Source organism: Brassica napus, chromosome A2 (assembly GCF_020379485.1).
Source record: "Brassica napus cultivar Da-Ae chromosome A2, Da-Ae, whole genome shotgun sequence".
Classification (NCBI taxonomy): domain Eukaryota; kingdom Viridiplantae; phylum Streptophyta; class Magnoliopsida; order Brassicales; family Brassicaceae; genus Brassica; species Brassica napus.
Genome location: NC_063435.1, coordinates 16,305,122 through 16,413,955, shown reverse-complemented (window position 1 = coordinate 16,413,955; position 108,834 = coordinate 16,305,122). Strand labels below are relative to the sequence as shown.

The 108,834-nt window shown below is 33.5% G+C and overlaps 8 protein-coding genes, 2 long non-coding RNA genes and 5 pseudogenes across 15 annotated transcripts; 10 read left to right on the top strand and 5 right to left on the bottom strand.

The window, feature by feature from the left end:
• The first annotated feature begins 1,370 nt into the window (after window positions 1–1,370).
• LOC125586925 lies at window positions 1,371–4,938 on the top strand. Of its 2 annotated transcripts, none has more exons than XR_007323455.1 (5): window positions 1,371–1,446; window positions 1,625–3,748; window positions 3,879–4,324; window positions 4,416–4,547; window positions 4,645–4,938. It is a non-coding gene; the product is annotated as an uncharacterized LOC125586925 (long non-coding RNA). The 2 variants fall into 2 exon arrangements; XR_007323454.1 differs by having other exon boundaries at window positions 3,876–4,324.
• A 7,692-nt stretch (window positions 4,939–12,630) lies between these two features.
• On the top strand, window positions 12,631–13,321 carry LOC125586923. Its single transcript, XM_048756830.1, has one exon. It carries the CDS (start codon window positions 12,764–12,766, stop codon window positions 13,211–13,213), a length of 450 nt encoding a protein of 149 aa, XP_048612787.1. The 5' UTR covers window positions 12,631–12,763; the 3' UTR covers window positions 13,214–13,321.
• Window positions 13,322–18,247: 4,926 nt separating this feature from the next.
• Window positions 18,248–19,282, bottom strand: LOC125586922 (annotated as a pseudogene).
• A 6,065-nt stretch (window positions 19,283–25,347) lies between these two features.
• LOC106411700 lies at window positions 25,348–25,797 on the top strand. Its single transcript, XM_048752711.1, has one exon. It carries the CDS (start codon window positions 25,348–25,350, stop codon window positions 25,795–25,797), a length of 450 nt encoding a protein of 149 aa, XP_048608668.1.
• A 303-nt stretch (window positions 25,798–26,100) lies between these two features.
• On the bottom strand, window positions 26,101–27,179 carry LOC106411690 (annotated as a pseudogene).
• A 363-nt stretch (window positions 27,180–27,542) lies between these two features.
• LOC106454217 lies at window positions 27,543–29,604 on the bottom strand. Its single transcript, XM_048752706.1, has 5 exons — window positions 29,359–29,604; window positions 29,060–29,266; window positions 28,399–28,516; window positions 28,031–28,181; window positions 27,543–27,950 (listed from the first exon to the last, which is right to left on the bottom strand). The coding sequence occupies exons 1-5, from the start codon at window positions 29,602–29,604 to the stop codon at window positions 27,737–27,739; spliced, it is 936 nt and encodes a 311-aa protein (XP_048608663.1). The 3' UTR covers window positions 27,543–27,736.
• A 1,945-nt stretch (window positions 29,605–31,549) lies between these two features.
• LOC125575651 (plant UBX domain-containing protein 8-like) lies at window positions 31,550–34,215 on the top strand. 4 transcript variants are annotated; one of them, XM_048756815.1, is made up of 9 exons: window positions 31,550–31,750; window positions 31,978–32,039; window positions 32,121–32,355; window positions 32,460–32,555; window positions 32,626–32,880; window positions 33,005–33,316; window positions 33,481–33,624; window positions 33,730–33,786; window positions 33,918–34,215. In XM_048756815.1, the coding sequence occupies exons 1-9, from the start codon at window positions 31,607–31,609 to the stop codon at window positions 34,023–34,025; spliced, it is 1,413 nt and encodes a 470-aa protein (XP_048612772.1). In that variant the 5' UTR covers window positions 31,550–31,606; the 3' UTR covers window positions 34,026–34,215. The 4 variants fall into 4 exon arrangements, with proteins under 4 accessions (XP_048612772.1, XP_048612767.1, XP_048612761.1 ...); XM_048756810.1 differs by having other exon boundaries at window positions 32,121–32,364; XM_048756804.1 differs by having other exon boundaries at window positions 31,551–31,750; window positions 32,121–32,367.
• A 122-nt stretch (window positions 34,216–34,337) lies between these two features.
• Window positions 34,338–34,826, bottom strand: LOC106434381. Its single transcript, XM_013875241.3, has one exon. It carries the CDS (start codon window positions 34,804–34,806, stop codon window positions 34,459–34,461), a length of 348 nt encoding a protein of 115 aa, XP_013730695.2. The 5' UTR covers window positions 34,807–34,826; the 3' UTR covers window positions 34,338–34,458.
• An 835-nt stretch (window positions 34,827–35,661) lies between these two features.
• Window positions 35,662–37,873, top strand: LOC125584344 (annotated as a pseudogene).
• Window positions 37,874–38,273: 400 nt separating this feature from the next.
• LOC125584343 lies at window positions 38,274–39,448 on the top strand (annotated as a pseudogene).
• A 6,144-nt stretch (window positions 39,449–45,592) lies between these two features.
• LOC125586919 (dehydrodolichyl diphosphate synthase 5-like) lies at window positions 45,593–49,275 on the top strand. Its single transcript, XM_048756801.1, has 4 exons — window positions 45,593–46,336; window positions 48,272–48,494; window positions 48,600–48,667; window positions 48,730–49,275. Exons 1-4 carry the CDS (start codon window positions 46,182–46,184, stop codon window positions 49,172–49,174), a joined length of 891 nt encoding a protein of 296 aa, XP_048612758.1. The 5' UTR covers window positions 45,593–46,181; the 3' UTR covers window positions 49,175–49,275.
• An 8,374-nt stretch (window positions 49,276–57,649) lies between these two features.
• Window positions 57,650–61,805, top strand: LOC106393377. The gene is made up of 3 exons (XM_048756797.1): window positions 57,650–60,116; window positions 60,893–61,019; window positions 61,120–61,805. Exons 1-3 carry the CDS (start codon window positions 59,262–59,264, stop codon window positions 61,620–61,622), a joined length of 1,485 nt encoding a protein of 494 aa, XP_048612754.1. The 5' UTR covers window positions 57,650–59,261; the 3' UTR covers window positions 61,623–61,805.
• A 13,030-nt stretch (window positions 61,806–74,835) lies between these two features.
• Window positions 74,836–79,030, top strand: LOC125584341 (annotated as a pseudogene).
• Window positions 79,031–81,806: 2,776 nt separating this feature from the next.
• On the bottom strand, window positions 81,807–88,617 carry LOC106351446. Its single transcript, XM_048756794.1, has 19 exons — window positions 88,313–88,617; window positions 87,305–87,873; window positions 86,991–87,239; window positions 86,789–86,904; window positions 86,615–86,713; window positions 86,427–86,514; window positions 86,099–86,328; window positions 85,837–86,021; window positions 85,557–85,756; window positions 85,129–85,461; window positions 84,952–85,053; window positions 84,569–84,866; window positions 84,334–84,482; window positions 83,972–84,256; window positions 82,877–83,813; window positions 82,671–82,787; window positions 82,524–82,588; window positions 82,324–82,428; window positions 81,807–82,215 (listed from the first exon to the last, which is right to left on the bottom strand). Exons 2-15 carry the CDS (start codon window positions 87,821–87,823, stop codon window positions 83,625–83,627), a joined length of 3,042 nt encoding a protein of 1,013 aa, XP_048612751.1. The 5' UTR covers window positions 87,824–87,873; window positions 88,313–88,617; the 3' UTR covers window positions 81,807–82,215; window positions 82,324–82,428; window positions 82,524–82,588; window positions 82,671–82,787; window positions 82,877–83,624.
• Window positions 88,618–89,758: 1,141 nt separating this feature from the next.
• LOC125586915 lies at window positions 89,759–94,074 on the top strand. 2 transcript variants are annotated; one of them, XR_007323446.1, is made up of 4 exons: window positions 89,759–90,342; window positions 92,282–92,602; window positions 92,879–93,109; window positions 93,552–94,074. It is a non-coding gene; the product is annotated as an uncharacterized LOC125586915 (long non-coding RNA). The 2 variants fall into 2 exon arrangements; XR_007323447.1 differs by having other exon boundaries at window positions 92,250–92,602.
• Window positions 94,075–108,834: the final 14,760 nt, after the last annotated feature.

Below are 108,834 nucleotides of genomic sequence, written 5' to 3'. Positions count from 1 at the left end.
TAATTAATGAGTCAGATAAAAGTTATTAAACAATGGAAATAAGAAAAAATAATATAAAGTTATAGAGAACTAGACTAATAAGCAAAATTAATTAATAAGTTAGCTTTAAAATAACCAAAAAATGAAAAATAATCAAAAGAACCTAAATTATACTAATAAATTAATTAATGAGTCAGCTTAAAGTTATTAAAACATGACACATAAGAAAAATAATCTAACATTATGGAGAACTTGACAAATAACTAAAATTAATTAATGAGAAATTTAAAGTTACCAAAACATGATAAATAATCAAATAAACCTAAATTATGTTAATAAATTAACTAGTGAGTCAACTAAAAGTTATTAGAAACATTATCAATAATCAAATAAAATTAAATTATGGAGAACTCGACAAACAAGCAAAATCGCTTATCAAATAATAATATAGACTAGAGTTTATCCCGCACATCATGCGGGTATATTTTATTTTATAAATATTTAATTTTGATATTATTATATAAATTTAAATATACAATTTATATCTTAGTGTTATGTATTTTATAACTCTTTAATTTTATTGTTTAGGTTTCTTATTACTTTATTAATATAGGGGTTTGTTTTATACATATTACCTTTTTTATTACGTTTTCGAGTTTTCATAATTTGAAATAATCAAATAAAAAATATTCTTCAACATATGATTTTTGAAAATATATAGCTGTAGAAATAAATTTTTAACATATGTTAATAACTTCATTTGTATAAAAAAAATCTGACATGATTAACAAATTTGAACCCGTTTTAGTGGTAGATGATAATTTATTTAAATAAAAGCATTATATTACTTAATTATGAAATTAATTAATGCAATATTTAATGAAAATTATTAAAAAAATTAGTAGCATTTTGTTAGATTTTTCTCAACAGACTTTGTTATAACTGAAAATAAAATTTAAATATATAGTTAAAATTAATTTATTATTAATATTCCTATTAATTATTATGTCATATGTGATTAATGAAATGTTCCTAGTAGACTTCTAAATAGTAGATAAAATGGTACTTCTCTTTTAATAGAGAAGATATAGATTTATGAAATTTTGTAGGAAGAACATAATTTTAGATAAAAAAAGTATTAAACTAATACTAATATTTATCTATACCAATAAGTAGGGTTGTCTCTCTTTTCATGTTGCCATGTCAGCAATCACAATCACCTAGGGGCGTTTTTGGATACGTGGCATTAGAAAAACAATCTGCGTATGTTTTTGTGACTTATTCTAGACGGGCTTTTATCTTGCTTGTGGGCTTTAGCGTTTGGGCTCTAGAAAACATTTATCATACCCAATAAAGTATTATGTTGCTTCATCTTCTCATGGGTCTTCTCACATGTGATCTTTGTAGATTGCAGTCGAGTCTTCCATACAACCAGAACACCGATCTACTCACCGTTTCGAGTATCAAGTATAACTTCATCTCTTTCTCTGCGTTTTACAGATAAAGCCATTCATTCTATGTTTTTGCACCAAAATAATTGCAAAGCTTTACAAAACATCACTTTTTGTCTGTGTTTTATTAGTATATATTATTGATCTCACAATCTCACTAATCGTTTAAATTAAAAATTGTGTAATCTGATCAGAGGATGGGTCGAGAACACAGGTTAATTTGGAAGTGAGGCCTAATTTATAAGGTTCAAGAGAAACGTAATGAATGGATCAATCGCAACATAACTCGAGATCGACGATGTTTGTGCAGTAGCGGAAACAAATAAGTAGAATTAGATAACGACTCTAATAGCTCCTTGAGCAGGTGCTATTCTTCTGAGCGAACACTCCGCTAAGAGGAACCAAGAAGGTAATTCTTCTCCTTTCTCTCTCGCACCAACTTTAGGTTTCAGATTAATTCGGGAGATTTGCTGTGGGAATTGTTAATAAGTGCAGATCATGTTGGTAAGTTGGGCGCTCAAATCAAGTGTTCTTTTTATCGTCTCTCTCATTTGCAGTATTTTTTACTAAAATAAGTTTATAATTTCGCACATGCATGAGTTGTTTGTTTAAGGTAAAATTCAAAATCTAAAATACAGTAAAACTAAACCTATTTGGTATTTATATCGGATTCAGTTTAGTTTAGATCAAATTTCCGGATCCATTCAACCAATTCGGCATTTCTGCCTATCTCTGCTTAAAATGATTAATTAAGTTTAAGAAGTTTTGTAATAAATATTCCAAAAATAGATACCAATTGATGAAAGCAATTAAATATCAAAACATAAATATCATAGAGTAATAGTATCGAACAAAGTACATAAATATCAATGTTATAGAATTATACAATATATAATTAAGATCAAATTATAACTGTTATCATCTCAACTCTAGTATTACATGTACCTATCGAAGACATAAAGTCCTATATTCGCATCTGTCATTTCTTACTTTGAATCTATAAAATTACCAAGGTTAAACCAAGAGATATGTCATCAGTGTTATAAAAATCGGTTTATACATCATTTAGGTGTCCGTCTAGTCGACAAAAAATGGTATACTCGCTTAAAATACCGGTTTAGGCGTCCACCTAATCAATAATCTCATATAAAACCTTTAATTACCGCTTATCAATTTCTTGAACAATGTATATCACTGAATCATACACAGAGACAGACCCAGGAATAAGTTTTGAGGGGGTCATAAACCATTTTTTACCAGCTCAGCTACTGACTATTTATTAATTTCTTATACAAAACTATCATATTTTTATAGTGTCAAGTGACCTCACTCCTCTTTATGTAGGCACGCCCCTGATCATATATGTATTAAGATGACCTGTTCAGTTTAACAAACCCGGTGTGGGTTCTCATTTTACCAAAACCGATCATGATATAACAATCTTTACCCGATTCTCAGTATCACTTCTTTTGTGTTGCTCAATATTCTGTTATGCGATGCCAAGTTACTCAAATGGATCCATGTGATTCTAAAAGATAAGACTAATCTATAACATACAATACAATGCAAGCTAAATAGGGAATCAACATAGGGTTTATTTCCTTCTACATACATAAGGCTGCATCTCCATCCGTCCACCAACAATGACCAAACTAGTATCAACGTGCTTCAATGTGTAACTGCTTATTGAAATTGCGATATTTCTATGGTGTGCATTATCCTCTTGTTCTTCCATCAACATGAGTAAGTAGAAGGACTAAGTCACAATAATTGAGAAGAGGATAACAGAAACCTGCAGATTCATTTCCTAGAGTTTTTTTTTTTTAAGTTGTGATCAAAGCAAATCAGAGACCAACGAGGACAACATCAAGAAGCAATTAAGTAACCTTGATTTTTTGCATCGTTTGGTAGTAACGAGGACCTCCGTCCCATCGCCGTTAAGGTCAGCTATAATAGGTAGTGGGAGACGATAGACTTCGTGTTTGATTGGGTAATAATCGTACAAATGGAACCATGCTTCAGTTGACAGTATGCTCCTCTGTTTGTTTTTGAATTTCATCAATTAATGTCTATGTTCCCAAAGATAGGGTGACAAAATCTTCATTAAGGTTATGGAATCATTGAGTTCCTTAGTGAGTAAGTCGCTGACTATGTAAGTCTTTCCCTTTTCCATGAGTTTTAACGTCTTTCTCTACACAATAGTAACCGTTTATTTCCATGTGCAGAAAAACACAATAGTAACCATTTATTTACATGTGCAGACAATTAAGGTTCTTAACATGATTAAGCTCCATGGAAAACCTATATTTGTTAACAAGGTGTCATTTTTGTTTCTATAAGCATCCTCTGTTTTGTTTACCGAGAAATTCCCTAGACTTTTATGAGTTTTGAATTTGGCACATCGTAAGAGTTTGCTAACACTTTGTTTCCTGGTTGAAATTGTAGTAGGCATCTAAAGATAAGAAGATCATCAATGTTGGTGCTAACCTTTGGAAACAGTTAAAATGATGGTTTTTATTTACGCTTCTGCCAAAGGATGCACATTAGAAAATCTTATAAGAGAGATAGAACAAAATGGGTGCGGATTTTGAGCCCTGCGAATCGGGTTGTTCTTGGTAAGTCCAAAATCTCCAAGAAGCGTAAAGATTTGCTTGTCGGAGTTGGTCATGTTTATTTTGATGCCAAGGGCCAATAACTGCGGATTTTAACCGAATTCAACAAGTGATCATTCGACAGCAACTACTACGCTGAGAGAGCAGCACGGGGATGGTAGTAGTGAAAAGACAAGTTTAACCCAATATAGTAAAGAAAACAGTAAAGCTCGAGGAAGAGACATCAGAAAAGAAATATGACAAGTTTATTAAACTAACTGTCTCACTCTCAATACGCCAGAGGTAATAATGCTATAAAATCATGTCGTTTTATGTTTATTTTTTTGGGTTGGGAGGTGTCATGAAATAAAACTACATTTTTTCTGTACATCAGATACCAGCTATGAATGAGTGTTTTGTGGAGCTGGTAGCAGCAAGAGTCATCGTAGATTCTGTAATCAGCGGATGATAGCAAAACGTGGTCGGATTTCAAAAGAAGTTATATGAAAAAAGATCTATAGCAAAGGTAAACTTTTACAAAACTCACATCCTTTTGTCTACCAACTACTTTCGCTTCCAATCGTTGGATCTAAAGCAAATATTTGGTTTTTTCCGTCTTTTAGTCGGATGAATGCTTCAATCTGACCAACGTTGATTCTCCACCTTACTATCTTTTGCTCATTAACTTTTCTTTTAAGGTAAATCTTCGCTTCCACACAAAAGCAGCTAAAAGCAAGTTTCAAACACTATTTTAGTTGGGTAGCTATGAAAGCTTCGTATAGATAAATATATAAATAAGTGACCCTGAGGAAATTATATAATTTTCTAGGAATAAATTATTATTATTATTTTCTTTGAATAAATTATTGTCAAACTTATAAGATATTGTTAATATTATGTTGTAGAATGTTTCGCAATTGGCTTCGATTAGTTATGATGTGTTATTGTAAAAGGATCTAGCCAAATGAGGAGGAAGAGCCTCACCTTTAATTGGCATGGAACTTAGAGATTTGCTGCAGCCATAAAAGCTGGATTTAGTCGACCGTTTGGTCTGGTTTGCACCTGCTTTGACCTTTGTAGCTGCTGCAACTACTTCGGTGACGAACATGCCTGGTGCTGTCAGCAAAACTCTGAAGCCATGTCCTATGCTGACCAGAAGTGTCCCAGTAAACACCATATGAGTTAGCGATGATCATGTAATTGCAGAAAGTCCTCATGTCCATCACCACAATCTCCTCTAACTGATGCAGACGCTAGCCCCGCTGGTTAAACTTCTACCTCCAAGAAAGTACCAACATCTAAGAAGGTCCGTCACACCTAAGGGATCCATCCAGCGAGTTTAAGTGCTGGGAACAAACTTGAATCTTCTGCCTCCAACGAACAAAATACTAACCAAGGAGAGAGAGCCCTCAAACTGCTTTTCAAACTGGCTAAAAAATAATATCATAAGAAACACGTTGCTGAAAATTCAAAACCAAAAACAGGAAAAAAAATATGCTACTAATTTACACTAAACACTAAATACCAGTGTTCCTAATAATACTGATGAGTACATTTCGAAATTCGAAACAAACCCAACCACCATTTTACAAACAATGAGTCCATCTCAGAATGCAATGTATGTGTTCTATTCAAATAAAAGACAACAACTCAACATCAAAAAAGCAACAGCTCAACTCCACTACCATGTCCGAGTTAACGAACTACGTCAATGCACAACGGATCTACAATCCACTCTAACCCGCCGCTCACCCATCAACCTCATAGCGTCATCTTGAATTTGCAGCTAGATAACATAACCAGGATATACCAACACAATTTCAAAACAGTGAAACAACCATCAGTATAGCCGGTGAGCCAAAAATTATACCAAAACAAACGTAATAATAAAGTGGAACAAGTCATCAGAGCCGTGCTTAGAGGCTTTTGAAAAAGGCATTTGCCTAGGGTCCCCAAATTTTGAAGAAATTTTAGGGTCTCATATTACAAAAAAAAAAAAATACTTTTACATAGTACTCCCTCCGTTACTAAAAGATCTATGTTCTGAAAAAAAAAATTGTTTCAAAAAAATACATTTTTTACTTTTTCAATGTATGATTTTATGAAAAATTGTAAGTTTCAAAAACGTTAATGGTGTTTATTGGATTTCTATTGGCTTAAAGTTATGGAAAATTGTTATTCACAAAAAAACAATGCATTTTTAATAAGTTTTCTTAATATGTGTGAAAAATCTAGAATATGCATCTTTTAAAAACAGAGGGAGTAGTTAACATATTCTCTTAGTTAAATTTTATTTTTATTTAAATTTAAATTGGACTTCTGTTTTAAATAACTAGGTTTGCGATCATTTTTAATATATTTTAAATAAAACTATAAAGATTCTACTTCTAAAAAACTGTAAATATTTGATCACATTGGTCTTTTCTTTTATATGCTATGAGTTAGATTTATTTTGTATATTTATGAGAATTTGATAAAGAAAATATAATATTTTCAATATATAGTTTATTATAATTAATTTAAATGCTAAGATTTACATTTTTGACAGCTACCAATATTTCAATCAAAAATTTATATCTTTGTATTTATATTACAAATTCATACATTTTGTTCATGATTTAAAAATTTATTTTATAAAATTTTGGTAAAGAAAATTTAAAAAACGTTTATGTAATAATTCAAAACTTTTGAGTGTTATATATATATATATATATATTATTAAAAATATATCATGTAAAATATATTTTTGAACTTGCTTCGGGCCTCCGAAAACCTTCGCACGGCACTGCAAGTCATAATACATCTTCCTAACGAACAACTTCGTATAGAGACCTATGATTAATAATTATCCTCTCATTATACCAACAGTACAAACAATTGCAAACACAACAAAACATTACCATAACACATCTCACGCTCTGACGAATCATTATATCAACAATCTCACAAGCCATCCATGGTCCCAATTGATAGGAAAATATTGTTTCCATTTAACCAACTCACGGAATAGTGCAAACTGCAGCACAATAGTAACATGTACTCAATGCCAATATTAGCTGTTTCATTTGGGTGTATAATAGTGTTGTTTTCACTCAAACAAAGGTCTTTAGAAAAATACATTAATATTTCAAGAGTTTATCCAACTTTCCTATAATATAAGTGAGAGGAACTTCGATTTTGTTTTTAGTTAGAGAACTTCTTTTATTATTATATTTAATATTTCAAAAGAAACCAGTGGTGGTATATAAGAATACTAAAACTAAAAAACCAATTAAAACTACCAAATCGAACGATTACCGACAAACCTCTTAAAAGGATATTAAGGATTTTATTTGTAAAATGGAAACACATACAAGAAAAACAAGTTAACCTACATATAGAACTTATTTTTATTTTTAAACAAACAAAAAAACTAAATTGTCTGCCAGTTGAATTTTTGAGAAACAAAACTAAAAAAATATTTCGAAATATGCAAACAATCATCCGTTAGGTTACAATCCTTGATTAACCTTTCAAATGCTGAAAAAGGCTATAGAGTATAGACAAAAAAAAACCATTAAACCACTAAACCATTAAAAATACATAAACCAAATTGTTAACTAATGATTACAAATTTTAATATATCACTGAATCAAACATTTTAAATACTCGCAAGCAAAATGCTAATAATGCATCAACCAATTTGCAATTGCTGCTTTCATGCTATCAGCTTTATACATCGCTTGGGTCCTGTAAGCTCCGCCTAAAGGTCTAGAAACCATGGACAAATCAAAAACCAGATAACGAAAAACGCATGTACGTAATCTACAAAAAAAAGCTTTTCTAAATCTGCCGTCAACAAAATGAACACAGCTTTTCAAAATCTGCCGTATACATTTAAATACTCAGCAAACTACAATGATTTACATAGAGCAAATGGTTAAGAAAAAAAAAAAAATTGAATTAAGGGAACATATTAATTTACTGTAATGAGTTTTTGTTATTCTATCCCAAAGTAGCCATACTTCAACTACTTTTGGTTTAAGAAAAGTGTAATACTCTAAAAAGAAAGATAGCCGAAAAATAGCGTGAGCACTAACATGAGGATGAAGAAATTAGAACATTTTTTTCTCCACTGGATCGTGTGAGTACTTACGCATGAAAACCTAATTGGTCCAATGGTTTTGATTAATGAATTCATTAATACTTTAATATTAAGAAGTATGGGTTTCCATTTTTAGAAAATACATACAAATTAACGAATAAAAGATTTACAAAAGATCTATAACATGACGCAAAAAATATTGCCAAACGTAGATCTCATCTGGTAGTTTAGATGGTACAGTCAAATGTGAATCTTTATAAAACATGTAAATTATCGGCTATAAAATCGTCTGTAATTAATAGAAATTAGAATATTCAAACAAAAAATATAGAGTCTAGAAAATAAATGTCAGTCAATATAATCAAAATATCATTACTTAATAATACAATTCCATTAATACATTAAGAAAATCATAATTTTAACTCATAATCAATATTGAACTCATCTTAATTTTGATCTTCATATTAGCATATATATGCTGTATAATATACAAGATATGAGTCTGTTGCGTTGCAACGGGTTTTGTGTGATGTTTCAATTTAATAAAAACTATAAAATAATAAATAATTTTATTATAGATTTATGATTTTTTTCGTATGTTGTTTGAGATTTATTTTATAATTAAAACTCATTTTTACACATAAATTTAAGTTAATATTTGTATTTTATAGTCATGATACATAGATGAATTGTTATAAACTTCATACTTAGGATTAGATAAATATTATATCTAAACGTTTAAACTGAACACAACCCGAAATAAGAAACTGAATGAAAAGTAAAAAGAAATGAAAGTCAAATACACCAATCTAGCCAATAACAACATTATACATGTTCTTATATATTAATTTAATGTTTTATTAAATAATTCTTTTTTAAAAAAATTGTTAGGATTTTTTAAACAGGAAAACATTCTATTTTATAAATTTCCTTTTTATTTACAATTAAAAAATAATATTAAATACTCTTTTACAATTTTTTTTAAGATTTTAGAAAAAGAAAATTATTGTCATATAACCTATTACGATTATCATCTTTGTAGAATTTCAGAAAAAATAAATTGCTATCAAATCATTATTTTTAGTTATTAATTAAGAAAATTAACAATTCGTATCAATACTAATTTTACACTTCTTTTGTTAGTTAAATAATTTTTATTATCATGTTCATCATCAAATACTCTCTTGAAAATATTATCAAATAATTTTTTACAATTCTCTTTTGGTTAGGACTTAAAATATGATACAAATTTTTTTGTTTAGGATTTTTTTAAATAAAAAAGAAAAAAACTATCAAATATTCTTGTACAGTTTCTTAGGATTATAGAAAAGGAAATTAATATTACATAATCTCTTACAATTATATTTTTCTAGGATTTAGAAAAATACAATTTCTTTCAGATAATTATTTCCAGTTAATATTAATTATTTTTAAAAGTTGCCATTTTCAACATTCATTTTTTCCAATATCACTAAAGTTTTTTACAAATTTTCTTGTTAATTAAATATTTTATTTACTATCATGATTATCATTAACTTTTTAAGTACAAATTACAATTAAATAAAATTTTACAATTCCTTTGGTTAGGATTTTTTTTTAAAGAAAAAAAATCTTAATTAGTTAAGATTAGTAAATAAACTTTTTTTTTAGAAATCTCTTTTATTTACGATGTTAGGAAAAAAAGAAAGTATTTTTACATAATGACAGTTTTAATTGACACATTTACAATCTAATTTTTTATTGACACATGTCACAATCATATCAGGTGAAATATTTGAAGTTAATTTTGGTTTATATTCTTTTAAAACAAAATTATTAAAAATGAAAGTTAGTAAATTATAAGAAAAATAAGATTATCTTATATTTTTATTTTTTTTATACTTTTCAAAAGGAAATTAATTATTTTATAATTAACTTTTCTTTTAGATTTTTATACAACTATTTTCTTTCTTAATAGAAAAAATTTTATTTATTATTTATATATTTTGTCTTATACATACAAACACATATTTATCATATTCACAGATACTCATGTTCGATAACAACATCAAAATAAAATATTATGTTAGCATCACAAGATGTAATAAGGATAATAAAAAATTAAGTTGTATCAAGAATTTAGAAGAAAATACTGAGGTAATACTTTTCATGTAAATACTATTGTGTTTTGTAAAAATAATATGTGGAATCTTAAACCTAAATATAAATGTGAAATATTTGTAACTATTTTTGGTCATACTTTTTTAACAAACAAAATTATCTATTAAAAAGGAAAGTCAATTACCTATAAGACAATAAGAGTACTTTTAAAATTTTCTTTTAATTAGGGTTTTCAAAAAGTCATATTGTTTATTTAAAAGTTAGTTTTTATTCATGTTTTTTCTAAATAATTTATTGTACTTGTAGTATTTTACAATTCGTTTTTGTTTAACATTTTTTCTTAAAAGTTAATATTTATCTTTTATAATTCTATATCTTTAGTATCTCTTAAAACAAACATTATAATAAATAATGATAATAATAAGACTATTAAATCATTTTTATTTTTTTAAAAAAAATCGTCTTATATATTTTTGATTATGAGAAAGTTGAACACATATCACATTTTCAAATATATAACTAACATTGTCACAGTCATGTAAATTAGCAACTTTGAAAACCCAAGTTTTTTATAAAAAATACTAATAATAATAACACTATTAAATAATATTTATAATTAACTTTTAAGAAAAAACATTTTCATTATTTTAGTGTATATATTTTTGATTATGAGGTAGCTTAAATATATAATTGCCATGTGTCTCGATCATGTTAATTAACAATTTTGAAGAATCAAGCGTAAAATAATATTTTATAATTATATTTTCATGAAAATTTTAGAAAAGGAAAATTATATTAAATAAATTATTTTAAAAATAATTACTACTAAATATCTTTTAAAAAATATTTTTATTATTAAATAATTTTTAAAAGTAGTTTTTATCAAAATTCGTCTTTATTATCTTATTCTATATATTTTTAATTATTATATATTTAAACACATGTCACAATAGTATAAGGAAAATTATCATCAAATAGTCTTTTGCAATTATCTTTTCATTAGGATTTAAAAAAAGAAAATTACTATTAAATAATATTTTAATTATTTTTTAATAAAATTTGTTTTATTAATATCTTAATATATATTTTTAATAATGAGATAGATTAACACATGTCACATTTTTAAAATATATAATTGCCATGTGTCGCGATCATGTTAATTAACAATTTTGAAGAACTAAGCTTTTAGAAAAGGAAAATTCTATTAAATAAATGGTTTTCAAATTTTTTTTAGGATTTTGTAAAAAGACAATTTCTAAAATAATTATTACTAAATATTCAAACAAAAATTACTTTAAATAATTTTTAAAAGTAATTTTTTTTATCAAAATTCGTTTTTATTATTTTATTATATATATGTTTAATCATTAGATATTTAAACACATGTCACAATATTATAAGGAAAATTATTATTCCCTCTGTTCCTAAATATAAGATGTTTAGGTAGAAACACATATATTAAGAAAACTATTTTTTGTCTAGAAAGTATCATTAAAACTATAAATTAATAGTATTCAACCAGGTACAAAATAAAGTATTAAAATATGATTGGGTAAACAGTTTTTAATAAAGTAAAAGTTACCTAAAAAATGAAAACATCTTATATATTGGAACATCAAAATTCTGTAAAACATCGTACTTTTAGGAACAGAGGGAGTATCAAATAGTCTTTTGCAATTATCTTTTGATTAGGATTTTAAAAAGGAAAATTACTATTAAATAATATTTTAATTACTTTTTAATAAATAGTTTTTGTTAATATCTTATTATATTTTTTTTAATTATGAGATAGATTATCACATGTGACAATCATAAAATACATAGTTGCCATATGTCACGATCATGTTAATTAGCAACTTTGAAGAACCAAGCTTTATATAATAATATATTAAGTATAAATTTATATAAAATAATCTGATATAAAAATCTGGTAATTTTTCAGCTATTTATTATACTTTTATCGAATCAGTCCGTCAAATACCATTATCTCCAATAAAAAAATATAATAATATATTAAAATAGTTAAAATATTATTTTGTTAATAACTACAATAAAAAAGAATTTAATCCTATTGGCACTTACCACCGATACCAATTATATCAAATAGCTTGCATTTTCAAATACCATTATCTCCAAATCAAAATACAATGCTTATACCACAAATATAATACAATGCGCGTGTAGCGCGGACACATCCCTAATCATTAAATATAATTAGACAAGTCAAAAGCGAAAGCGGAAAGTGAGAACTTAGAAAGAAGGAAATCTAAGATAATAATAATAAAAATAATATAATTAGACAATTCAAAAGCGAAAGCGGAAAGTCAGAACTTAGAAAGAAGGAAATCTAAGATAATAATAATAAAAAGGAAAAAAGGAAAGCGCGTAAACGGAAAAGAGGAAATAAAACCTAATATAAATATGAGTATACTTCTCGACCTCTAAACAAGTGATTCAGAGTTCAACTCTTTCTGTTCTCTTTAAACTCTCTCTCTATTCTCGTCCCTAAACAACGAATCCAATTTGGCATTCATAAATCTTTCTTACAATAACAAATCATGGTTTGGTATGGGTACTGCGACGACGAACCCGACACCTTCATCTCCTTCGACCCAGTCTTCACCGACACTCAACATAACCTAAAAAACCCTAACTTCTCCTTTGTCTTCGATTTCGAATTGGTTTACAGGCGAGCCCCCGAACCAAACTCTGATTCAGATTCAGACGAAGACTTATGCAATTTAGAAACTCGAATCCTTCGTCAAACCCACGAGTTCGATAGAGATTGGCTCATCGGTGGCGATAGGGAGCAGATACAAGCCAACGTGTTTCAGATTCTTGAGATGATCCAAGTCCCTTCTTACTCTGACATTGTTTATACGTTAACTTTCAAAATCTTTGATTTAAAGAAGCGCGAGTCCGAGTCTAATTCGCCGGAGATTGAGAGGATACGAGTCGGGATTGATGTTATCGTCCCGAGGTTTCCCGGTGCTAACGATGACGTTTGATATGTAACTTGAGCGATGAGGTGGTTGTTGGGAACGACCAAGGCTGTTGTAACGACCCAGATTTTTTTTGGTGGGCCAGTTTGGCCTTTATTAAAAATTAAAGTCTAATTCTCTCTTTTTACTTTGTCCCACATTGGATGTTTAGAAAACCTACTTCCCTTCCCTTCTCCTATATAAGAAACTCCATCCTTTCTCTTTATTCTCATCAAGTCAAAGTATTTCTTTGCGTGTGACGAGTTGTTGTTGAATTATTCGACGACCAGTCACTAGTGAATTTTCCGGTGGGATCTCCGGGTGAGCTTCCGGCGAGATTTCTGGACGAGCTTCCGGTGAGATTTCTAGACGAGCTTCCGGTGGGTTTTCTAGTAAGTTTGTTGCCTCCTTATTTCTAGTTATAGAAATATTTTAAGAAAGTTTCTAATTTAGGAAATAAGTTATATTAGGAAAGTTTCTATTTTAGGAAAGTTGCCATTTTAGGAAAGTTGCTATTTTAGGAAAGTTTCTATTTTAGGAGAGGTTTTATTTTAGGAAAGTTTCCATTTTAGGAAACTTATTTCCAGAGAAGCTGAGCTTAAGTCGTTGATTCTCGTGTTGCAGTTGACCTCAGCTGACCGCATCTTTCGTTGTTCATTTCAGCCTGTGGCTAAGGTGAGGGCTATCCCATTAAATCCCGAGCTAGTTTAGTACTACTATTATGGAAAGTTTAGTTTCGAAACATGATCCGTCTCTGTGAATTGAGTCTGTTTGAGAGTCTTGTTTGTTTATTATTACTATTGATTGTTAAACCGGAAATAGGATAATAGAGGATTCAACGGTTGACTGAATTGAATGAATTAAGAACTGTTATTTATATATGTATATACATAAGTCTGTTATGAGATTGCGGGGCACAAAGATGTTGTGCTAACGGCGCATTGTGTGGAGATTGCGGGACACAGAGACGTTTGTGTTAGCGGCGCATTGTATGGAGATTGCGGGGCATATAGACGTCTATGCTAGCGGCGCATTGTATGAGGGATTGCGGGGTACAAAGACGTTTGTACTAGCGGCGCATAGGTGATTGCGGGGTACAAGGATGGACTCTTGTACTAGCGGCGCATAGAGTTATATATTTATATCCGTATAAGGAGAATGCAGGGTGTGTGATCTAGTTATGCACTATCAGCGCATTTGATGTTTTATGTGGTGTATTAGACACTGTGTTTGTTTCATGCTAGAGCTAGGCCTACATAGTCGTAGTGCTATGTACTGAGTCAGTGGTTTGTGGTTTAGCATCCCATACCTCACGGAGTAACTCCCCTGTTACTCACCCCTCTTTCTTCCCCCTTTCAGGTGAGACCGACGAGCAGGAGTGATTACTATCGGATTGGTGCTTTGGGAGTTTTATCTCTTTAAGTTTCAGACTTGCGGTTTTTATGATTTTATCGATATTTTCAGGTTTTATTATATTATCTGGATTTACGACTTTGGAGTTGACTTTAGAGAAGTAATAAATGGAGATTTCGGACTTTATATTTATTTATTTTATTTTGGAAAATACGGGTGTTACAATTTGGTATCAGAGCGGGTTCCGTCCCGGCTCTGACCCGGGATGGCGATTTGTTGGGACATAGTTTCGACTCGGTTTTTAATCGGTTTTAGACATTTTTAAAATATTTATGGGAATATGGGAATTTTAAAAATAAAAGTAAATAGCACCTTTCTGTTTGGTATTGTGTCTAGAATCGTTGGTGTTCGGTTTCGGCAGAAGTTTATTGAGGTGCTTTTTCCTTTCAGATGCCGCCGCGTAAGAGAGTTGTTCGCACTCAGTCCGCTAGTGCTTCACGAGAGGGTGGAGATGAGAATGTGCCGCCACCGGCTCCACCGATTGATCAGGATGCCCTTAGGCAGATGGTGCAGGATGCTGCCAGACAGGCTGCACATGAGGCAGTTCAGCAAGCTGTCCAGGAGGCTGCTAGAGTAGCTGCACAAGAAGTGGTTAGGCAGATGGCTGCAGTTCAGCCGGTTCGACCAGTTCAGGTTCAGGGGCAGCAGCAGCCCCCTATTCAGCAGGTTCCTGAGGTTGATGAGACGCTTATGCAGGTGATGAAACAGATGAAAACTGTGGATTTGGAGACTTTTGGGGGAACAGTAGACCCTTTTCAGGCTTATAATTGGAAGCATAGATTAGCTACGTGTCTGCAGACTATCAATTGTCCGTTGCGCCTTTGCCTTAATATCGCAGAGTTGTATCTGCGTAGGGATGCATTAGTATGGTGGGATGGAGTGCAATCGATGCGTGGTGGCGATATGACTTATGAGGATTTCCTCATTGCGTTCGACAAGAAGTATTTTCCTAGAGAAACATTGCACCAGAAGAAGAATGCTTTTGAGCATCTGAGGCAGGGTACTAGGAGTGTCAGAGAGTATGAGCGGGAGTTTTGCCAACTCCGCTTGTTTGCTGGTAATAATTTTGATGCGGAGGACTTGATCAGGAGATTCTTAGATGGGATGCGAGTTGATCTTCGCGGGAGGTGCAGTATGGTTACTTACACGAGCTTGGAGGATCTGGTAGAGAAGGCTGCTGTGCAGGAGGCATGTATTGCAGAGGAGCAGAAGTACTCTAAGGCCCAACCTAAGACTGAAAGAACTTCAGAGTCACCGAACATGGCAGTGGATCAGTCAGGAACACCCAGTTGTGAGCGCTGCCATCGCTACCATTTTGGAGATTGCGTGATGTGTTTTGCATGTGGGCGGTTAGGCCATGTGGCCAAGTATTGTCGATTTACAAAAGTGGATGGTACTGGTACCGGACAGGTTACAGCACCAACGACACTAGCAGCGGCTTCAAAGAAGTGTTATGGCTGTGGCCAGCCTGGTCACATTTTCAGGGATTGCCCGAGGGGGGGACGTGTAGAGAATCCATCACCAGCTAAGCGCCAGGCTATCGCACCACGAGTAGCAAGAGGCAACGAGAGAGTTGAGCCGGCTGATGGTATGTATCTTTTCACTTTGGTAGTTTACGTTTGTGCATGTTGTCTTTTGTGGTTATCATTTGTTTAAAAAAAAAGAAGTTGTGCTTAAGATCAGTAGCGGCTGAGTATGAGAGATTTCACCTTATTTGATATGGGAGGACCACATAGTTTGGAGTGTCTACAGCGAACAAACGTCTTTATAACAAAGTTAACTCATGCTGAAGACATCTTATTCCTTTTCTCGACTCAGGATTTGAATTCGGGGACGAATTCCTTCTTAGTGGGGAAGAATTGTAACGACCCAGATTTTTTTTGGTGGGCCAGTTTGGCCTTTATTAAAAATTAAAGTCTAATTCTCTCTTTTTACTTTGTCCCACATTGGATGTTTAGAAAACCTACTTCCCTTCCCTTCTCCTATATAAGAAACTCCATCCTTTCTCTTTATTCTCATCAAGTCAAAGTATTTCTTTGCGTGTGACGAGTTGTTGTTGAATTATTCGACGACCAGTCACTAGTGAATTTTCCGGTGGGATCTCCGGGTGAGCTTCCGGCGAGATTTCTGGACGAGCTTCCGGTGAGATTTCTAGACGAGCTTCCGGTGGGTTTTCTAGTAAGTTTGTTGCCTCCTTATTTCTAGTTATAGAAATATTTTAAGAAAGTTTCTAATTTAGGAAATAAGTTATATTAGGAAAGTTTCTATTTTAGGAAAGTTGCCATTTTAGGAAAGTTGCTATTTTAGGAAAGTTTCTATTTTAGGAGAGGTTTTATTTTAGGAAAGTTTCCATTTTAGGAAACTTATTTCCAGAGAAGCTGAGCTTAAGTCGTTGATTCTCGTGTTGCAGTTGACCTCAGCTGACCGCATCTTTCGTTGTTCATTTCAGCCTGTGGCTAAGGTGAGGGCTATCCCATTAAATCCCGAGCTAGTTTAGTACTACTATTATGGAAAGTTTAGTTTCGAAACATGATCCGTCTCTGTGAATTGAGTCTGTTTGAGAGTCTTGTTTGTTTATTATTACTATTGATTGTTAAACCGGAAATAGGATAATAGAGGATTCAACGGTTGACTGAATTGAATGAATTAAGAACTGTTATTTATATATGTATATACATAAGTCTGTTATGAGATTGCGGGGCACAAAGATGTTGTGCTAACGGCGCATTGTGTGGAGATTGCGGGACACAGAGACGTTTGTGTTAGCGGCGCATTGTATGGAGATTGCGGGGCATATAGACGTCTATGCTAGCGGCGCATTGTATGAGGGATTGCGGGGTACAAAGACGTTTGTACTAGCGGCGCATAGGTGATTGCGGGGTACAAGGATGGACTCTTGTACTAGCGGCGCATAGAGTTATATATTTATATCCGTATAAGGAGAATGCAGGGTGTGTGATCTAGTTATGTACTATCAGCGCATTTGATGTTTTATGTGGTGTATTAGACACTGTGTTTGTTTCATGCTAGAGCTAGGCCTACATAGTCGTAGTGCTATGTACTGAGTCAGTGGTTTGTGGTTTAGCATCCCATACCTCACGGAGTAACTCCCTTGTTACTCACCCCTCTTTCTTCCCCCTTTCAGGTGAGACCGACGAGCAGGAGTGATTACTATCGGATTGGTGCTTTGGGAGTTTTATCTCTTTAAGTTTCAGACTTGCGGTTTTTATGATTTTATCGATATTTTCAGGTTTTATTATATTATCTGGATTTACGACTTTGGAGTTGACTTTAGAGAAGTAATAAATGGAGATTTCGGACTTTATATTTATTTATTTTATTTTGGAAAATACGGGTGTTACAGCTGTGTTAGGTTTTTCTTTTACTGTTTAAAAAGTGTCTTTGTTGATTTCATGTTGTTCCTTGTTTCTTTTTGTCATTATGAATATATTCAATAGAGTGTGCGACTTTCAAATTTATCACAAGTGTTCTTTTTTTTCTTCTTTTTTTTTTGCTAAAATTGTCACAAGTGTTCTCTTAGGATCAGAAATAGAAGAAGCTAAAACTAAAAAACAATGGTAGTGGGGGAATAAAGGCTACTTGTCTATCTGAAGAGATATAAAACTAATCAATCTTCTTGCAAAGCTCTCACAAATAGTCAAAAACGTTACTCGGCGGAACAATCCAGAGGCTCTTGTGACAAGGGATAAGTTCTAACCAGTTAAGACTTGCATTAGGCGGATTATACCTGCTTTTATCAAAAAAGTAGGATACACATCGCTTGCGCTTGTCACCAAACCATGGGAAGCAGAGGTTGTTCCTCATCATCAATGGGATATTACTTCTCAACTCAGAGTTATAAGAACTGAAGAAGGTTGTGAAACCATCAAGCTCATTACTAGTCACCTCCTCCCATTGCAAAGAGCCTAGTTTAAACACTAGTGGCTTCTCCTTACTGCATGCAAACATGAGAAAGAGCTCTCCTTTTCTCTCTGCCAAGAAAGTTTCTCTCTTGTCCCATTCACCTCGTAGTTGATGATACACATATGCATCTTGATGACGAAACCATGTCCGGGAAGATGGGTGAAAGGAATACAAGTAGCCTCCTCCTATGGTAAAGCAATAAAATTGTTCATTCAGTAGACAATTTTGCTATGCCTATAAAACGGTAAAACAGTAGGAAAGGCCTCGGTGGTCCACTCAGTTGCTCCAGGATGGCATGTGCTGATAACTATCCTTCTCTCTTGAACTGATGTAACGAAGTCTAACGCTACCAAAACACAGTTATCCGATGTTGGAGGACTAGAGAACGCGACTGCCTGCAATGGCAACGAAAATGTGCAAACGCTCTATTTGCCTCTGCCATTCTATGAGTTTCTTCCTTTTTGAGAACTTAGGCAAGCTTACGAGCTCTCGAGAAAACGGGTTGAAGAAAAACATGTCCTTGGAGCTAGAAGTGTACATAAGTAATTATGTAACACACGGCTAATTCAGCCAGCTCTTGCAGATGCAAAGTGAACAATTTCGATCGTACCGGATCACGTAGTTCAAACAAACTGCAACGATTATCAAAGCACATAAGCCAAGGATGCTTTTCCTCTAGTAGAAATTAAGTGCAGCTTCACACCATGACTTGCAAACAGCTGATGCACATATGTTGTCTTTTAAGACAAGACGAGACATTATTACTTCCAAGAGAATTGATGGAAGATTTAAGATACTCGTATTTATTGCCTCTTCCTCACTCTTAGATTTAGTTCTACAAAACAACAATCATATGAATCAGCCTCAAAGAAGCAAAAGTGAATGCTGTTATGTGTCATTGGTCAAACCTCACACTGACACAAAAAGAAAAACAAAGAATACAATTTCCTAGAGAAAGATGGTAAAAACATATTCCAATGAACTTGTCAAATCCACTACAACTGAATATTATAGGCTGTAGAACTGCTTGAGAATGACGAACCTTTTACTGGCGACGGTGGTTGAAGATGGAGACGGTGACGCCATGGCCAGAACGGAGGTGGCGGCAATGGTGGATGACTAATGGGAATCTATAACTCTAGGGTTCTTTGCGTCTCATCTTATTCATTAACTAGTATTGAGCCCATGCTATGCATGGAAATATTTTTGCATACAAATAAAACCAATCTTTTACATTTTTACCAAATTTTAATTATATACAACTAAAAACAAAATCTATAATTTAATTTTGATTTATCAGTAAATATGCATATATATAAGAAAAATTAACACACTTTTCATTAATTAAACACAATCATACTATATAAAATAAAGTTAGATTTGTTTAAATATTTTTACATTAATTTTAATTAGCTTGTCTGATATAAATATTAGTTTGAATCTTTCCTGTTTTACTTCTTTATGTTTTTTGCTTTCAATATAATTTTTGAACTTTTGACCTGCAATTTATGTTTCTTTGGCTAATTACATTTAGTAATTTATTCAGTATCTCCATTTACAGACAAACTAATATTATAAACTCACAGCAGATATAACTAAACATGTAAGAAGAGTAAATACTTTATTGACGTAATAATTTGAAAACATAGTAAAATAATTATACATACAAATAGATAGTCACACATTATACTGAATAACACACGAACAAATGAAAGAGAAGCATTATAGGAGATAACAAATACCTATAGATTAGTTCAAACTGTAGCTGTTCAAAACTTTAGATGTTCAAAACAAATAACACGAAGAGGAAGCAAGCGTTGTAGCTCCAGTTTATCCCTCTCAGTCAAAGAAAAGTAAATTTTGATCTCTTTTTCTTCTGCAGTTCTGCTCCTAAAGAAGGAGTTTAGGCTTTTATTTTGTTTTTGATCGATTAGGTGTTTGTTTACCCGATAGATATAAGAGTATTAAAAAGTATATGATCGTGGATAAAAAAGGATCATGGGTATTGGGTAGTGTAGTGGGTTTTTGATAAACTGTTATACGGTTCCTTTTTTTATTTTTTCTAAATTATTATTTGTTTTAATTGATTAATTTTAAATTTTGTAAACATTTATTACGTGGCAGGATATGATTCGTCGAGTGACTTGTGCTTTAGTATATAAGTGATGTGCGGATAATTATTTATTTCGCTATAAACTCGGGCTTTAAAAGTTATTTTAAAACTAAAAGTGATTGTTACCTTTAATGAATCTTATATATGTATAACCTATTATAGAATTAACATTAACATAAATTTATGTAAACAACGACAAGGAACAAATGCATTCCCGAACATTCTTTAAAAAAATCACCATTCATAAAGAATAATTTTTCCTTCTCATTCCATACCTTTCTTTTTTTTTGTAGACAAAAGAACAAATTAATTCCTTATTAAATATGGGATGGAACAACCATTCTTTTTCATTCCTGTAATTCAATTCTTCTACGTTTATTTTCTATTCGTTCCTCTTGTTTCCAGAATAATCACCAGTCGAATGAAGAATTTTATGTATGTTGTATCCTTATCTGAAAATAAAAATTTTATTCATAAAATTACAAAATTTAAAATAGAAAATGCATAATTAAATAATAATCATTTAAAAATAAAATTTTGTAATCAAATTAAAATTATAATTTTGAATACTTTATTACTAGGTATTCTGTCTGCACATGCGGGCATAGTGTTGTTATAGATATTTATCTTTTTATAAATATTAAATCAAAACCAACATAATAAATTATTAATTATATTTTTAAAAAGATAAATCAAAAATTAAACTTTATATTTTATATTTTATAATAAAAAATATTATTTCAGATAAAAACACAACATATTTAAGAATTATCTTATGTTTTAGAAATATATTTTATTTTTGAGAATTTTATTATATTTACTTATAGTCATCAGATATAACATATAAATAAAATATTATTAATATATATTCATTACTTTTTATCAAAATATATATATGTTTATTGTTGTGTTAAATTTTAAAGACATTCACATATATTTTAGAAAATATATTTATTTGTTTGATTAGCATTTCATTATAAATTGTTTTATATGTAACTATAAACTTTATAATAAAATATTATTTTCAGATAACAACAGAATATATCTAAAAATTATCTTATGTTTTAAAACATGTTTTAATAAAATATTATTTTCAGATAACAACAGAATATATCTAGCAATTATCTATTGTGTTTTGTAAAATAATATGTGGAAGCTTAAACCTAAATATAAATGTGAAATATTTGTAACTATTTTTGGTCATACTTTTTTAACAAAAAAAAAATTATCTATTAAAAAGGAAAGTCAATTACCTATAAAACAATAAGAGTACTTTTAAAATTTTCTTTTAATTAGGGTTTTCAAAAAGTCATATTATTTATTTAAAAGTTAGTTTTTATTCATGTTTTTTTCTAAATAATTTATTGTACTTGTAGGATTTTACAATTCGTTTTTGTTTAACATTTTTTCTTAAAAGTTAATATTTATCTTTTATAATTCTCTATCTTTAGTATCTCTTAAAACAAACATTATAATAAATAATGATAATAATAAGACTATATTAAATAAATTTTTTTTTTTTTAAATCGTCTTATTATTTTAGTATATATATTTTTGATTATGAGAAAGTTGAACACATATCACATTTTCAAATATATAACTAACATTGTTACAGTCATGTAAATTAGCAACTTTGAAAAACCAAGTTTTTTATAAAAAATACTAAAAATAATAACACTATTAAATAATATTTATAATTAATATGTGGAAGCTTAAACCTAAATATAAATGTGAAATATTTGTAACTATTTTTAGTCATACTTTTTTAACAAACAAAATTATCTATTAAAAAGGAAAGTCAATTACCTATAAGACAATAAGAGTACTTTTAAAATTTTCTTTTAATTAGGGTTTTCAAAAAGTCATATTATTTATTTAAAAGTTAGTTTTTATTCATTTTTTTCTAAATAATTTATTGTACTTCTAGGATTTTACAAGGGCAATTGTCAATAATAGCACCTTTTGAAGTTTATGTCTCAAAAATAGCACTAGAAAGAGAAAGTCACAAAAATGACATTCATTAAAGGGTAAAATATCCCTAATACCATTGGTTTAAAATTAAATAACAAACAAAAATAAATAAATAAAAATAAAAAAAAAATGAAAAATGAAAAAATGAAAAAAATAAATTTTTTTTATAGTTTCAGATTATATGTTTTCAGATTCGAAATTTTTATAATTTTTTTTGAAATTTTTTTTTAAAATTTTTTTTTATTTTTTTTTCAAATTTTCTTTTTATAATTTAAAAATACTTTTTGAAACTGTTTTTAAAATTTTTATTTTTTATTTTAGTATTTATTTTTTTATAAAATTTTAAACCCTAATTCCAAAACCCCACCCCTTAACTCTAAACCCTAAGGTTTGGATTAATTAACCTAAGGGGTATAAGTGTATATTACCTCTTTAGTGAAACCTATTTTTGTGACTTTTAGCCTTGAGTGCTACTTTGGGAACAAAAACTTGATTTGGTGCTATTCTAGGCTTTTTCTCATTTTACAATTCGTTTTTGTTTAACATTTTTTCTTAAAAGTTAATATTTATCTTTTATAATTCTCTATCTTTAGTATCTCTTAAAACAAACATTATAATAAATAATGATAATAATAAAACTATATTAAATAATTTTTTTTTAAATCGTCTTATTATTTTAGTATATATATTTTTGATTATGAGAAAGTTGAACACATATCACATTTTCAAATATATAACTAACATTGTTATAGTATGTAAATTAGCAACTTTGAAAAACCAAGTTTTTTATAAAAAATACTAAAACTAATAACACTATTAAATAATATTTATAATTAAGTTTTAAGAAAAAAAAATTTCATTATTTTAGTGTATATATATTTGATTATGAGATAGTTTAAATATATAATTGTCATGTGTCCCGATCATTTTAATTAACAATTTTGAAGAACCAAGTTTAATATAATATTTTATAATTATATTTTCATTAAAATCTTAGAAAAATAAAATTATATTAAATAAATTATTTTAAAATATTGTTTTAGGTTTTTGAAAAAAGAAAAATTCTAAAATAATTACTACTAAATATCTTTTAAAAAATATTTTTATTATTAAATAATTTTTAAAAGTAGTTTTTATCAGAATTCGTCTTTATTATCTTATTATATATGTTTTAATTATTATATATTTAAACACATGTCACAATATTATAAGGAAAATTATCATCAAATAGTCTTTTGCAATTATCTTTTGATTAGGATATAAAAAAGGAAAATTACTATTAAATAATATTTTAATAACTTTTTAATAAATTTTTTTTTATTAATATCTTAATATATATATTTTTAATAATGAGATAGATTAACACATGTCACATTTTTAAAATATAAAATTATCATGTGTCGCTATCTTGTTAATTAACAATTTTGAAGAACCAAGCTTTTAGAAAACGAAAATTCTATTAAATAAATGGTTTTCAAAATTTTTTTTAGGATTTTGTAAAAAGACAATTTCTAAAATAATACTGCTAAATATTCAAACAAAAATTACTTTAAATAATTTTTAAAAGTAGTTTGTATCAAAATTCGTTTTTATTATCTTATTATATATATGTTTAATCATTATATATTTAAACACATATCAAAATATTATAAGAAAAATTATTATTCCCTCTGTTCCTAAATATAAGATGTTTAGGAAGAAATACATATATTAAGAAAACTATTTTTTGTCTAGAAAATATCATTAAAACTATAAATTAATAGTATTCAACCAAGTATAAAATAGACTATTAAAATATAATTGGGTAAACAGTTTTTAATAAAGTAAAAGTTACCTAAAAAATGAAAACATCTTATATATTGGAACATCAAAATTCTGTAAAACATCGTACTTTTAGGAACAGAGGGAGTATCAAATAGTCTTTTGCAACTATCTTTTGATTAGGATTTTAAAAAGGAAAATTACTATTAAATAATATTTTAATTACTTTTTAATAAATCGTTTTTGTTAATATCTTATTATATATATTTTTAATTATGAGATAGATTATCACATGTCACAATCATAAAATACATAGTTGTCATATTTCGCGATCATGTTAATTAGCAACTTTGAAGAACCAAGCTTTATATAATAAGATATATATATATTAAGTATAAAATTTATATTAAATAATCTGATATAAAAATCTGGTAATTTTTCAGCTATTTATTATACTTTTATCGAATTAGTCCGTCAAAACAGCTTTTACTATCAAACTAAATACCAAAATAAAACAAGTATCCTAAAATCCATAAACACATAAAAACTACAATAAAACAGAATTTAATCCTATTGGCACTTACCACCGATACCAATTATATCAAATAGCTTGTATTTTCAAATACCATTATCTCCAAATCAAAATACAAAGCTTATACCACAAATATAATACAATGCGCGTGTAGCGCGGACACATCCTTAATCATTAAATATAATTAGACAAGTCAAAAGCGAAAGCGGAAAGTCACAACTTAGAAATAAGGAAATCTAAGATAATAATAATAAAAAGGAAAAAAGGAAAGCGCGTAAACGGAAAAGAGGAAATAAAACCTAATATAAATATGAGTATACTTCTCGACCTCTAAACAAGTGATTCAGAGTTCAACTCTTTCTGTTCTCTTTAAACTCTCTCTCTATTCTCGTCCCTAAACAACGAATCCAATTTGGCATTCATAAATCTTTCTTACAATAACAAATCATGGTTTGGTATGGGTACTGCGACGACGAACCCGACACCTTCATCTCCTTCGACCCAGTCTTCACCGACACTCAACATAACCTAAAAAACCCTAACTTCTCCTTTGTCTTCGATTTCGAATTGGTTTACAGGCGAGCCCCCGAACCAAACTCTGATTCAGATTCAGACGAAGACTTATGCAATTTAGAAACTCGAATCCTTCGTCAAACCCACGAGTTCGATAGAGATTGGCTCATCGGTGGCGATAGGGAGCAGATACAAGCCAACGTGTTTCAGATTCTTGAGATGATCCAAGTCCCTTCTTACTCTGACATTGTTTATACGTTAACTTTCAAAATCTTTGATTTAAAGAAGCGCGAGTCCGAGTCTGATTCGCCGGAGATTGAGAGGATACGAGTCGGGATTGATGTTATCGTCCCGAAGTTTCCCGGTGCTAACGATGACGTTTGATATGTAACTTGAGCGATGAGGTGGTTGTTGGGAACGACCAAGGCTGTGTTAGGTTTTTCTTTTACTGTTTAAAAAGTGTCTTTGTTGATTTCATGTTGTTCCTTGTTTCTTTTTGTCATTATGAATATATTCAATAGAATGTGCGACTTTCAAATTTATCACAAGTGTTCTTTTTTTTTTTCTTTTTTTTTTTGCTAAAATTGTCACAAGTGTTCTCTTATTAGGAGCAGAAATAGAAGAAGCTAAAACTAAAAAACAATGGTAGTGGGGAAATAAAGGCTACTTGTCTATCTGAAGAGATAAAACTAATCAATCTTCTTGCAAAGCTCTCACAAATAGTCAAAAACGTTACTCGGCGGAACAATCCAGAGGCTCTTGTGACGAGGGATAAGTTCTAACCAGTTAAGACTTGCATTAGGCGGATTAAACCTGCTTTTATCAAAAAAGTAGGATACACAACGCTTGCGCTTGTCACCAAACCATGGGAAGCAGAGGTTGTTCCTCATCAATGGGATATTACTTCTCAACTCAGAGTTATAAGAACTGAAGAAGGTTGTGAAACCATCAAGCTTAGTACTAGTCACCTCCTCCCATTGCAAAGAGACTAGTTTAAACACTAGTGGCTTCTCCTTACTGCATGCAAACATGAGAAAGAGCTCTCCTTTTCTCTCTGCCGAGAAAATTTCTCTCTTGTCCCATTCACCTCGTAGTTGATGATACACATATGCATCTTGATGACAAACCCATGTCCGGGAAGATGGGTGAAAGGAATACAAGTAGCCTCCTCCTATGGTAAAGCAATAAAATTGTTCATTGAGATAGACAATTTTGCTATGCCTATAAAACGGTTAAACAGTAGGAAAGGCCTCGGTGATCCACTCAGTTGCTCCAGGATGGCATGTGCTGATAACTATCCTTCTCTCTTGAACTGATGTAACAAAGTCTAACGCTACCAACACACAGTTATCCGATGTTGGAGGACTAGAGAACGCGACTGCCTGGAATGGCAACGAGAACTTAGGCAAGCTTACGAGCTCCCGAGAAAACGGGTTGAAGAAAAACATGTCCTTGGAGCTAGAAGTGTACATAAGTAACCAACCGTCTTTTATGTAACACACGGCTAATTCAGCCAGCTTTTGCAGATGCAAAGTGTACAATTTCGATCGTACCGGATCACGTAATTCAAACAAACTGCAACGATTATCAAAGCACAGAAGCCAAGGATGCTTTTCCTCTAGTAGAAAGTGCAGCTTCACACCATGACTTGCAAACAGCTGATGCACATATGTTGTCTTTTAAGACAAGACGAGACATTATTACTTCCAAGAGAATGGATGGAAGATCTAAGATACTCGTATTCATTGCCTCTTCCTCACTCTTAGTTTTAGTTCTACAAAACAACAATCATGAATCAGCCCCAAAAAAGCAAAAGTGAATGCTGTTATGTGTCATTGGTCAAACCTCAAACTGACACAAAAAGAAAAACAAAGAATACAATTGCCTAGAGAAAGATGGTAAAAACATATTCCAATGAACTTGTCAAATCCACTACAACTGAATATTATAGGCTGTAGAACTGCTTGAGAATGACGAACCTTTTACTGGCGACGGTGGTTGAAGATGGAGACGGTGACGCCATGGCCAGAACGGTGATGATGACTAAGAGCATCATTATCCATGATACCCATTAAGGGTCTCTTAACCAATTTTTATTAGTATTTAAGGAGTTTATTAGGCTAAGAGACTTTGTTAAGAAATTTCTACTTTTATATCCTCCATTGCAAGTCTCTAATTTTAGAGTTCTTAAAAAAAATTGTGTATTTCTCTTAACATCAATAATTTTGTAGATGATCTTTTTGTGTTACAAGTTACGTTACAGAAACTGGATTTGGATGGAGAAACAATGTAGTAAAAAAGGAGAAGAAGGTTCTGAAGCATACTAATTGAAATGTTGCCTTAGTTGCATCTCGGTTTCACTTTTCCAAGAAGCGTGAGAGGATTGTCCTCTCATTCTTTTGCTCTTCTCTTTATCTTTGATCGCAGAGCCTCTCTTCTCGGCGTCCGAGTCCGGTAACGGTCGGTCACCACAAACCGGGCATACCATCCCTCTCGCGCTTGTATATGTTTTCGGCACTCCACATTGCAGACACATCCTAAACTCATGAAAAGAAAACACTAATGAAGCTCGGATGTGATAATAGGAAAGAATATGATGAAGAGACTTAATTTATACCTTAAGAGATCTGCAGCTTCTTCTGCATTAGGATTGGTTGCAGTAGATATCCGCTTCTCACCATTCTCTGAAGATGGTGGTGGTTCATCGATATCGTTTCTTACTCTCTCATGGATCCCTACTAGTTGAGGTTTTGCTTCCACGACAACACCTACAAAACCAGCTGAAACAGTCAGTGCTTAACCGAGAAAACCAAACTAGATAGAGACAACAAACTCAGTTCCTGGTTTGCTATTTCACCATACGTATGCTTTAAGGTGTACCCAAACAAGCTACTAAATCAACCTTTCACATCTATTTTCATGTTATCCCTCTATGATCCAGTGAACCTACTAAACATGGGGATGTGAATGGCACTGGTGGGGTACCTTTAGGTTTAGCTTTCTTCTTTTTGCAGGTAAGACGCTTAGCGTGCTCAGCATCTCTAGCTGTAGCTTCTTCATCAGCTTCTATACAGTTGTTTAGAAACTCAGGTGGCCCTGATATCTACACATAGAAGCAACACTATAAGCTTTCTCTGGTAAGACAACCAGTTCACACACTTGAAAATGGGAATCTATAACTCTAGGGTTGTTTGCGTCTCATCTTATTCATTAATGTGCGGACGATTATTTATTTCGCTATAAACTCGGGCTCCAAAAGTTATCTTCTTTTAAAACTAAAAGTGATTGTTTTTTTTTTTTGGTAGGAACTAAAAGTGATCGTTTTTTTTTTTTTTTTTTCCATCAATAAGTTTTTATATTAAAGGAATCGGGCCAAGCCCAGAAAGCATATTACAAAAAAAAAAAAAAAAAAACCCACTAAAAAACCAACCCGGGCTAAAATTCGTTATCCAAATGGGCCCATTACATCCGGCCCAACTTGGGGAAACCCTAAAGTCATCGACTCTTGGAAACGGCCGCCTCGCGTGACGTCCTTTTCGATGCGAGGACACGTGTTTCCATCCTCGACTTCGAGGTTACACGTGTCGCAGGATCGTCTCTCCACCACTGAATCACGTCATCGCCGGCGCTCTAACCTTCGGAACACCGGAACAAACCAGGCGTCTATCGCTCCTCTAGTCATCACCGCCATCATCTTTTGGGTTCTAAAAACGGAGAGAATCAATCGCCGCGGCGAGATCTCATCCGTTGTCACCGTTAACCGCATAACCCAAAGAAAACCGTCGCATGCATCATACCCTTTCCACCAGAGAGCTTTACTCTCCTCCGACGAGAACATAACCGAACAACACATCTAAACCGCAAAATTAAAAGACTAGCGAAATAAAACCCTAATCGTACTAGGGACCGGAAGCCGGCGGCGCAAGGCTGTGGAAGCCTTCACACCCCGGGAACTAGAGCCGACGACGGCGGAACTGAAAAAGCTTCCCCGCCACGGAGACAAGGACCGGCGGCGACGGAACTTTGAAAGCCTCCGTCTCCCGGAGAAAAGGAAACAACTACCGAAGTCTTCACCGCGCCATCCTTCCCGCAGCCGCGTCGTGACTCCAAGACCAAAACCCGCGAACGGTTGATGGCTGACCAGAGTTCCGACAAACGGAAACCGGAGGAGACTAAGAGGAGATAGGACATGCAACTTAATTTAACAGAAAAAAGGTTTCCGGCGGCGGCACGGACGCTCACGCGCCGACCGACCGCCGGATCCCCTTAACAAAGCTTTTCTCTCTTTCTCTCTCTCCCAAAAAAAGTTTTGTAGAACTAAAAGTGATCGTTACCTTTAATGAATATTATATATGTATAAACTATTATAGAATTAACATTACCATAAACCTATGTAATGTAACCATAACATTAGAGAATTTTATGTATGTTGTATCCTTACCCGAAAATAAGTATTTTAATCATAAAATTACAAAATTTAAAATAGAAAATGCATAATTAAATAATAATCAGTTAAAAGTAAAAAATTTGTAATCAAATTAAAATTATAATTTTGAATACTATATTATTGATAATTATTTACTATATTATATTTTAATGAAAATCTTTGTCATATAAATATTTAATGGTGAGTTTTTCTTGAGTTGTAGGTTCACCAACCAATAACAGTTTACCATCTTATATTCATTGTTCTAAAAAAAAAAAAGAAATTTGTTAAATCATAATACGTTTTTTAAATAAAATAAATAAAAAATAGAACTAGCTGTCAAAAAAAAGATTTTTTTTTTAACATTGTTACAAAACCATAAATCCTAAACACTAGACCCTAAATTCTTGGATAAACCCTAAATCCTTGGATAAATTCTAAACTGTTGGGTAAATCCTAAGGTTTAGGGTCTAAAATTTATAGTTTTGTTGACGGCGTTTAGAGTTTAGTGTTTAGGATTTAGTGTTTAGGATTTAGTGTTTAGTGTTTATGATTTAGGATTTACCCCAACAATTTAGGATTTACCCAAGGGGTTAAGGTTTAGTGTTAAAGATTTATGGTTTACTGTTTTGCTGACGGTATTAACAATGTTTAAAAAAATTCCTTCTTTTGGGCAGCAACTACTATTATTTATTATTATTTATTTTTTTAAAACATAATATAGTTCTTATTATAATTTTTATTTTATTTTAAAACATATCTCAAAATAGTCTTTAAAATGATCAAAATAGACTCTTTTAATTTAAATTGAAATATATTTCTTACATTTTTAAGAACTCATTCTACAAAATGGGTAGATCCTTTACTGAAAAGTAAACTAAAAAGAAAGAAAATGTGTTATACATAAAAGTCAGATTAAACTGAAAGGAAATAATAATTTTGAAACTTTTATTTTAATATTTATTTATCATGTAGTTGTAGATAATTGTATAATTTTATGTATACCTTTTATATGTTTAATGACTATTATATTTTGTTACTATTTTGTGATAAACCTATAACTAATCCTATTTAGGATATTATCTGATTTTAATTTGAATACTATACATTTCAAATATCATAAATGTATATTTTCACTATTTATTTTAGTACTGTGAACGCAGATTATTATGGAAAAAAAAAAGAATAATTAAGATCTTAAAATTGAAATACTTGTTAAATACCCGTAATTTTCGGGTCCGGATTTGAATTCGAGTATTTAAGATCTGAAAATGATATGAAACACCCAAACTCCATCAAACTTAGTCGATGTTTGTTATAAATATCTAAAATTTTACAAAATAACTTAAATTAAACTATTAATAATTAAAATAAAACATTTTTGAACTCGAAATTTTACATTTAAAGCTTATATTACTAAAAAATGTTACAAAATAATAAAAAATATTGTTAACAAAAAAATATTTCAACTAAATAATAAAATAATATATATAAAATACAAACAAAAAAATCATAGTTTCTAATATACATTTTTTTATGTCGAGTATATATCGATTTTTTCGGATCAGATCTATTCGAGTTGGTTTTTTGGGGGTCTGGATCTATCCGGATTGATTCCTTTCGGTTCTGTTTTGTTCGGATAAAAGAATTTTGGACCGAAAGATATTTGTAAATTTTCGGTTAGGTTTCGAATGGAATAGTTTTAGGTGATTCCTGTTAGGATTTGGGTTTTGGGATTGAGGTTAAAATGCCCGGGCCTAGTCACCTATGCCCATCCAAAACAAAAAGAAGGAACATCAATCAATCATTAAGCAAAGTTGGACTCTAATGGCAACACCGAATCAGGAAGCAATCGACACTTTCATTAGCATCACGGGGGCCTCAGAATCCGTCGCCGTTCAGAAGCTCCAGGTTTTTAGATGCTCTATGTGTTGTCTGCTTCATTGGAATTTCTCGAGTAGCCAAATTGAAAGTTCGTGAGACAGGATCATCGGCTATTGATCTCTGATTGATTTTCAGAATGTTAGGGTCATTGGATTGGATGATCTGATTGAGTTAGTAGTTTTCGCAGAGAGTTAAAGTTCAAAATTGATATGTGATTGAGTAGTATATCTAACTGATTGATATTGGAAAAGCAGGAGAATAGTGGTGATCTTAGTCAAGCTGTGAATGCATATTACAGCGAGGGATGTCAAAATTCGTATGCCATCCAATCCAATCCAATCTCACTATTTTTATCATCTTTTTCTTCTGAAAATTTATAATTTTCTTCTTTGTGCAGAGTACCAGTGAACATCCCTCTAGACGATGCAATGGAAATAGATCATGTGATTCCGGCTCCTCTAGTGAAACCTATAGAGGTTAGGGATAGCACTGGGCCATCGGTTATTATTAATGATGATGATGATGTTCCAACAAGAACAACTAGGCAAGTTATACCTGCACCCAATAATATTCAAGATTACAATGATATTGAACAAGAGATGATCCAAGCTGCCATTGAGGCCTCAAAAAAGGAGTCTGAGGTGGTAAGCTTTTCCAAAGAGAATGACCTGTATTTTTGTTTCTTTCTTGTGTTTATCTTGGCTTATCTTTTTTTTTTTTTTTTTTTTATATATAGGTGTTAAGTAATCCTTTGCCTATTGAGAGGCCGCCGTCTTCGTCTCACATGGGAGATGGTGATGACATAGCAAAAGCTGTCACAATGTCATTGAAGGTCTGTGGTCGTCTCGTTTTTTGCTTCATCTTCCCTTTGGATCTATTTTTTTTAACATAAGTGAGTGCAGTCAGGGGAGGAAGAAGTTTTGCGCAATCAAGGAGGGTTTAACGCCTCAACCTCGGAAACAGGAGCGTCTGAAACGGCTGCTGCTCAAGGACCTGATGATGACGATGATGATGATGAGGAACCTCTTGTTAGACACAGGCCAATACGTGTGGCATCTGGATCTCTGGCCCAACCTGATGCTGGTCGTTCCCGGAGCACGAGTCCTGAAGGAGATAATCAAGCGGACAATGGCAATAGAAATAGGTTTCCTTCTGAGGTATCAACAAAATCTGTTTCTGCTTCTTGCACAGGGACAAGACTAGTTAGTACACATGCATTACTTTTAGCGCTTAGAATCCTAGAGTAGCTAGTACTGATACTCTTATTTGTATATGCTTAAGTGGGGAGGCATTTCGTCTGAGGAACATGATGAAGCTGTCATGCTCGAGGCAGCCATGTTTGGTGGAATTCCCGAAACTGGATATAATCATCTTCCATTCTTACCTCCTCAGCAGAGGGCACCACCCTCACCTTCATTGACAGCTCAGAGGTTGATACGCGAACAGCAGGATGATGAGTATCTTGCATCCCTGCAAGCGGACCGAGATAGAGAACTACAATCCGTTAGAGATGCTGAGGCACGTCAGTTAGAGGAAGAAACTGCTAGACAGGCTTTTCTGGAGGAAGCTCAAAGAAAACACGAGGAGGAACAGGTACGTACCTCTTTCTAAGGCCTCGTTGAAACAAGTTCCTTGATTTTGGATTTTGACTGAAAACTATATAGACAAGATCAGCTAAACCAAATGCACATTAGTGAAGCCGGTTCTCTTGCTATTGAATGGTTATCGTATTTTCCTCTGAATGTTGTTGCATGCAGGAGCTAGACAGGCAACTAGATGCAAAAGAAGCTTCTCTACCTGAGGAACCACATGCAGACGAAGAGAATGCTATTACTCTTCTAGTCAGGATGCCAGACGGAACTAGACATGGCCGCCGATTCCTTAGATCCGACAAACTCCAAGTGAAAAAATAATCCAATTTTCACTTTGTTATTGCATTCACTCAAAAACCAGAGACCTAAATAACTGTCAATGGCACTGTTTTTATTTTTATTTTTTTGTTGCAGTCTCTGTTCGACTTCATAGACATAGCCAGAGTGGTGAAACCCAAGACTTACAGACTGGTAAAACATCTGCATCTTTATCAATAAAATCTCTCTTCATTACTAATGCGTAAAGATAGTGTAAAGCCAAATACGCTATGCTTGTCCGGGTGTTGTCCTTGGGTCTAAGTTTTGGTGTGGTGATGAAACAGGTGAGACCTTACCCTCGGCATGCGTTTGGGGATGGGGAAAGTGAGTCCACTCTGAACCATCTTGGTTTGAGCAGCAAACAAGAAGCATTGTTCCTTGAGCTCATCTGAGCACAAAATATATACTCCACCCTCCTCTTACATTCATCTTCTGTCTTTCATGTTATTTTTTCATCTTTCTTTCTATAAAAGAAAAACAAATTTGTTGGGTGTTATTATAAAGTATTCGTACAATCGTCGTTTTAGGCGTTTCATTTGTACATACGTTACATTGCCTGCAGAAAAAAAAAGTCAAAACTGAGAACATGCGTAAACAGATAAGAACAAGGGTGAGATAAACCAGGACAAGTGTTACATATTAAAATATCATCTCTATTTAACCCATTCTCTGTCTTCCTCAGCCATGCAACTTTGTTATAGTAACCAATCAATTTGATACAAACATGTTCAAAATTTTGAACTAGACAACAAGAATTGGTAACAAAATTTGTTATCAGAAATTAAACCCTAGTCTTTATACTCTCTCCAAGGAAAACCCTTTTCTTCAACTACTTGCAGCAAGCACACCATTCAAGTGATTAAGAAGGGACTTCGACTCTGATCTGATTTTAGGGTTACCGTTAGTGGCGAGGAATCGAAGAGAGCGCAAGGCATCTGTTTTGACGATAACCCGAGGAGTCAACGGCAAGCTTCGCATCATTCTGAGAACTTCGACGCATCGTATGGCTTCAGGAGAGACGACGTGAAACCCTTTGTCTCTTGCGATATGAGCGGCCCTTGTAGCGACGCTGATCAGTACTTCAAGGTCTTTACTTTTCACGGTTCTTCTTTTTCTGCTTCGTCTCTTGACATCTTTCGTAAGTTGAGGAGGAAGATCATCGGAAATAGCCATTGTTTCTTCAGAGACAATTTAAAAGATAGAAAGAGAGAGAATGCGGATTGGTGCGAGTGAGAGGAGTCTGAGATTGTTTATATAGACGATAAAGGTTTTACCAATTTCCTTTTTCTGTTCTGCTCAACGAAGACAAGTAGCTTGCGGAGCAAGTGTCGAAAAGCCCATTAAACTAACAATACTAGCCCATTTCTCACATGTCGTTTTGTGAAATCGCAGTCGGTGATGCGAGTAGTGCTTGTAACAGTGTTTCGAAACCAGACCCGGTTGAATCACCCAGAAAAAAATAGGTTTGATTTTGCGAAACCCAATATTTAAAAACCTAGAAAAACCCAAAACTTAATACCGGTTGAACCAATAAATAACTTTTATTTCTTTTTTTAAGTTTTTAATTATATTTTTAGATTATGTTTTATATTTTAAATTTCTAATTAAGAAATTAGGTGCTGATAAAAAAAGATTAGGTTTTCTCTTTTTAGTTTTATATTTGTCATTTTTAGATTTTGATGAAGATTTCACTATGCCACCTAAAGAAAATGAAGTGAATGATAGCAGAGAGAACCAAAATTAGTTGATGTGATTTGGTGTTAGTTTATTTTCGTTATTGACAATTTATTACAGTGATCTTTTACTTTTGGTTTATTTTGTATTTGAATTTTAATTTAGGGGAATTGCCACTAATACCACTTTCCTAATATCGCTTTTCAACTTTAGACTTTTCAATTTTATCATTAAAATTTTAATAGGTAAAAGACTATTGTACCCTAACTAATCAAAAGAAATGGAGAACCCATCATCGTCTCCAACCTGGCCAACACCTCCGTTTATGAGTCTGTCGCCGCCGAATTGAGCTCGATGCTCATCGAGAATCGTCAATTCGCCATTGTTATATCCACCTCCATAGATGTTCTCATCGGCTGCATCGTCATGCTCGTCTGGTGAAGATCCGATGGCTCCGGCAGCTCGTAACGTGTCGAGCAGCTTAAGCCTTTGGTGATCAAACCTTACGAGTTCGCCGCCGTATATTGACATCTTCGATTCGCCTCAGCTCATGTCTTCGCCTGCTCAGGTGAACTCATCCCTTCCAATTCCAATCCCTAGATGATGGATTCCTAGGCTATTTAATGGATCGTCAAGTATTAAGCCTTAACTTCGTTATGTTCTTGAGTTTGGAAGTTTAACGGTGATGTATTCAAAATTGACTTGAGCAAAACTATGATTTATTGAGTTTTATAGTTGACACATCAATTGATTCATTGTTTCATCATATCTGTTGGTTTGAAATTAGGTTGAAAGATCAATGGCGTATAACTAGCACATGCCAAGAACTCCTCCACCAGACTTACCATCTATGCTTCTTGACGGGAGAATTGTTTACATTCCGAATGTCTGTAAGTGATTCTTTGGACTGCGTAGACTTAAACTGGTGTTGTGGTGCTGATTGAAATTTTTTTGTGTTTTATTCAGCTGGTGCTGGTGGTTACCGAGATGGTTGTGGCAGAGCTAATGTATCTTCAGTGGCTGGATCCTAAGGAGCCTGTATACATTTACATCAACTCCACTGGGACTACTCGTGACGATGGCGAGACTGTTAGTTTTTGAACTCTTTGTGAATGATTTAAGATCTTTTTTCTCAGTATTTGTACTATTGGTGAATGAGGTTGACTGAGCAGGTTGGAATGGAATCATAAGGTTTTGCGATCTATGACTCTTTGATGCAACTTAAAAATGAGGTAACTTTAATCTTTAAACTGCTCGTGAAATGCAAGCATGTAAGTAAACAGACTTGAACAGTTTATTTTGTCTCCGAAGTGTTTTTGTGTGAGCTGGTTGATGGTTCTTACTTGTGCAGGGTGCATACAGTGTGTATGGGAGCAGCCAGGTCAAGTATGTCTGTTACTTTCAGCGGTCACAAAGGGTAAACGGTTCATGATGCCACATTCTAAAGGTATATGCGAGTGCATTCTGGATGACTGGATTGCTCACTCTTGATAATAAGAGATTCTCAAATGTTTGGAACGATATGTTGCAGCAATGATCCAGCAGCCTCGTGTGCCTTCTTCTGGGTTGATGCCTGCCAGTGATGTCCTGATTCGTGCCGAAGAGGTTTGTTACTCCCTCTGTGCACATTGTATTCTGGAAATCTAATTTCAACTGAGATATGTTCATGATGTGCTTATAAGTTCATCCCTATGCTTCTCACTTGAGCATTTGGCTAGGAATTTCAAACTTGACGTGAAGAAAAATTTAGTTTCAGTACATATCTCACGTTCATGGTCGCAATTGCAGTTTATAACAAACAGGGATATACTTGTGGGTAGGGGTGGGCACTTTACCCGAAATCCGAAGTGGCACCCGAATCCGATCCGGAAAACCCGAACCGAAATCCGAACCGAAGTAGCAAAATATCCGAACGGGTATTGAATTAGGAGAGATTGGATATCCGAACCCGAACGGGTAATATCCGAACCCGAATGGATATCCGAAGATAACCGAACATATGTATAATTAACCTTATATTTCTAGTTTACATCTTTTGTTTTATATAAAATATTTATATTGATACTACATATACTTTAAATTTATATGATACACATATAATTACATAAAAGATGATTTGATATTCACTTAAAATGCATGTCAAACTTTTTATTTCAGCAATTAACAAAAAGTTACATCCAAAATTTAAAAACAATAACCAAATTAATATCTTTTTAGTTTGAAAATGTTATGTTCAAATCCATTAACCATTCAATCTATTAAAAATAAAAAAATAGTTAAGTGAAAATTATATATTTAAATACAAGAAATTTGAAAAATGAAAATTTTTATTTTTTTTTCTTCAAAATCTAAATATCCGAACCCGATCCGAAATAACCGAAACCGAACTAAAAATACCCGAACCCGACCCGAAGTATAGAAATACCCGAACGGGTTCTACACCTCTATACCGAAATACCCGAAAATCCGAAATACCCGATCCGAACCCGAACGGATACCCAAACGCCCACCCCTACTTGTGGGACTACTATCAAAGCACATTGGGAACCTTTATAAGCTCTTATAAAATTTATTAATGGTTCATAAATGGTTTTATAAACCTTTAGAAATAGTTATATAAATATTTATATGGTTTTATAAACCTTTATATTTTTTTATAAACCCTATATAAACTCTTCAAAACCCATTAAAACCTTTTATAAACCCTTACAAATCTTATATAAACTTTTTATAAACTTATTTAAACCCTTATAAATTCTATATAAAAGCTTTATAAACACCTGTAAGTGATTTTGTAAACCCTTTTATAAATTCTTATAAATCATTATAAACATTTTAAACATTTTGTGATGACTTGAAAACAAAACTTATGGGAGCTATAAAGCAGTTTCAAGATGTTCTTACTGTGAGATCAGGTTATTTGAATTGCTTGTCAATGGTCTTCCAGGTTACAAAGCAGTTTCAAGATGTTCTTTACTTTGGCTTCTGTTTCACGTACTGCTGCTACTGCTACTCCACCTCCTTATGCTAACTCTTCTTCTTCTTCGCCAGCTACTTCCCTTCCACACAGTTCTTCTTCTGACTTTAGCGTTGATAACTTTGTTGTGGATAACAAGAACGCTCCCAGGTTTGTCCTCAGATGATATACCCTATCAATCCTAAAATAGATTAATTCATGCATTGCTAAACTTCTGAATGAGTTGCTATTTTCAGGTATGACGCGATGATATTTGAAGCTATCTCTGAGTTAGCGGATCCAAATGGATCTGATGTCGGTTTCATCTTCAGCTTCATCGAGGTTAGAGACAAGTTTCTCTTTGCGCTTCTTTTTTGCATTGATCAGAAGTCAGAACCTCATAAACTGATAAACAGTTTGGTAGAGACTTAATCATCTACATATAAGGGAGAGCTAGTTATGTTATTTTCACATTGTTATAGTTCTCTTGATTCTACTTTTAAGTTGGTTGCCACAACCTTTCCTAACGGAGCTTGTGGTTTATTTGTGGAAAGAGCAGCCAAGGCATGAAGTGCCGCCAACTTTTAGAATAGTCCTTAGCTCAAGACTGAGGAGGCTTGCAGCTCAGGGAAAACTTCCAAAGGTTAGCAACTCAAAACCTGTAAGTCTTTGAAGCACGCCTCCTCTCTTTCTTCTCTGTCACATGTTTCTTTTAAGACTTCTTGTTTCTTTCATGCCTTGTCTACATCTTCTAAAATATATCTTGTTGAACAGTTACTGAACTTCTACAAGCTACCAGATGGATCAGAAACAACAACTAGAACAACACCTGCCCCAACCCCAAAACCAAAGGAGACAAACATAAAACCAGCAATCATACATTAATCAACCCCCTTCGGTTTCATAAGAGATGATCGACGAAGCAGCAATAACCGGCGCATGTAAAGTTGTAGAGGCGGAGAATAAAATAAACGTTGCCAAAGCAGCAGTGGAAGAGTTGGAGAAAACGACTAAGCTTGCAGATGAAACCGAACTTTTGGTTATGCACTGGAACATGTGGCTTTGGAATATTTAGTAGTTATTGTATTCATATGCTTCTTTATGAAATAGTTTTTTTGGTGTGTAATCTAATATATTTTTAGGTTATGAACCAATCATTTTGATTATCAGAGATATAATAACGAGTATCCATTTACTTGAAAGTAGAACTAGAATTTTTTGTTTTCAAGTACAGAATAGCTGGGAATTGCACATATGTGAGGGATTTGGGTAATTTAAATTCAAAAGAAACCATAAAATGATTTATAAAGGTTTATAAATCATTTCTCAGGATTCATAAATCAATTTGTAAGGGTTTATAACTTTTTTTATAAAGATTTATAAATTAGCTATAAATATTTATAAATGCTTATAAATTATTTATAAAGGCTTATAAATTATTTATAAGAGTTTTAAATCATTTAAAATATTTTAATACTCAGCTATAAATGTTTATACATCATTTTTTAATGATTTATAAATCAATTATAAATATTTAAAATGAGTCTTATAAATATTTATAAGCCTTTAAAAAAATTCATGATGATCTAGTAAGTCTTATAAATCATTTACAAGTGCTCATTGATAATTTTATAAGCGTTTACAAATAATATTATAAGAGTTGATAAATTTTTATAATTAATTTATAAGAGTTTATAAATTAGTTATGAGAGTTTATAAATTATTTTATAAGGGTTTATAAATATTTATAAATCATTTATAAGAGCTTAGAATTCAGTTATAATAATTTATAAATAATTTTATAAAAGTTTATAAATTAGTTATAAATATTTAGAAAGGCTTATAAATCATAAATGAGTATAAAGGTTTATGAATGTTTATTAGGGTTTGTGAACCGGTTTATAAGGCTTATGAACTAATTTATAAAAGTTATATGTACTTATTTATAAGCGTTTATGAATTTATAATGGTTTTAAATCAATTTGTAAGTGTCCATAAACTGATTTATGAATTTTATAAATGTTTTTTGTGTGCTCAGATTGGCTTGCACTAATGCCAAAGAAACTAGAAAGTGCTTATGTGTTATCTTTTTAGAACAAAATAAAGAGGATTGTGTTTAAATGCATGGAAACATGCATTGAGATTTTCACAGATTTTTTCTCACATGGGATGATACAAAAGTATATGTTTTGCAAAGCTTTTCTGTGTGCATAGTCTTTCTGAGCGGTTTTAGAAACACCAACTTATAAGCCATTATAAATCAGTTTATAAATATATTTTTATAACTGATTTATAAACCCTTATAAATAAGTTAAAAATCATCTATAAATGATTTATAAATCTTCATAAATGATTCATAAACATTTATAAATTATTTATAATCTTTATATAGCCTTATAGAAAACTAAGTTCAAGTTTGTTATACATATCTTTATAGACTGATCTTATAAAGTCTTATAAATGAATTATACTTTAAAAGATATTTAGAAAGCCTTATAAATTGTTTTGATAACCAATTATAAATAGATTTATGAACCTAATAAATGGTTTTATAAATCCTTATATATGATCTATAAATTGTTTTATAAAATCTTATAAATGTCTTAATAAAAGATTTATAAACCGTTATATATAATCTATAAATTGTCTTATAAAAACTAATAAATTTATTTATAAACTCTTGTGTTACAGCGCCATGGTTTCTTTCCATCTTCATCAATATGCTTCCATGGGAAAGTGGTCAGGTTCCAAACTTGATCTTGCCAGATTTTTTATTGATCAGTTCTTTATTTTTTTCTAACGTTTCTTTTTGTTATAACAGTTCTCAGAGTGTGGGATGTGCTTCTGTTTGAAGGAAACCGTGTAATGCTTTTCAGAACAGCACTTGGAGTTTTATGGTACTCGGTTAAACCTCAGTCAGTGTCCATATTGATATATAATGTGATTAAGTCTTATGGAGTTACTAAACAAACCCAGTAAACACAGGTCCTACACTAATTGCAACCAAGGACGCTGGAGATGCGATTACTTTGCTTCAATCAATGACTGGCTCAACGTTTGATAGCAGCCAGCTAGTTTTCACGGCTTGCATGGGTTACCAAGATTTAAACGAAAGTAGATTGCAGGAACTAAGAAGCAAGCACAGGCCAGCTTTGATGGCTGCATTTGAGGAAAGACTAAAGGGGCTTCAAGCTTGGAGGGACTCGAAAGACCTCGCAACCAAATTATATAACTCTAAGCAAGACCCAAAATCAGTTCTTCAGATGACTTTCATCATCCAACCACCGTGGTGTATGCGGTATGCCATCACGAGGGTCTTTCTGAGTCTTCACACCAATCATCATAACCTATAAAATCGAGAAAAACACGAAGTTCCCTAAGCTGACACGCAAGACAACATCAGTCTCAAACCATTCCCGATCAGGTGTATTGTGAAAATGGTTAATCCCTACACAATAATGTCAATCATTAACTCCATAAGCTAAAAGGTTACAGTGACATAATACAAGTAAAAGAGAAAAAACTTACAAGGAAGCTTCTCCATGAGAGGAGCAGCAACCTCACGGAGAATCCATGATACGATTAAGGAAAGTGCGAAGAGACCACAGTAAGCAATCCTTGCAGAACGTCTGCTGATATTAGAAATTCGCCGGTTCTCGAGTCTGAGTCCAACAGCACCTCAATTTGCCGGTTCTCGAACCCAATGAGAGCAAACGAGGATCGATCTGAACCTTTAACCACACAAATATACTCTCTCAAAATAGATCTGCAGCCCAAGCGATCGAGAACGTTGCGAAAACAGAGTGAAGATCCGCAAGACAAAGTGATTCTCGTAAACAAAGTGAAGATCCGCAAGAAAAAAGATCGCGAGAGAGAGATGGTGGATCTCCGGTGAATCGGAGGCAGAGAGGAAGAAAAAAGATCGCGAGAGAGAGAGGAAGAAAAGAGGATCGTCAGAGAGAGATAAGGTTAGGGCTAATATGGTCTTTTGGTCATTAATGAAAAGTGTATTTATGAAAATGGCCTCCTTCTAAGTGTATATTTGAAAAGTGGTACTCAATAAAGTGTAAAAGTAAAATTCTCCCTTTAATTTATCATTCACTAGAAATTTAAATATTTATAAATTTTATGTCTTGTCTTTTTTAGATGTCATACCTCTTATATTGTTAGAGAAAATTTTAAATAATCTAAACTATTTTTTGATATTTTGTATGTCAAATGAAAATAAAAATATAAAAACTAAAGTTAAGTATTTTCAAATGTTTTTAAATATAAAATATATAAATATCCAAACTATTATTTTATGTTTTAAAACAAATTACAAAATATTAAACTTTAGTTTCTATATTTTTATTTACATAGCTGATATATTATTATATAATAAAACTAAATCATTTATTAATCTGCAGTTCATCCACGGTCGATCCAGTGACTCAGCAACCTAGTAAATCATCTGGTTCAGTGTCCGGATTGGGTTTAAAAATATTGCTTGTAACAGTGATTGCGTTTGCGGTTGCATTTACGATAGCAATTGCGCTGGAATGTTGTGTTGATGTACAGTATTTGTTTACCCCGCCGCTCCATTTTCCAATAACTCCATTCGTCATTTTTTTCTGCTTGTACTTTTCTTAGGTACTTTGTGCTTTCTTTTAAGTTTATGAAAAACAAACTTTCGTACATTCTTTTACACACTCTAATACACTATGCCTATGCTTTTACTTACTAGGCTTCTCTAGTTTAAGATAACTTATGGTTGGATTTAAATAATTTAATTTTTTTGTTTGGATGGTTCCACTTCAAATAAAATATGGCTTAGCTAGGATTGCTCGTCTATTTTATCGTGTATATTTTATAGTGCTTTGATTTTTGTTGGTTGTTTTAATCCGGTCTAGTTTTTCCAGATCATCTCAAGCTTTGAGTAATAGAATAGACTTTTGATGTTAAAAAAAATAAATATGGTTTTAGAAGATTTCATTTCAAATAAACTTTTATATTTGGCTTTAAACCATTATTTGAGAAGCATTGAAACATTTTAGCTATGATACTTGTCATCACTATAATGTTTCTCAAACCCTTTAGAGAAATACGTTGGTCTATCTGAACATGTACATTACAATTCTCATTAAACTAACCATAAAACTAATTAATATGTACAATTAATGTTTTCATTCTTTCCTTAAATAAAGGTACAAAATTACCTAATAGCTTCTTATATAATAATGAAGTGTTATTCCTCCTGTGAGAGTGCCACATCATTAAGTCGTTAACCCACAGCGCGACACGTGTTCCTTTTTTCTTAATTGGACCAGAACGAGTTGCTTGGGCTTATCGTGTTGGGGTGGATTAAGATTGGGCTGAGAAAAGTAACAAAAAACCTATCCCGAATGTCGACTGCTGGAGCTTTACCCTCCAACAATGGTTGTTTCAGATTACTAGGGTTCTTGTCGTCGTCTTCTTCTTTATATCTCCTTCTTCAACACTTTCTTCTTATAGATTCATAGGTTCATAGCATCATCTTCTTCTTTATGTAATTAGGGCAATAGACGGTGTAGATTCTGGAGGCAACCATTATGCGAAGCACTGAAGGAACGCCATTGACGACCTTCTTAACTCTTTATCCCCACTCCATCAATGATAACGCATTCAATGCATCTTGACTCTCACCAAATCGGTATATCTCCAGCTATAAAAAAGGTAAACTTTCATCCCGTAGAACTCATCCTCACAACTCCAAAACCACCAGAACCTTATTTTCAATAGAATGGCAAACTCATCTATCCTACCAGCTGATTTAATGTCTGGCCGTTGTACTTCCACCGCCGAAGTGCGACTGCTCTGGCTTTGGGAAGCTAGAAATTTGAAACGCTGTGGTGCTGCTCCTTGACGCTAAGGTTTGTCCAGTCTCTTTTCATCTCGACTCATGCTTTTGCTTTGATTTTCATTTCATACGGAGTGCGATTTATGTTATTTTTAATTCTTCATCTAGCTTTCAGTTACCATACACCTTCGCATATTTTGTGTTTTCAATTGGCTGTGTGGATCTTAGGATTTTTTTATAGGGGATGATGAGCATTTTATATAGATCTCTCTCGGTATATTTTGGCAGTGATCATCACTTATTGAGTGACGGTTTGGGTTCTTCTTTTCAAAATCGTAGAATGCATTGGGTTGAGTTTGTGTGGGCGGTGAACGCAAAGGAAAAAAATTTGTAGGAGAAACGTTGAATCATCTTACCATGGAGATCACATGGGCTTGTTGTGAGATCAAGATTGAACTGCAAGGACTTGTAGGAGTTCAAGTTTGCCGGTGATGGTGCCCCTACAATTACTCCCTCATATCTTGGCAGTAAATAAGGTATGACTGCAACCATTTCATATATGTATTCAGGGCATGGATTAATCTTAAGAAACAATTTGATCATGAAAATTTGTTTTTTTGGACATATGAGCAGGAATTTAGATGGAGGAAAGTTCCATGAGTTGATTTAATACACTACTTTACTGATCATACTGTCAGGAGCACACAGAACTAACTCATTGTTACTTTATGAACTTCAATAGGTTGTGCATGCCAACACTGAGGTATGGCTTCAGTCACTTTACTCAAATGTTGTGGGCTTTAGTTTTTTCCCACGACTTATGTTATGCTTGTTTAGGTTTCATCATCAGGGAAATCTATCAACGCTTTGAATTGAGAAACTAAATAGTTTCTCTGGAGCGAACCTAATGTCATTAGCATTGGTAGTTTCTACATGATTTGCTAGGGCAGTTTCTAACAATAAAAAATTATAAAAGAAGTGAAATAAGAGAGAATCTCTTCGTAAAGAAATTCTGACACCATCATGAGGTACTCTATTGACACATGTCAATTCTTTAATGATTGATTTTAGCTAAAACATAATTATGTAATCAATTTCATTTTTTATAATTTATGAGAGATTTGTGGAATCTCTCACCACTAATGATGCCCTAAACAAAAAAAATTAGATATCCTTTTATACATTTTGATTTGTTAGTGGCTTACATTAACTTTTGGGATTTACATTTAACTTTTTACTAAATTATAGAAATCTATCAATATTAAATTAGTTAACAACCTTTGGAAAGATACTCTCCAATAATCATGCTATTAGACTATCTTAAATCTATCTCTATTATAGAGATGGATTGGAGATGCTCGTAGATTGAGTATAACAGGCTTACTTTTGTTTAAAGTTGTTTTGGCTGTTTTTTCGTAGGTCTTTTAAAAAATTCTAGCTGTCTTGTACATTACACAAAAGAAACAAAAAAATTAATATGAAAGCTTTAATAGAAAAAAGAATAAGCTATTATTCTTTCTATAAACTAAGCAACTGCATGTAATCGTCACGAGCGTACTAAATGCTAACGTGCGTTCTTATTAGGCTCTAGTGCTTGCTTGTTTGATTATTACTTTTTATGAAGCGAACAAAAAAACTATGCATGCAAACAAATTGGAAGAGCATTACTACATATATATTAAATTAGCTTCGACATTACTAATATCAAATTTATAATACCACAGTTTGTCTTTTGGGATACCATAATTTTTAATAGTTTAGGAGTTTTCATCATTGATGTAATTAACTAATACAAAGGTTAGAGCAATCTAAAAGGTCAAAAATGTGGCCCTCGTTTAATAAGAAAATTTTGTGATGAAATCATTTAGTGATATTCAAGTGTCGTAAACAATAACCTTAATTCAGATGATCTGTCTTCCCGTAAAAGAAAGAAAAAAATGATCTGTCTCTCCGTGGCATGAAGGAAAGACAGAGAGCAAGAGAGAGAGAAAGAGAGTTGCGTTGATCATGTGCGTCATTGAACCCAGAGCCCTTGAAGTATGTATAAATAGAGAAGTAACTGATCCGTAAATACAAACCATTAGTAACAAATAAAAAACAATGTTGTCTCTACTCTCTATTGTCTTGACTTTTCTTTCTCTTATTATCATGCCTTGTCTCTTCGTCTCTTGGCGTCTACGTGTTCCCCTCTCCATTACAAATATCCGCAGATTCATCAAAACCACAGCTTCTCAATGCAACGATAAAGAAGAGAGGTAGGGTGCTTCTGCTAATCTTAGTTCATTGTACATGATAATATTAATAAAAATTAATAATATTCTTAATATTTTGCTAAAATAAATGGTATCTCCCAGTCAAATCTGATAAGTATTAACTAATCTCAGAAACTACAGCCTAGCTAGCCAAAAATGTCCGTCCTCAACCAACCTACAAAAACTATAGACTATATAGATAAAGTCATTTGGTGTATCTTGGGATGTTAACATGGATTCAACTTTAAAAAAAAAAGGTTAACCTAATCATATAGCAAAAAATTTAATCCCAAAACACTTAGTTTTTAGTTACAAAAAAAAACAGTTAGGTGATAATTGTTTCAGTAGTTTTTAGATTATAGTTTTTGGTTTTTAGATTTTTGGTTTTTGGTTTTTGGTTTTTATCTTTTGGTTTTTACTTTTTGGTTTTTAGAATTTGATTTTGGTTTTTGTTTTTGCAGTATTTTTTTATTTTTCAAAAATAATTAATGCGTTACTTTAAAATAATACAACAAAATAGAAATAAATATTTATATTTACAATTAAAATTATAAAAATATTGTGATAATTATTTTAAAATAAAATACAATAACATATTTTAATTATTATAGTTTTATAAAAAAATATATTATAATAAAATATTTATCAAAAAATTTATATAAATTGCAAAAATTAAAAATATTTAAAAGTTTGAAACTATTTAGAAATTTTTCTTATATAAATTATTTTTAATTTTATAAACTTAAATAGTAATAGTTTTTCTTAAATATTATAAATTATATAAAAAAAATACTTAAAATTTTGAAACTAATTATAAAATTTCTCATATAAATTATTTATATTTTCTTAAAATTGAATGGCTATTTTAATTTTTCATGACTAATAAAATATATTGTATTACTAAAACATATTATGTTTTTATAACTTTAGTTATTTTTAATGTGACTAGTAATTATTAAAATTATTCTATTATTTTATATAGAGAAATTAATAACTAAGCTTTAAAATTAATTAATATTATTTATAAACTATATAAATTTATTTTACAGATATTAAACACAAATAAATATCACATTATTGTTTAAATTATAGCTAATGTACCAAAAATTGTATGATTATTTATCTTTATGAAAATATTATTTATTAATTATTAATTAATTAAATGTTGTAGTTTATACCCAAAAAAATCAAAATTCGTTTTTCCTTTTAAAAGCTCACAAAAGTTGGTTTTTGGTTTTTCTTCACAAATTGGTTAAACTTTTCAAAAACTAGTTTCCCTACATTTTAGGGAATCTATTTATTAGAAATCTTGATTGGCAAATCAAATGGTTTCTACAAAACCAAAAACTAAAAACTAAAATTTGATTGGATGAAAAATGATTTTAGCAAAAACAAAAACCAAAAACTAAACTAAAAACCACAGACAATGGGCCGGACATAATTCATCTTTAAGAGGATTAAGTTTTTGCCCATGATTTTTCTTCATACAAATTATTCAAAATAAAACTGAAATTCAAAAATAAACTAAAACAAAGATTTCAAAAATATGTTTTTCTCCCAAAATAGCAAATCGATTTTCCCGTTAAAACAATAAATTTATGTTTCTCGCCAAAATCCGGTCCATATTGGATAAACCGTTTATTCAATGTATTCTAGTGCACAAGTTCATATTGCTAAATTAAAAAATTGACATTTTATACTTTTAAGTTTATAATTTTATAGATAACCGGGACTCATGGACTGATAATTAACTGATAGAAAAAACCTCTTCAAAATATTATAATTTTGTTTTGTATAGTAAACTCATATATATATATATATATATATATATATATATATATATAATATTTTTTTTGAGCAAAATATATATGTGTTGGATGTCAAGGAAAACGGTTTTTGCTCAATGTGTTGCTTTCTTTTGTTATTACTAATCTGTAGCGGTACAACCGGAGAGAAGGAGAAAGGAGGGAGAATGCCAAAGCATGTGGCGATCATATTGGACGGAAACAGACGTTGGGCAGAGAAACGAGGACTCGGGCCATCGCAAGGTCAAGAAGCCGGAGCGAGAACTGTTATGGAGAATGTTAAGGACTATTTCTCTATGGGGATTAACACTGTTTCACTCTTTGCTTTCTCCACAGAAAATTGGGGAAGACCCGGGGTAATTATAAAAATATGAGAGACGGATCATTTTGTCATATCATTTCAAGATTTTTCTTATATTTTCCATCTGTCTAATCCTTTTAGTAATCAATTCTTTGATCAGGATGAAGTTAAGTACATAATGGACATGTTTGAGAAAATCGTCAAGTCTGAGATGCCTAACTTGCGCAGGTACTGAACATGTTTTTATCCTTTTTAAGTGTTATAAGTTAATTTTTCCATTCTTCTTTTAGATATGGCGTCAAAGTCTCGGTCATCGGAAAACGGACGAATATTCCGGAGTCACTTCTACATTTGATAGGAGAAGCAGAAGAAGCTACAAAGAACAACAAAGAGAAGCAACTCATTGTGGCGTTAGACTATAGTGGAAAGTTCGATATTTTACAAGCATGCAAAAGTCTTGCTGAAAAGGCAAAAAACGGGCTGATCAATGTAGAGGACATCGACGAAAATCTGATGGACAAAGAGTTGATGACAAGCTGTAGTGAGTTCCCAAATCCTGACCTATTGATTAGAACAAGCGGAGAACAAAGGATTAGTAACTTCTACCTATGGCAATCAGCTTATACAGAGCTTTACTTTCCTAGTGTTCTATGGCCTGACTTCGGAGGAGCTGAGTATCTCGAGGCCTTAGATTGGTATCAGAAGAGGCAGAGGCGATTCGGTCTAAGGGTTTAAACTTTCAGTTTTTTTTAATGTATTATTAATAAATGGTTTAACTACTCAAAACTGTATGCGTTTGTTTTCACGTTTACTAGTTCAAGATGCTACTTCAGTTGTTATTGTTTCTAATACACATCATTGTAAGTTTATAATTTTAAAATGTTATTGTGTGAATAATATCGTATTAACCCACGTAGGTAAATGCATCAATTTTATGTTTGTTTACTCAAAAACATCCATCATGCAGGTTTGCATACATGGACAAGCACTAACACAAACAAAGTACTAGGTAGATCACTACATTGCGCTTTGAACCGTCGATATATAAACATAATAATTAATATTATCTTTAATTATTGGGAAGTTAACTTAATCATCCTACAAATTAGGTGAAATGACCAAAACCATGTAAAACTTTTTTTATTACTACCAATTTCTAAATATCCATTGTGCCATTTTATTATGTCATGACAAAAAACGTAATTACAAGAATGCTATTACTTTTTAAAGCCACGTCGAAAAAATCGGGTGTCACGTACGAAATCGCTAACGTGTATTAATGAACTCAGCCGTAAAACACAACGACGATATTGACGAATGAGTTACAGTTACATTGCAGCTGATTTATAAAACTCGGCTGACTTATGAGATATGGACTGACTTCCATGCATAAATCAGCCACACATGATGGTTGATTTACAGAAATGAGGCTGATTTATGAGATAACGGCTGACTTACGAACATTTGTTACGGATGAATTATACATCGGCTGGCTGAGTCTTAGATAAGACATAGATGAGTTGTGTTTCTCCGACTGATTTAGTGACATTGGATGGCTGAGTTATTTAATGTACGGCTGACTTATTGGAGGTAGTTATGGCTGGTTTTTCGTATTTTCAGCTGTAATGAGCTGGATTAACTGTAAACTCAGCTTAATTACGGTTGATATATTAGTGCAAGATTAATTACTAGAATAACATTCATTTGACAGCTGAGTTATTTGACGACACGGCTGACTTAATGTTTTACAGCCTTGTCTCTGCTGATTTATTAACGAAATATTAGTTACTGATATAGTATTCACGTTGCGACTGACATACATTTGTAGTTATGGATGATTTATTAAGGCTGAGTTTTAAGTTCGTTTTGTGGCTGCCTTGCCGATTTTCCATGGCATCAGCTCCTATTTTCCATGTCATCATCATTTATTTTCAAGTCATTATTAATGTTACGACAGTCAAATTAGGGTTTATGTTAAAGACGCCATGTCTTGTTCTTCTTCTTCTTCATCTATCTTCTTAAACCCTTGTTCTTTTGTCTAATATTTATCCGAGATCATATGGATCCGGTTAATATTGTTTCCGGTAATTGGATCAAGACAAACAGATATGTATTCAACGCCGACGGTAGAGGGTGTAGAGTTATGCATATAGATGAGGAAGCAACACAGGAGGAGCTTGCGGAGTTGGTACTCGATGATTACGGATTGAAGGATTCAACCCATCATATTCGGTTGACCTACATGTTCTCGAATAAAGCTTTGAAAACAATGGCACACGATACCCCACCAGTTTATGTCTCCATTACTCGACAACTGAATGGTGTTTTTAAGCCTAAGGAAAATCGAACAGCTACATCTATGTGTGGAGATTACTGAGAAAAAGAATAGCGCAATTAGTGGGAATGACAGTGCGAGAGATAAGAAGAAAAGGTTATTCAGTGTAGAATGCTCAGAAGTAGAATCTAGATGCGAAGATTACGATGGGGGTATTGTAACGACCCGCTCCCGGAGTATTTTAATTTTGAAGAAAATAGAACCGGAGATGTTTTATTCTACAAGTAGCATATTTTTCTAAGTGTAGAGACACTTGTATTCATGAAGACTGGAAGAATAAATGTACTGTTAACTAAGTGTCGGATCTTCAATGAGCCCATGGAAAATATTCAGAATGGGTTTAGCGATGGTAAACCGATCATGGAACGATCATAGCATACATACAGAGAGATCAAGACCGCAAGACCAATTAAACAATGTTTGGTTGTTGGATAATGCAGGTTCCAAGTAAGGAAAGTTTGACTACCATAATTGCGGGGTAAAACAAAAGGAAGGTCGGATCTGCGGGAGTCAGCTAAGGAAAGAATTAAAGATATCAAGTCAAGCCATTGATGGTGATCTTTGACCAAGCCAAATAAGGAGACTGACATTAAGTGTCCGGTTTGGTGAGAAAGTTTGGGAAATCCTATATAAGGACCCCTTGAGCTCTCATTTTTTCACACAATTCAAAAACCAAGATTAGAGAGAATTTAGAGAGCAGAAACAAGTTGGTAAAGAGAGAAGTCCGAGAAGAGGGATTCAGCAAGGAGGAGCTAAGGAGTTCATCGCTTGAAAACGCTAGGTAGTTCAGAGTCTTCGAATCCTTGAGATTCAACTAAGGTGAGGGCGTGATTCATGGCAACTTAATAATTTGTATTTTGGTCATAGTTGTTTTGTTAGGATGAAGATTATGTGTTTAGGGATTTATTTATGGAAAGTTCGTTCTTCGATATGGTTCTGGTACCGTGAACTCTGGTTGAAGTTACTCCTCTGTCCATTGCCATAAGATATCTTGTATCCACTCTGATTTCCAGGATTATAATTCTGAAAATCAGTACCACTGATGAAGTTCATATCCTCTTCTAAATCTCTGTCATTGTTGACATCTAAAACTTATTCATCCTTTGCAAAGCTAACCTGCTTCTTGAGAAGCTTGTGAACACTGTCCAACTTAGCCTTAACATCATCCAACTACTCCATTCCAGGGGGTCTGTTTTTCTCCTCTAAAAATCAGTGTTCTTGGTGCTATTGTTGGATGCCATGTTCTCAATCAGTCTCACAACCTCTTCTAGATTCCTAGTGTTGAAGTTTCCTTCACTAGAAGTGTTCAGATCCATCTGATATGCCAATGCAATGACTCTAACGAAAGTGATGAGCAGCTGCACTTCGTTGAATCCATGGTGTGGACAGTCTCTCTGATAGGACTTGAATTTGATTTAGGAGCTTCAGAATGATTATGTAGGTTCATGTGTGTAGCAATATTTCTCTTTAAGTCCTCAACTCATGACTCATCAAAGAAATTGCGCAGGAACGCATTCTTGATTTTAGTTCAGGATGTAAGAGATCTTGGTGGTAACAGCTTAAGCCAGCGCGAAGTGTCGGTCGACGGATTTGTAGGATCGGTCGACGTTTTCTGAGAAGTGTCGGTCGACGAACTGAAGTTGTTGTCGATCGATGCAGTTCTCTTTTCTTTCTGGATCGTGCGTTCCAAGAGTGCAAGGTCTGAGAATAACAGTGATTTTTCCTTGTTGTTTTTGGTACTACTAGGCATGCACTTGAAAGAAATTAAGAAATTTTTTTATCAGTTTTCTTGAATAGCAGAAAAACCTAGACTAAATCTAACAAGATAAGATCTAATGGCGATCAAAGCTTCGCGGTAATGGCACCAGATTTGATATCACTCAAATTACCCTAAGGAGTGATTTACTCTCTCAAATAAAAGGTTCAGTTATATTACTTAGGGATCAAATCCACAAGGAGTTAGGGCATACAATAGATCTTAATCAGCAGTGATTAAGCTAGGTAAATTATGAAAACAGTAAATAGCAAGCAAAGCAAACAAGACAGTTGTTCAGTTGATTGGTTTTGAAGTTTGTAAACAGTTAAATGAAAGCGCTAGATCTAGGGTTTCTATTCAATCAATTAGGACTATAGAGGTATAAAATACTTAGGTTGTCAATCGTAGAACTCGACTTCTAGTGTAAAGATATCCAGCTTTCACATGTGATTCTTATGTTTTGACTAAGTCCAATATCTCAGTTGTCTCTTGTTGGTACTAATCGAACGTCGATCGATGTTATGGTAAAAACATCGATCGATGTTCTCTTAGATAGGCTTTAGCGAGTTAATCGATAGGTTCACTAGTATTATCTAAATCAACTTTCGTTTGTTTCTAGCAATACTAGCTCAAAGGAATTAGTTCTGGTGCAGAACATACCGTCGTAGTTGTCTACAATCCTAAGTTCAAGGTTATAGTTAACTACTCTAGAACACATGCATTAATCACAATTATTTGAAAGATATTTATCACCTTAGCAATTTTATATTTTGGGCTAATTCCTCATAACCTATTTGAACCCTAAATATAACAGATGAATTACTGAGACATAAAAAGGAATTCATAAACATAGACAGAATAAAATGATTAAATAGAACAGAGTTAGATATACTGGAGTTCCAATACAAATCTCTGAAGGAGTCTTAGATCTTCTCTCAGAATATACTAAAAACCCTAAGTATTGTTTGCTGTTAAAAGTAGAAAATATGAGAGCATATGTTGCTTAAGACAATGGCAGAGCACATAAATATTATGTTAAAATTGGCCAGGGTATTTCTGTAAATGTGTTGTGACTTAGGACTTAAGTCGGCTGAAAACCTACTCGGAACTTGCGCGCTTCGCTGTCGATCGACGGCACATGATGTGCAACGACCGATGTTTATCTCTGATTGTCGACATTCGGATTGGCACTGGTTCGATGGTCAGCTACGGGTTTCTTTTAAATTTATCTCCAAAATGCACCAAAATCACAATTTTCCTCTAAAACTGTAAATATACTAAAAAGGCTCCAAAACATAATAAATAGTTTTTAAAAAACCTATATATCATGGCTAAAAATGGGTAAAATCTATGGTATATCAACTAACCAAAGGTGTTTATTGTAATATACTAGGGGTTAACCAACATTTGAATAATATTCAGGAAATGTATGGTGTTCTAGTAATATCAAAACTTTTCTAAACTAATCGAGTAATTATCTCTTAAATATTGAGTTTAAATAACGATCTCCTTTTCTCTCTCTTCTCAAAAGCCATGTCTTCTCGCTAGGTAAATAAGACCATCTCCATTTGAGGTTCTTAAATTAGAACCCCACCACTAAAAATAAAGAAATAAAAAAAAAAAAAAATAGGAGAGAGTGTGAAGAAAAGTTCTAAAACAAGTGTTTTTAGAACCACTTCTAAACATTAAATCTTCCACTTGTCTTGTATTTAGCATTTTAGAATTAAAAAAAATAGAAAATATAGTTATTTAATTAAAATATTTTTTTTATTTTTTTAGAATCCCACCTAGTTTCTAATGGTTGGAGGTGCTCTAAGTGGTTCCATTTTGGTTGATCCCATCTTTACCAAATGTGCTTTTAGTCTTGTTTATGAATTTGCAGGTGGTCTCTCTTTGTCGTGGTGTTGCAGCTCTGGTTCCATCTTTCCCCATCTCAAATGTTTGTGGTTAGTGGAATCGGTTGTGGTTTGTGTTCGCTCCTTGTGATATCTCAGCAGATCTGATCGAGATCTGATTTTTTCGTCAAGCTTTTATCTGGGAGTTTTCCAGTCATTTATTTCCAATGTTTCCGTATTAGAAAAAAAGTTAAGGAAGTTGTCATAGTTATGTTTTTTCTGGGTTTGAAACACAAGAATATTCAAATTGTTTGGTTTATTCACTATGGAAGTATCATGTCTTCTATCTTCGCGAAGATCGACGGGACGCCATGGGCGAGGGTTTTGGATCAATTATTTAAGATCAATGGGCGTTTAAATAATTGTATGAAGTGAAAACGAAATGGGCCTCATGGCAATAAGGAAAAGCATATTGGCTTTAATGAAGAGATATGGTAAACATCCAACATCAGGGAGTAGCAAGAGAAATGAGCAATATATATAAGCTCATGTGCTATGAATGTGTAAACATCGGCCGGCTCGGGTCGGCGTGAGCGTGGTTCTTGGGTGTAGGATCTCCGACCCAATAAAATTCTTTTTGGACTAAATTGACTTTAACGTTTTGCCATTCATCTCGGGAACAGCATGCAATTTTATTTAAAACGACAAGTAGTTTGTCTAGAAAATAAAAACGTCATGCATTTTATCCTCTCGAAAGTTTTAAACGAGATAAGAGAGTCTTGGGGCATAAGTTTCGCAACTCAACTTCCCTCGATCTCCGCGAGTTTCTCGCCCACGTGCAGCAGCTGTTGCAGAAAGTGGGTTTTCTCCGTCTCTTTAAATATCGCCTCTCCTCTTCATTCATTTCTAACTTTTTTCCGTATCAAAACCAACAGCCAAAATCCCTTAGCGTAAGTCATAAATACGAGAGTGTTTTGTAGAGTTTATAGTTCGATAGGTCGATCACGAGTGAGGCGTGATTCGTCTGCCATTGTTGTATCCTGGGACTCTATATTCGTACAGTCTCGTCTCACTAACGGAGCGAATATTTTGAGTTAAGGAAAGATATCATATCTCGACTCCATGTTTGTTTGTGAATACGATTTCTTATCGTCCTTGTATTTGTTTTTTTATATTCGTCTGTTTCCTTAACTTCGTTTTTATTTTATCGTTTACGTCAGTCCGGTTTACCGGCTTCTACAGAGGAAACAAACATCAGTCAAAAGACATTAAAGCAAGTGTTCCACGGTCTCGAGAGAAGGGTTAAGTTTGGAAATAATAGACCTTAGTGAAGAGGTCAAGGGAAGCATAAGAATGAACTTGACTGAGTTAAGGGACCAAGCTTGGCTGGCAAAACCAGCTGGATTGAGCTCAAGTCTAGATATTAGCTAGCTGGATTAGTTCAATCAGTTGAATGTCTAAGCTTGCAGTAGCTGCTAGGAAGCTCAAATCAGCTTAAGCCTATTAAAATATAATTTTAATTTTTTATATTTTCATAGTTTTTTTTTTTGCAGGTGTTTTCTTTAATGAATTTCATTTTTCCCCTTCAGAATTTTAAAATTTAGATCTATAAATTTTAAATGTATTTTTTGTGTTTATGTTTAAATAAAATTATAGATTCAAACTATGTTTTGCTTTGCTATTTTAGCGTAAATTTAAAATTTTGAAGGTTTCAGATTTTGATTGAAATTTTTTACATTTTCTAGATATATATATAAGTTTCAGATTAGAAAATTATCTGATACAATAGTCTACTAATATTATTTTAATTTTTTTCTCTTGTGTTTTTTTCATAATTTTGTCTTACCCTCCCAATATCTGATACAATAGATATTAATTGCAACTTTAAATTATATTAAACTGAAATTAAAGAAACTTAACAAATTTCTACCAACTTTGAGAATATCTTTTCATACTCAATATTTACAAAATATTATCCAATATATTATATATAGAAGGAAAAAATATATGTGAAGTAAAATCCTTTATCAAAAAAATAATATATATATATACTGAACTGTTTATTATAAAAGCAAATCTACCAAATCTACACAAGATCAGCAGACGACCACACTCATTTCTCGAACCAATTCGACATTTGATCACAATAAGTCTGGACTAATTTTTCTCTTGTTTTACTCACATTTTTTTAGAAAAATTTCTTAAGATAGTTTTTTTAAGTTTATTTTCACAAAAATAGCATTCAATGACCAAAATAAAAATATATTTTTATCCTAAGGTTAACTAATGGGAAATTGGGCCCAATGACCATGAAAAAAACGGTAATTCACATACTAGCTATTTAACCTAATATTTTTATACACACTGTTACAATTATATATTAATACGCTAATACCCTTGAAACATCACCGGCTCAACCTGCTGCTATAATTAAATAAATATTTTAATTATTAACTTTACAAAAGTAATTTGTGTCTCACCGTCGTTCACATCTTTCTCTTTTAACTTTCACAGTCGTTCACTGAATTCCTCCAACACTCCAACGCCTCAACTCTGCATGTAAGACAGAGTTTCCATCTCCTTCGTCCTCCATTGTCACTCGTTTTCGGAGTTAGGGGTCTCCGTTAGGGTTTAAGCGGCGGTTAGTAGCACACCCTTTCTACCGAACTTTTCTAACTCGATTCTTCTCAGATCTCTGAAACTTCCGTAAGTTCTCCTTGTTTTCCATTGATTCTCTTCACCGTCTTCTTGTCCCTGCTTATTTTCTTTCAATTTGGAGCTCCTCTCAGAATTAGGGTACATAAGGTATTGTATATAAATGGAATAGTACAAATGTCTGTCCACATAGTATAGTAATTGTGAGATTGTTGATGAAATTTTCTATGTTGATGGCGAAGAATTGTGGCGAATAATATAGTTTTAAAGACTCTTATGGTAAGAAACAAGACTTGTGCAGTGGCGATCACCTCTATATCTACAATCGAAACCAATGTAGTTATTTATGCATATAGAATAGAAATGTAAAACAATATGTATTTTCATATTTTGTAATATGATATATTTTGTTACTATACTATTTTATCATGTTCCATTCTATTTGGCGGTTACTAAAAAGTGATATTTTGTTTATACATATAGTATGTAATTTTCTTAAGTTCTCACTATGGCTACATGTTTTTGAATCTGTAAAAAACATACTATGATCTACATTGTATAATTTAATATTATGTATTTTCTAGATTTTGATATGTGGGTTTAGGGTTTATATTTGGGTTAGGGTTTAGTGATTAGAGTTTAGGGTTTAGTATTTAAAAGGCGAGGTGGTATAGTTAGGTCATCATTAACTTCTTTCCATGCAATTATATACATTTTATAATTTTACCAGTATGTATTGTGTTATTTATTTTGTTCTATTCTATTTGGGTTTAAAGATTATATTTGGGTTTAGGGTTTAGGGTTTAGGATTTATGGTTTATGATTTAGGGTTTAATCAATACAACTTGTCTGTGTGAGATCTTTTATGCATAATCTATTTGAAATAGAATATAAAAAATTATATGTTCGAACTATTCTATTTGAGATAGAATCGATTAACAAACTATTCTACTTGAGATGAAATTGCATGATCTGTAACAAATGCGCTATCGTTCTGCATCATCGTAATGTTTGAAATATAAAAAGTTCATTTCTATATAAAATACAATGGATTACTCTGTTATAACCATGTTTCCAGATATTATCATTTGAAAAGCATCGAATACTTACAACACATATATCTTGGCCTGTAATACGTGAATTATGCTATTTATCTATATGGAATAGCAATTTTAATAACATCAAATATCCATTACATTTACATATGTTTTGTTACACATACAAATATTATTACCTAATGTCGATGCATACTCTTTCATCATATGTATGAAATATTTCTGATGTACGCTTTCAGTACAGTTCTGTGATTGTTAATAAGCCACAAAAAAATAACCACGTCATTTACTTTAGACAATGCAACTGGAAACTTAATGCTGGTAAGGGTATAACCGGTTAGATTGAGTGCAAAAAACCTAACATTTAATTATGTCAAAATCATGACTACTTCCTTAATTTGACACTCATATATGGCTATCTCACTAATAAGCCCTTAACTAATCTAAATCTAGGGTTTAGAGTTATAGGATTTGATTTTTAAGAGAGAGTTTCAAAATAAAATAAAATAAAACTATTTTGCTATTTTTATAACAAAAACTTTAAAATATATATTTAAAAGAATTTTTCTTTTTCTTATAAGTTGTTGTTTTTTCAAACAACTTGGTTTACTGCTCTAATCCTTTTACAATTCTTGGTGTTACACAGCAACGACATTATCAGTCACAATGTCTACCTACTACTAGAGACAAAATCGATTATAAACAAATCAGAAATTTATTATAGTTTCGATGTAACAGTTGGTACCTGCTAATATGGATCTGGAAAATACACTAATAGGTATATATTAAAAACATAAATTGTCGTAAATCTAATAGAAAAGTGTGTTGAGGAAAGGACGTAGAGGTTCGAAATACTGACGTGCACACACACACGTGAGAGGCAAAAACTGTATTTTAGCCGCATGAATCTCGTCTCCTGTTTTATTACAAGGTCAACTTCTGGTCTCTCTCTCACTTCTAAATCTTACTTAATTAGTAGATTCTGATTTCAAATCTAAGCCAATTAATAATTAAATAAACGTAACTTCAAATTCAAATATTAATTATAAAAAAATTTAAAAGCCTCGGTTTTATGATCACACACCTCACATAGAAGCTTCTTCGGACTTCACAGTCTTCACTATATATCTTTTGACTGTTTTCTCAATCTTACCACTGAAAACAAACACAAGAAGCTCAAAATCGAATGGCGTCGATCACCTGTTCCTCTGACCAACGTCTTTCCACAAGCAAGAGACGTTTAAAGCCGTTGATGTTAAGAGATTACTTACTCGATGACCTCAGCTCTTGTTCATCCAACGGCTTCAAATCGTTCCCTCGTCGTCAACCTCCTTCATCATCATCCACCGTTCGTCGTCTCCTCGACGCTGAGATCAAACGGTCAGGATTGAGCCATCATCATCACCACAAGCCACGTCTCACTAGACGAAGCCGTACGAGTTGCGGAACGGCCATAAGTCACGCCGTTCATAAAGCTTCGACGGCGTTTCTCAACGCCGTGAAACTTATACCATTCCATGCAACCGTTACGTCACGGAAAGGAGATCAGAAACAACAAGGCGTTTTCTCTAGAAGTTTCTCTAAACGGCTCTTGAGCAAACGCTTCTGGAGAAAACCGGTAAGTCAATCTCGCCGTGAAGTAACGGTCGAACTCGGAGACGGAGAGATTCAATGGTGGATATCCGCCGCGTTTTTCCCTGACGAAGAGAATTTAGATCAACCGCCCGATCTGGTTTCTCAAATCTCCGCCGTCGCCGACGAGGCAGCAACACTCTCGGCCTCCGAAGCTGCGGCGGTCATCACCACCGAGAAACTTATCTCCGGTTGTGACTCGTCGAGTTCCGGTAGCGTGTTTTTCACGAACTCGTCGTCGTCGGAGGCTGTACAGTCTTCTTCTTCATCGGTCTCATCAACGACGACGAGCGGTGAAGCTGAAGAAGTGTCGACCAGAAACGACGCCGTGGTTGAGAGCGAAGAGAGTTTAAACGCACGTGACTGTGACGGATCATCTGTCAACGGCAACAGCATGTGTAACAGAGAGGTTAGTTCGTTAAAACATCGTTTTCTTTCGGGACTTCAGTGTACAACTGTACAGTGTGAATGCATTTGATTTTTTTTTTTAATGATAATTAAAGAAAAATAAAAAATAGGTCATATATTGAAACTTGTCGGGGAACGCGTGCAACGCACGTGTGGTGTAGGATTTAGGTTAGTGATGAAATCGAGGGCTGAGATTCTTCATACGTAGCTTCTAATGCGGATTATACGGCACATGATCCCGCGAGTTTTTTTTTCATGGTACTACACGTACGCAATTAATTACTCTCAAGGTCAAAAATATTCGTACACAATTTCATAAGAAACTAGTATATTAGTTTGGTTATTATGCATAAATTAACACATTTAAGTTGTAAGGCTTATAATATCTAAGAATGATTCTTAATTTAGCACCCACGTTCATGAAATTTATTTAGAAATCTTCGATGATTAATTATTGGATTTGATAACACAAAAATGATATTTTCAAGTATAAAACTTATAATCTAAATCAAGTAAAAAAAAAAAAACTAATAATCTCAATAAACATAAAAGGCAGGATTCGACCATAATTAATGTATGGGGGCAGAGACAGATAGGTAGAGAGACATGATGTGGTCATGGCAATGGTTGACTTTCGTCAACTTATTATTGCCATATGATTTTGTTTATGTTGTGACTATTTCTATTTTTGATATTTTTTTGTAATGTTTTTTTTTTCTTTTATAATGTTGTGTGATCACATTTGAAACCAATTTGATTTTAATTACAATTTTTTAGGAAAGTGTGAATGAAGAAAAGGAACAACTTAGTCCAGTATCAATCCTGGAGTGTCCTTTTCAAGACGATGATGATGACGATGATGATGAAGAGGATGCAATCACTGATCATATTTCCCATCAAAAAGGTAATTTTATCAATAATCTATTCATCAAATATGTAAGAATTGTTATAAACTACATGAAAATATGTTGTTAGAACCAACTTAATAAGCTTAATATTCGCAGATACATACAAGAAAACTGCAAGAAAAAGCAGGAGGTTTAATGGTTCTGTACGTCTTGAGCCACTAAACCTGGAGAAATTCATAGAGAAGCAAGTAGAGAGTAAAGAAGATGAGTACTCATATCACACACAAGAAACAGAAGAGGACGGATCAGAAAGCCGAGCAAACCGCTTGTTTGCTCTGGTGAAGTTAACAATCGGTGAAACAAACAACATACTACTGGCTTCTAACATAGCGGATAATCTATTATTAGATTATTTTCAAGAAGATTATATTGGGCCAAAAGAAGAGGCGTTAATGGTGAAAAAAGTAGAAGATTGGGTGATGGATAGACAAGATGAGATGTTTCTGAGCTGGGAAGTTAGAGAGATGAGACAAGTTTATGTGAAGGAAATGAAATGGGGTTGCATTAATGAGGACGAGAGCGAGTGTGTGGTTGAAGATTTGGCTAATGGACTCTTCACTTTATTGGTGGATGAATTTATCAGCGACTTAGCTTCGTGATAAATAGTTTTTTATATGGGGGGGGGGGGAGAGAAGTTAAGATTTTGACATTTTGTTGAAGATTAGAATTCATAATGTATTAGAAATATGTTATCTCGGAATAAAACTATATGTTGTTTGATATAAGGGGAATGCTTATATATTTGTTTTTCAAACTTAAGAGTCTAGAGTGAGAGTTAGAGTCCGTAGTCATTGTGTTTAGTTCATAAATCATTTTTTTAAAATTTCCTATAGTATTACACAATCAATGGACGCCATTTTTTCCTAAAGACACAATTTCAGTTTCTTAATGAGCCTATGTTTATTTATTTCAACAAGGAATTGATCTGGACTTTTTTTATTTCACGGCGATATCGTAAATTCCACGCTTTAGTCTGGTAAATTGCATCTCATCGTAGGACTATGCCGATCATGCTTGATTCACCACATTCTCCCATTGCCGACTGTATCTCCATCCGTTTATCTGACTAGATGCCCGTTGTTTAGAACATGGATTTACACCCATATATAGTGCTAGCAATATCTAGTTCCAGATTTAGAAGATTATTTGGACCGTAAGAAACCTCCTGGTTAAAAGAAAAATGAAACATGTGTTTAACATAAGAATAGTCAAGTGATGTCTATTGTACTCGTATAAATTATCAATGTTCAAAAACCCGTTAGGTGGAGATTAGGTGTCTTATAAAAGATTATTGGATTAATGTTTAGGAAGAAGCCTAGACCAAATTTTTGAATGCATCGTTTCGTTCACATTCGAATTACTGACAAGACGGAGCATAGGCACCACTAAACCTATTTTTAGAACACTGTAAATTACTATCATCAACCTTTTTGTAAACCATTGACAACACTTATCATTGCCACTATATCGTGATATTATTGATAGTTATAACATATATTTTTTTTTTTTGAAATGTTGAAATAACTAAAAGAAAATGTTTTTTTATATTTATGAACTTATAATTTGAGATGGTTAATTTATCGCAAATTCGAAACTGAGGTTTTGAATGGGAAAAGGAACTAAAGATGGTTCTACTGGAAGGTGGTTGAACCATTTACAATTTGAGTTTGAAGGTTTGAGTGAGAGATGGATAATTAGTGGAGGGAACATATATATTTAGAATCCACTTTTTTCTCACCATTCAACAAAAAGGTAGTGTTTCTGTGAATAACGTAGTTAGACTGCTTTAAAAAAAACTTTTATTGTTTGTTCTAAATTTTTAAATCGCAAGTTGAGCATTTTAACTACCCATATTTACAAGTAGTTACGTTTATTCGCTTGTACTATATATAATTTTTAGACATGAAATAATTTTATGATGTTATTTAATAATCTACTAGATTTTGACCCGCGCTTGGAAATCGCGGGATTTTTGGATTATATTATAATACAAAGTCTTATTATATCGAAAATATAATTTTTAACAGTTATATAATCTATGAATTAGTTTATTTGATATTTTATATGTACACATTTACGTAAATTTCTTTTAACCATGAGAATTATATCCAGATCAAAAAATAAACCGAACCGATCCGAAAATATAGATTTAGTTCAGGTCCAGAAAAGATAACCTATTGAGAAATTTTATTGGACATGCATATCTTTGTTTGAGTCCGGGTCCTACCCTAGACCCGATCATAAATATGTTGTGTTTATTAGGTATATTTAGATATTTCGAATATGTTTCCAGCATTATGGATATTTTTTTAGGTTTTTGGTTTACGATTATAGTTTTTGATTTCAGGTAAATTTTCAAATTAAAAAAAAAATTGGATATTTTCAGTTCAGTGACAAATTTTGAATAAGATTTTGAATTTTTAGGTATTTGAATTTTTTTTGAGTATTTGTTTGGAGTTTCAAGTACTTTTCGTGTTTCAGATTTTTTTTCAGATTTTTTAGATATTTCAAATTTTCTTAGGATCCTAAATATCCGAACAGGTGTGGATCCATTACGTCCATATCGGGTCCAACAACCTTTTGATATAGATTTTTAATGTTATTGTACAAAAACATGATTGATGAAATATTTTTAGAAAACTCATTTTTAAATATGAAAATATCTATCAAACTATAGACGGTTGAAAGTTTAGTATATAATATAAGATTTTAGTAGGAAAGTTTATATATGATATGATTACGTTATTATAAAGGAAAGAGGAAGCTAGAATGTACACATATATGTGGTGTAATTTCTCTTGCTTTAAATCATATATTATATGATAAAAGTGATAATATAAAATATTAGTTTCAATGCTTTTATGATTAAAAGTCAAAATGGTAAATATAGTAATAGTAAAATAGTAATGATTAAGATTTAGAAGTAATATTTGAATAAAATAAAAGAACTGAATAAATAATTGTTAGAGAAATATATGGTAACATATTGTTAGTTTAAGTTTAAGGTAAGACCAAAAAAATAATGAGTTAAATGAAAGGGTCCAAACAACTTTCATAGGTAGATTTTTTAAGAATCCTTCCCTTTTAATAGTATTGATATATAGGTAATTCATTATCTTGATAAAATTACTTCTATCCAATTAAAAATAATAATAACAATACTAAATTAATATTTACACTTAAGTAAATAATATTTTCATAATATTAAATAAACTAAATTAATCATTCACATCAATATTAAATTTACACATTGATATTTATATATAGTTAATATATTATATTCAAAAATATTCAATGAGGAGATATTTTGAATTAGTTATGACAATATATTTTATTTATTTATTTTTTGTAATATTCAATGAAGTCAAAAACAACTATTTTAGAAATAATTTAATTTAATTCAAAAGTAAATAACAAATCAATTCCTTGAAAAAGAATTTAAAATTTATTTTACACGACTTTTTAATCAAAATATATTTATTTTAAAATCATCCAAAATCAGATACATATTTAATTTTAAAACTCAAAAGAATAATATATATTTTTATGTTCTATTATATTTTGAATATTTTTTATAAAGTATTTTTAATTATGAAATAAATAGTATTATAAAAATTTATATGTATTACAGTACTTTGGACCATTTTTATCCACTTTCACCATTCAAATATATGTTTTTAACGGTTAGATCCGCTTGATCCACACTTATACCACTCGAAACGCTTGATCCACACTTATTCCGCTTGATCCGTTAGATCCGCAACGCTGATTCGCTATCTCCAGTCGGAGCATGAATGGTGGATTAAAAAGTGGTTTTCATGCCAACATGGATGCTCCACCTAAAATTTCCCATTCTAGAAACAAATAACAAAATGTGTGTTCTAAAATATGATTTACAAGTGGTTCAAATGTGTGAGCAAGTGTAACAAAATTAATGAACTGTCTTTAACAGTAAAAACACTTCAAATAAGGTGTAATGACAGTCGATACTTTTTATTTTTGATTATCTATTTGAAACATTATGATCTCTTAATGCTGAATAAGTTTTTATTTTATTTTAAACTATCTACTATATATTTTATCATTATTTAAATTAATAAACCAAATCATATAAAACATTTCTTATACATAATGGTTAAAATATTACCCAAATTATAATTATTTTAATTCATCCAAGAAATATATATATTTAATTAAAAATTTAAAATAAATATATAGAAAAATTATTTTATATTTTGAATATTTGTATCAATTGAAATTATAAACTATTAAAAAATAAATTTAATTTTGCATAAATTTTAGACTATTTTCATCCACTTTCAGCATTTAAAAATATGATTTGGACTACTAGATCCGCTTAATCAACTTTTGTACTGGTAGATCCGCTTGATCCATTCTTATTCTTATCTATCCGCTTGATTTGTTAGATCCCCAACGCTTGATCCGTTTAATCAGAAGTGCTTGATCCGCTTTTCTTATCCGAATTTGGTCATTTACATTTACAACGAAGCATAGTAGTTTTCCAGAAAAATAATAATTAAAAAATCTGGAATGTAACAGTAAATTGTGGGTGAGAATTTGCAAAGAAAATATATATATGCTCAACTTTGTACAGAAAAATATTGTGTATTTGGTGTAAATGATCTATTTAATGGTATTTTATGTATTTTTACTATTATTATTAGAAATATGTATTTTTGACAAACTGATATTGAAAATTATATAAAATTTAGTTTTAGTAATATACAAAAATTTATATAAAAACTTTTTTGTAAGTGTTATCAATGTATTATTATAGTTATATTTTTACATAATTAAATATATATTGTCTAAAATGACATAATATAATAATTTTAAATTTAGTATAATTAATTAATGACTATTACTATCAAAAGTTTATATTATTTTCTTATTTTAATTTCATTTAAATGTATTCATGTATTATATTTTGAATATAAAGTGTATACTTATTATATTTATCATATTTATCAGTATTTTTAAAATAATTAGTTTTAATTATAAAAATATATAACAATTTAAACATTTATGTATTGAACCACTTTAATATGTTTTTACCATTCAACCATATATTTTATACTTTTATATCTATGTGATCCGCATTTATACCGCTATATATGCTAGATCCACTTTTGTTCCACTCGATCTACTAAATCCGCGCTGCTTTATCCACGAAAACAGGAAATCAGGCTTGGAGACTTTTATTATGTCATTCTTATCGTAGTAACCGGTTTTTTACGTACTTAAATTGCTTGTCAATGAATCATATAAAGGAGATGTTGTCAGGCTCTGGAGAAGGAGCAATGAATATAATCCTGGTTTGTCAACGGAAAATCACGGTACCTCATGCGTGGAGGTAGGGATGTTAACATGGGTAATTATCCATGGGTTTACCCAAACCCATTAATAATGGGTTGGGTTTTTATCCGTCTAAGATTTATTGGGTCGATCATGGGTATTAATTTTGAAACCCATATTTATATTGGGTAAATATAAAAGGGTAATGGTGTACCCATGAGTTTTCAGTTATATTATTATATTTTCACCATTTTAATTAAATTATATAAAATTTGCAAAAAACGTTTTTTCCGCCAAAACCGTAAAAATAAATTATCTCATAGAAACCAAAATATGAGTTTTCCCGCTGAAACCGAAATATCGAGTTTTCCTGCCGAAATCGCAAAACCGAGTTTTTCCGCCAAAATCATAAAACCAAGTTTTTCCGTCAAAACTGCAAAACCGAGTGTTCTCGGAAAACCGCAAAACCGAATTTTCCCGCCAAAACCCCAAAACCGAGTTTTCCGCCAAAACCTTAAAATCGAGTTTTCCGACTGAAAACCGCAAAATCGAGTTTTCCGACTGAAAACCGCAAAACCGAGTTTTCCCGCCAAAACCGCAAACCCGAGTTTTCTCGCCAAAACCGAAAACCCGCAAAACCGAGTTTTTCCGCCAAAACCTTAAAATCGAGTTTTCCGACTGAAAACCGCAAAACCGAGTTTTTCCGCCAAAACCGTAAAACTGAGTTTTCTTGCCAAAACCGCAAAAACAAGTTTTCCGCCAAAACCGCAAAACCCAAATTTTCCGCCAAAACCGCAAAACCCAAATTTCCTGCCAAAATCGCAAAACGAGTTTTCCTGCCGAAACCAAAAAACCAAGTTTTTCCGCCAAAATCGCAAAATCGAGTTTTCCCGCCAAAACCGAAAAATCGAATTTTCCTGTCGAAACCACAAAACCGAGTTTTTTCGTCAAAATCGAAAACGGGGTTTCCCGCCAAAATCGTAAACGAGTTTTTGCGCCAAAACAAGTTTTTCTATAAAATTGTGAAATCTTGTTTATATATTAAAGCTGACATTAATGATATTAATATTTTATATGATATTTTTAGAATAAATAAGGCCCTGTTCGTTTGCTCACCCAGGTGATCCATCTGGGTGAAGATGCAAATTGATGTTCGTTTTGTTCATTATAATGAAGGTGAGTCTTGATGGTGCATCTGGATGCAGATGCATCTAGTTCAGTCCAAAATGATAAATGACAAAAATGACCTTTTAAAATCAAAATATTATTTTCAAATCGTAAATTCTATTTTTTGCATATACATTTTTCCGTTATAACCAAAAAATGCATTTTCTCGCAAAAACTGAAAAACACACTTTCCCGCCAAAACCGCAAGATGCGGTTTTCCGCAAAAAAACATAAAACACACATTTTCATAAAAACACATGTTTCGGCTAAACCAGTAAAACCGCACTTTTCGACCAAAACCGAAAAAACGCATTTTCCCGCCAAAACCAAAAAACGCATATTCCCGCCAAAACTCCAAAAAGCATTTTCCGGCCAAAACCGCAAAAAGCATTTTCCCGCCAAAACAGGAAAAAAAAACGCATTTTCTCACCAAAACCGAAAAAAACACAATTTCCCGCCAAAACCGGAAAACCGAATTTTTCCACCAAAACCGAAAAACGAAAATTTTTCCGCCAAAACCGGTAAACGAAATTTTCCCCGCCAAAACCGGAGAAATGCATTTTCCCGCCAAAACTGAAAAACGCATTTTCCCGCTAAAACCGGAAAAACGCATTTTCCCGCCAAAACCGGAAAAACGCATTTTCCCGCCAAAACTGAAAAACACATTTTTACCGCCAAAACCGGAAAATGAAATTTTCCCGCCAAAACCGGAAAAACGTATTTTCCCGCCAAAACCGGAAAACGTATTTTCCCGCTAAAACTGGAAAACGCATTTTCCCGCCAAAACCGGAAAAACGCATTTTCCACCAAAACCAAAAAACGAATTTTCCCGCCAAAACCGGAAAACGAATTTTCCCGCCAAAACCGGAAAAAGTATCTTCCCGCCAAAACCGGAAAAACGCATTTTCCTGCGAAAACCGGAAAAAAGTATTTTTCCCGCCAAAACCGGAAAACTGAATTTTCCCGCCAAAACCGGAAAAATGTATTTTCCCGCCAAAACAAAAAAAAAATACTTTTCCGCAAAAACCACCAAAATGATTTTCCAAGCCAAAGTCGCAAAAAATAACTTTTCCCTCCAAAATCGTGAAAAAATACTTTTCCCGCCAAAACTTCAAAACACACTTTTTCCATCCAAACCGCAAAAACGTATTTTCCGCCAAACCCATAAAACGTATTTTCCGTCAAAACCATAAAAATGCATTTTTCGCGAAAAACACATATTTCCTCAAAAACCGCAAATATATTTTCAGCCAAAACCGTTAAAATGCTATTTTTCCGCCGAAACATTAAAAATTATATTTTAGTTATTTTATTAACAAGTTCACCTGGATGCAGATGGAAGTTAAAAAATGAAAATCAAACGAACATAGTTGCATTCAGATGATTCATCTGGATGCATGGACGAAATGAAGAAACAAACAACACCCAGATGGAGCATCTGGATAGGACATCTAGATGGACCATCTGGATGCATCTTCCAGATGTACAAACGAACAGGGCCTAAGATAATACTTTGGGTACCCATGGGTAAACCTATACCCTATTGGGTTGTTTTTTGGGTTTGGATTTCAACTTTGATGTTTCTGGGTTTTTACAGGTTGGGTATAAACTGGGTTGGGTTATTTGTGGGTTGGGCTGGACTGTGTTATTTTACCCTAAGTTAACATCCCTACGTGGAGCACACCCTTAGGTGGACTGGCACCGAGGTATTTGGTTTCAACACAACACCCCCAAAGTTTTCTTTTACAGCTGGGATAGCGATTCAAAATAGATTTCCTACTAGAAATCGTATTTCACAGTGGAACAGAGGGGTTTTGACATTGTGCGGTTTATGCAAGACAAAGCCAAAAACAAAAACCATAACTGCCGATATTTTTGAAGAAGTTTGGAAAAATCTCACACACAAACTACTGTCCACGCAGTATTCAAAAGATTGAGAAGTTATAATGATACTCCTTAGGAGAAGTAAGGTTGAGCTATTCCTCCTCAGATATGTTTTTTAAGCCTCCATATATGCTATTTGGAAGGAATTGTATGGTAGAAGGTTTGGTGAAGCGGCTAATTCAGATGTTAGTTTTATTAAGCTCATCGACAAACAGGTCAAAAACCATATTTCAAGTTGGAAAACAAGGGAGGATTCAATCTATCGGAAGGCTATGGCAACATGGTTCCTTTTTAGATAACAAAAGATATGATGTAAACCAAATAGTTTTGGTTTTCTCAAACAAGAGCAATTGTGCTGTAAAAAATTTTTTTGGTTAAATTAATTTAACTTTCTTTCAAAAAAATGAATCCAAGCTGAAAATTCGAATTATCACCATGTTTTCTAGCGTTTCCTCAGTAGACAATAGTCATAACATGAATTAACTTGTTGCATATAATATTCATATAAACGTGTTTCTGGTAAGACAAAACAAAGGTTGATTTAACTCTATAATACGACAAACTAGGGTCGGCCCACCCTACGGGGGATATATTTTACTTATGATCTAGATTATTATTTTTTGTATGATTTTATGGCTTGTATTTTAGGTTTGCATTTGCAAAAGATATGTATGATAATGATTTTTGTCTTTTATGAAAAACATTAGTTGTTTCGATATTAAAGAGATGTGCCGTTGATATGCTCTGAGGGCTTCAAATGGTCTTCATGTTGTTTCATTTTACAAAACTTTGATCCCATAATTGGTGGGTTATTTGTGGTTTGTAATATTTTAAGTTCGGAAGGATTGAGTTGTGAATAAATTTTTGTGTGTATGTTATAAGAGTAATCACTTTATATGTTGAAATCATAGTCTTTCGAAATGCTTTTGGAGTGGAAATGGTGACTATTTGAAGTTGTATTTCTTATTAAAAGTATATTGTTATATTGAATGCGAAGAAGGTAGTCAAGTAAAGCTAATCAAAATAAAAAAAAACATTGAAACTGTAAAGTGTGAAAAATGAATAGTGGTCGATGAGTGTAGACACTTGTTACTCACCGTAAAACTAACTCCAAGAACTTCTCCATTAATTTGTGTAACAATCACGGCTACGATTTTCCAGATTATTGAGATGACACTTTCTTTGTGGCATTATAAAGATTATATTAGTTCCATAACATTTCTTTTTCAATATAGAGACGTTGCGTAATGAACGTTTGTTGGTATTGAAATATACTATTTTACTTATTAATTTAAGTTTTTTTTTTGCTAAGATTTATTAATTTAAGTTGTTGGTTAGTTTGTTTGTAAGTAATTTTTGTTTTGAATTTTTGATTTTATGGCATCACCATGTGAGTTGTTATGTCATTTGCAGTTGAATAATTTGTATCCTGATTAACCTTGAATGCTATTAATAATTCCTACAGCAATAGTCTCTCAGACTCGGAAAATTATAGCGAAAATGGCTAACCCAATAGCAGATTCCGCACCTGCCACCATTGTAACCAATGAAGAAAATACTTGACTCCTCGTATCATCCGAAGAAATGGAAAATGCCAAAAAGTTTGAATTCACAGCTAATAACATTGATTCAATTGGCATTGACATAATAGAAATAATTCGTCTATGTTATCCACCAAAATATGCACTTTAGACTCATGTTTGTCATATATATACTTACCATGTTTTAGAATATATACTATAAAACAAAACATCACTAACCCCCTAAAAAATTGTCAAAGAAGCAACAATTTTCATGTAATTGATAGTCACTTAAAATAAGTATTTTCCGACACACAACCTTGAAAATGAACGAATAAAAAACATATAACAGTACTAGCACAAAAAAAAAGCTGCTCAGGCTCGTTCTTTTCAAAAATCTTGTAGCATTCTGCATTGTTTGTTGGGTATGCATAACCATGCACCACCTTACAACAAATGTGGGAGAGTAAATCAACACTAACTAACCTATCCAATATCGTTGAGAAACAAACAAAAAGGTAGCAGGATTTTGTACACAAAAAGGAGTACACCTTAAGACAACATGATAAATAAAAAATGAATAAACTCTCTTAGACATTGCTCCAGGTACTTGATCAGCAGAGTAAGATAAGTCTTGGACGGTTATACACAATATAGCGTGTGTGTGTTAATGTCATTGGACGGTCAATCCTTGTATCCACCTGGAAGAAGGATACCTAATGATTTTGTTGAGCTTCGATAAATTTCTATTTCAACCATGGTTACAGTTCTAAAACGGCTGCAAAACAAAAACATAGAAAGCAAAGGTCAACGGTTTATGACTGTGTTTTCAATTCTTGTTATCTCCTCCCTGCCTAAGAGCTTGATCCTCCAGTCCTCCTAACAGAAATTGATGCTCTGTTTATTACGGCAAGGTGGCACTTTGAAGGTGATTTGTTTTGTGAAGGGTTGGCCGTCGCGTTGGCCCATATTTTTGTAGATCTTTTAACCATTTATTTATTTAGAGGTTGTTGGTTTTGAAAAAAAAAATCTGAGAATATTTGTTGTGGGAGACATGAAACATGAACATGTGATTGATTTTCCTATGTTAGCAGATTTTGTAATGATGTTTGTCTAGCTTACCTTCTTTTTTCTAACGGTTGTTTGGCTTAATAAGTTGTTAGTAGCTACACTCTTTGCTTTTAGAGAGACCTGAAAATAACTGAATCCAATGTATCTGAAACGGGTTCGGATAATAGTATCCAAAGTAACCATATTACCCGATTCGGTTCGGGAATTTTGTATTCAAACTATCCAAAAGTACCAAAAAATAACCAAAAATATTCATTATATACGGTTTTGTTTGAGTATTTTTTATCCAAATTATCATATTTTATCCGAAAATACATAAAATATTGAAAATAACTAATATCTTTAATTTATAATTTAAATGTAAATTATTAAAATAATTATACATATAATTATAAATAATATTTGTAAATATAGATTTACATTTCAAATATCTTCGGATACTCATTCGGTTTTCGGTTTGGATCTCGAACGGGTACCTGAATGCCCAGGCTTAGCCCATACATAACAAACCTGTTTTAATGAAACATAGAGTTTCATTTAAATGGACACGTGACACAATGTATGAGCTCGACTTTCTGACATGGAGTCCCATATGGCAGCCTCAGGAGTGAGTAAAACACTAGTTTATAAAATAAGATAGGGTATGAAAACATCCTAGCTATATTGTAACTTGGGAATGTTCCAAAAAAAAATTGGGAAAAAATGCTTAGTAGTAGATTTTTGTTTTGATGTGTTTTCCACTATTTTTCAATTTATGTTTATTAATATTTTCCCGTTTCTGAAAGTAAGATGTTTTAGATTTTTTACTTGTTCCACAAAGATAGATTTTCTATAGGTTGAAGGTACTTTTTATACTTTTAAGAAACATTAAATGAAAATATTTAAATTGATTAAATTTCATTAGTGAAAAGTTATTAAAAATGTAAAATAAAGTAAAAGAAAAATTAAATTATAAAACATTTATTGAATTTTTAATAGAGAAAATTGGATAAATGGGACACTTTGAACTTGGATTTGTCATAATAGGATTTATAGAAGATGTTTTAGGAAAATAGGATTTTCATTCCTGTAAATACCAAAGTACCCTTAATTTATCAATTATGTTAAATTAAAATTTAAATTATAATAATTTTTGTAATAGATTTTTAATGTTAAAATATTAAAATGTTAAAACAAAATTTAAATGGGGAAAAAGGGAGACGTGGGATGCCGCAAACCTAATTCCCCTTTCTCATTTTCTTCTCCGCCGTGGAGTCGTCGCTCTTCCATGGCGATTTAGGGTTTAACTGTGAGAAGCCCTGTTCTTCGTCGGTATTTCATCAGCCCTTAGTCTCTACTCTCGTCTCTGTCATCATCCTCTTCGATCTCACTGAAGACACAACGAAATCGAAGCGTTCTTCCTCTTCGTCGGGTCAAATCGATTTACGAAGTGTTCTTCCATCAATTTCGTTAAAATCTCACACTTCTGCACACAAGGTATTGGATTACATCTATTGATTCTCATCTAAAACGAAATCGAAGTGTTCTTCCATTTAAACTAGATTCTTTTTTAAAACGATTTGTCATGTTTCTTAAACTAATTTTGTTTCACGGGTTGGTTAAACATCTTATACATCATTATTTGTGTGATGATATTGATACTTTCACATGTTGAACTAACAATTTTTTCATGGTTTGTAGATATGTCTGAGGAGTTACCAAAGAGGCTTTTTAAGGAGGGCGAGGAGCCCCGAGTGACTCAGATCAACAACAACTGCAGGATTGACTACATTGTCCGAAAGTTCCAAGCGTGGCTGCCAAAGGAGTTGGATGTTGTGAAGAAAGATCCGGTTTTTCATCAGATTTTTAAGCTCCATGAGAATGGTCTTGAATAATCTGCGAGGGTGATACACAGCTTCTTGTGTAGGGAGCTGGTGACTTACTTACAGCACGAGCTTTGGTTTGTCTTTGCGAGGAGACCGCTTCGATTCTCATTGCAAGAGTTCCATGCAGTAACCGGGTTTGAATGCGATACTCGTATCTCGCTTGAGGAGTTCAAAGAGTGGAAATATGATGGTGGTTTCTGGAGCAAGGTTTTGAGGAGAAAATATGGAACAGTTACACTCTTCAACCTGTGGACTAAGGTTGTAAGGAAGCTGTTAAGAAGTGGAGGAATGCAGATCGCATACGCCTTGTCTACTTGGCGATCATTCTTTGTGTGGTATTAGCAAAAGATGAGAAGGCTAATATCCCCCTCAAATACATCACGGTGGTCATGGATCTTGACAGAGTTCGAAAGTATCCTTGGGGAGTTGCTGCTTATGACCTTCTCTGCAAGTCAATAGCCAAAAATCGTGGCCAACTGAAGAAAAAGACTACTAGCTATGTCTTGGATGGTTTCTCATACGCCTTGCAGATTTGGGCAATGGAAGCGGTACCAAAGATTGGGAAGCTTTGTGGAAAAAAGCTGGACAAGGGTTTCAAGAACGGTCCTAGATGCATAAACTGGATGGGAGCTGCGAAGGTGTCATATGAGGAGATCATTCGGTTGGAGGAAATTATTACACCCGAGGTAATTATCTCTATTTAAGATGACTCCATCCGGTTTGAAATGAGTATTTAGGATCTAACTTTATTTACCTTTCTTGTGTAGGATGACATCTACCCATACATCTCATGGACATGAAATTATGATGTTGTCAAAGCTCAGGCGTTTCGCAGAGATGATGATGTGGAGGATGATAGAATCAAGGTTCTGATGGAGTTGATAACGAATGGGCATGATTTAGTGAGCATGTTTGGGAAACTGAAGAAAATGAAGTGGTTTCTTTATCTCTTGATGACGAATCAGCCGTGAATGATGAAGCAAGCGTGAATGTTGAAGCAGCCGAGTGATGACGACTTTCAGACTCCGAAAGGATCAAAGAACGTTGGTTTTAGATCAAAGAGGGGTAAGAAGAGGCTTCCGGATCGTGGTATGGAGAAGAGGAAGCATAAGGTTCTCGCAAGTGGCCCAAAGCAAGCTCCTTTTAATGAAGACATGAAGGCTTTTGTGACACAGTTGTTTGAGCACAACTTCTCTGGAATGGAACAAAGGCTACAGAAACAGATGGCTGCGACATTTGAGCCGATGCGGACAGAGCTTAAAGATTTACGTAAGGAAGCAAGCGTTGAAGTTGAGCTTGGAGAACCTTCACCAACAAAGCCATCGACGAGCCAGGCACCGTTGAGGAGGTCCACACGCGGGGTAAAGAAACACTAGTCTTCACCACTCTCTTGAATGTTATTTTGTCTTGTTTATTAGATGGTTTGCGTGTCTGTTTGTTTTATTGGCATCTAAGTTATCGGCCTGAATTTTGTTGTACTTTATAAGGTCTCAGTTTGTAAGTGTGCTTGGTGTGTAAGTGTCCTTGGTTTGTAGGTGTCTTGTTTGAATTTATGTAATGGTTGTGAACTTTTATGTAAAATATTTATGTAATGATAATGTATTTTGGTGTCTCAAATAATGATAATGTACATCGAATATACCACCATTTTCTCGTGGATTTGAGAACAGTGTAATCGAAATTATTCTTCATCGCCAAAATTTCCATTGTTGCCTTCAAAACCCCTTTACTTGTGAAAATTTGATCCTTCTTCACGAAGTCTCCTCTCCAAGCTCGACCATCCTTATCACTGTCTCCATTGTTTTGACAAAGTTCTATGTTTTCACTCCTTAAAGCACCGCAACCATCCGCAGCGACATGATCCGTTCTTCTAACACAAGACTCCTTTGATGGCTTCACAAACTCTGCTCGATTTATCTCAAGAACTTCTTCATCCTCAACATTACTTGAATCCCAAGGCTCCTTATTCAAATCGATATTGACTCGTTCCTTTTGATTTACACCAGAAACAGAGAACATCACACACAAGGTAGTAGACGATTCCCTCTTTGCATAGCCCACAAAATTAGATGCTTGCCGATCATTGGTGATAATAATTGGAGGATTCCCTCTTTGATTCAACAACGAATAACTAAACTCAGCATTAATGGCATTATGGCCCACCCCATATCCTCACACACCATGATCTTGAGCTGCTTCAACGTAGTAGTAGTTGTTAATGTTACCATTCGACCATGCCTTTCTTTGTCTACCACGAAACTCCAGTCATCACTGCAACTACACATCCATTCACCAAATTTAACATAGATTAGAACCATGTTGTATTTATAGAGAAAAGAGAGATGATTATGTCGATGAAGAAGAGAAACACAAAGAACGACGACAAAAGGTCGTGGGAGAAGGAGAAAAACGTGGGAGAAAATATTCTAGGAGATATTTAGGGAAGATTTAGTTTTGATTTATGAAACATCTTTAACTGATTATGGAAGTTATCATATTTTTCTGATTTCCTGTAGAATATATAACCTAGGTAAGTCAGAACACAGTAGAGTATATGTGAAACATATTCTCCCCTAACCACATAAGGTAAAAGACATAACATATCATGGCACAAAATATAGATAAGGTATATCACTACTTTGTGGCTATATGTCGTTATCAAACTGAAGGTATACTGAAGACATCTTTTTTGATTAAAACGTAACGTAACCTAGCCTTAGAATATATAAGAAAAGATAGGTTATGTTGTATACCGAAGATATAACTATGTATAAAACTTAGTATCCGATTTTTAGACTAAGTAGATGACGAGAATGAGTATTGTAACTGTAGCTAGAAGATGAAATAAAATATGATTACAGTTACAATACTCATTCTCGTCATCTACTTAGTACAAATCGGATACTAAGTTACCTTAAATTTGTAAGGTGAATTTTTGGAAAAAAATTAAGTTATTGTCTTTGTACTTGTTGGGTGTTCTATATAGTTAATTGGAACATATTACCCTTTTTTTGTTTGTTTGTTTGGTTATGTGACTTCAACAAGAAACTAATTATGCTTCAATGTATAATCAATCAGTTGGGTGCAAATGCAGCTGAAGAATCATCCTGATGAACTCTGGGAGACTGGGAAGATGGGATGAATGACTACATTAGCCATGCTTCCAACATTCTGGTAATAAATATTCTACAGTTACATCATGATACTTTTTTTTTCACAACATGAAAAGTATATTTGGTTAGGGTATGGTTTTGTCTATTGCTATGTCGTGCTTCTTTTGGTTACTTCTTTTGGTTACTTCACTACTTCACGTCCATTTTCTCTCTTGCAGGAAAAGTTTAAAGATGTTAGCCATGTTCTTTACGTTGACGCGGACGCAGCGTCAAGCGGCTATAATTAACAAACAAGATTGAGAAATTTAATCGCAGTGTCCGTAGTAAGTTACCGCCGGCGACTATCGCTAGTGATCGTGTCCGTGTTTTCATGGACGCTGTAAATATTAGCGGCTGACGCCAACGCTGCGTCTCAAACATGTGTAGATAGCGTCTAATGATTGCATGAGCTGTCATTAAGATTCCTTTGCATTTTTTGATCGCCGTCGTTAAAGCAGCGCGTTCCAGAAACGAACAGGTCTGTTGTCAACTGGCTAAAACAAAGTAAGGGAAAGGGGGATAATGTATCCCCTGAATCTACTGGAGCAGAGAAGAAACAGGTGGGTGAAGTCGAGAATAACGACGTTAAACCAGCTTCAAATAACAGCCTCTTTGCTTCAAACACTCAACCTGGCATCTTCTCCACCAATCAATCTTCCAATTTTTCCAGCAGTCCATTTGGTTTAGCATCCAATAGCCAAACTGGATCTTTTAGTAGTGGCCAGTTTGGTCTAGCCAAAAGCAATAGCCAACCTTCTTTCTCATTTTCTAATAATCAAAATCCTTTTTCATCCGGAGGTATCTAGATACTTTTGCCATTTAAAGAATCATTTTCTGGACAATAGTTTATGTCACAGAGACCTAACCTCTAATTTCCTTGTTTTCTGGTATTAGTTACTCCAGTGTCCATACCTACAAAGCGGGATTCCCCAGAAGATGCAGACGGTAGTGAGCTTATCACTATTCTTCCTGCTTCATAACCATTCTTCTTTGAAAGATTATGCTGTGAATTACCTGTTTTCTTTCTCAAATCTGCAGAAGATGAAGAACCTCAACCGAGCAGCCCATCTGTCAGAAAGACCGAAGAGAAGGGTGTTACTGTGGTCCATGAAGTCAAATGCAAACTTTATGTCAAGGTAATAATCAAAGTAATATGAATAACGTATGCATGCAAACCATTAAGTGTGTCATCATCAAAGTCGTCTTAGGTGTCATAGGCTTGTAAAAGAGTTTATTCTCTCTCTCTCTCTACTTTAGTTACCTTGATGATCTGTTCTTGCTGTGACTGTAGTAATTGGTTGATTATAACCTGTGTATCAATGTTATTATGTAGTCAAATGACCCAACAGATAAAGGTGCATGGAAAGATAAAGGAGCTGGGAATCTCTGCATAAAATGCAAAGAAGGCGTCGACAAGGGGACAAAAGAATCTAAACCCACAATCCTTGTCCGAAACGATGTATGATTTCAATACACATACACAGTTAACTTCCAACTTTGGTCCATAGATTCTAAACTGATTTTGTTAACTAGGTCGGGAAGCTGCTTCTTAATGCTCTACTGTACACTGGAATCAAGACGAGTGCACAGAAGAACGCACTTGTTGCAATATTTCACTCCTCGGTAAATGAGATTCTGCTGAAGCTTTTTTATTTAGCGTTTTCATGGTGGTTTGGTAGTTTCTTTGATTTTTATCTGACCTGCAACAGGAGGATTCCAACGAGAATGTAACACCTAGAACCTTTCTGATAAGGACAAAGACAGCAGAGGCTAGGGATAAGTTAGCAACAGCCATCCAAGAATACGCACCTTCTTCATAAAATGCCCTAACCCTTTTTATATCTTGTGGAGCCATCCACTATATTTTTGTTCTCACTTGATCTGTAATACTAGGAGGGTCTTAAGATAAGGGCATGATAAGATTGTTGTATTGATTGTGAGAAAGAGCCAAAGTTACTTTGTAGCTTATTAGAGAATGTTGTGGCACTTGTAACTTTAAAACCCAGAAACAATAAAATCATTTCTTTTTGTATATCACTCGTCGGCTGTCAAAAAAAAAAAAAATCACTCGTCTGTTTAACTATGATATAAACAAGTGTACATAATAATAGACTTTAGAACCTATAAAAGCCATATATATGTACTAGGACCGGACGGGCGGGATGCTATTTTAAAAATTATGTAAATAGTTAGAGTAAATATTCAATATAAATTGTTATATTTTAAAATATACATATTAGTTAAATTCTGTATATGTTATTGTATTTGATGACTAAATATATCATGGCGTATTGATAAGTATTTTTTTCATGGTGCCATCACATCATTTTTAGAAATTTTCTGAAGTTGGATGAATCTAAAGAGTATTAATAGCCAGGAAATAGACAAACTTGTAATTATAGATTAAGTAAGTATTTATGAGTAAAATTTATTATTAGGTCGGTTAATTATTAGTTGTGTAAACCGGAAATACTAATATTAAAGTACCGTATCTTGACATGTTGGGCAGCTTAAATTTGATATAAACCAGTCAACGATGCACTGGTGGTGAAAGATATGGCTACACGGCAATTCGTTGAATTCTCTTTGCTTACAATATTGTTAATGCATACAGTGTAGAGTTCATCGTCTTTTTAGGTGTGAGTGTGCTAATATATACATCTGAATCAATAATTACACAATATTTCTGGATATTAAATGGAACTCATAAGTAATTATATAATAACAACTTCCATAACCACAACATAAGTACCCAATTAAGAGTAAAATATAAGCTAAAATAAATAATATATATAATTATATTATAAACCCAATAAAGCATTTGGCTGAAATAAATAATATATAATGATCAAATCTTAGTGATTTTTATGTTTTTTTCGTACTCAGTATATTCTGTGTTGAACTTGAAAAAATGACTATAAATTAATAAGCTGTTAAATTCTCACCGAAATTTTGTGATTGATGTTTAGATATTTATAACATAATACAAAAAAATACAAAAGCGTACGGAAAATAGTTAACAATAAAATATTATTATATTAAACTAAATAACTATTCAAAATTTGATCTAAATAGCTGCATTGTATTTTTAATATGAATTGTTAATTAGTAAAACAAACACCCTTTTAAAAATTATATATATATATATATATATATATATTTTTCCCATCAAAATATATGAATGACTATTTCTTCTTAACAATAAATATTTATAAAAAAATATGCAATCTATTTTTTAATATTACTATTATTTTTTTAGTTATAAGTATGCTTGATTAGTTTTTGTTGTATGGATTATATTTTATGAGGTTATGTTATGCACCATTTGTGTCGACTTATTTGAAATATAATTATTTTATTTGCTGTGTAAATAAGGTAGTAAATACATATTAGGGACTCTGTATTTGAAGCCATTTATTTAACTAATAGGGTCAGTTTTAATAGGATGTTTTTCATCAGAATGGGAAATGTAGAACTGTAAATAAGTTAGAGTCATTTGTCGACGGAAATTTAAAATAAAAACGGAGTCAAGAGTTTCAAAATATTATTATTTGTATTTCCGAAAACAATGGCTTCGTATAAGCTCAGAAGGGTTGAATTTCAGATTGGCTGTTGTTCCTGTGAAGAAAGTGGTTTAGTCAATATTTTTTAAAAAAAAATCAGATCAGAGACCGTCTTGCTACGGCCGGGGTATTTCCATAATATTTATTTTTAATTTTATCATTTTAATTTATTTTATTATTATGTATATATTAACATTTATTATTAAAATATAAATCATTAGACAATTTTTTTTTAAAAACATTTTTTTAAGAAATTAAATATTTTTGGTCTATTAGATTTGAATCTTTTACTACTCAAAATAAGTTATTTTTATTAATGTAAATTATATATCACGTGATGAAAAACATATAAAATGATATAAGCTTAGTTTAATCTGAATATTTTTATCGTACTTATTTAATTTTAATTAAAATAAATTTTATGCACAATCCATTTAAATTTTATTTTGGCTTTAAAACCGTTAAATTTATAATGTTTAAAGATATTAGAACATTTATCTTTTGTTTTTTTTTCCTCTTCATCATCCATCTCCGTTGATGTATTTGCTATCTATATACAATTTGTTTGAATAATGTTCATAGTCGTATTTACATAATACTGTTATTTTCTCAGAATGGATTGGTGATCAAAATAATTATTAACAAAGTATAACAAATATTGTATTGTGGTTAAAAATCTATATTATAGTTTTCTTTGGATTTCACATGCTAATACATGATATGTAACTAAAGTTTTTTCGAAATAGGCTTGCATGATCATTGTACATCATCCATCGATTACAAATGCTTCTTGTTTTTATATTTTACGTGTATTGTCCTCAACCTAGAAGAGAAAAGCTTTATCATACGTTTGATTTTATGCTTACTCAAGTGTGCTCAAGTATGGTAATTAAGTATTACCTAGCTAATAGCTTATAGTCGCACCTTTTGTCTTTTGTTTTTTTTTCATAAACCCTCCATTCACATCTCGGTTATCCAACCTCCTACTTTCCATGAAATATGTATATAACATTAACTGTTTACTATAGTGGGAATTCATTCATGCTAAAAATGGTTTTGATACGAAGGTCACTTAGTTCGTCTTGTTTCAGTATAATTGTTCTTTCTTTCTTCTACCACAGTTTAAGACATGTAAAGAGACAAATTCATAAGGATTATATTACCAGAATCTAAAAAATCCATGTATGAAACAAAACGCAGAAATAATAATAATAATATATTTCTAATATTATATTAATAACTTGATTTTCATTAACAAAAGGACATTTAATCATCATATAATAACAAAGTTCAATGACCATTCAGATGTACCGCATGAAATCTATTGCCATACACCGATTGGAAATTTAAAACAGATGCATGCAATCACATATCAAGATCAAACACACATGTGTCTTTGTTATTTGCAACAAAAACCATCTAAGAAGCCTTAACAGAATTCAACTTGGAAAGGAACTTACTGGTTTACATTTTCAGAGCACTTACTGATAGTGCTGATGGCAGTATCTACTTTGAGATCCTAAAAATGTCTCCGGCAACTCCTCCTATCTCGATATCTGCTGTGATGGCTATTATTCAAATAAATTTGAAAATCATGTTCACATGACTCAAGCTGGAAAATTGACGGATTGTACTCAGCAGAGACAATGCTTTCCTGCACAGTCCAATACCAATCAAAATGGGGATTATAGCAATGACATGATCAGAACTAACGTTTGCTAAAATGAGAAACTTCAAGGCCTTGTTAAATTATGACACTTACCCATAGTGCCTTTGAAGATTCTTCCTCCAATAGTTTAATGATGGAAAGATTACTTTCGAAGCGTGAGAAACTGTATCTTTCTTCGTATTCGTGAATCTAGACAGTCTAATTCCAATTTAAAAAGCAGCTTAGATTTACACAAACAAACAAAAATAAAAAAAGGTATAAACAATCTGATGTACATATATTTTCTTACAGACCTTGTAAGCAGATCAGAGATTGAAGTACATGAAACCACTCGAACAATTCTAGAACTTTCTGGATTCTGCTTTGAAACAAATAGAAAACTCAGAATAACTGAAACAAATACTCAATCTCACCACAGAGCAAAAGCCATACACACATACCTTAATATGCGATAGTAAGCTGTTGAACCAAACATAGTATAAACTAAAGAAACGATCTGAGCTGCACTCTTGGCAAGTTACTCCCTTCAAATCGAGACCCACCCAGCATTTATCTGGCTACATCAATATACCAAAATCAAAACTCGTTTTAACAACAAAGTCCACACCTTTCTCTTTTAAATCACTATTTAAGACAATGTTTGTACCATGTCTGAAGAAACCAGAGCCAACAACCTCCCAACCCAATCATCAATGGCTGATTTCAAAGGCTTAGCTTGAAGCTTCTTCTGGTCATCTGAAGACGACGGAGACTCGGAGTCGCAATTTTGTGGATTGGTGAGGATAACGTTTATAGGAAGAAGACATACTTTTTAGGTGAAGTTTAACCGGCAGGAAAGGAGAAGAGAAGTATTGAATGATGAATCATGAGTGGAGTGGGTCCAATGAGTAAAGAACGATGTTAATAGCGATGAACACTTAATTAAATAACGTAACAGAGGCCATGAATCGGGAACGATACATCATGAAGGAGACCAATACAGTGATTCCAAACAAATATCTGAGACATACAATCTCGTACAACCTCCATTGGAGTTTGACCTAATCTTAGTTTTAGGGTACAAAGAATCCTAGATCAAGCGGAGAAGACAATGTTGAGAACGTCATACCTATTTTTTTTTTTTTATGAGCCCATACGACTTTCTACAGAGTCCACTTCCAAAGCTAAAGCCCGTATCAATTGCATATGCATTTAAATGAAACGGTAAGTTTCATCCTCATAAACACGTGTTGCGATTATAGAACTCGAATTTGTGACATGGCATCCTAGCTGGACACTCTAGGAGGGATACAAAGCTTAATTTATATATAAAGATTCCATCAATCTCCCATTCATTCACTACATTTCTAAATTTATACATATAAGAGGGAAACAATCAAGGAACTGAACAATATCTAACATTCTCCATTTTGGTTCTGTGATCTATGAATAAGGAAATAATCAACTACTTTCACGGTAGCAACAGGGTCTTGTTGCGCTGATGATGCACACCATTTACTTGGAAACTCTCTCTTATGGCTCATCACCCCACTCTGTTTCGGCTCTGCATCCCAATCTTTGTCCAGCTTCCAGTCTTTTGGCACCTAAACTCATATCAATACACACATCACTCAGCATTAAAATTCCTTAAACATGAATTAAATCAACAATGACATGATACATAAAGATTGGTTCTTGATAATCAACTTAGCATAAGCACTATCAGTTTGGTGCAACTGTAGAGTGTTTTCTTTTTTTTTACCTTGTCAACCGCGAGAGTGAATACTTCAATGTCTTTATTCTCTTTGATGTGGAAACGAGTGAAAGATTTGTAATTGGCAATGCGGAGTGAAGAGAAAGCTTCATCAAAGTGGATGTGGAGCCAGTTGATGCAGATATACAAGTAGCTTCCAAACACCAAAGACACCACAGGTGTTGAAAAGACCCAGAAGTAAAGGAAGACAGAAGCATAATATATGACAGCTCCGCTTCGGGACAGAGATTCCATTCCTTCTTTGCATATGTTGGTCCGGGTAACCGCCATCACCTGATGAAAGCACACTCAAGATCGGTTTTTCACATTGGATTATCGGTTAAGACACAAAACAAAAATACAGTAATTACCTCAGGAACATCAAATGCTGACATAAGATACTTGATACACGCTGGATAAAGGCCAAACGTCCATTGTTCAATACGGGCTCTAAGGCCAGTAGGGTCCGGGAAATGCTCGCTTTCCACTGATTTGTACCACTGATACAACGTATGATACCCTGTGTGAACAAAAGTGTCACAAATTAGACACTGCCTTTGTCATTGAAACCCCAAACAACTCAGTATATGGTGAATGGAGACTGACCAGAATTTGCAAGTAGATTATGTTGAATACAGATCTCTATGCCTAGTTCCAACATCAACATGAGAATCAGAGCTGCCATCAGGTGCGCAGTAACATGGAGAACTCCGATTACCACTCTTTTCTTCCGAGATATCTTTGAGGGCACAAATATGATTGCAGTGATTAGCAACACCAGGACACCCGTAAACGACACGTATGATTGTTCCATCACATACACAAAAGCGTTCCACACTGTTCCTAAGAAACTCTCCAGGTGTCCAGAAAACGAATCACCTCGTAAGATGTGGGCTAGCTTACACTGAAACCAATTGATGAACGAGAGGGAATAAGATATCAATTTTCTTGTGCACTGTTTAAATAGGAAGACCGAGCTTAAAACGCACCTGAGGGAACAATGAAAAGACCAAGATAAAGTATATAATGCCACCTATGAAATCAAATTGCCAGTTCTTTTTCCGGAACTTCAAAATATTCCCCAAAGCAATCTGCAAACAGTAGAAACCACTCCCATTTAACATCAGAACGCATAGTAAAGAAACTGGAGGAATAAAAGTTTTAACCTTGCTAGAATCATGAAAAGAAGGGTAGGCCGCCTTGCTTGCATAGGAAGCCCCATAGTACTTTGAAAATTTGCTGAACACATGGGTGGGATGTAGAAAAGCTCCTCCACAGCCATTAACAAGAAGATGTTGGACATGGACGGGCGCATCTGATTGAGTAGATGAATGTCGCATATAATGATGCAAATCCCCTGCCATTCTGAGTTTACACCTGTAGTTTAAAACGTCGCATATCAGATGCCTCACGTTCTGCCCTGTATCGCTGCTCCAGTACCAATCAAGAAGCCAGCTCGGTTCATGCGTGATAATGATCACTGCATCATCCTCCTTAACCTAATTGAGGAAAAATATTTAAACTTTAGGAAAATTGAATAATCTGAAAAGACAAAGCCACTATATAATCTAGAATATGATATAAAAAAAGTTACCTTCTCCTTCACCAATTCGGCGAAGAATTTGAACTGGTCAACATCAATATCACCATGAAGTGCAAGATCCAAACCAAACACCCACCATCCCTTAGGTAGCTGCAACGCAAAATAGCTTTTCTTCTGGGGCATTAACCAGCCGCCTAACCAACTCTTATGGCATATATACCTCATGAATGTATTGAGTCCGTCAAACCAGTCTACGAAATAAATAAATAAAAAGGTATAGTCAGAGGAAATGGGAGAACAAACCAAAATGAAGGTGGGGCCTGGAACTCACCATGGTTTCCAGGGATGAGAAAACATTGGGGACCATCATAATCCTTTAGATCTTTCACTCCCTCAGGTAATTCTGGCTTGTCAACGGCGATAGAGTCATTTTTATACCAATGGGGAGGCTGTAGCGCATACTCAAATGGACAAAAGAGACGTTTTTCATATGTAAACGCTGATGGATTGGGGTACCTGAGGTACAACATCGAAAAGACATCAGCGGTTACATTTAGAACTGCCGAAAGCTAGAGAATATGTAAAGCACTTACGCAAGATCTCCTCCAATAAGCAGTACATTACCCCGAGGCAACGGTCTAGTTTCACCATCCACCGAGACTTGGAGAGTAGGCTGAGCAAGAAGTTTCGCTACAGCGTATGATGAGTTCCCACCATCACCAGTGTCCGCCATGAAATCAAACCAAAAATTGTCCTTATTAGCAAGGTGGTCATATAAAAGTTCTTCCCTCTTGGTTCCATCACAAGATTTGGTCATTGCAGCCTAAACATTTTCCAAAAAAAAAGAGGCAAAAAAGTAATTATCATAAATGTCTGGCCGCAGAAAGAAGAATCAAATTACCATAAAGAAAAGAAGTATACCTGCAGCATCCGCATGTCAAAGCGGCCAAGAAAGACCGTTACTGATACGAGGAGGTCAAACACAGTTTTAAACAAATCAGCCGATGTTCTGAAATATATATAATTAGAGGAATCAGCACCTGGTCAGTCAAGTGTCTTGCTTTTTTTCCTAAGCAATAAAGGGAAATATTAGTTTGGCATAGACATACCCTGAATACCAAGGAACCATATCTAAGAAATTTGGTTTCATTTGCTCCTTCTTCAGCTTCTCAACTTTGTCTACTGACAGAGGGTGTGTCAAAGCCCACCTAAAAAGCATAACAGAACCTATAGATGAAACATGCCCATGGGAATGTAAGACCAAAGTTGCTCAAGCAACTTACCCTGTTGATCTCTCCACTACATAATTGGCAATGTAAAGACCAATAAATGTGGCCCACAATGAGTATATGGGAGAAATTTCGCTAGATGAATCAGGACACGAACCATTGCACGCAATCTGAAAAGAAAAAAAAAACAAGGTAGGAACATGATTTGAAAAAGGGGTGAACAAATAAATCATACTCAGAGCTTAAAAAGAGATACCTCTCCATAAATGAACCATTTGGATAACAGTGGATAGTCACTTGCAGATCCAACAGGAGCAAACCACGAGGAGCAGACTTGGTCTTTCAGCTTATTCATACGAATTAATTGTGCGATCCATGTATTGTGCCTATGTTCTCTTTTCCAGAATGAAAACAAGCTAGAATACTGTCTTCCAGGAGGCTTTTGCCTGAGAATAGCTCGATTACCACAATGGCTGTAAAAGATGCAGCAAGCCATGCTAAGAACCTGCAGGGATGAAAGACAGTAAATTTTAAGTTTAAGGTAAAAACTGCATTCAATTTGGAACTTACAGCGCAGTTTTGAAGAATGGTTAAGATCTCAGGGCGTCTTCCAGCCACGCGAGAAACAAGACCAACATACCAAAGGGCAAGAAAAATGATGTGGAAGACAACAAGGAAGACTATTGAAGAAATGTAAATAGTCAAAAACAAGGACAAATTCATCCTCAAATCCAAACCCATTGACAGAAAGTTAGGAAGATGATACAAAGCTGCAACTAAAATCCAGGCAATGTACCACCGACTGAAGTTGGAGTAGTTTGGTCTGATGGTCTTGCCAATAAAAGGAGAAGAAAAGAAGTAGAAGAATCCGAGCAGGCATGCGTACATGGACCACCACTTGAGGGAAAACTTTTCTATGAGGGTGTGCATGTTATCGGAAGAAATAAAGAATAGGCAGCCGAGAAAGACAGCAATGATAGCATGGCGAGAATGCTCATGCGGGTAAGGGTAAGTATGGGTTAGAATCGTTCTGACCCTCTCCATTTTGAGGGTATTCAATAAACGAGTCGAGTGTTTGTCAGGGCCCATATCATGTGGTTCTTGAGTTTCTTGGTCAAAGCTCAAACAAAACCTTGTGCCTAATCAAAAAGAAAAGAAGAAGAAGAAGATATTTAACACATTTTGATCCACTAATGAAACAGTAAGTTTTGATAAAGCGGTCACAAGTTATATTGGATATTCAAATTTCACTTGGAGGAGAATCTAAAACTGCTGTCTGAACCCGCCCTGAATACCACTGATTGTATTAAACTAAGCTTCTTAAAGCAATTTAATAGCCAAGAACTCAAGTTTATGTAGTAGTAATCAACACACAAACAACCTGGACTTGTTAACATTAGATGATCTTCAATTCTCATAGTACATAAGATGAGAAAAAACTCTGACCCATCAACAAATACATTCTCAATAAAAGCTGTAAACATCCAATTTCATAAGCAATTATGAACTTAGGTAAAAAAAAAAAGGCGGAGACTTTTTCGTTACTTTTTAACTAAGAGATACGAAGACTAATCATACCTGTGAATTGGGTGCAATGAATCAAGGTGAAATCTCGAAACCCGTTTGGAGCAAAATCGAAACTATCGGATTTGATTTTGTCAAATATCAATGCGGTGGAGCTTACGCCCAAATACACACAATAACCCTAATTTTGAAAATTGAAGCTTTACAAAAGAATGATATGTGATGAGTCAAGCGTAGAACGAGTCACGTGGCTCTGCATCTTTGAATAACTTCTTTTTTTTTTTCTTCTTCTTTCCTTTTGGTGTGAGAGAGAGGGAGAGAAGAGGAATATATGAAAGAGGCGGTTTCCACACTGATCGCCATTTTCGTCTTCAGTTTCTTTTTTTTTTATATATATAAATAAAAAGATAAATAATAAATAAATAAAATAATATAAATGGATTGGAGGGAATCAACGAATGATTCCATTTCTTGCTCCCTTCAAAAATGTCCGAATCTTTTCTTAGTTACAGATTATTTGCGTGTACATTTTTGTAATCGAAGTAATGTAATAATCTATTAATTGTTTTCTAATCTGATATTTTATTTTTTTATAATAATAAACTAAGAGACTTCTCTTTTCACACAACTCTTGGTGGCAAATCCTTTAGAGAAACTTTAATAATAGAGTTTCAGAAAATAAAAAGTCTATAGGTTTTTTAGATAAACAAGATGGAATATGGTAGCAGTAGTGGGATATGGTCGGCTTGGGTGAACCATATCAACAATGTCTTAAAGAAAAGTGAACCAAGTAAGAAAAATGATATTAGGCTTTGTTATTTGAAAATGGATTGTTGAATCTTTATGGTTAACTAATTAAGTTTATAAATAATAATATTAGGTAAATAAAAACTTATACAAAAAGTGTGTAAATAAGTTAATTAACCTTGTGAGTCAATAGATAAACGTGTTAGGTGAATAAATGCTAGATTTCATAAACTCAAATACACATGCAATGTCTATGAGCTGTGCACATTTATTAAACCTACCCCAACCACAAGTATTATTATTTTCTTTTCTTCTAGTTCTATCTAGTGGATGTTGTTTATTTCTCATTTTTTATGTTGTGACTTCACATGTTAAACTACAAATGTTAACATCATTTTAAAACTAAGGTGTTTTAATGCACATATTATTTGGCTTTAAAAGTAACAAAATAATTAATAAAATGAAAAACAAAGGTCTAACAGTACCATTTACACATAGATTTCTTTGGAATAGATGGTGAAGTTTTTCCACAAAGGAACATAAATGGCAGCTGCTTTATTCAACTAGGGGGAAGAGGAAAGTGTGAGTATTGTAGTGGACATGGTCGGCTTGGCTAAAAATGGTCGGTCTGGCTAAACCATGTGTGAATCGTGGATACAAGCTAACTTTTTTCAATAACTATATCTTTTCATTATGTTTCTAAAATATATATATCTTTTCATTATACTTTCTTTTATAAAAAGATTGGGATTTTCCTTACATAAGGAAATGCATAAGCCATAAAGAAAAAAAAAGTACAAAACTCCAAAAAAATCTAATGGACTTGGATCTAAAAAATCTCAAAATGCACTAAATCCATAAAATAATCCAACTACGAAGATCTCCAGAAAATCTAGCTCCAATCGACCAGAGCTGCTGCCGCAAGTACACACTCACCGGAAGCGAGAACCGCCAAGGCTACCATGGAAGCGAGGAGAAGACAAAGCACAAGAAGGATTTGTACAAGCTCCATCGAAAACACAACCTGAGCGGAACCAAGAAAAAATGGAGGTAAAGCACTATGGACAAGAAGACTCATCGAGAGGAAAAAAGGAGATGTTGGAACCGGTCCGTCCGTCTCCTCCCGTTGTCATAGTCAGCCACTGCCGTAGACCCTTTTAAGGCCACCGTCCTCTAATGACGAGCTTACTCATTGGTCCCAGCAGTTCAACCTCTACCAAAACCAGTTCACAATAACGATTCACCACTTTTCCTTCCACCGTCGATTAAATCTCGAAAGCTTAAAGGGTCATAGAGATGGATAGGTACCACACAGCCAAGTGGAAACACAAAACCGGGTATTTTCCTCCCCAGATCCAAACATGCATGACCTCCATACCAAGAACGACCACCAAACGAGGAAATTTCATTTAATAAATATTATATATATGTATATTAATAGTTTTAAAAAATAAATTACATATAAAATACATAAGTATTTTAATTTCAAATTTGTTTTGAATTTTTTTGATTAACATTTTGAACAATTATTAACAACTTAATATTTAGATTTTAAACTTTGCATTGAATATTTTTAAAATTATAAATTACTAAAACTATTAAACATCCCACAAATTTTTTACTGTTATCATTGATTTAATTTTTTTTATAAATAAATACAAATAATCAAAAATAATATGAGTATAGAATTTTTTTAACAGATGTCAATATTAAAAAAAGTACTATATATCTATGTTAATATCATTTAAACTTAATTTTATGCCATATAAAATAGAAAAAAATGTTTGGCTGGATTAATAAAATCTATTTAAGTATTTGTACCAATTTAATTATATACGTAATAATTACTAAATTTTTAATTATTCAATATATATTTATTATTTCATAATATGTAAAAATATATAATACTTGAAAATAATTTATATATAATATTCATTCCGCGCAAGGCGTGGGTCTTAACCTAGTTGTTTCATAAATGGCTGCATAAATAATTTCATGGCATGCTAGTTCATGTTGGTTTTGGGACAGTTTTGTAACCTTGCACACCGCGATGTTTAATTTGCTTAAATGCTTTATTGATTCATAAATGTGGATCTACGGTGGATTGATTTCGTTTAATTTGGTTGTGCGTATTATCCTCTTTACTACTCTTATGCTTTGGTAAATACTGATCTAGAATTTTGTTGGGTTAAAGTGGTTTGTTTAGTCGAGATTCATATTTGGTCAACATATTGTTTCATTAGCTTTTTTTTTATACTCGACCATATCACAATATAGCTTCAAAATTAAAGAGATAAATGGCTGAATAAACTCGTTTGTAATTAATCTGTTTATTTCTAATAATTGGTCGTCTGTTCGATTGCTTGCGTATTGAGATAAATATTTTTTTCATGCATTATATACAAGGTTAACTGAAATTTGATTAGATAAAAATAACTTATATGAAAACTGAGAAATGTGATATAACAATTGTTCACTAAATTGATTTATTGGTTAAACCTTGTTAAATAGCATTAAAAGAAAGATCAAGTCCATATAAATAATTACTACATAAATATTATTTATTTCCTCATATAATAAGGTTGTATTATAATACATATCTTTATATAATTTGAATTATTTTTATCATTATGTTTTATTACCATTGTATATACGAGGGTTTTAAGTTTAATGCTTGACCGTAAAGATCCATAAGTTTTAGAAAACAATCCAAAGAAAGGTATGATCACATGAATGTGATTACTTAAAGTTCATTATGTATTTTGCATCTAAAGATTACAAGACCTAAAATCTATATATAAATCTTAATTATGTTGGATGTTAAGTTTAAAAGAAAACTAGATTTTGACCCGCCCTTAAAAGGGTTTTGTTTTACATTTTTGTTGAAATTTAATTTTTATATTTATGTTTTTAGTTATATATATGTTTTTTTTGTATAATATTATCTTAAATGATTAATAAGAAAATTTAATAATTGTATTAAAGTAGTTGGACCACACATATATCAATAGGTCATGTTCCTGTTTTAATAGTATTGATTTTCTCAAAGAAGTTTTAATGATGCATATATATTGAAAAATACATTTTTCACACCAGTAATGTTGTCCAAAAGACATCTATACTATATTAAAAGGGATATATAATCAACAGGGAGAGTGTCCACGTCAGCCAATTAATTATGGCCAATCATGAAACTCTGTTTTGCCATGTCATACATGTTCTTAGTCGAGACAGATTTTTGCAGGCCTTTAATTCCGGTCTTTGAATATTGTGTAGCCCAATTTAGATCAGCACAACTCCCGACTATGTCGCTCGCCTCTTCCACTTCATCATCGTCCTTCCCGATTCTGCAAATCGACGTTTCTTGGAGTTATTACGAGCCATGTTCCATCTTCTTTTGGTTTTCCACTTATATAAACTCCTTCACCTAATCTTTGCTCCAACCACAACCATATAGAAAATTCCTCACCTTTTCCCTTTCCGTATTCTCACTATATAAGTCCATTGCGATATTCAGTACCAAAAAATTCCACACACAATTTTTACCTCTGCATCGCCGCCGATCTCAGTTACTTTAGCATTCCTCTGCCATCTCAGGTAACTTTCCAATCGCTTCTCTAATTCAAGAGCTCATAAATTGAATATAATCAGCGCATGAATTTGGTTTCACAATATACTCTAATTAGTTGAGTGTAGTTACCCACTATGGATGTTGATGTTAGATTGACTCGAAGAACAAAGGATATGTGATCGGTAGTTTTAACTAATTCTAAATCTTGCCTGAGAAAAGTGAATCTGAATCTCCCTAAATTAGAGGTTATATGATTTTTCTAATGAGCTACATTTTTGATAATTCATACTGTTAACCTGCAGCCTGAGTCTTGCGGCAAGGACCTGTGACAAAAACTAAACCACCAGATGAAAGAATGAATAATATACCTTCAAAATCTGATCAAGGATATCCATAATCAAAGGGAAGCAGTCCATCAGATGCTCAACCATCCATGTCTACGAAACCAATGGACCAAAAGAAAGCACGATGAATCACCCAGAATATCTGATGAGAACTCTAACAAAGCTGGCTCCAAGAATTCTGAAACCGAGGTATCACTGTATCAGTGTGTGTTTTCTCTTTTATTTGTTTACGTTAGCAACCCCTTTACTTATGAACTCCAAAGTTGTCACTAAGCCTTAACAGAAATTACTTAGGAAAATTAACCCATTGTACTTTCTTGACAATCTCATGACTAAAAGACTGTTTTTGAGAAAGTGATGAATAGATAGTTTGTATTTGGGATTACAGTGTAGACGTATGGACTGTGTATAACCTATCCGTTTATGTGGGTTCTAGGTTGTGAGTTAGAGCGCTAAGGTCTTGATTTAGTCCCATAATAGGAAAATATATATATTCTCTGCCTTCACTCCAACCTATCCCCACCCTTTTTAATTTTCGTAGTTGCTCGGTAATCATTTTCAGCTTATCAACATTTCATGTAGATTTTGAATCTCAACTCTATATCATGTATACTTTATATTTGGTTGGCAGGTAATTAAAGTCTTCTTCCAAACGAGGTGCATCGGCTGCGTCGATGAAGAAATCAATAAAACAAGATTTTTTAGAAGACGATGGAAAGTCTGGTAAAGCTGTTGGAACATCCACACCCGACAAAGGTGTTATATATTTTGGAGAGGAGGCAGGCATTTTTGGCTTTGACCAAAGCTTCTCCCGGCATATCAACCAATGGTAGCTTAGCTACTGGTTCGTCCAAAGTTTTGGTGTTAAGCACAAAATCATTAGACGTTCATAGAGTCTAATGAGAGCTCAATGGACCTTTTAGGCATTCTAACTTTTAATCTTTCGTGCATCAAAGATGGTGTTGTAGTTTTAGATACACAAGCAATTTTTTTGATGGAAAGGCTATCAAGGCTCTTTATTTTTCTTCTTCTGCATTTTAAGTGATGAAACTTTAGTCAATACATATTTTTTATCGATTGGAAAATTGAGAAGTTGAAAGTAAGTTAATATGTTTTGGCACCATTAATTTTTTTTTGGCAACATTAGCTTCTTATGATTTATGCACATTAATTCAAATACAGTATTGAAATTATTATACATAATTTTTAAATGACCATATAAAATATTTTAAATTCTATTTGAAAATAGTGAAGTTCAACCGCAGTAAAAAAACAAACAATGCCAACAAAACACAATTTCAATTATCGTGTAAAATACTTAAAACTATATTTGAAAACAAAGCACGAAAGTGTAGTAGTTCAACTGTAGCAAAATAATAATAATAATAATAATAATGAGGACATTTCCAATGATTGATTTTATTTTATTTCAAAATGAAGAAAAGATGAAGTAATATTTACTTTAATAGATAATTTTATTTTCTTTCTGTAAAATAATATTCCAAATATGTTATATCTCTAATTGATTATTTCTTTCACTGTTTTATGTTCACTCATGTTACTAAATTGTTTTATTTTAACCCTAATCTAACATAATTATCATTTAATATAAATGAAAAATTAAATATATTTTCATACAATAAATTGATTATATAACATGAATAAACAAACAAATAGTTTCATATTATTTTAAAAAAAATCACTATATCTATATTTCTTCTATAAGTGATTAACAAAAGTGTTTTGAAATAAAATATTAACTTATTTATCTTTGATTCTTCTTAAATAGGGTAAGAATTCTTAAAAATTAATATTCTCATATTCTTCGATATAAATATCTAAATAGATAAAAGTCGAGACTTTAAATTTAATTGGATAATATTAACGTATATAATATATTTTACAAAATATACAAAATAAGTAAAAAGTTCATATTCAAAAATGAAAATGTGAATAGTATATCTTCAAAGGAAAATATCCTAGGATAGCACTAAAAACGTTTTTATCACAAATATAGACTCTAAGAATCAAAATGACCAAAATGTTTCATTAAAGAGGTAAATATACACTTATACCCCTAGGGTTAACTAATCCAAACCTTAGGGTTTAGAGTTAAGGGGTGGGAATTTGGGTTTGAGATTTAAAATTTTATAAAATTGAAAATAAATATTAAAAAATTGAAAATAAAAATTTTAAAAATAGTTTCAAAAAGTATTTTCTAACTACAAAAAGAAAATTTGAAAAAAAAATAAGAAAAAATTTCGAAAAAACAAAATTCAAAAAAAAAGAAAAAAGAAAAAAATTATAAAAAGTTTGAATTTGAAAACATATAATCTAAAACTATAAAAATATATATATTTTTTTATTTTTTATTTTTTTTTATACACCTAGGGTATTAGTGTTCTTTTACCTATTAAATGAAACATTTTGGTCATTTTCTTCCTTGTGATCTATTTTTGTGACCAAAACTTGAAAATGATCTATTTATGAGAATTGCCCATCTTCAAATGTGAATTAGCATTATTCATTATTCATTTTAAATTAAGAAATGAAATAGGATTGAAGCAAAAACTATAAAATGAATCAACAATTAAAATAGGGTTGAAGATAGTTGAAATTTCTTATTTTCTTAGCCATTTTAATCGTATTAGCAATTTTAGCTCATTGATATGAATTACTATTTAACAATAAAAACATGTTTTTCTTACGACACAATAAAAACATGTTAAAAACCGTTTCCAAACCATTTTTTTTTCACTTTCACATCAAAAAGAACAAATGTGGTAAACTATTGAAATAAGAAAATCACATTGAACCGAATCAAACTTTCTAACAATATTTTTAATGAAAAAATACAAAATAAGATCAACAGGAACATAAAAAATATAAGCTGTAAAATAAATTTATTATATAATCCGCGCGTAGCGCGGAAAAAAGCTCTAGTATGATTAAGAAATGAGATTAAAGAAGTTTATACTTTATTGATGTAAGATTATAAATCACGTCTAGTTGGTTATGATTCATTCTCTTAAAGAGAATTTAACACTTTGAAAAAGAAAATTCACACAAAAAATATTGGTAAAAAGTGAAAGTAGAAGTGGTATACATGAATGTAGATATATATATATGGTTATAGTCAAGGTCAAGATCCAAAGAGTTTTTTTTTAGAACTCACACTTTCACTTGAAGTTGAGAAAATAAAAATGGTGATAAAGAAGAGATGTGATTCAATTATCTAAAGATGAAAAAAAAAACAAGTGTGAGTAAAATACAAGGTAGTATAAAGTGTATTGAATGTTCAAAAAAGGACATATATATATATATATGATGCTCGAGAAGAGTACATAATATTACTTGTGACAACCCGCCCCGTGGGAACTACCTGCCCCGTGGACCCCAGGCTCACAGCGCTGCAGCGCACCGACCCCAACCCCTCCATTATGAATTCTCTCTAACTCCATAATTAGGTTGTTGGTGAGCCTCGAACCCAGGACCTTACCCTTTAACAGCATTCCCACAGGACAAGCTGTCACCAATTGAACTGCAGATCAATTGGTGACAGCTTGTCCTGTGGGAATGTTGTTAAAGGGTGAGGTCCTGGGTTCGAGGCTCACTAACAACCTAATTATGGAGTTAGAGAGAACTCATAATGGAGGGGTTGGGGTCGGTGCGCTGCAGCGCTGTGAGCCTGGGGTCCACGGGGCAGGTAGTTCCCACGGGGCGGGTTGTCACATGTAAGACCCGATCCCGGCCGACCAGGCCGCGGTCGATGCCTCACGTCGCTCGGTCTATACACTGACCGAACCTCTAAAAATTTTGCCCTTTATTTAAAAACATCGCCCATAGGCGAGGGCTAACTCAGATCTTAGCTCAAGACTACCTTAGTCATTCCCTAGCTTAGATCATTTCAACTTATGACAACGGAATAACATCTATCATCCATTGGACTAAATCCAATCTAACACTTGTCTGATCAGATCACCTCAGCTACTGGTCAGTAAACACAACTGCCAGTTAGCTCCAAGGTCGAATCTGAACCTAGACCAAGTCATACAATCAGAGGTTCTGTTCCCCTAAGCCATTCTATCTAGATATATGCAACATTGACAGATCATACCTGCATAAACTCTTCCCTTGGGTACTTAGTCATTCAGCCAACCATCCCCACAGACATAAGTAACCTTTGGGAAGTCTTCAATCAGCTAAGGACATGCATCTGGCCCTTACCGGTTCATGCACTGTTCCACATCCTTTTGTCTTATCAACTTATGATACCAAGTCCAGCTCATGGACTAATCATACCAAGTCCTCTCATGGACTAACCAGATCAAGTCCTCACAAAGACTAACAATGCCCATCAGATCCTGAGTCAATCAACCAACCACCCCACATGACTCAGAACTGATGAGTCTTCATACTTCCTAATCAGTCATGGAACCATGTCCCACTGAACCTGATTAGTGTTGCTCTTACCACCGGTGCATCCTTTGATCAATCAGATCAGACACCTTGATCCATCATCCAAGGATCAGGTCGTCCATCCTTGCCAATGATCAGACCACACACGGCCTGCCTTACCAACACCAAGGTTGATAACCAGCAATTCCTTATGATCAATATCATAAGTGACAATATGTTCCAGCACACAACATATGATCAGTTATCCTAACACAAGGATCTGACCCCAATATGTCCTTAGGTGCAATTTCGACCGCAAGCAACCCTGCTCCAAAAATCAATTAACATTCATGAAAATTCATGATAAATCATAACTAAGAGAATGGTCCAATCAGATTTCCCAGAACCGGCCTCCATCCCATAGATCTCGGCCAAGACCAGCCAAACCGGCCCAAGGGACCATCTCTAAATCAATCCCTAAAAACTCATTAGGATTCATGATAAATCTTAACTAAGAGAATGGTCAAGTCAGAATTCCATGAACCGATCTCGATCCTATGGATCTCGACCTAGAACAGCCCCACCGGCCACATTGACCATCTCGAAATCAATCAGATAAAAATCCCCTAATACCATGATAATTCATGATAATTCACCACTAAGAGGATTCCAAAGTCAGATCGCCATAAATCCATCAGGAAGTAGGAGATCCAGACTTAGCTGCCAAACCAAGGCCATGGAGGGTTCTTCTGAACCGGCCAAGCCATGGTTCAGTGCTACTATGTCTAATCATCAATCTCAATCATAAGAACAATGAATAATATGATTAATAATCATAAAACAGAGTAAGGTGTAACTGCTGGACCAGATCAACCCATAGTGTACCAGACTATGTCCAATGGTCTGCAGTCCCCACCTGTTACCTCATCAGGGGCGTCCATGCTCCTCCTAGCACGCCTTCATCAAACCCTTATCACATACTCCCAGTATTGATAAGATCTAACCATGGTTCGTGCCCATCACTCCTTCCATGAAACTTCCATGAAACCAGTTTCTATACTGCATCCATCTTCAAGGCTGTTCATGCCTTTGAGAGTGGAGTCAAGCCTTCCCCCTCCTCTTAACCAATTGCGTGTGTTCCCAAGACACATAGGAAGCCTTAGACATGATCATCCATAATCAATCACCATCCAAGGGTCGTGCATCACTTCCCTCTTTGTTCCCCATGAAACTGCTTTCCACACCAATCTCCCTTTAAGGCTGCATTGGCCCTTGGGAATGGATTCCGGCCAACTCCCTCCTTTCCTCACCATTTGCGTGTGTTCACAGGCTCCAGATAAGTCTTTGGGTGTTGTCAACAATGATCAAAACCGTTCAGAGGGTCGTTCTCAACTTCCCCCTTGATCTGCCCCAAAACTGTCTCTTTATGGCCTTCACACCACCATGGGTCTTGGATTGGGAATCCGACCAACTCTCTGAATTTTTCTCTGGATTCTTTGTGTTTCAGGATGTAGAAATCGACCAGAATTCTCAGAAATGAGAGAGAGAGGATGATTTAAACTGTCCCCAACCGCCTGGGCGAACAGTCACCAAAATCCCATCCCTTCTTCCCAAAACCGTCCCATAACCGCCCATTGGCGGTTTCTCCCCTTTTCTTCCTTTGGCAAATCGATCACTGAGCCTCAGCTCACACTCTGGAAGCTTGGCCACTCCCTGTCCCAAGACTAAGACCCATTTGGTCGAACCGTCCTGCACCCGGACCATCGGCTCGCCCAGTAACCGTCCCGGACTCGCCCACACTGATCCGAACCAGAACGCACCGTTCACCGGATTGAGCTGACCTCCAGCTGTTCCCAGCTGAGTGAGCTAGTCTACCAGCTCCTGTGAGCTGAACAGATCATGGTGAACTGAATACCAGCTGAACCGAGCTGATTGAACTCAAGCCAACACTCGTCCAGCTGCCTAAACACTCACCCAGCTCCATTACCCTTATTTCCATCGTATCCTGGTTAAGTCTCAGCTGACTGATGCCCTTAACCCTCATTCAGGACCATGACACGCTTGTCCTTAGGTCATGTGACCTGACTGGTGCGTTTCCTTGCACCGCAGTCCGTCCGGACGATCCTATCCAGGATCGGGGACATGACAAGTCTCCCCCACTTACGAAGGATTCGTCCTCGAATCCAGTGGTGTTAACCTCTTGTCTCATGACCAAGGTTCCATCCGACTTTTTTGTACCCAGAACATGGAGCATGCTCGATTGGTTCTTTCTAACCAGTTCGTTGCATCTCCCACCTTGTTCTTTCTCACTGACCATGTCTTGGTCATCATATACACAACAAGTCTTCCCCACTTGATAGATTTTTAACCCAAAATCTTATCAAGTGGTCCATCAAGCACCCATACAAAGACATGACTTGTGTCACTGACCCAACTCTCCAGGTTGCGTTCCTAGTAGACACCAAGTCCATGTAGAACACTTTAGTTCCATGACTAGATCAAATTCAGTACCTAGGAACATACTGAGTACTCAAGTCTTAGTAGATTCAACCAATCTCCAAGCCACTCGATGCACCAGCCAAGTCCTAGTGAACATGTTCCAATCTTTAGGCTGCTCACTCTACCATGAGTCCTAACAGATTGTTCTGTTCCCTTAAGTCCTTCCTGGACAATAAGGTTTATGATTCCAGCAATTCATCAATCCTGGGTAAAGGGTACTTGTTCTTCCCAGTCACCCTGTTCAAACCCCTATAATCAATGCACAACCTAAAGCTACCATCCTTTTTTCTTAACAAATAGGACTGGTGCTCCCCAAGGTGATACACTAGGGTGTATGAACCCCTTCTCAAGCAACTCCTCAAGTTGCTTCTTCAGCTCTGCCATCTGAGCTGGTGCCATTCTATATGGACTTTTAGATAATGGGGCCGTTCCAGGTTCCAATTCAATGATGAATGGGTCAGCCCTATCAGGGGGAATGCCCTGTAGTGCCCCAAACACATCCTGAAATTCCCGAACCAACGGTATACCCTCTGGGTCACAGGCCCCTACAACCTCATCAGTGTAAATGGTAGCCAAAAAGGCCTCACAACCATTTCCAAGCATCCGTTCTACTTGGACTGCTGAAACCACCAAACTACAAGAGGTTGGCATGATTCCTTGGTACTTAATCGGGGTCCAAACTCGTTCTCAAGTTGCACCCTTCCCCGGTGACAATCTAGAGTTGCCCGATACTTTCCCAACCAGTCCATGCCCAAGATCACTTCATGATGCTTGAGGGGGACAACAATCAGATCTATAGGCATCGGCCTATCCAAGATCACCACAGGGATGTCCTTAACCAGACCGAGTGAGTTCATAACTTGCCCTCCGGCCGCACTCACTCGTTCAGGACCATCCCATGTTCCATACTGGAACAAACCTTTTCCAACCATTCCTGGACTCACAGCACTATGTGTAGCTCCAGTATCAAATAATGTGTTTCCACACCACCGATCATTAAGTACTTAGATGAGTAGGATTTCGGTTTGATCACACATTTGGAAAATGTCCCATACCATTCTCCAAAGCATCACACATCTGTGAACGTCCCATACCATTCACAAAAGTGCTTATAGTATACCTCAATCCTCATCATACTAAGATACTTAACATCGTGTTTCCAATTCCTCTTGGAATTGATCCATTTCATTCACTCAATCTTAAGGAATCCTACCTTGACTTACACTGAGTCCAAGCTGATCCATCTGATCACAAGCCCACTCATGTACTAGCCATGTAGTGTCTCCCTTAGACTAACATGAACATTGCATATGCTCACTTGTTTTGAACGGCCATCAAGGGATAACATTTACCTCCAAGAGAGTGCTGCACGTTTCTTTCAACCTAAGCCACTCTCTGGTCCATGTTACTTCCCTTGTCCAGGTCGTCCATACAAAGATCTTGCATTGCGTCCATCATCCAATCCGTCTATTATTCCCAAATAACTAGATAAACTAACCTTTATGTTTTCAGGGTCTTGCCGTGGAAGAGTGTATCTTGGCTAAGCCGGCTCATCTTGGAACTTCCCCGTTCACAAGCATGAAACCCAAACTTATCTCAACTCTCACTTGGCTCACCACAACTAAGGTTCCAAGTCATCTCAGTTTTCAGAAATAATTTCGGTTTGGAACTTAACATATTTGAGCACTGTCCTCAACAGGATCAAGCATGCTCTGATACCAACTTGTAAGACCCGATCCCGGCCGACCAGGCCGCGGTCGATGCCTCACGTCGCTCGGTCTATACACTGACCGAACCTCTAAAATTTTTGCCCTTTATTTAAAAACATCGCCCATAGGCGAGGGCTAACTCAGATCTTAGCTCAAGACTACCTTAGTCATTCCCTAGCTTAGATCATTTCAACTTATGCACAGCGGAATAACATCTATCATCCATTGGACTAAATCCAATCTAACACTTGTCTGATCAGATCACCTCAGCTACTGGTCAGTAAACACAACTGCCAGTTAGCTCCAAGGTCGAATCTGAACCTAGACCAAGTCATACAATCAGAGGTTTTGTTCCCCTAAGCCATTCTATCTAGATCTATGCAACATTGACAGATCATACCTGCATAAACTCTTCCCTTGGGTACTTAGTCATTCAGCCAACCATCCCCACAGACATAAGTAACCTTTGGGAAGTCTTCAATCAGCTAAGGACATGCATCTGGCCCTTACCGGTTCATGCACTGTTCCACATCCTTTTGCCTTATCAACTTATGATACCAAGTCCAGCTCATGGACTAATCATACCAAGTCCTCTCATGGACTAACCAGATCAAGTCCTCACAAAGACTAACAATGCCCATCAGATCCTGAGTCAATCAACCAACCACCCCACATGACTCAGAATTGATGAGTCTTCATACTTCCTAATCAGTCATGGAACCATGTCCCACTGAACCTGATTAGTGTTGCTCTTACCACCGGTGCATCCTTTGATCAATCAGATCAGACACCTTGATCCATCATCCAAGGATCAGGTCGTCCATCCTTGCCAATGATCAGACCACACACGGCCTGCCTTACCAACACCAAGGTTGATAACCAGCAATTCCTTATGATCAATATCATAAGTGACAATATGTTCCAGCACACAACATATGATCAGATATCCTAACACAAGGATCTGACCCCAATATGCCCTCAGGTGCAATTTCGACCGCAAGCAACCCTGCTCCAAAAATCAATTAACATTCATGAAAATTCATGATAAATCATAACTAAGAGAATGGTCCAATCAGATTTCCCAGAACCGGCCTCCATCCCATAGATCTCGGCCAAGACCAGCCAAACCGGCCCAAGGGACCATCTCTAAATCAATCCCTAAAAACTCATTAGGATTCATGATAATTCATGATAAATCTTAACTAAGAGAATGGTCAAGTCAGAATTCCAAGAACCGATCTCGATCCTATGGATCTCGACCTAGAACAGCCCCACCGGCCACATTGACCATCTCGAAATCAATCAGATAAAAATCCCCTAATACCATGATAATTCATGATAATTCACCACTAAGAGGATTCCAAAGTCAGATCGCCATAAATCCATCAGGAAGTAGGAGATCCAGACTTAGCTGCCAAACCAAGGCCATGGAGGGTTCTTCTGAACCGGCCAAGCCATGGTTCAGTGCTACTATGTCTAATCATCAATCTCAATCATAAGAACAATGAATAATATGATTAATAATCATAAAACAGAGTAAGGTGTAACTGCTGGACCAGATCAACCCATAGTGTACCAGACTATGTCCAATGGTCTGCAGTCCCCACCTGTTACCTCATCAGGGGCGTCCATGCTCCTCCTAGCACGCCTTCATCAAACCCTTATCACATACTCCCAGTATTGATAAGATCTAACCATGGTTCGTGCCCATCACTCCTTCCATGAAACTTCCATGAAACCAGTTTCTATACTGCATCCATCTTCAAGGCTGTTCATGCCTTTGAGAGTGGAGTCAAGCCTTCCCCCTCCTCTCCTAACCAATTGCGTGTGTTCCCAAGACACATAGGAAGCCTTAGACATGATCATCCATGATCAATCACCATCCAAGGGTCGTGCATCACTTCCCTCTTTGTTCCCCATGAAACTGCTTTCCACACCAATCTCCCTTTAAGGCTGCATTGGCCCTTGGGAATGGATTCCGGCCAACTCCCTCCTTTCCTCACCATTTGCGTGTGTTCACAGGCTCCAGATAAGTCTTTGGGTGTTGTCAACAATGATCAAAACCGTTCAGAGGGTCGTTCTCAACTTCCCCCTTGATCTGCCCCAAAACTGTCTCTTTATGGCCTTCACACCACCATGGGTCTTGGATTGGGAATCCGACCAACTCTCTGTATTTTTCTCTGGATTCTTTGTGTTTCAGGATGTAGAAATTGACCAGAATTCTCAGAAATGAGAGAGAGAGGACGATTTAAACTGTCCCCAACCGCCTGGGCGAACAGTTACCAAAATTCCATCCCTTCTTCCCAAAACCGTCCCATAACCGCCCATTGGCGGTTTCTCCCCTTTTCTTCCTTTGGCAAATCGATCACTGAGCCTCAGCTCACACTCTGGAAGCTTGGCCACTCCCTGTCCCAAGACTAAGACCCATTTGGTCGAACCGTCCTGCACCCGGACCATCGGCTCGCCCAGTAACCGTCCCGGACTCGCCCACACTGATCCGAACCAGAACGCACCGTTCACCGGATTGAGCTGACCTCCAGCTGTTCCCAGCTGAGTGAGCTAGTCTACCAGCTCCTGTGAGCTGAACAGATCATGGTGAACTGAATACCAGCTGAACCGAGCTGATTCAACTCAAGCCAACACTCGTCCAGCTGCCTAAACACTCACCCAGCTCCTTTACCCTTATTTCCATCGTATCCTGGTTAAGTCTCAGCTGACTGATGCCCTTAACCCTCATTCAGGACCATGACATGCTTGTCCTTAGGTCATGTGACCTGACTGGTGCGTTTCCTTGCACCGCAGTCCGTCCGGACGATCCTATCCAGGATCGGGGACATGACATTACTGCACATAAGAATGCAATTTAAAATCATTATTGCATCATATTCTTATAATCTCAAAAGTTAGAAGGACCTGAGAAAGAATACATGACCCATTTAGGATATGTTGATTCAAAAATGAGATTCATTCGAGATTGATAAACTTGTAGTATTATCATCTCGAGAGGAAGAGTTAAAGAATTTCACATTTTATATCAAGTGAAACATCTTAAAGATTGTATTTACACTAACCTAAGAATGATAAATCCTTCATAAAATAAATCCATAGAAATTTGAGACAAGTTGTACTGATACACTAAGCGAAAGAAATGTTAAATTCATTTCAAATCAGAAATATTTCTCAAGGAAGTAAAAATATAGTTGAAAAAGTATCTACATCCTCTTATAGATTGTACTGCACAAAAATTTGTCAAATGGATATATATATATATATATATATATATATATATATATATATATATATATATAAGTTAGACCATTTTGGTTCAGTAATGATGCAAAAAGATTATTCCGAATAATTTGACATATGTTGCTTGCTCATAAAATAAAATTGTAGTATGTTTTTTCACCAGTCTAAAGAAGTTGTTCGCATGAATAAAAGAGATTAGTGGACTGATCACCCACTATGCATCTTTGTAATATTGGTGAGTCCACAATAAGTATTTGATAATTATTGCATGTTTATTGGTTTAAGTACTGGACATTTTGAGCAACATAATTTTCATCAAGCCAATAAGTTATAAATAGTTCTCCCATCACTATTGAGTCATAAACTAAACATTTCAATCTAAGAATTTTGAATGTGTATTGCTCCACGACAGAGCTTTGAGATAAGTTTTCTAATGAGTTGGGAATATATGTCGAGTATGAATCTCCATTGATAGTTAAGTTTCTAGAGCCATCCCCAAAGGATAAAAGTAATGCTCCATGTGAATGCTAAAATTAAATTAGTATTTTGAACATAAGGGTGAGAAAATAAATAGTTGGAAAAGAAAATAAGTTGAAATGAATTATCATTGATCCTCAGACTAAAGAATATGTCAAATATAAGTCCAAAAAATAATTCAATTATAATGCTTAGTAAAACAGTTGTCAGACACATTTGCAGACCCCAAATAAATATAGTGATCAAGTCACATATAACAACTGTAAATACTCCAGTAAGAATATATGTTCTAGAAGAACAATATTAAACTGATTGTCACGCCTGCAGCGTGGTAGACATATTGGCTCCAATAAAAATCCTCGTACATGAAAAAGAGCATATATTGATAATGATCAAAGCGAAGCAATATAGTTTTGAATGATCTCCGGAAGAGACTTTAAACATGACTGGAAAAAATTCAGGTACCTGAGAAAATGAAGAGATCTCAATATGTTATGTCATGTATGAAACAAAATGGAACTTATAAGCAAATCGACGTCGATGATATTTATGCATGCAAAGTAGCAGTTGATATGATAAACGAGAAAGAAGAACATGAAACAAACTCTATTGAAAAATGTACACAAACAAATGATTGGCCAAATCAGAAAGAAGCAATAGATAAATATATAAACTCTTATGAATGAGAAAAATATGTGGATCCGTAGTCCATACACCAAAATGTGTAAAACAAGTGGGATATAAATAAGTAGTTTCTCAAAGAAAGATCAATATGGAATTGATTGTGAAGAGATATAGTCTCATGTGGTAAATGCAACTACTTTCAAGTCCGACAACAAAGGAAGAACTTCAATTATACAACCCACTGGAAACTGATAATCCCTAAGAGATAGAATCCTTAAATGATAGAATCCCTGAAGAACCGATGCTATCAAAATCATGTTTCCGGGAACTCTAGCTATTCGATCGAAATATGTTATATGGGATATATGAAATAGTTGAAGTTAATCAATACATCTTTGTTTATCAAGAGATAATACCATATTATCTTTATGTATTTCAAACTGGAGATCTAAAAATGAGATGTTATCAAAAAGATCCTTAAATGATTTTATTTAAGATGCTCATATATGTTTGGTCTTGAAGTACTATATTTAAAGTGTTATTCAGCAAATTACTTATCTTTTCATAATGCATATTCTGAAAAAGATATTGGGCTTGAAATCCAAATAGAGCAAGAAAATTTTGTATATGTCAAAAGAGAATTATAGACGAGAAGGCTAAAGACTCTAAATATCCCGTATATATTATTTGAGAAGCATTGCAACATTTTTTTGTAGCCACGTGTCATCACTAGAATGATTTTTAGAATCCTTAGAGAAATCGGTTGGTCCATCTAAATATATAATAACCTTTTTATTAAACCACAATAAATACATTATTAATGTGCTTCATTATTTTCTTAAATAAGAATTACGGAATTGCCTAATGTAGCTAAAGTATATATGACAATTAATGATTTTGAATAATAAAGACTTGATAAAAATAAGTGTGTATTATACTTATATTTGTTTAATTTTAAGCGATTTAAATAAATTAAACAATCAGAGTAACCATATAATAAAATTTTTTAAAAAACTATTTATATATTATATTTTGAATTTTAAAAAACTAGTATAAATTACTAAAACTGTTAAAAGTTTTACATTCAAATTTTGTGATCTATGATTTAAAACTTTTGTTATGACATGATACAAATAATTAAAAAATAATATAAGTTGAAAGTCTCATCTAATAATTATCAAAAATAAAAGATATATAAATATATGTATCATTTTAAATTAAACTATATGCCATATAAAAATACATAAATATCTTAATTTTGAAATTTACTTTGAACTTTTTTTTGATAAAAATTTTGAAAAAATATTGACAACTTAATTTTTTAAAATATTATAAATTACTTAAACCATTAATCCCACAATGAAAATTTTGTTATCACTAATTTAGACTTTTAGCTATAACAGATACAAATGATAAAAAAATATGAGCAAAAAGCATCATCTAATAAATATTAAAATTAAAATATACCATATATATGTTACTATCATTTAAATTTAATTATATATCATATCAAATAGAAAAAATATTTTTTAGATTTATAAAATTTATTTATATGTTCGCACCAATTTAATTATATAAGTAGTAGATAATGACTTTTTAATTATTTAATATATATTTATTATTTTATAATATGTTATAAACATATAATATATAAAATAATTTATATATATAATGTTCATCCCGCGCAAGGCGCGGGTCTTAACCTAGTTATAATATAAATTAAAAGAGTTTATTCTGCTAAGCTCAATTTCTTAAAGAAATTTATTTTTCCGGAATGCATATCCCGAAGATACTGCTTCCAGGGGAAGAAATGTAATAATATGTGTGGTTGTACTATTGATTTTTATCATACTGGATTTTTCCATGACAAGGTTTTAACGAAGCAACAAAGAACACACAAATGATAGACACCTAAAAGGAATGTTATAATTTCAAAAATGAAAGTCTATCATCATTCTAAATCCTTTAAGATTATGAGTCTTATCAAAAATCAACATGAATCATATCAAAACATGCAATGTAGAAGAATGGTGATGTTCGTTTCCTACAAGTTCGTTCAAGTGACAATTCTGCTGACTTATTCACCAAGGCGTTAACCACTGCTACTTTCAAGAAATTAGTTCTTCTGATCAAACTACGCCGTCTCATAGAACTCGATGTATGTATACATGAGGGGAAGTCAGTACATGTTACACTCTATTTCCCTTAACCATGGTTTTTCTCATTGGATTTTCCTGATAAAATTTTTAACGAGGCGGTATCAACGGCGTTTTGAAAGCACTTTGGTATAATAGACATCAAGGAGAAGTGTGACAAATATTATGTAATGTACAATATAGAAAGTAATAAATTTACTTGTTCACCAAGGTTTACTGTACTTGGTATCCAAACTAAACCATCTATTGTATTTCTATATAAAGAACTCATTAATAGATTTTTTTTTGTCAACTGTCCATCTCATTATTCATGGAATAAGACACATCAATTCTTTTCTTTCTTTTCTACTTATAACAAAGAAATAATAATATCCTAATGTTAGTTACCTAACCATATGTGCATATCCAAAAACTTTAATCAACTATACTTGTAGTTAAATAATATTAATCATCTAACCATACCATACTTGTATATAATCAGCTACACTTGTGTGAGAAGTCAACCACATCATCACGTAATATTAGATGTGTCAAAATGGATAAACCAACTCAAACCAATCTATATCCATATGAACTAAATCATTTATGGAATTCATCTAGATTAATGGGGTAATAATTTTAATGAGTTAACTCATTACTAAATATTATTAATATTACAAATTAATTAAAATAAGTAAATAATTATGTAATTTTTAAATGATAAAGTCATTAACGAATATATATAATTATGCAAATTTAGAAGTAACAAAAGTAAAACGAATGGAATTTAAAAAAAAACGTAAAATTAAAACAAAATATTTTC

Bases quoted from the DNA above. Each gene is read 5' to 3' on its own strand.
- LOC106454217 (XM_048752706.1), bottom strand. From the start codon at position 29,604: ATGTCCTATCTCCTCTTAGTCTCCTCCGGTTTCCGTTTGTCGGAACTC. The intron at 28,182-28,398 runs GTACCCCACCAG...CTGGTTTTGTAG, and splicing joins GAAGAAAGCTAAACCTAAAG to GTGTTGTCGTGGAAGCAAAA. The intron at 27,951-28,030 runs GTATAAATTAAG...TCATGAGTTTAG, and splicing joins GAAGCTGCAGATCTCTTAAG to GATGTGTCTGCAATGTGGAG.
- LOC106351446 (XM_048756794.1), bottom strand. From the start codon at position 87,823: ATGGGCCCTGACAAACACTCGACTCGTTTATTGAATACCCTCAAAATG. The intron at 86,905-86,990 runs GTATCTCTTTTT...TTTTCTTTTCAG, and splicing joins AATGGTTCATTTATGGAGAG to ATTGCGTGCAATGGTTCGTG. The intron at 85,462-85,556 runs GTAACTTTTTTT...TTCCTCAATTAG, and splicing joins CCGAATTGGTGAAGGAGAAG to GTTAAGGAGGATGATGCAGT.
- LOC106411700 (XM_048752711.1), top strand. From the start codon at position 25,348: ATGGTTTGGTATGGGTACTGCGACGACGAACCCGACACCTTCATCTCC.
- LOC106434381 (XM_013875241.3), bottom strand. From the start codon at position 34,806: ATGGCTATTTCCGATGATCTTCCTCCTCAACTTACGAAAGATGTCAAG.
- LOC125586923 (XM_048756830.1), top strand. From the start codon at position 12,764: ATGGTTTGGTATGGGTACTGCGACGACGAACCCGACACCTTCATCTCC.
- LOC106393377 (XM_048756797.1), top strand. From the start codon at position 59,262: ATGGCGTCGATCACCTGTTCCTCTGACCAACGTCTTTCCACAAGCAAG. The intron at 60,117-60,892 runs GTTAGTTCGTTA...ACAATTTTTTAG, and splicing joins ACAGCATGTGTAACAGAGAG to GAAAGTGTGAATGAAGAAAA. The intron at 61,020-61,119 runs GTAATTTTATCA...TAATATTCGCAG, and splicing joins TCATATTTCCCATCAAAAAG to ATACATACAAGAAAACTGCA.
- LOC125575651 (XM_048756804.1), top strand. From the start codon at position 31,607: ATGCCCATCCAAAACAAAAAGAAGGAACATCAATCAATCATTAAGCAA. The intron at 33,317-33,480 runs GTACGTACCTCT...TGTTGCATGCAG, and splicing joins GAAAACACGAGGAGGAACAG to GAGCTAGACAGGCAACTAGA. The intron at 33,625-33,729 runs GTGAAAAAATAA...TTTTTGTTGCAG, and splicing joins TTAGATCCGACAAACTCCAA to TCTCTGTTCGACTTCATAGA.
- LOC125586919 (XM_048756801.1), top strand. From the start codon at position 46,182: ATGTTGTCTCTACTCTCTATTGTCTTGACTTTTCTTTCTCTTATTATC. The intron at 46,337-48,271 runs GTAGGGTGCTTC...ACTAATCTGTAG, and splicing joins TGCAACGATAAAGAAGAGAG to CGGTACAACCGGAGAGAAGG. The intron at 48,495-48,599 runs GTAATTATAAAA...TTCTTTGATCAG, and splicing joins AAAATTGGGGAAGACCCGGG to GATGAAGTTAAGTACATAAT.